A 121,896-nucleotide genomic window follows, 5' to 3' on the forward strand; every position below is an offset into this window, starting at 1 on the left:
GTAGTGCACCTGTTCCCTTCACATCAGTGTTAACGCTGACTCTTTCTAACCAGCCTTCAGTGAAGAGGTCACGTTCAAACACAAGAGGTGCTGTCATAGCTTATGAGCGACATCTACTGGATAGAGTTTATAATTACACTGTTTAAAGATACTTTTCACTTCTGCTTTGAATGGCTTCCCGTGCATTGTTTTTCTAACAGCTTTGGTTTCTCTCTCCAGATTGCCAAGGTGGAGAAGCTGAAGCCCCTGGAGGTGGAGCTGAGGCGACTGGAGGACCTGTCAGAGTCCATCGTGAATGATTTTGCATACATGAAGAAGAGAGAGGAGGAGATGCGGGACACCAATGGTGAGAAAACCAAAAATATACACATCTTGCACCAGAAATATAGCCTAATTTAAAATAGATTTAGATATTTTGACAAAGTGCTTATCTTTTTAAGTTACGTTTATTTGTTTCTTTTAGATCACATTCTTTTTTTATTGGATAGCTGAAAAACTACATTGTTTTATACTGGGAGGAGAAAAATGATCAATTATGGAATGGAATTGTAAAAGCAGTCTCAAACTAGACTTTTAAAGAAGCAGTTTGATCTTTTTGCAACATCAGAAATATTTTGGTTGAGCTATTTTTCCCACAGTCTGACTGTTCTGCAACTGTTTCTCAAAATCTGTTGGAAGGATCCTTCTGAGGCATTAAACAGTCCTCCCTGGTAACTGGTAAACACATATTCTGAAGTGGCTAGCTAGTAGCACGTCGTAGGAATGTTTGTGCCCACATACCCAGGAGCAGCAGAAAACTAAATGGGAGGGGTACTCTCAAAAGCTTGTACAAGTTTTATCCAGCGTCTAATATGCTTTCATATCATCATATAATCATATTCTATGGTGCTACTTTAAACCATCCAGCTTTACTTTGATGCATCAAATAATAACATATTTATAATGGAAACAGGACATTTAAAAGTCTGTTGAGGGTAAGAGACATACGTGCATCGTTGAACATTCTCAGTCAGAAGGTCTCAGTTGGAAGGTCTCAGTCCTTGGAAAATTTTTGAGGATCTGTGGCATTTGAAAGTCCTCCAGTGGCAGTCAGTGATGTGCTATCCTTCAAAATGGCTGTTCCAGGATTCTTCCTTGACTTTGAGAAACATCATACATGTCCGTAGAGTGTAAATATGTTCCGTTTTATTGTAAAAACTAGGAATAAAGTAATCTCTTTTGTTTCTATCACTGCATGAACAAAAACTCACCAACTACTCTTTCTCCATCTCCAGAATCCACCAACACACGCGTGTTGTACTTCAGCATATTCTCCATGTGCTGTCTCATCGGGCTAGCTACATGGCAGGTCTTCTACTTGAGGCGCTTCTTCAAGGCAAAGAAGCTGATTGAGTAGAGCGACACTTAGCTCCTTTACCTCGGGGGAAGCTGCCTGCCAGCCAGCCAACACATCCCAACATCCACCCTCCTTGGACTAGCTTCAGCAAACAACAGCGAGCGGGGCTGAGGGGCTCAATTTCTAGTTTTCACAGCTGTAAGAGAGAGTACCTGGGTTGTCCTCTGAAAAAAAAAGATTCACTTGCTTATTAAGTGGTTTGAAACATGCAAAGCGCTTGTAGGGAGAAATGCAATGTGAGCAATGGAAGACTAAGTGGTACCTTTCATTTCTGTCTGCATTGTTTTGAATGTTGCAGCTCACCAAATAAGAACTTGTTCCTCCAATAAGTTGAACAGCGATGTTTGATTTTGAGCTCAGTTTGAATGGATGTGCCATGAGCGAACGTCTTTTGCCCTTCTGTCGATGTACACATTCTTTGCTACGCCAAGCAAACTAGATCCTTGGTGCCCTTTTTATCAAGTGAAGGCTATTTGAAAGAGTGGCTTGTTGTTACTTTGATGAAAGAATTGGCGACCACTGAACTTCTGTGTCATGTCACTTAATTTGCATACGCTTTGTAGCTAAATTTAACCGTCTCTAGTTTGTTTCATATTGTAAATGCTATTTAGTTGCTTCAATTGTTTTTTGTTTTTTTTTGCGGGGGGTTGTGAGCTTTCAGAGTAATATTCTTAGTTATAAAAGGTCACTTCTATGAGCTCTTGCACGTTCTAGTTTTGTTTTTGAAACATCCAGACATTAATTTATCACCAGTCAGAACAGCCAGGAACCAAAACCCCTGTACAAGTTTCTCTTGTCAAAATAAAATGGGTGTTTTTATGGCAACTAAAATAAGGCACCCAAACATATTTTCAAATTCCCTTTCAGTCATCCTCCCTTTATCTTTACACACTGGTAAATTTAGTTATGTGTTTGTAATTTTCAAAACAACATGTTATGATTACAGTACTTTGCACATCCATCCAGCTTGCTTTTTTTTTCCTCCACATGAGGCTTGGGTCACATAAGAGTGTGGGATTGTTTTTGACAGGGATTAATGAAGGCATCTGTCATAGAAACATTTTTAACAATGGACATGCGCATTGTGCGTAATCAATAATTTTTATGTTGACTGATAAGTTTTGTAAATTTGTGTTGGGCTTTTATTCAATAAAATATTGGATGGATTTACAGTATTTAAGATGCTGTCTAGCATGTGTTAAACTTTGTTTAATTCATGTGACTGGAAGTTCTTTTGTTTTGTTTTTAACCAATGAACAATGTAGGCTGTGTTATCTCAGTATTGTCAAATTTGGCAACCAACAAGACTGTACAAAACATGAACTTGCTATCAGTGACGTCAACCTGAAGGTTGCCATTTTAAAATTCTGGCTCCAACAGCTACAACATGCCCTCTCATCAGTCAACCCAACCCCACCCCTACTTCTGTATTAGTCTTAAACTTAATTTAAAATTTAATTATTTTATACACACATATATATACAGTGCTTAACAAATTTGTTAGACCACCTGTCATGAAAACAAGAAAACAAATATTTTCGAAATCTTTCAAAAACTTATTTAAAACTAAAAATGTTACTGTCATTTTTTTGGCAAATAAACTGAAACAAGTAAATAGTCCTTTTTCACACATAATAAACAAAAAATTTCATGTTTTGTATGGCCTCCTTTGGCCTTGATAACAGCTTGCATTCTTGCTGGCATTGTTTTTATGTACTTTTCCACAGTCTCTTTTGTTACTGAGTTCCAAATAGTTTTTAGCTGTTCCCAATCTTTGAATCTACTAAATCCCAAGTTTATTCAATAGGTTTCAAATCCATACTTTGACTTGGCCAGTCCATCAGTTCCAGTACTCCAGATTCCTTTTTCTTGGTCTAATAGTCTCTGCACAGCTTTGAAGTTTGCTTGGGGTCATTGTCTTGTTGGTATATGAACCCACGACCAATCAGATTCAGTCCAGAAGGGATTCCATGATGCACTAAGATGTTGTGGTAGACATTCTTGTTCATGATACCGTCCATTTTCACTCATTTGCCCATGCCATATCCACAAATGGAACCCCATACCATAATGGAATCTCCACTGTGTTTCACTGTGGGTGCAATGCATCTAGCATCAAAACGTTCTCCAGCTTCTCTGCGGACATAAACACGACGATGCTGACCGAAGACTTCAAACTTGGACTGGTCCGTCCAGAGTACCTTCTTCCAGTCATCAACAGTCCAGTGTTTGTGCTCCCTGGCAAATCTGAGGCATTTCTGGATGTTTGCAGGTCATTTTCAGAGAGCTTTCCACATTTTACCATTTTGAACAGGAATGAGGAATTTCAAACTAAATTCACCTTTTTAGACCCAAATTTGAGCCGGCTCACTGGCCTTCTCTGAGAAGTCAGAAATTAATCAAGCATAACATTCAACCACTAAAACTCATTTTTCTGTTCAGGAATGCAAGTAAATAACTATAATTTGAAATATTAATCAAGAAATAATAATGTGCTTTACTATTTTTTCAGTTTTTTTTTTTGTAAATCAGTAAATTTGAAAATTCATGGATAAAAATAATAACTATATTGTAGCATTAGAAATATCATTTGGGTTAAAGAGCTTCTACATATTGGTGTATTAACCCTTGCAGAAACATAAATGATTTTGGTAATTACCAATGCTGTTACTTTAGGGCAGCTGTGGCATAAACCTTACTTTGGGTGGTGGTCTAATAAATTTGTTAAGCACTGTATATATATATATATATATATATATATATATATATATATATATTCACTGCTGCATAGTTCTCCATCAAAGACAAATATTGAAACATGCCTGTAGGAGGAGCTTTTTCAACTGCTTTGAAAACATAAAGATTGATACCACTTTATGGGCTATCCAGACCATTATCATCAAGAGTAACTTTTTCAAAACTAAGTGTTGAATTTGACTGTTGGCTCAAACAGAAGTGGTTGTGTTGGGAAAACAACAATAATGTGCAAACAGACCTGTTTAAAACAACAATGAGAAAACCAGAAAGTTAATTTTTTTTACCGCTGCATTGTGATATCTGAATCTGCATATTTTCTCGTTTATCGCTTACAAAACGTTTTTTAATCTTGGTGATTACTGCAAAAAATATTCTAGTTAAAAACAGTATCTAAATATTACAATAATGTGGAAAAGTCATTTTATTTTGTCAGTTATTTCAGTCCTAAAAAGAGCTCTAATAAGCTATTTAACTCTAAATGTCTGCAAAGGTTTCCTGAGCTTTTATTCTCTCACTCTGGTTGATTACACACAACTGCAATTGTGGGGAAGACTGCTGATGAATGTCCAGAAGACTATCATTGTCATCCTCCACATGGAGGAGAAGCCACAGAAGATCACTGCTGAAAGGGCAGACTGTTCAGAGAGAGAGTTGACTGGAAGGGAAAAGTGTGGTAAGAAAAGGTGCACAAGCAGCATGGATGAGCCCAGCCTTCAGAGGATTTTCAGAGAAAGCAAATTCAAGATTCAGTGGGAGCTTCACAAGGAGTGGACTGAGGCGAAGTCACTGGATCAAGAGCCACAACACACGATTGTGTCCAGGAAATGAGCTACAAGTGTTGTGTTCTTACTATTGAGTCACTCTTGAACCACAGACATCATCAGCTTTTCACCTGGGCTGAGGAGAAAAAAATAAAGACCATTGCTAAGTGGTCCAAAGTCCTGTTTTCAGATGAAAGTTAATTTTGCATTTCATTTGAAAATCAAAATTTAAGAGTCTGAAGGAAGATCTGAGAGACCTGGGCTTCGTAACACCCCAGCAGTGCCACAAACTGATGTAGTATTTCGAGCAAAAGGAGCTCCAACCAAGTACTGAGTGTATAAATGATCAAAATTCAAACAATTAATTTCTGTGTCTGTGTTTAAATACTTTTTAAATCAATTATTATTCTTATGTTGTAATAAAACTATAATATGTGGCAGTTTTACTTTTAGATTAAAATTGTGGAGAATCCTAAATAAAGAAAAGATGTCCAGCATTGTCCTCGCGAAATCCAAAATAAAAAAAACATGATAAACCCAAGATACCTGTGCCATATCCCAAAGAGATGTATACGCTCAATGAAGCAGTCCCTAAACACAGTTAGGCCTTTAAAATTGGCCCCCACAAGTCAACCATGCAGATCAGTGGGCATCAAGGAGCCAAATCTGATCAGACAGACAATGAATATGGTATAGAGAGGCAAATCTAATAATATCAAATCCGATGGTTTCTCGTTTCGGATCCTCTGACAATCAATCCCGAATAACCCTAACCTTAAAAAGCGGATGGATTTGACAGACTCCGTCCCTGTTATGAGGCATCTCTGAAGATGTAGTTTCAAGATCCGCCGCTAGAAGCCGCCACACACATGCTCCCTCCGTCATGACGTCATCTTAGTCAGCGTTAAAACCACTATGAAGACCGTCTGCAGTTGCCGGGTGCGGTGGCGCGCGCCTGTAATCCAAGCTACCGGGAGGCTGAGGCTGGCGGATCGTTTGAGCTCAGGAGCTCTGAGCTGCAGCGGACTATGTCGATCGGGTGTCCGCACTAAGTTCGGTATCGATATGGTGCTCCTGGGGGAGCCCGGGACCACCAGGTCGTCTAAGGAGGGGTGCACCGGCCCAGGTCGGAAACGGAGCAGGTCAAAGCCCCCGTGCCGCTCAGTAGTGGGATCGCGCCTGTGAATAGACGCTGTAGTGCAGCCTGAGTAATACAGCGAGACCCAGTCTTTTTACGCACAATACCAACACCTCACTCACTACACACAAGAAACACATCACACACTAACGTCAAACACCAGCTTTACCTTTCAGTCTTCATCTTCACCTCTACATCAACTACTCTAAAACACACATTACTCTGCTGTCCTACACCGCCTCCAACTGGACCAAACATCACACTACCACAACCACACTCCACACTTCTCATCAAACATACATTTTGATCGTCAGAATGTAAAAGATCCGAAACGTGAAACGTGACCAACCTCTACAAATAGGGTACCATCATTTGTTTTGCATGTTTAGTTTGGCCTAGGTGATAAAATAGGTAGTAGTTAGAGGACCAGCATGCATCGAGTGGGCCTTTATCTAAACAGTGCAAAAGAGGCAGCAAGAACAGGATTTTCTTTGTTCTTTTGTTTGCTTGGCGACTTCCTTCTGGATTTCGTTTGCCATATTTACATCGAATTGATGACCAACCTGACAGACTGAAGAGAAAGCCTGCCTGTGGCCATTCTTCTTCTCCTGACATCTTTTTAGTTTACATAACAGATTATGACTTACACTTTGCAATTAACCCCATTCACTCCCAGGTGTGATTCAAGCACTTGCCCATGATATATAAAAGTTTCATCTTTTGAATTGACACTTATACCAAATTCATCAATGCATTTATCAAAATAACTCAAATCAGTTCCAATAAGGTAATACTACTGTATGTTTGGCATGTAGACTCTAATTAAAGCATCAAAATAAATCCAAAAATGTAGTGTATAGCGTTAGTTCAGGCAGGCCACGGAATCAAGCGTCAACATATATTTGAAATCAGTTTCTGGCCAGCTGATTCACTCTGAGCAAGCTATTGACAAATTGCACTTAGGCTGCCATCTTTAAACTGCTCTTGCCAGGCTATGCTCTGCTGCTCCCCCTGCAGGCTGCTTTTTGTAACCCTCCTCGACCCCAGCTCCTCCTCTATGCTTCACCTGACCTAATCAGTTTCGTTCTGTTGTCACTCATGCCTGCTCTGCTCTGGATTTGTTGCTGCTTCTCTCCTTGCCTCATGCTTTCCTTGGAGGCACAGGAAAGGCAGAAACGTGTGCCGTTCCTGCTTGATACTTCCACATAGGCTTGTTAATTAAGGGCAGGGGGTTCCCAGCAGTCACACAAATTAATATGAATAAAATCAATGACAGACAATCAATAACTGCTTATAAAGAGCATTTATAAACCACAAATCATGTGTGCTTCCTGACTGAAAGAATGAAACTCACAATAAAACACACTGTTAGATGTGTGAGTTGTGAATTTTAACATAAGTTTTATAACCACACATGCTTTTGGTTTATAAACATCATGCTTTTGTATCTGCAGTGGCACTGTTTAGTGTAAGTTCAGGAAATGATGCTATCATTATTTTTCACAGGCGTATGATAGCTCTGGTTAATGTCTGAATGGTTAGGTTTAGGAAAGAGAATGATTTTGGAGGGTTTATGTTGGTATCTGACAGCATGGGGAACAGTATAAGAGGATTCATATTCAAATGACTCTAACTGTTGCTTAGGAAAAAAGATAGTTCGTTTTGAAGCTTTGGTTAATATTGACTGGGAAACACTGACTGTGGTGACTGATCTTTACATACTAAAGATACATGATCAGGTGAAATTAGAATCATATCAAATCAGATTAGTCGTCTCAGATCCCCTGACAATCAATCCTGGATTAGCCTTCATCTCTGCGGATGTAGTATCATAATCCACCGCTAGGGGCCGCCACACACATGCTCCCTCCGTCATGACGTCATCTTAGTCAGAGTTAAAAGCACTATAAAGACCGTCTGCAGTCGCCGGGTGCGGTGGCGCGCGCCTGTAATCCAAGCTACCGGGAGGCTGAGGCTGGCGGATCGCTTGAGCTCAGGAGCTCTGAGCTGCAGCGGACTATGTCGATCGGGTGTCCGCACTAAGTTCGGTATCGATATGGTGCTCCTGGGGGAGCCCGGGACCACCAGGTCGTCTAAGGAGGGGTGCACCGGCCCAGGTCGGAAACGGAGCAGGTCAAAGCCCCCGTGCCGCTCAGTAGTGGGATCGCGCCTGTGAATAGACGCTGTAGTGCAGCCTGAGTAATACAGCGAGACCCAGTCTTTTTACACACAATACCAACACCTCACTCACTACACACAAGAAACACATCACACACAATCATCAAACTCTAGCTTCACTTCTTATTTTTCATCTTCACCTCAACATCAACTACTCCTAAACACCCACTACTCTGCTGTCCTACACCGCCTCCACCTGGACCAAACATCACACTACAACAACCACACTCCACACTTCAATAAGGCCTGTAGAGGAGAACTGGTGATCCGTGTGGTTCAGTCCAGCAGGACTACAGGGTTGATCAAGTTGCTGTAAAAGTTAATATGGAATAAGCTGTATTATAATCTGACAACTATGGTGTGATATGGCAAACAGAAGTATTTATCACCCTGTTGGACCTGGTATTTGGTCATCGCAATCTCTGTCTGCATTATCTGAGCCAAGGCTGTAGGGGACCCCTGGCATGATGCCTCATCGTTAAACAGTTCTCAATATTTAAATGCAGGTTTGTAATGACATGAATTTGTCTGGAGGAGTACTCTGGTTCAACCTAAGATAAGTGGTCAAAGAGACACAAAGATGCAGCATTCATCATTTAATTACATTTATTTTACTGTTAAATTAGTTAAAGTTCGTGGTCTTCTGGGTGGTAAAGTTCACTCATCAGTCGGTAGATGTATGACGGCGCATGTCCTCCAATGTTAGAGATGAACAGCGTGATGAGCTCAGGGGGGACGTAGTCAAACACAGGGCAGTGCACATTCACCTTTGAGAGAATCTCACCTGAAATACAAAATTTGAAGAGAGAATTTAAAGGCTGAAAAGCTCCCTCTAAAGATCAAGAGTCATTGTTTTAAATAAATGTGGGCTCTACCTTCAGTGAAAGGAAGCACCTCATGTGGGGAAACAAACTTATGGAAGGTATCTTCTTCATTAGGGAACTAAAGACAGAAAATACTGTTATCAGAAGGTCTTGCCAGCTGAAATAAGAGATACAGCAGATTAAATAACCTTCTTACCTGAGGTGAGAGCTTGAACATGGGAGCACAAACGATCAGAGGGGTTGAGTGATGCTTGGCTGCGAGTGCCAGAGTGTGTGTCCCATTCACAGCCCTTAGCCCACCATTCGCCAGAACTGTCTGTGTACCAATGATAACCTAAAGAGACCACAGTACAGTTAAAGACACCTACTTTGACTTGCTGATTTAATGCGGTCTGTAGTCAATAATACCTTATTAACACGAGACATGACTGCAAATATGGCAGCGTCTGCAATCACTGTTGTTTCAATTCCAGCTTTTGACAGACTGGTTGCCATCTCATGTCCCTGGAGAAACATAATACAAAAATTAAAATAGTCCATGTCAGTGACACCATGCTTTATTTTTTTGCTTAACTTAAATTTTTACTTTAAGTTTTGTATTTTAATGAGTCTGACTTACCTGGCAGAAGGGGGCACATTCTGCTACAATGACATGGAACTTGCGTTTTCGTGCAGCGTTTTCGAGGAAGGCCTCCACAGTACGAGAGCGCCCGATGGTCATAATGACCTCATTAGAGTGAATGTGCTCCAGGGCCTGCATTGCAATGTTGTCAGTTGTTCCCTCTAAAGAGTGCAGATGTAAGAAAATACCACATATTAATAACAGATCTCTGTGAATATCTGAGATAGATAAAGAAGTTGAAATTAACTAAAGCATACCCAGCTCAGTCAGCAACTCATTGATGGCCTCGATCACGTTGGCTTTCAGTGCAGAAAAATGCTGCCTGAAGTTCTCCTCACTAAGTCCTCCAGAGGTCAGCAGCTTGTGGAGGGATTCCTGCTGGTCCGTCTCCTCACTGCTACCTCGAGATCTGCAGAAAAGAATAGCACAGAAGAACTATTACAACGAAAACGTGCCAAGCTTTGGTGTTTTTGTATGAGTCCTGCAATCATTTTCACAGACATTTCTGTCATATAGGCGGTACTAGACCAGGGTATATTCTTTGTATATGTAGTAAAAAATCAAGACCAGTGAATCATCGAGTACAAACATGTTGATGAAGAAAACGTAAATTATGGTTTCAACTGAACTGTTGGAACTGAAAAGGCTACTTTCAGGCAGTCTTACTTTGGCAGCTATTATAAATTTAGTTGATTAGATTTAGTATGATTAGTTTAAGTCACATTTTTGCAATATTGTCCTCTTTCAATTTTAGTCTAGTTACAATTGACAAAAACTTGGAATATTCCAGTCTAGTTTTCCATCTATCAATCCATTTTCTTCTGCTTTGCTGGCTTCAGGTTGCACAAGCAGCAGGGTACAGAAATCAACCCACACATCCCTCTCTCAGCTACATTTTCTAGCTCCTCTCTGGGAAATTAAAGTTATTACCGGGCCAGATGGGATACACAAGCCCTCCAGCAAGTTCTTGGTCTGCAAAGTGGTTTCTTCCCAGTTGGAAATGACTGCAAACTAGGGCTGGGCAATTAATCGCAAATTAGATTAAATTGCAATATTGCCTCCTGCTATTTTCAAATCACAGCAGGTGCAATATTTCTTTAACCTGAAATTTGTGTCAACATTGTGTCAGACATTTTTTTGCTGCAGCGATGCTATGTATTATATATCATGCAATCAATCTTGTGCCTTTTTTGTATGTATTTCTTATTAAATATGAGAATTATATAACAATTATCATTCCCTTTAATACAACAGTTCGTATGAAATTTGCAAAATGAGTAAAAAATCATCAAAATTAGATATTTTTAAAAAATGTTCTGCCCTACTTTAATTAACATTGTGTCGGTTATAGTATAGAATGATTTTCTTGTTTTTGTTGTGAATTGCATGAAATGAAGAACTTCAGAAATAATAGCATATTAAACTGCAATCGCAACATTGGGTAAAAAAATTGCAAATAGATTATTTTCCCAAATCATTCAGCCCTACAGCAAACCACCACAGGAAGGCCACTACAACCAGGAGGCATCCTGATCAGATGCCTGAACCTAGGCCTGCCTACAAAGTGGCTGGGCTGGGCCCCTGATAAACTCAGAGAATGGGTCCTCTCCAGTTGTGATTTATTTATATATTCATGATGTCAGTGCATGTGTGTCGGATCAGTAGCATTGGTGCTACCATCCTAGCTAACAGTTACTTCATTTTGGAGCTAAAAAATGTGCCAAGCTGTTATTGGTTTTCATACTGAAAATATTTATTCCTGCTACTTTCAACAGCTTTCATCCCTGTTTCACTCATTTATGCCCCTTTTTTCCGCTTTAAATCAATTTTTGCAACATTTGACCAATTTTGGCCACTTCCCAGCTGACCCTTCTACAACACACGTGGCTGCCCCGAGGTCTGGTCAAACCCATCAAGACCCAAACACCCAGTATGCGGTGTGCATGATCAGACCCGGGAGAGTGTGGCAGATGCTTGTAGAAGCACATCTGTTTCTCCTGTATCCAGCAGCTGACTTTTCCAATCCCCACCCTCCTGAACACATCAGCATTAGACACAAAGTTTTGCCAACAAAACCCCAAAATGCACCTACAGGAAGTCATCATGAAGGAGTCTAGTCAGTGCATCTTGCCAGCAGTCAAAATCCAGGTATCCCTGTATGTTTATTGATATTATACTGTTATACAGAGAATAGTCACTCCAGCTTGATAATTCTTGTTTAAATCATCAACTTGTACTTGTCTATTGGATTTTGAAAGTCATTAATCTTTTAGTCTTGTTGTGTCACATCTTGTCAATGAAAACAAAATGCACACTTTGTCCAAGTTTCCATTATCTTGGCTCCTTTTATAACTCATGATTGTTTCATGTTCTCACAGAGAAAGCTTGAAAGTCATTGAAGTGCATTTATCATCATTTTCTTAAATTGACATAACTTAAACTGTTTACTAGAAATCTCAATATAATCTAAAAAATGCTGAATCAACAGTAGAGCTACCTTGAAAAATGACATTAAGTCTCACTGGGTCAATCTGATTTTCTGGAAGAGAAAATAAGTACCAACTTTCAAAGAGTCCATAAACTGGCAACCCAGAGAAATGACCAATCTGTGTCATAGATGTTTGTGTAATCATTGGCCATAGTCTATTACTTTCCCAGTACAGAAAGTGGTTCAAACAGCTGTGAGGCTTCCTCACCTGGCATATTCCTCTCTGATGATCTTTAGGACTCGTCTGATCATGTTTCCCACAGTGGTCTCTGATGGCTGGGCAGCGGCCATCCTCCTGCCCTCTTTTCGGATTATTTCCATCAGATCACCTGAAACAGAGCAGAAATATGCTTTATGTAAGGGTGTGCAAGTAGTATGTACAGAAGAATGTAACATTGAGATCATGTACCAGCTGTGTCATCTTCACTCAATCTCTAATACCATGTTCTTATTCATACACTGCATGAATGAAGTGTTTGGTTTGTAATCTGACCAGATCTTTGCCAAACTAACATGTTCTCCTCTCTGTAAAGCTGACTGAGTTATTGATGAGCTGCCCTTTCCCAACTCTTAAAAAACAGGTGTAACAGCAGGCTCATTAGAAACCTGCTACACCGAAAAAGGGGATCCCTTGAAAGATATTTAAACGTTTAAGTGATTAAAAAGCTGCTTATTCTAAAGCAGATGTGTCAACCATTCACTCCTGACAGCTAAATGAACATCTGGGTTGCTGTAATGTCTGAGATAACATGTAAATAAAGAGTAACCTGACGCACCTGCACTGCCCCACCGAGCCTGGGCGGTTATTCTTCGGAGCAGGGCGGTCGTTTCTCGGGCTGTCTCCGCCGAGCCCCGCAGGGGCCCCGTCCCGCTCCCTCCGCGCTTCAGATCGGACAGAAAGGCTTCAATCCTCTCCGTGAGCTCTACTTCTTTGTCTGGGCCCGGCATAGTTGCTGAAAAATTAACTTGGTGACAGAGTAGGCACGGCGTTGCTCAACGTTAGACGTGAAATCAACATGCAACTGTCTAGACAGGGATGGTCTTCTGGAGTACTTCCGGGTTTTATTCTTCTTCGTTATGTTTGATGGTCGATGGAGTCAGGCGTTAGAGTTGCAATAGCGCTACCCTGCTGGAGAACAGCCAGATGTTACTTTTACATGTAAAGGGAGCAAGAAAATAGACGTTTTAACCAAGACCTGAGCTTTTATTTGGAGTGCATTTTTTAATTGCTGCCACTTATTGGGGATAGGTAGGACCTCATAAATAAAAAATCATCCTCGTATTTGAACCGGAATTTCTTGGAAAAAAATGACGTAAAACGTCTGTAAAAAAAAAATTTAAACATATTTTTAAAGTATCCTTTAAAAAGTACCCAAAGTTTTCAACAAATTCCCCTCAAATCTTTCAGTTAAACTTGATCATAAAGCCTTAACATTAAAGTGAACATTCCATGTAAATTAATGAAAGTTTTTAAGCAAATTCCCCCAACTTCGGTGCAAATCCGCCCTAAACTTTTACAGCAAATTCCCCAACATTTAGAAAAATATTCTCCAAAATTAAAGTAAAATGACAGAAACATCCAAACAAACTCTCTGACATTTCTAGGAAAATTTCTGAACATTTCAAAGGCAAAAGCCCACCCAAAATTCCCAGTCCAATTTTAAAAAGTGTTAATCCCAGTTGTATCAAACAGTTAGACTTGCTAAAATGATATTTTCCGGGATAATCCCTATATCAACACTGATATATTTCTGAGGGCAAACTTTAGTTGAGCCTCCTTTTCTGAATTAATGAGAAAATATGAAGCAGTTTGAGTTAAGATTTGATAAAAGTTAGGTCAAAGTTTTAGCTTGAATCAATATACTTTAACCCAAGGGTGAAGGTAAGAACATATGCTAATAATATAAATCGTGCCCCCATAACCAGTCACTCCGTCTGTGTCAACTCTTTGATCGTCTCTTGTTTAATTCAACTGAAGTTTCTGCTTTAAGTGATGAAGCTGAATGGAAAACATAAATGGAGGCAAGAGAGGAGTGTTGAGAAGCGTTACCAAGTGCTTGTAGTGTGATGTTTGGTCCAGGTGGAGGCGGTGTAGGACAGCAGAGTAGTGGGTGTTTAGGAGTAGTTGATGTTGAGGTGAAGATGAAAAATAAGAAGTGAAGCTAGAGTTTGATGATTGTGTGTGATGTGTTTCGTGTGTGTAGTGAGTGAGGTGTTGGTATTGTGTGTAAAAAGACTGGGTCTCGCTGTATTACTCAGGCTGCACTACAGCGTCTATTCACAGGCGCGATCCCACTACTGAGCGGCACGGGGGCTTTGACCTGCTCCGTTTCCGACCTGGGCCGGTGCACCCCTCCTTAGACGACCTGGTGGTCCCGGGCTCCCCCAGGAGCACCATATCGATACCGAACTTAGTGCGGACACCCGATCGGCATAGTCCGCTGCAGCTCAGAGCTCCTGAGCTCAAACGATCCGCCAGCCTCAGCCTCCCGGTAGCTTGGATTACAGGCGCGCGCCACCGCACCCGGCGACTGCAGAAGGTCTTCATAGTGCTTTTAACTCTGACTAAGATGACGTCATGACGGAGGGAGCATGTGTGTGGCGGCTCTTAGCGGCGGATTATGATACTACATCCGCAGAGTTGAAGGCTAATCCATAATTGATTGTCAGAGGATCTGACACGAGAACTAATCTGATTTGATATGATTCTAATTTCACCTGATCATGTATCTTTAGTATGTAAAGATCAGTCACCACAGTCAGTGTTTCCCAGTCAATATTAGCCAAAGCTTCAAAACAAATGGTATCTTTTTCTAAGTGTGAGGGCTGAAGCAAAGAGTGAAAACACTCCCCTCTGTAGGTAGGGTCAGGTAGAGTTCTCTGCCTTTATAAGGTCAAATATGGGCAATGAGTGCTCTCTTTGTCTGAATCCTGGTTGCAGTGTGGCAGGACTGTTTGGTTCGTGAAGATAAGGGAAAGCTGGGGAGAAACTCTGGATGATTTGGTCATAGTTAGAGGTCTAGAAATCTAATGATTCCTGTGCATTTAGATGTGGTGAAGCTGTCTCCTGATTGATCCTGATTGAAGCATGCTTTGAAGAAGTGTATATTGAGAAGGTAGGCTATAAATAAGAGCTTTATGGGTTCAATTGTAGACTTGTCACTAATGATATAATTCATTCCCTAGGAAGTCTGCCCTTGTCTCCCCCCTGTTTGAGCCAGAGTAGCCAGCCTGTTGACTCTCCCTAATCAGGGCCCCAGACTGAGCAAGATAACATAGACTGGCATGGTAATGTAGGAGGGTTATTGCCCTCTGAGGTATTTTAGCTGGTTTGTTTATGATTTTCACTTCTGTTTCCTTAATTACATATTTAATTGCCAGACTGCTGCTTTGCCATTGCCTTCACCTTCCCTGATTTGCCTTGACCAGCTTGGCTTTGCTTGAGTCAGTCCTTTCAGACTGTTTAATTTTGCTTGTTTAGGATGCTAAAACAGATTTAATTATTGGTTCATCGAGGTCAATTAAGACTATTGTTCCAACTTATGTAAGAGAGAATACTTCATGGTGAACTTGTATATTTATGACCCACATTGTGCTGGATAATTGTCTTTTTGGTACACACCTTGACCATTTAATATCTGTTACCCTATTGTGAGACTGAACCAACTGAGACTCACATTGTTTTATTTTATTCCTTTACAGAGGCACGAGCTGTGGGGAGTGCACGTGGGGTCCACAGGTTTGTATCCTGTGTGGTAGGTCTGGTGGTGGTCACTTGCATGCCTTGTAGACTCTTTCTCTTTGCAGTGTAGATTTGCAGTGTTGGAGTTCATGGTGTGCTCACATGGTGGTATCTAGTGGGGTTTGCGATAGAATCTCCCCACAGTAAGTGCCCTGTTAGAATTTTATTTTAAATTATCATGCTAGCTTTTAACTGTACAGTTATATGGTTTTAGTCTTATAAATTTGTGGAAATTAAACCGATTGTTCTGACTAATTGTTTCCTCTCTCTTTTAGGGACTTTTAATTGAGAGTCTTATTAATTATAAATAAAAACATCCTACTTGTGAATCAAATGTACGCGTCCTGCTTTCCTTGAATCTGTAAATTTGCTTTTGTCAACACATTTTAAGTAGGGGTCTTCCCCTGGTCCAAGGGTTTATTCAGACTTTATGTGTCTTTAAAAGGTGTGTCTGGTCACATAAGCAACAGTCAGTCATCAGAATATGAGTCCTCTTATACTGTTCTCCATGCTGTCAGATACCAACATAAACCCTCCAAAATCAATCTCTTTCCTAAACCTAACCATTCAGACATTAACCAGAGCTATCATACGCCTGTGAAAAATAATGATAGCATCATTTCCTGAACTTACACTAAACACTGCCACTGCAGATACAAAAGCATCATGTATGGTTGTAAAACTTATGTTAAAATTTTTAACTGACAAATCTAACAGTGTGTTTTTTTTTTTGTGAGTTTCGTTCTTTCAGTCAGGATCACTTTGTCAAGAAACATGATTTGTGGTTTTTAAATGCTCTTTATGAGCAATTATTGATTGTCTGTCATTGATTTTATTCATATTAATTTGTGTGACTGCCGGGATCCCCCTGCCCTTAATCAACAAGCCTATGTGGAAGTATCAAGCAGGAACGGCACACATTTCTGCCTTTCCTGTGCTTCCAAGGAAAGCATGAGGCAAGGAGAGAAGCAGCACCAAACCCAGAGCAGAGCAGGCATGAGTGACAACAGGGTGAAACTGATTAGGTCAGGTGAAGCATAGAGGAGGAGCTGGGGTCGAGGAGGGTTGCAAAAAGCAGCCTGCAGGGGTAGCAGCAGAGCGTAGCCTGGCAAGAGCAGTTTAAAGATGGCAGCCTAAGTGCAATTTGTCAATAGCTTGCTCAGAGTGAATCAGCTGGCCATGAGCTGATGAGGGCTTGTGTGAGATCAGCTGATCTCAAATATATGATGACGCTTGATTCCGTGGCCTGCCTGAACTAACGCTATACACTACATTTTTGGATTTATTTTGATGCTTTAATTAGAGTCTACATGCCAGACACATACAGCAGTACTACCTTATTGGAACTGATTTGAGTTATTTTGATAAATGCATTGATAAATTTGGTATAAGTGTCAATTCAAAAGACGAAACTTTTATATATTATGGGCAAGTGTAGGCTTGAATCACACCTGGGAGTGAATAGGGTTAATTGCAACGTGTAAGTCATAATCTGTTATGTAAACTAAAAAGAAGTCAAAAGTAGCTCAAGCTGTCAAAGGCAGCAGGCAAGTTTTCTCTTGACATAGTTAGTCTGTCAGGTTGGTTATGGTCAGTAATTTGATGTAAATATGGCATACAAACTCCAGAACGAAGTCGCCAAGCAAATAAAAGAGTAAAGAAAATCCTGTTCCTGCTGCACTTTGCACTGTTTAGAAAAAGGCCTACTCGGTGCATGCTGGTCCTCTAACTACCCCCTACAGTATTCCAACTAGGCCAAACTAAACATGCAAAACAAATGATGGTACCCTATTTGTAGAGGTTGGTCACGTTTATTTCTTTTGAACAGTTTCGGATATTTTACAGTATGAAGATCAAAATGTATGTTTGATGAGAGTGGAGTGTGGTTGTGGTAGTGTGATGTTTGGTCTAGTTGGAGGCGGTGTAGGACAGCAGAGTAGTGTGTGTTTTAGAGTAGTTGATGTAGAGGTGAAGATGAAGTCTGAAAGGTAAAGCTTGTGTTTGACGTTAGTGTGTGATGTGTTTCTTGTGTGTAGTGAGTGAGGTGTTGGTATTGTGTGTAAAAAGACTGGGTCTCGCTGTATTACTCAGGCTGCACTACAGCGTCTATTCACAGGCGCGATCCCACTACTGAGCGGCACGGGGGCTTTGACCTGCTCCGTTTCCGACCTGGGCCGGTGCACCCCTCCTTAGACGACCTGGTGGTCCCGGGCTCCCCCAGGAGCACCATATCGATACCGAACTTAGTGCGGACACCCGATCGACATAGTCCGCTGCAGCTCAGAGCTCCTGAGCTCAAACGATCCGCCAGCCTCAACCTCCCGGTAGCTTGGATTACAGGCGCGCGCCACCGCACCCGGCAACTGCAGACGGTCTTCATAGTGCTTTTAACTCTGACTAAGATGACGTCATGACGGAGGGAGCATGTGTGTGGCGGCTTCTAGCGGCGGATCTTGAAACTACATCTTCAGAGATGCCTCATAACAGGGACGGAGTCTGTCAAATCCATCCGCTTTTTAAGGTTAGGGTTATTCGGGATTGATTGTCAGAGGATCCGAAACGAGAAACCATCGGATTTGATATTATTAGATTTGCCTCTCTATATCATATTCATTGTCTGTCAGATTTGGCTTCTTGATCCCCATTGATCTGCATGGTTGACTTGTGGGGGCCAATTTTAAAGGCCTAACTGTGTTTAGGGACTGCTTCATTGAGCGTATACATCTCTTTGGGATATGGCACAGGTATCTTGGGTTTATCTTGTTTTCATTTTGGATTTCTCGAGGACAATGCTGGACATCTTTTCTTTATTTGGGATTTTCCACAATTTTAATCTAAAAGTAAAACTGCCACACATTATAGTTTTATTACAACATAAGAATAATAATTGATATAAAAGGTATTTAAACACAGAGACTCAGAAGTTATAATATGTTTGAATTTTGATCATTTATACACTCAGTACTTGGTTGGAGCGCCTTTTGCTCGAAATACTACATAAGTCTGTGGCACTGCTGGGGTGTTACGAAGCCCAGGTCTCTCAGATCTTCCTCCAGACTCTTAAATTTTGATTTTCAAATGAAATGCAAAATTAACTTTCATCTGAAAACAAGACTTTGGACCACTTAGCAATGGTCTTTATTTTTATTTTTTTTTCTCATCAGCCCAGGTGAAAAGCTGACGATGTCTGTGGTTCAAGAGTGACTCAATAGTAAGAACACAGCACTTGTAGCTCATTTCCTGGACACAATCATGTGTTGTGGCTCTTGATCCACCGACTCCCACCGGAATTTCACTCCTTGACCTGTAAAAGACCTCATATCTGCAACAATTTAGGTCAAAGTACGGCTGAATGAGACTTGTTACAGAACTTTTTTGGTTTGTTTTGGTTTATCAAACCTATGTGAATCTGAGTTTCCTTTGACCAAAATTGCAGTGTTGAGATCAAACGTGTAAGCAGTTTTAAGTAAGAGTATTTTCAAGTGAAGTTTGATGAATTTTCGTACCAAACCAATTCTAAATCTGGCGCCTCTCCGAACCTTTTAAAAAGCAAAAAGCTGAAACTGTAAAAGACGTGATACTAAGACAGACCCGGCAACAAAAATCCTAGATTTGCAATAGATTTGAGAAAACTTTTGTTAGGAAATGACGTCACTTGCTAAAGCTAAAATCTCCATGGACACCTTCGACATTCGCCGGGTGCGGTGGCGCGCGCCTGTAATCCAAGCTACCGGGAGGCTGAGGCTGGTGGATTGTTTGAGCTCAGGAGCTCTGAGCTGCAGCGGACTATGTCGATCGGGTGTCCGTACTAAGTTCGGTATCGATATGGTGCTCCTGGGGGAGCCCGGGACCACCAGGTCGCCCAAGGAGGGGTGCACCGGCCCAGGTCGGAAACGGAGCAGGTCAAAGCCCCCGTGCCGCTCAGTAGTGGGATCGCGCCTGTGAATAGACGCTGTAGTGCAGCCTGAGTAATACAGCGAGACCCAGTCTTTTTACACACAATACTACCACCTCACTTACTACATACGAAACACATCACACACTGACGTCAAACATCAGCCTCACCTTTCATTCTTCATCCTTACCTCAACATCAACTACTCTAAAACACTCTCGACTCTGCTGTCCTACACCGCCTCCACCTGGACCAAACATCACACTACAACAACCACACTCAACACTTCCTGCTCTTGGAGGCAAACCAAAAACTGCAAAAGGGCCTCTGATACCTTTCCATTCACCCCACTATTTTCTTTTACCAGAGACTGTTCAGATGAATGAAACGAAAACAAAAAGCCGTGTGCTACACAGGTCTTCAGGACATATAGGTAGGGTTAGGCAATGGATCAAGTTTTATGGGCTTATCAAAATACAACCTCAATTCCAAAAAGCTGGGGTGCTGTTTGAACAGAATGAAAGTATTCCAGATCATATAAATCCATATTTTATTAACAATAGAACATAAACATATATCAGATGTTGAAACAGTAACATTTTTGTCATTAGTTCATCTCAGAAAAGCAGTGACATGGCCATATATTTACCATTCAGCATTGCCTCTGCCTTTAACAACAGTCTTTTAACATCTGGAAAGTGAGGAGACCAGTTGCTGGAGTTCTGTGAGGGGAATGTTGTCCCATTCTTGTCTGATAAGAGGATTTTAGCAGCTAAATGGTCTTTGGTCTTCTTTGCCAAATTTATCATTTCATGATGCTCAAAATGTATTCTGTTGGTTATAGGTCTGGACTGCAAGCAGGCCTGTTCAGCATCCAGACCCTTCTACTGTAAAGCTATTCTGTAATGATGGATGCAGTATGGATATAGTATAGCTTTTTTTTGTTTTTGTTTTTGTTTTCTGAAATATAGAAGGCCTTCCATAAAAGCGAAGTTGTACAGATGGGAGCAGGTGTTATTCCAAAATCTCAATTTTTTTCCAGCATTGCTAGTGCCTTTCCAGATGTGTATGTTTCTCACACCATCTATGGTTCCCATAAAAAAATATTTTTTGATTAATCTGACCACAAAACAGTTTACCAATTTGTAAACATTATAAATTTGCTTTGTCCCAGAGAAGAAGGCTGTGTTTCTGGATTGGGTCACATAGGCTATGGCTTCTAATATGGATATCAACAACAAAAAAAAAAAAAACTCATATTTACATAAAAAATGATTGGACAGATTTGTCTGTAGTTTTCGTCTATCTCCTTCTACAGGACATGGTAAGTGTTGGATGTTATTGTAGTGTGATGTTTAGTCCAGGTGGAGGCGGTGTAGGACAGCAGAGTAGAGGGTGTTTAGGAGTTGTTGATGTAGAGGTGAAGATGAAGAATGAGAAGTGAAGCTGGAGTTTGAGGTTAGTGTGTGATGTGCGTTGTGTGTATAGTGAGTAAAAAGACTGGGTCTCGCTGTATTACTCAGGCTGCACTACAGCGTCTATTCACAGGCGCGATCCCACTACTGAGCGGCACGGGGGCTTTGACCTGCTCCGTTTCCGACCTGGGCCGGTGCACCCCTCCTTAGAAGACCTGGTGGTCCCGGGCTCCCCCAGGAGCACCATATCGATACCGAACTTAGTACGGACACCCGATGGACATAGTCCGCTGCAGCTCAGAGCTCCTGAGCTCAAGCGATCCGCCAGCCTCAGCCTCCCGGTAGCTTGGATTACAGGCGCGCGCCACCGCACCCGGCGAGAGTCGAAGGTGTTCATAGGGATTTTTGCTTTAGGTAGCTGGTTAGCTTTGGATCATACCTGTGAACTGGTTCTGACATTTAACCATCAACATGCATGACGAGGAGCACACCTCTAATTAGGGGCCTATAAAATACACTAAACTTAATAAATCAATCTAACTAATCCTAAAGTAATGTTAAGTGGCAAATATCTAAGAGACAACTTTCACTGGACGATTACGTAGCAACAACAACCCCACCAACATAGCTCATCATTGCAGCTTTATTTATTGTTATATCTTACATTATATATTTAAGCATAAGGGACAAAGACAGGTCATTTTAACTCTACCCAGATTAGGCTGAACCTTTAGCTTTGGGCCCCCCTGTTTGCTTGTGGGGCCCTATGCATTTGCATAGCCCCATATAGCAAGAAACAGCTCTGGTTAGGAAGCACACATATGCATATGCTGGTTAGGCTAACATGTTACACATAGGCCTATGCATTGTATACCAGAAGAATTCCTCATTGAAAAATGTGGAGGTGTCTTTATATGCATGTTTCTGCCACTGTAGGCTATGCAAACATCCTTTTAGGTACCTAAAGCCTTCATAGGTAGATAGAGAGAGAGATAGGGTGTAATTATAGTGCCTGCTTCATTCAAATTATTAAACAACCCTCCAAACAACTTCTCTTGCAGTTGTGTAGTCCTGGCACACTGCAGAGTTGTGTGAGTGGTTTGATGTGAAGGCTTGGGATGAGGGTCAGCGGGGAGCATGAGAAGGGTTTTCGGCACCCCGCTACGGTCTGACAGAGAGAGTGCATTGTTCTCTGACCCAAATTTCTTGACCTGGAACAGCAGAAAAAAAAAAGATGATAATGAATGGGACGCAGCAACATGTCTTCACTCTCCACTTCCCCACACTCGTTGACCAGACTATGACATCATCCAACTGTCAAGCAGCATTTTCTGACAATTAACCCCCTCTGAAAAAAGCAGAGCAGGTGAGATTAAGACCTGGAGGTGCAACCAGTAGTGACATATTTACAGGTTTTACCTTTCCACAAAAAACACACAAAAGATAAAATGATCATAACAGCTATTCTTTCAGTTACACATAAAAAGGAATCTTTCATAATCCTAGTTTTTACTCATCTGCAACAAAGATGTTTTAACAGTCTCCTGGGTTCACCTACAACCTACAAGTACTTATAGATAATATATTATCAGCCTTAAAAGGACCTAAAACCATATATTTGTCAAACATAACATATTTCAAAATCCTGCTATCTCCTGCATGGAAAACGGTTAACAAGCAATTGCACATTGTAAATCAAAACATTAACAAAGATTTTAAGCCTTTTTGATTGTATGATGTAACACTATCAAGTTGTAGTCATCAATATTAGGCTTTGTGTAACTCAGCAGCTCTGCAAACTGAGCTTACTTGCTCCAGGTTTGTTGCCAAACTAAGGCTAATGGTCATCTGATATGTTAAATTTATTTGGAACATTGTGTGATTTACTGCCTGTTTTTATCAGGTCATTGTATTTTAATAATTATTTCTAATGTGTGTTGACCACAGTAACTGCCCGGAACAAAGAAGTGCGTTGCTAAAGTTAGAGTAGATAGGCTAATGTTAGCCAGAGATAATGTTAGCCACTGCACCTAAAGCATGAACAGCACCCTAGCTAGAATTCGGTTGAATGCTAACATTAGCTGTAGTGCTTTGCTATCCTGTTAGTGAGCTAGTGTTAACATTTAGCAATTTTTAACTAGAATTTGAAACTCGTAAAAGAAACCCTCACATCTATAGGCTACTGCTTACATAACACTACCAAACTACCAACAAAGGTTTCAGCATGCTTCCTGGCTAACAAAAGTTAGCTGAATGCTAATACTAGCTATTGTTTTACCTCAGCTAACTGGTCATGGCTATGCTATCTAAAGTGGAAATACGGCAACTTAACACACATCTGGCCCTGATGTTTGCTGTTCTTTCAACAAGGGTGGAAAGAAACTAATTACATTTTCTCACATTACTGTAATTCAGTCTTTTGGGGTACTTGTAGCCTACTTTATGAGTAATTTTTGTAATCGGTAACTTTACTTCTACTGAAGTTAGTTTCAACCAGAATAACTGTAGTTTTACATGAGTACAATACTTTTTCAGTTTTTCCACCTCTGTTGACTACTTTAGCAAATAGCAAGAGAATGATTCCACATCCCATCCAAAACAGCAAAAAAATGGAGTGTTGATATATCAGGGTTAACTATTTCTCAGTTTATTTTAACTCTTAAGGAATAATTTTTAACTCCAATTGGAGTGAAATGGTCTTCAGTGTTGTAATTATCTGACAGTGTTGATCCACCAGTGTTGGTTCAGATTTACAGAGTCACTGGTACAGGCTCCACCCACTGCAATTTCAAATCTGTGGGTATGTGTGGGCTGAGATTCCCATCATGCCCTTGGGCATAGGGTTCAGCTTTATTTTTATAGGCTATGTGTTTAATTGTGATTGATTTTTTGCTGTTGCATAGTGATCTCTGCTGGGGTTCCTTTGCTCATGTTTCTGGTGTTGTTTTTGGTATGTGGCACATTCGCACAATCAGTGAAGTTATCCACTGAGTTAGAGTTCCCACAGCAATGCCTTGCTTTGAGGCTGTCTTCCTCCTTTTTTCTTGCTAGAGGAGACCCACTTTGCCACAGATTTTCCAGAGTTACGACAGCTAATTGCAAATCAGCTATGAGCAACTGGGGACACAGTAGTGCTATAGTATTGATAGACAAAGGGTAATATTAACATTCAGATTCTTGTAGTCAAGGTCAGCCCAGTAAAATAATAATCACACAACATTCATCCTGTTATTTTGCCATGAATGTACAGTGCTTAACAAATTTATTAGACCACCCTAACCCTAACCAAAGTAAGGTTTATGCCACAGCTGCCCTAAATCAACAGCATTGGTAATTACCAAAATCATTTTTTATGTTTCTGCAATGGTTAATACACCAATATGTAGAAGCTCTTTAACCAAAATGATATTTTTAATACTAAAATGTAATTATTATTGTTATCTGTGAATTTTCAAATTTACTGATTTACAAAAAAAAAAAAAGAAAAAATAGTAAAGCACATTAATATTTCTTGATTAATATGTCAAATTATAGTTATTTACTTGCATTCCTGAAGAGAAAAATGAGTTTTAGTGGTTGAATGGTATGCTTGATTAATTTCTGACTTCTCAGAGAAGGCCAGTGAGCCAGCTCAAATTTGGGTGAATTCAGTTTGAAATCCCTCATTCCTGTTAAAAAAGGTAAAACATGGAGAGCTCACTGAAAATGAAAGAGTCCACATTAAAGCACTTCATGATGCTGGATGCTCTTTGAGACAAATATGACAGGTGGTCTGATAATAATAAATTTGTTAAGCACTGTATGTCTGATTGTAAGACCCATCTGTCAACTCTCTTACACGAGATAAAATAAGTGGACTGGCTGAGTTTAAGTAAACATCTCTCTCATGTTAACCACATGAAGATGTGACAGAAAGACATGCTACTGTCGTAAGCCAGCAGACTCATTAGCATCTCAAATAAATTTGGTGGTATCATCACATTCATGGGTGTGTCTAGGTCCCACATGTCATTTTTGTGCACACAAGCTTGTCCTGTGTGTAGAATAGGAGAAGGAGGAGGAAACAGATAAATCTCATCTTGGTTTTCATCACACCATCTTCATTCTTCACAGCTCTTTGATGAGACAGGGCAGCATACTTGGGAGGAGTCCGGAGATTTACGGATGACAGAAGCGTGCAGGCCATTAAAGCCTGGTGCCCTGCTAATGAACAGTCAGAGCAATCACAGGGAGAGGAGCACAGTGTGTATAGAGCTCATCGATCCAGTGTCACCCTATGAGACAAGCAAGCTGTAGTCTGACCCTGTCATACAAAAAAGACAACAAGATTCATCTTTACAACCTAATCCAGACTCATGCCGAATTTTGTTATTGAGAAAGAGGGAGTGGTGTTATACTGCACCACAGCATGGCTTTGACTCTGTCATATTGTCAGGCTGCAGGCTGGGGCTGAAGGTAGTGACAGCACTGCTTTTTAGTATAACAGAATGACCTTCAGTCAGTACAGTTTTACAGGTCACTTACAAAGCAGCAAAAGATGATTTTTCTGTTTATTTAATCACTCATTTGGCTCCACCAACACAAATAGTCCACAACTTCATTAGAATGTAAAGCTTGACAAAGCCTTTCTCCTGAACTCTTGCTACCTTTTGTTTGTGACAACAGACTGGTTATATTTTAATGGTTACCTTTACATTTCCTTGTTACATGTAACAAGCAAAATATGAGTCTGACAGCCACTGTTTTAGTGATTATTTAGCTATCCTTAGACTGGACTTTTATGTTAATTATGAAATGTTTATTGATGGTTTTAGGACACCCAAGGCCACCAATAAGGTGAGGTAAAGGGGAGAGCTTTCTGGGGCCCAGCTGAAATGGGGCCAGCGGAAGTCAGAAAAATCACAGTCTATTGTAAAGTTAAGCTCTGATGACCATATTTCATTTTAAACTGATTAACAGTTACTCTTATCAGAGCAACAATTTATTCTTTAGTACAATAAAGCCTTTTAAAAATGCAAATCCCTTTTCTTAAAACAGAATTTCCTTTTATAGGTAATGATAATGATGTGGATGGGCACACTGAATTTAACTATTACCTAGTAATGTCAGAGTTCAGGCGGTAAGAAAATAAAATAGAGGAAACTGAAACAACATAAGTGGAAAAACAATTCAATAATTGCGAAATGATGCAAAAATTGGCATCCAGTGGAAAAAAAACAGGCTGAAAAAGGTAAAAATTAGATGAGTGGCTAAACCTGGTTTAGAGCAGCAAGCAATATTTTGAAAATGGTATAAAAGTGACAAAAAATTTGGCAAAAATTGATTACAAGTGTCAAGTGGCAATAATAATTTAAAAATGGTGGAAATGGGTTGATAGTGTTAAAGAAGTGGCAAAATAATGTGTCACAAGTGGCTAAAAGGTGTTGTGAATAGCAGCAGAAATGGCTAAAGTTGCTAAAGGTGTTAAAAGGGTTGGCAAAAAATTGATAGAAGTGGCAAAATGCAATGAAAAGAGCTTAAAACTAGCAAAAAAGTGGCAAAAACTGGTTAAATGTGGCAAAAAAGTTTCAAAAATTGGTCAAAAGTAGGAAAAATGGGAGAAAAGTAGCAAAAAAAGTGTCAAAAATGGGCCAAAAGAAGCAAAAAAAAGTGGGAAAATGGATTCAAAATAGAAAAAATGGTTGAAAGTGGCAAATTTGACCACAAAACACCTAAATGAGTTACAAGGGGCAAAAAAGATTTATGAAAATTAGTAAAGGTGGCAGAAATGTATTAAAAGTGGCAGAGAGAGGATTAGAATGGCAAAAAAAGTGGTAAAAAAAGACAAAGTGGCAAAAAAATTGTGAAAAAAATTGTCGAAATGGGTACAAAGTGGCAAATTGAGGTAATATGGGTAAAAGTGGCAACAAAGTTTAAACAAATAGCAAAAATATGTTAAAACTGGCAATAAATGTAAAAATTAGTTAAAAGTAGCATAAAGGGCCAAAATCTTTTTTTTTCTTTTTTTTTTTAAGTGGCGGATATTTACGATAGTGGGTTTAAAGTAGCAAAAAGTGGCAAAATGTGGGTTTCAAGTGGCAAAAATTGGTCCAAAAAGTGGCAATGATGTGGTAGAAAAGAATCCTAAGTGGCATAAATGGGTTAAAAGTGGCAAAGGGAGAATTAAAGTGGCAAAAAGTATTAGAACTAACTAAAAAATGTAAAATATGCACTTTTATGTAATAAATGAGGCAAAATGTGTGAAAATGGTTTAAAAGTGGCAAATAATGATGAAAATGAGTTGAAAGTGGCTAAAAGTGGCAAAAATGAATAAAACCTGTCAAAAATCTGGGTAAAAAAATGGTTAAGAAATTGCAAAAAAAGAAAATTGGTATGAAAAAAATAAGTGGCATAAATGTGTGGTGAAAAAGTGGCACAATTTCAGCAACAGACCTAATCATAGTTTGACACACTTTTTATCTCTGAAATGAAGGAAGCATTAGCCAGGATGCAAGCACCAATGCTACTGGTCAACACATATGCATTGACATCATCATTTAAATACAGCTGTGGAGGACCAATCACTGGATTTTTCTGATTTTTTCAGGCCTGATGCAGTGATATTTCTGGTTTAAAGACCAAGTGCTGTACTCTTTATGGCCACTCATGGAATCTCTCTTCTCCAGTCAAATGACATGTTCACTCCTTACTGATAATGCAGCTATATTTGACAAGAAGTGACGGTATAATGAGGTTTGATGCCAAATCAGATCTAAACATTAACTTCACACTGTGTGGTAATCACCAGATCAGAGTTTAGAAGTCATCCACTAAATAGTGACAAAAGTTTCTCTGCTTGATGTGAATGAACATCTCCATGTAACCTCCCCCAACATACACACAGCATGATTATTCCTTTCATCCCCCTGAGTATTGACGTGCAGCCGGCAGCCCCAGCTGTTGCCCAGTGATGCTCCAAGCTGTGCAGCGTGTTGTCATCAGAGTGGCGGCGTCTCATGGGAGAGCAGAGGTGAGAGCTGTAATTAGCGAAGAACGAGGCCAGCAGCAAGCCAAGTGTTCCTTTGGGGCCGCTGGAGGCCTCAGGGGACTTGAAGACGCGTGGCTAACCTGTGGGGCCACTACCTGTGGATTTAAATGTTACATTTAACAAGTGCTCGTTTTGAGCAATGACAACAAACATGTCTGACAGAGAGGAGGAGTAGGATTTGTTTGGTAAACATTATGGAAAGCAGAAGTGATGATCAGTTTGGGCTAATAGTAACTTGGGATAGCAGATACATACTCTATGTTTAGCCCCTTAAAAATGATCATTTTTAGGAAACACCATTATGTGAATCAAGGGGAGTTCATTTGAAATGTATTACCCCAGATCAAAACCTCTAGAACAGACTGAAATGGGAGAGAAATAATTCAGTTTTTAAGGAATCAAAAAGCAAACATTTATTTATGACAAAGGAAATGAATGGTCCAATAAAATTTAATGATTAAGGTTTTAATCAGGGCTGTCGAGACCAATCACATTAACCGTGATCAATCAAGGCCCACAATTAGTGAAATAATATTTTTAATAATTAATTGCATGATTTATTGTTCCTTTCAGCACACTTTGGTTAAACCATGTCAGCCTCACCCTGCAGACAAAGTGATGTAAAATAAACCCACCACTGCTCCTGAATGTCTCACAGAATTCATCTGTACCTTGTTTTATCATACATTCACCTTATTACTGTTCACTTATTTCCTTTTCAATCCACAACAAGTTCCTTTTTCCGTGGTTATTTTATGCAATGATATTTAATCTACTTATAAAAGCAGGCCTGTACCCATATTGGAAGTCAATTAAACCTAAGTTTAAGACAGTAGAAAAATCCAAAATGTCACAAAAACAGCTTTGAATGTAAAATATTAGAATGTTAAAATGTGATGAAAAGGATGTGATTGATCGCACACATTCTGAGATTAATCGTGATTAAAAATTCATATCTTTTGACAGCACTAGTTTAAATATTTAACATGTAGCCTGCATTTATATATTGTTTTTCCAGTAAAAAATATCAGCGCTTAAGAAAGACCTAATATTCAGTTCATTATGTGGCAGAAAACTGATGAACAACATTTTTAAGGTTTTAGCTGGATACTTCACATTTCTGACTCTGGGGTCTCTGGTTCTGCTCTCCCCTCCTATCTCCAGCTCTGCTCAGGTGAAGCTGACTGCTGAACAAGTTGCCCCTGTACTTTAAAGCCCTGAAGAAAGAGGATTTTGGTCTGCTGTGTGTTTGGCTGCTCTCATATTGAGATTTTTTATGGCATTTATGGGTTTGTTTGTGGTTGTTTGTTTACTGCGTAGGGCTGCCTTAGAGTAGGCGTAACAATTGTTGGCTCGTCAGAGAAAGGTAGTACGTTTTGGACGTGATTTCTTGAGTTTCTGCTGCTTTAAGATGAACCCTGCAAATACTGACTTTATTCGATCACCATCAGATTATGTTGCAAAGAAACACACTAGATTTCCACATTTTGAGAAAATTGAAAAATGTATCTACATGTAGGCTGGTGATCTGTTCTTCCCATGTTTTCGAGTGTACTCACCTGAGTCAACATTACAGTAACTTCCTCTATTGCCCTCTTCACTTAAACAACACTTGGCTTTAGGAAGGCCAATCCACAGACCAGTGCAGCCAGCAACACTACCCAGAGTGCACTGCACAAAAATGGCAGCCTACATGTGAATGTATTTAGTAAATTTTCTCAAAATGTAGAAATCTAGTATGTTTCATTGTACTGCATAAATATAAAAGACACCTGTTCATCCACAACTTGTCTGAATGTGCAGAGTTCCTTTAAAGGTTTTACATTTATCTCTTGAATTTGGAGTGGGGGCAGCTGCATTGTTGCCTCTCACAGGGATTTTGCATGTTGTTTTGTTCAGTTACTTCAGTCATTATTTGACCGTAGTAAACTGTTTGGTTACTTTGACAGTATATCTAATAAATCTCTTGGTTTGGACTTTTGTAAGGCATTTTATATGACTTTATTTTACCTCCAGGGGCCAACTTTTGGAGTGAGGCCTAACAGGTCTTGAAACTCTGACATTTGTTTTAAGGATTTAATTCTTTGGCTTTTATGCCTTTATTTTGGTAGGACAGTGGTAGAAAGTGAAGTGAGTGGGGAATGAGGTAAGACTCAAATCAAATGAACAGCCCATAGGTTGAAGTGATCACCAGTTCAACCATATAAATTTAGGAAACCTAGTATACTCCCTTCATCTTTGTTTAAGTTGGGTGAGTCTGTTGACAGCTATTATTCATTGATTTATTTAATGTGTGTTAGTATAAGAACAGAAGCAAGTAAACCATTGCCACACACTAGAGTATTTAAAGCCTGAGATAATGTGCAACGCCTGTTGCATGCCAGGCCTTTAAAATATATATATATATGTCAACAATATATACACACAATAAATACCATCAAACAAACTCCAGTACCTAATACAAAATATTTCTTTCGATATGATGCAATCTTGTGTTTCACTTCATTTAATGTCATCATGTGTAATTTTATCTAACTCCATCCTCAGACAAAATTCCTTTTTCTTTACAGCCAGTGCAACCTTCACACTGCCAGCATGTACACTAACAAATTGCCTATGTTATTGTGTATGTGGGTGAGTGTGTTCGTGCGCGCTGGTGTGTGCAGGTTGCAGGTGTATGACGGCTGCTTCTGCTCCATCTGCGTCTGCTGCTGATGAGTAAAGCCATGAAATAGATCCAGCTGGAGATGTGCAGAGGAGACTGAGGCCTCCTGGGAAATCATCCACACCTCCACCAGCACCGTGTCAACTCCTTCAGCACCCCAGAGAGCTATCAATAAGTGGGTAATTGAATTTTAAGCACAAACACTGCCGTCAAATGAGCAGGGATGTGTATGTGTGTGTGTTTGTGAGAGAGAGAGAGAGGGAGAGATGGGGGATGTTTAGCTTGGTGAACATGGTGAGGCTGTCATCAGGCCCTGAGGGGTTTACGCTGGAAGGATGAGTGTTTAATCTATTAAATAACAATTACAGCCTGTAATGGCTTGAGTGGCTAGTGGAATTGGGGGGGGGGGGGGGGGGGGTAAATGGATGAACTGCTCATATTACAGGATTGAAGTCTTGAAGTCGCCACTTTTTGACATGAAGTCTTTGTACAATACAGTATGTGTAAAACACTCATGTATTTAATAGATTGTGTTTATTTTTTAAAAATACATGGTGGATCATATTGTGGCATAGAAACCATAAAACTCAATATAAAAATACCCCCCAGAAATCACTGCTAGAGCCAGCACTGTATTTGTATATAAGAGGGATGGGCAGCTTTGTTTATTGAGGAGGACACATTTATTTGATTCTCACTGCTAGAGGGCCACATTTTTACAAACTGGAGGATACTCTCAATTTTATTATAATTATTATAGTTTATCATAAATGTATAGAAATTTTCATTATGATTTATTATACCATGTATATTTTGAAACTCAAATGCTGGCAGATTAGCTGTAGCCAATTTAAACCGTTTTTGGTTCCAAAACACACAAAGCTCACTACTTTCATATTTGTCACTTACATATCTACTAGTTTTATAGAAATGCATTTTAATAATGCAAATCAAAGATTTAAAACAAACAATTACAGCCAATTTCTATCTCTTATTTGTGTTAAGAATTTAAAATATAAACAGAATTAAATATATTTGTAGAAATATTTCTATTATTCTTGTTTTCATGGCAAAATTTTTAAAATCCTATTTTATTCATGTTTACAATTTCTTGATATTTGAAATTTACTTGTGGGCCATGCTGAGGAGGAGGAGGGCTGCATGTGGCCCCTGGGCCACTAATATTAATTAGTGTAATATAATATAATATAATATATATAAAAGAAATTCTGGTTATAAGGCAACCTCTCTTTTCAAGACTGATTTTCAGAAAATTGCTATAATTGATATTACAACTTAGCTTTGCAGGGCATGGAAGTGATCTGCCCTGCTGCAATCAGCTGACATCCAGCTGATTTCAATTATCATCTCACAGCCAATCACAGCTCATTCTCTCAACAAGTTGGTACATTTAATCTGGATGTTCTTCACACTTATCCCTGTTGCATCTGCTGCATGGAGGGAATTCTGAGACACCTGAGCTAAATTTCAAGTGTTTAATAGGGCCTGAGAACTTATGTCAATGTCATATTTCAGTTTTTTATTTTTAATAAATTTGCAAAAATTTCACTTTCACTGTCATTATGGGGTACTGAGTGTAGATGAATGAGAATAAAAATGAATTCAAACAATGTTAGCGTAAGGCTGCAGCACAACACAATTAACAACAAATTATTCTCAAATTTAAGAACAGAACAAAACAACAGAAAAGGGATTTGTAATACAGAAATGTCAGCCTTCTGGAATACTATTCATTAATGTACTCAGTGCTTGGTCAGGGCTCCTTTTACGCAAATAGTTGCATCAATGCAATGAATCTGGAATTTAGGGATGTTTTAACTAAATTCAAGGAAAAAATGAACATTTGCATGATATTCAAATTTTTTTTAGATGCACCTGCTGGCCTGCCTGACTATGGTCTTCTTTTAGTAGGCCTATTATAAGCACCCCAGCCTTCCTTTATTTGCTTTAATTTCACCACAGTTACACCATAGTTGTTTTTAATCCATGTATTTCAGACATGACTGATGACTCATATTTTTATATTACATTAGTTGTTTGAAATGTCTGATGTTTTATGTTAAATAAACTACTTATTTTGTACTGCTTAATCTGTATGTAGCTTCCCTCTTTGTTACCAGACCTGAGCCAAAAGTTTGCACTATTTGACGCCCCTTAGCTTTTCTTTTTATAGGACGAAAAAAGCTGAAACTTCACTGAAAATGTGCAACCTAAATATGTCACAATATCTGCTCTCCCATTCCTTTACCAAACACTGTTTTAGTCCAGTCATCCAGTATAGTGGCAGCCCGGAGGTAAACATTCTGTTGATTCTCAGTAAGGGACAAATTTATGTGAAATGTACAAAACCCTGTTTAAATCAGACATGAAACTAAGATACATGAGCTATTAGCATGAAAAACAACAAGCGTTAGTTTTTGATTTGTTTGCAGCTCTTTGTAATTGCCTCAGTGGGCGACAAACACTGAATGAGGTTAGAAGAGTAATGGATTGCATGTTTACTTGTTTTGCACAAACACAAACTTTAATTTGGCTCATTATTCATTAAAAAACAATATAGCAATCAGTTTGCATTGCTTGACTGCTGTAGCATAAAGTGTGTGACTTCACCCCATACAATGTGTACAGAAAACACACACACAGGCGCAGCTCCCTGAACACAGTGTGTCAGCGTGATCGTTAAATTGCACTCGTGATCCAAAGTGAGTTTGCTAGCTGTGGTTTTCTCATGCTGCTCACACAATGGCCTGTATCTGGGAGCTGCCTGGTGGCATTGCTTAATTAGGCGAAGAGTTGATTCATTTGCACTAATTGACAGCTAATTAAAGGAGTGAGGGCACATCGAATTGACGTTCCTCTGAGCACAGGGGTCTTCACAGCAGAGGTTAGACAGAGGGAATTATTATGAAATATTGAGTCCAAAGAGTACCACCTGCCTTTAGACGTGGCCTCAAACATATGGACCAGTCTCTGCATGTGTTTGTTTGTGTGCACATGCATGTTTGGCTAACAGGCTTATCCCTAAGTATCGACACGCAGCCCACATGCTTATGGATAAAAGTTTGCTTTAGCTGCTTGTAAAAGAAAGTAAATCCTAAAAAATAACATTACAATGAAGTCACTAAGTTTTTAATCGAATAAAAGTTTAGTTTAACATACTGCTGCTGACAGCACCTTATGGGCCAGTGGATCCCAACCGTGTTTCCATGGATTTAACCCCTAAGAAACGCAGAGCCCCCTTGAGACAAAAAAAAAAAAAAAAAACCTGAACAAAACAATACTGTCAAGAATCTTAATGTTTTCATTGATAAAACCCTAAGAAAATATATCACATGCTTTTCCAACAAAAATACCATATATAAATATTAACATAAGTGTTTAATCCTAATCTTGGCGAATAAGCGAAACTTTAATTTCGACAGCCTCAGAGCAGGCAAAGCTCTGCACCCCTACTGAGATCTTTGGCGCCCACCCCAGGAGATCACAGCCCAAAGCAAATCTAAACAAACTTAAATATGGCCCAGAACAGATTATAAAGCTTGTACTTGACTGTATTGTACTTCTGAGTTTCAGCACAAGGTGGTGCAACCATGCTAATTCTGTAAACAAACATTTTAACAAGAATTTATTGGTATTGAAAATTTCCTTTTTAAGTATTTCCCAAGTACTGTTAAACAGAGCAAATAAGTTTTAACACAGCTTTTCCCCAAATATCCTAGTTTTATTTTGAATGCTAACATTTTACTTTGCACCAAAACAAAATTAATTCACACAAATACAAAAACTACCAGGGTCAAAATTATTAGCCCCTTTAGAACTGACCTTTTAGTTTAGCCATAGCACAAACCACTGTTTTTAATGATGTGTTTTAACTTTGTAATGCTCAAAGCTTGTTAAATCAAGATAAACTGAGGGTTATCTTCGCATTTACACACAGAATATAAACTCCATTAAGGGTTTTAGCTGTCACTGGAGAGAGCATTGTCACAAAAAACAAAAGAAATCCATTCATACTTGAGAAAAAGAATAAGTGATGCTCAAAAAGCAGGAGAAGGATATACAGAGTTATCGCAGCATTTTCCAAGAACTGGAGTGAGAAGCATCATCAGGAAATTCAAAGAGAGCCACAAAGTCCAGAACAAGCCTGGCAGAGGTGAGAAGCCAAAGATTTCAAAGACTGGAAAGAAAACTAGTGAGAGATGTGTCTAAAGCCCACTGGAACAACTGCCAAGACTCTAGTGAAGGACTTAGCCTAGTCAGGAATTGTCGTCTTAAAGAAGACAATCACTAGAGTCCTGCACAGGAATGGACCAAGAAAAACCCCACTTCTGCAGAGATACCTTTAAGCCACACTGAAGTATGCTAAGGACAACCTGGAGAAAGATTATGTTTACTGGAAGCATGTCCTTTGGTCAGATGAGACCAAACTAGAGCTCTTCAGCCATAGAGAAACAAGTTATGTTTGGAGAGAGAAGGGAGAGGTTTATCACCCAAAGAACACCGTCCCAACAGTGAAACACAGTAGTGGGAGTATTCTGCTGTGAGGATACTTCAGTACATCTGGAACTGGGAATCTTGTAAAGGTGGGAGGAATCATGAAGAAAGAAGGATGTGTGAAGATTTTAAAAGACAACCTCAAATCGTCAACAGAAACACTGAGACAGGGTCATCGCTTTTTCTTCCAACACGGCAACGACCCAAAACATACACCACTCCTGGTGAAGAACTACCTCCATAAGACCAAAGTAAGCGTTACTGAGTGGCCTGCAAAAAACCCTGACTTAAATCCCACTGAAAATCTGTGGGGTGAACTGAAGACGAAGGTCCATGCCAGAAGACCATCAAATCTAGAGGAGCTTGAGAGATTTTCCAAAGAAGAATGGACTGGGATGTTTCAGGAGATGTGTCTGAGACTCTTTGAAAACTACAACAAACTTCTGCAGGCTGTTATCCAGCAAAAACAATACACTATTGACCACTAGCACAGGGGAGCAATAACTTTTAACCCTGGAAATTTTTGTGAAATAATTTTGTTCAAAATAAAACTTGTATGTTTGGAAAATCTGTAGATTTGGTTGCTCTAAACTGGAAGGCCAGAAGTTTGATCCCCCACTCTTGTGTCCTATAGGGCAAAAGCTTAACCCTAAATTGCTCCAACGAATGTGTCAGTGGTGTGTGAATGTGTATGGATGTGTGAATGGGATCTGTTCTTTCTGATGGCCACTGTACATAACAACCTTTGCCATAAGAGTGTGAATATGAGTGAACAGGTGTGAATGGGTAAATGTTAGGTAGAAAGGTAGAAAGTGCTTTGAGTCATCGGGCGGCTAAACATTATACAAGCTCAAATCCATTTACCATTCATCATGCAAAACAAATATCGCACTTTGACAATAAAGTTCAATCAATCAGTCAATCCAACCTAACGTTCTGAAATAAATAGCTGTCTTTCAAACCAGTGCTTTAAGTTCTTCTCTAATAACACGCTTAAATCTACACAACAAGGGCTGCTAGGCTTCATCATTGAAGCTTGCATCAAAGCTGTACATTATTCACTCTATAATTAACCCAGATTTAGTGTGCACAGATATAAAGGTAAACCCAAGATTTAGGTCATTTTTGATGCACTTCAATAACCATGGCTGCATCTGAGTCTCTCTTTTCAACACACTGGCAGCTCTCCAGGTTTGGGACGCTGTCACAGGAGGTTAAAACAAGATGTCTGCAGTTTGACAGCCAAACAGTGAAGGTCCTGAGTGAGTCAACTCAAATTTCCTTCCTTTCTTTGGGACGAGGGCGATGCTCTCTGCAGGAGACCTAGAATAGGCAGTCTTCATGTCTGCTGGTGCTGCCATGTGAATTAAAAAAAAGACAATTAGGGGCTTATTAAGGTCTCACCCCCAGCTCTGAGCCGCTGCCATAGCTCAAAACAGTCAGCAGCATTGTCTCACCTAATTACGCTGAAACCAGAGGCCCCTTTTTGTGTTGCCACTACCATGCCTGTCCGATTCCCTTCTCCTGCCAAACTGCTAGTCCCTGTCCACTGTGGAAGTGTGCTAATTAGACAAGAAATGGGCCCGAGTAATTATGTCAATTCTCGTTATGAGCGACCACAATGAGGTATACTATTTTTCGAAGAAAGTTGTGGTGTCGGGGGGCCTCTCTCCCACATTTCCCAAAGTATTTCCCTCATTACGCCAATAACACATCTGCACATGGAACAGGGGAATGTGGCACACTCGGCAAGTCAGAGTCCCCGACCAACTTCAGAGCATAAAAAGATGCACTCATACAGAAATGGAGACTATAGAACGGCAGTAGCATGAAGTTATTGCCCTAATTAATGCTTTGTGCGCACAGAGCAAACTGTTGAATCACCAGCAGCACATTGTTAGGATTGTGAGAGTCTTTTGTTTCCATACCTTAATAGGATGTTTTGATCAACGGCTGTTTGGTGACCCAGCGCTTCTTCTAAAATGCAGAGCTCTGGGAAACCACAATTAGCTGGATTAGAAGAAACGTTTCTGGAACCTCGAACAAAAACAAAGACAGAGATGTATCAAACCCAGAGAGCTGTTCAGAAACTCATCCCTGACCCAGCCTGTTACGAACTCAAATATGTGATAAGTGGACAGTTAAAGTCAGTGAATTAACAATTATGTTAGAATGTAATCAGTTCATAGTGAGTCATTTGCATTTTATAGGTAAATATGGTGTCAGCTCTAATTTAAAGATTTTTTATGAAGATCCTTCAAAGCAACTGAGTGAAGACATTTATATATACAATTATATTTAATCTCCTTTAATATAAACAAATATATCTAGTCAAATAAAGTAAGGACATTTGTGTTTGGTTAATTCATTTCTTTGTTGTAACAATGCCTCTTGGCAATACATCTTATACCACTGGAAAGCCTGTTTATTTCCCTTTCCCTTTGTGCCACATCTGTAAAGAACATGCAGTTGTGGGATGAGCAGCAGAGCTGAGTATGTGGGTTGCTCCCATGAAAAATGTGCCAAATCTTCTTTGCCAAATGCCAAACAGCTTATTCTGCCATTGGTTCTTGTTTGTTGGACTGGATGACTGAAGTCTGAAAAACAAGACAGACTGGCAATTTAACAATTTATTCATTCAACAAACATGAGCCTGAGAAGCTAGAGAACCATACACAGCCAAAACAGCCAGGCATCTCCTCCTCATGCTGGTAACCATCCTGGTCACTGGGTTTATCAGAGACTACCTCCAGATTTGGGAGTGGAGAGGATGGAATGGCCTGGTTATACACTACTGTGGGATGCATCCTAAGCTGACCCCACACGTGTTCAAGGTCGGGGCTGCAGGGTTGAGGTCAGGACTGTTGGCAGGCCAGTTCATCCTCTCCACTCCCAAATTCTGGAGGTCATCTCTGACAAATGGTTATGGCTGTGTTGGTTCTACCACACGCTGCTGAGGCTCCTGTGTGTTAATTGAGTTCATTGCCATTATGTTTTGTCTCTTTAGACTTCAATCATCAAATCCACCGAACAACACTAGCAACAAGAGTCAACAGCAGAATAAGCTGTTTGGCTCTGGCAGAGAAGATATGGCAAATTTTTCATGGGCACAACCCTGATACTCAGCTCTGCTGCTCATCCCCCAAACGCACGTTCCTGACAAATGTGTAATTGATTCTCTCTTTTTGACGTTTTAAAAATAAAGATGGAAAAATGTGACCACGAAAATATGATCAAGCTGATTGTTTTTTAATCTGTTTGCAAATTCCCAACGGCCCACTGTATTGTGTCATACATAACACAAACACTCGTATACTTATACACAAAAACACACAGATAATTAAGAAGAAAAATAAAGACTGAGGGAAAGGAATGGCATTTCATACATCAGTGTGATCCTAGAAGTTATTTTTGTTGTCAAAAATACTTCCTAGAGTAGTAAGCTCCTTGGTACTGAATATACACATGAATGACATCATACAAATTAATCATAACTATTCAAAAGGAGAGGTCAAATGTTTATATTATTGATACATATCAAATTGCAGTATGTAAAATTTGTGGTCAACACTTACAGAACTGAAACTAACAGTTTGAAAAATGTTACAAAATTCGATCCTAATATACAGAGACCTATAAATATTTTGATAAATGGAATTTTCTTCACCAAGTTAAGGCTGATAATGAGTCATGTTGTGAAAGAAAGCAACTTCCCCTAAATCTAATCAAATTTACACACAGAATCTGTGTTGCTGTATATGACTTTTTCCATTGTTGCTTTTTTGGCAAGAGCATTAAGCCTGTCTTGAATTGTGGGGCGAGAGCATCTTTCCATTTACAACACAGTAGCTTTATAGCAGCTTCAACAGCTGCAGGCAGCCACTGACTGTAAGGCTTCTTTCCAATCTGGAGAAAATGCCAAGAAGGCAAACAGCAGGTCTGGATTTGTCTACTTGTTTTTTTTTACTGACCTTTTGCAGATTTCTGCCCAGAATCTCTTCATTAAGACACAGTCCCAAACCATGTGCAGGTATATGGTAAATGCACCCACATTCATACAATGATGGCAGAGGCTACTATGGAGAGCTGGCGGTCAGTATTAGCTAATCCCATTCAAATGCATCTATACCCATTTACACGCCACTGACGAGACAGTGGGAGCAAATTGGGATTCAGTGTCTTGCCCAAGGACATGTGATTACAGGAGCTGGGAATGGAGCCCACAACCTTCTGATTGCCTGACAACTGACTCTGCAAACTGCAGCCACAGTCGCCCCAGGTGGGTTTCACATGAAATTCAATAAAGGTTTTGTTGTATTTCATCACCATTGTTTCTCTTTTTTTTCATTTTTGATTTTGTTCCATCCCAGAGCAGAAGTTTTTTCTTTGCATAGAATTACACACAGACCCCCACCTCCACCACCACACATCAAGTTTAAAAAATTGAATAACTTGTATTACAGTAACGTGTGAAATGAATTAATGGTATCTTGCTAAATTAGGGGTGTATTCATATCGTACCAAATCGGAATGGGCTTCTAGTATACGTGTACCAAACAAATACATGTGGAACAAAGCTCATACACAGATAGAAAACCAGAGCGCAACTGTCACACTGTCCCGGCAACCACACAACCACAGCAAATGACAGCAACAGCCTAAATATTTCCAGATAAAAGTGTCCTGTTTAGGAACACTTTGTTGCCCAGAAAAATACACCAGTGGACAAAGACAACAATAGTGGCGCTGACATTATTCAGCAGCTGTGTCACTGACAGCAACGTTGTCCAGCGGACCAATCAGAGCATTTGAAAAAGCTCCACTCAACCAAGAACGTCACTGTAATGAGGAGGAACAACAAAAAGACGCACCAGTCAGTTATAAATTTCCTGTTCTTTAAGATAATTTTTATTATAACAATGCTGCTCTGGTTTGTGAATCAAATTAATTTTACCTTCAACTATCAGCCTCAGAGGAGGGGGAGAGGAGACTCCTTCATGTCTGCAGCTGCGTCATAGGTAAAGTTATTCTCAGATTTCACACGGCTCTAACCTCTTTATCCGCCAAGATGGGCTGTGAAAAGTTCTCCCAAACTTTGTAGAAGTTCCATTGGTTAAAAAATTAATCCAGTGCTGATGTCCGTGTTGAAATCGTCAGGAAAGACGCCAGTTTGCATACTTAATAAGATTACTCACGGATGTATGATGATGCGTTCAATTTAGCTGGTAAATTTTAGCTTTTGAAGAATGGGTATAACTCTGTCAATATAGCAATTAAAAAACAAACCAAAAAAAACATTTATTTATTGATGTTTTTAATCATTGAAGAACTTTTGGAAGGAGGTTGCAGCATTATTAATAATTTAAAAGTAATGTATTCAGCCTATTTATTTTAATACAATTTAATTTAAAAAAAACAAAAAAATATTTTATTTATTCGCTTCAGTTACCATACTGAAAACGTACCAAACCGGGACTTCAAGACCGAGGTATATACCGAACCGAAATTTCTCTGTACCGTTAGACCCCTATCCTAAATATAAGATAAGATAATACTTTATTGTCCAATTGCTCAGAAATTTGTCTTGCATCACCAGTTCATCCAACACCACAGTACAATCACATCACATTTAAAAAGAGCATATTATTAAAAACATCATAAAAAGGTTAATAAAAGTCAGACTATCCAACAACAGTCCGAATATAAGTTGTGCCTAAATACATAAGAATGTCCAAAGTCAGTATCAGGGGTGTCTATGTGGAGCTGACCTCCACTCTACTGTTTGTTTAATAAAGAAATGGAGTGAGGAATAAATGAGAGCTTGTACTTATTTTTTTTACAGTTTGGCACCCTAAAACGTCTCCCTGATGGCAACAGCTGATACTCCTCATGGGGGACATGAGAGGGGTCTTTTGTGATCTTAACAGCCAGTCTGAGGGTTTGTTTAGGGCAGCTGCTAAGAAAACAGTTCTCAACACTCTGCCCCACCAATTTTGAACAGATAATCAGCAGCCTAAGAATCCTTGCTTTCAGTTGGACTGTAAGGCCACAGAACCAGACTTGACCTCCATACTGCAGGACACTTTGAATGGTGGAGCAGAAGAACAGATGTTAGAATCCTCCTGCTGGCACCAAAAGACCGGAGTCGTCTCAGAAAATAGATCCGCTATCTACGTGCACTCCCAGATATTTAAAAGAGGATGACTGTTTAATGGGTTTGTTGTGAATAATAACTGGAGCAGATGCACTGTTCGTATTTCCAAAAACGACCTCCTCTGTTTTCACAGGGTTTAATATGAGGGCGTTCTGGTCACACCACTGGACCACTCTTCCTACACTCTGTAGTACAGGTCTGGCTGCTCCCCCTCTGCTATCAGTGCTACAAGTGCAGTGTCATCAGATAATTTGATGAGATGGTGATTAGGTACACTGGTGACACAGTCATTGGTGTAGATGGTTAATAGTAAGAGTGAACTTACACATCCTTGTGGGGCACCGTTACTTGATGTGACCAAGGGGGAGTACGTGTTGTTAACTCTGACCAGCTGCTGTCTGTCGATGAGGAAGGAGTGATACCAGTGAATGAAATGTGGATTTATCTCCAACTGGTTCATTTTGGAGAGCAACAGATCCGGTTTATGGTATTAAATGCAGAGGAAAAATCGATAAACAGAAATCTTGCATATGTTCTGTTTTTGAAGTGTCCAGATGTTTTGAAACTAGATGAATGAGGGTGGCTACGACATCTACAGTGCTGCGCTTGTGCTTGTAGGCAAACTGGTAGGGGTCAAGTTTGTCCCGTATGGAGGAAGAGAGCAGGTGGATGATGATTTTCTCCAGTGACTTCATTAACACAGAGGTTAAAGCTACAGGATGAAAATCATTGCACTCTTTGGGGCATGTTTTCTTAGGAAAAGGGATTATGTGGGAGGTTTTCCAGGCTGTTGGGACAGTGTGTGTGTCTAGTGAGGTCTGGAAAATTGGTTGCCACACTGGGGCAAGTTCCTGACAATAGTGCTTCAAGACAGAGGCACAGAGGCTATCAGGGCCGGATGACTTGTGTGCATTTAGATGTTGAAAAGGTATTAGCCACCTGGGCCACTGAAATTTCCACCCTGTCTTCCAGATGTACCTGCACTGAGCTCAACACGTCGCCACAGCGCCCTCTAGATTTAGAGTCCTCAAACCTTGTAAAAAAAAAAAAAAAAAAAAAGAAGCTGTTTAGCTCCACAGCAGAAGCCAGCTCATCATTCGTTACAAAAGGCTTCTGCTGTGTATTTGGCATCCCTGCCATGTTCTTCATGGTCTCCCACATCTTCCTGGGGCTGCCAGCATTAAGAGCCCCCTCCAGGTGTCTCTTATGCACCTCTTTTGCCTTCCTGATCTTGCCTCTCAGCTCCTTGTTTCTTTGTGCTCCAGAGAGTCCTTGTTTTTGAAGGCTAGTTTCCTCAGTATAACATAACTTGTGACCCCAAAAGTGTTACTTACATATTTTTTGTAGATTTTACCCCCAAAATGAATTATGAATTAAATATAACTAAAAAATGGTTGATTGTAAGGCAACAATGTCAGCATTGGTGCTGTAGATGTGCACTGTCCCAGATGGATGGATGTGCTTCTTATATGTAATCCCTTGCTGAAAATGCGTCCAAAGTAATAGCGCTTTTTGATTCTGTTAAACTTTTATATCAAATGTATAAGCCTCTCTTTCTTCAAATTTATAATATATGTAGCCTTTTTATTTTCTGTTTAAGTTCAAAAGAAAGTATATCTATAGATGCTTTGTATTCAGAGACAGTGAGATGTAACGCACCGAGTTGTGTTTTCTGTCTACATCCTGATCTCAGAGGAAGGATGTGATTCATGGACGTCACGGGCACGTGGCAAGTCTCGTGTCTCACGTAGAAAGCTCATTAGCATACCTTTTGGTGGGTCGTTGATCTATGTTCATTCCCCTCTAATGAAATGTCTCTCTAATAGCTTCTCAAGAGATGCTGCAGGTTATTTTAGTCGTGTTACTCTGCACTCGTTGACTCTCATAAGGCCCTCCATTATTTGTTATCAAAATGTATCTATAAAATTATGACTGCAGCTTCATTCTAACCTTTCGTTTCACATTGAATCAGACAAGAAGTGAAGCAAAAAATTAATAATAAAAGAGTGAAATAAATTAGAATATAAAACGACATTTGGCGTAGCAACAGCTGCTCTTCTTCTGTGGTGTTAAAAGCAACCGTGCAGGCCTATAGCCTCACGTCCTGCAGCAGTGATAGGAAAAGCAACATTTAGCATTCAATCATTGACTTGACCCGGGTGAAACACATCTCCTGATTATATCTTAGATTACAAACACTACATCTGTTGTGGGTTAGACCGTCACTGACAGCATAACGCTCCGCTGCCAAATAGCTAGTCCCAGCGGATTACTTCTGTATGTAGGCTTCTGTAAGTGTGTTTTTCCCCCACATGCCCCATTGATGAAGAACAAGATCGTATCATTTCGCGTCTACCGCGTTCGTCTCCATACACTCCCCTGCGTAATGATCCGGCCAGATGTCTAAAGTGTGCCGCAAATTATCCCCGAACGAGTGAAACTGCGCAATAATTGAATAATGGCTGATTAGAGAGGATTATATGTGCAAACTGAGGGGGGAGTGCAACTTTTTTACTGCGTTTCACATCAGAGTGGGTTTGAATTTGAAGATTGTGAATAATGACAGCGAAGAGACCCTGAAAGAGATGATTGCCCCTAACATCTTTAATGTCTTTGCTTTTACTTTTTAAACCTGATTAATGCGCAGGGAGAAACAGCTTTTTTCGAACCGATTAGACCACAAAGAAAGCAAACAAAACAACAGACAGAAAGCATCCAGGAGGTAGATAAATCAGTTGTTGTAGGCTGTAGAGCTTGGGCATTTGCTCTTGGGTTTGTATCATTTTTAATTGCCACCCTGTTGTGCCCTAAATACCCCGAGCATGGATATTGTACTCCTAATCACGTGACCCGTCAAACATAAAAAAATCTAACTAATCAACAGATGCGCAAACTGGCACACATGTCCAAAGGTTTAATTACAATATGCAAATCAACGTGTGGCTTAAAGACACTACAGAGCGACAGAGGAGTGGATCGAACAATTTGTGTTGTCCTCCTGATTTAAAAAATAAAATGATTCATTTACTGAAGGTGAAATCTATTTATGTGGGTTTTTGAGTGCGTCTTCTGTTATTTTCCTTCCTTCTTTTGCATTGTTTTTGGCATATTGGTCATAAAAATATTAAAATACAGAACGGTTAGTTATAGCAGGAATATTTTCCCTCGGTACTAAACTGAATCAAGATTTGGCAGTGAACTATTTTCAGGATTGTAGCTATAAAGCTACTATTTATCACAATGTGTGGAGGCCTATATTATTTGTGTAATGCTATTTTAAAAGGTCTGATTTACAATTAACAGTGTAATGAACTTTTTGTTTAAAAAAATAAAATTAAAATTACATGAGAACTTTCTGTTTTCATGTACATTTAATTGTATTTATGTTTTAATTAGCAAAAGTGTCATAAAAGCACGGCATACTTTCAAATAACTTTTTCCAGAATTAAGAAAAATGAATATGATTTTTTTTAAATCAAATCCAAACAGCTACTGGTTTTAGTTTCGCAGCTGGTTAAGACTCTTAGAGCTGTTTTATTTTGAAAGGCGTAAAGGTAGTGTAAGCTAAAACTGTATGACATAATGAAGGGTTTATTAAAGTGAATTTTCCTAGTCTTTTTTTAGATCAGGGAAAATGGCGGTTAAAAAATCGTTATGTGTCTTTTTCCTTCTCTTCTTTAAAAAAAATATTAGTTTGTGGGAGCATCTTGAAAAAATTACAATATTCCTTCAGCAAAAGAAAAACCAACAAAGCTGATTTAGAGCGTACATTTAAAGTTAATATGCTATAATATTACTGCAGCCCTAAAATTTAGGTACGGTATAAATTAGCTAAATTGATTTTTTTGCCCACTATCAAATACTAAAGTTGTTTCGTCTCGTGTCTTAACGCCACTGTGTGACATGCCATAATGAAGCTTGACGCTGCTGGTGTTAACTCCAGTGAGGAGTCTGTGCCCTCTTCTGATTGGCTGATTCCTCTCGAATAAAAACGGCGCACAGAGGCGGGTAGAGGGAGAGTAAAACAGCACCTCGGGGCTTGTTGCTTCAGGGACTTTGACTTTTCATTTTTGGAGGGAGAAGAAAGGATAAAGTGGGAAGTCGTCGCCATGACAGGGAAAGAGGGAATTGTGTTTTCAGACTCTGAGAACAAACAGAAAACTGCTCAACAAACCGGCGTTAACCACGCAGGCTCCCTGCAGCAGCAGCCCCCGGTGTGGAAGATAGCCCCCGCGGTGCATCGGCGGACAGGCTTCGGTATCCAGGAGCTGCTCGGCCTCAACAAGGAGCCTCCGGCGGCCCCGAGGCGGCCGCTCGAGGCTCTGCCACACAGGGCGCATATGCTGGCCGCCAGGTCGGCCCTCGGACACGGTGGTCTCGGGGTCGGAATGGGTTTGCTCGGACCGGACGGAATACACTCGTTTTACAGCCAGCCGGCGTTTCTGGAGGTGTTGTCAGAGGCGCAAAATGTGCACCTGCAGCCGCTGCACAGGACGGCGCACATGGAGGCGCAGATGGAGACACAGCACTCAAACAGCTCCGGTGAGTGAGTCTCTGCAGCAAACACTGACTGCAGGCCTGCTAAGTTTGATATTTTTAAGTTTTTTAAACACGTTTTTATAACTTTAGCGCGGATTTAAACCTATTGTTGTTCGCCAGAACAAGTGAAGGGACACATTTATTTCACGAAATGACAATGTTAACAAAAAAGAGTACATGTGTAGAATGGTTTTGTGACAGTTGATGACAGCAAGTTCAATTATGTTAGGGAATAAAGGGAAGCCTAGCTTATATTTAAGTATTTCTAATATAAAAACTTTATCGAATCCTTCTGGGGACATAATTGAAAAGGAGGCCTCGCTAACCTTTATTTTTTAAACTATTTAAATCTAAACATTTTAATCACTTTTTATATATGAGTTTATTTATAATTATAATTACAAAAGGTGTCAATAGTAGATTGTGGCGTTTTTATTTTTATTATTGCCTATTTTTGTACCGCTGAAAATCCGTGTCTGAAAGACAGAACACATTAGACGTAAGGCCCACATCATTCGATTTTTTAATAATCATTTGAAATTTAGAAACATTTTATTGTCCACTTTATTATTATAATTTAAGGTAGCCCTCATTGTCCACTACTGTCTGTCGCAGATTCAGACGACATGAGTCTGTCCTCCTGTGATCAGAAGTTCTCCAAGTCCTCCCTCAGCCAGAGCAAGAAGAGGAAGAAGAGACGACACAGGTAAAAGACAAGGGAAACCTACAATCAAATACTGTGTCAACCATATTTGTACATGATTGGGTTCCAGTGTGTCCTGTACGAAGTCATCTAGAAGCTCCCATGAATAGAGGCTGCTCTCGATTGCTGTGATGGAAGTAAAAAATACAGAATTCCTCATTTCACTTAAGTAATGTTCATAACAGCCTTTGGATTTATGTTAAATGCAGAACAAGCATAAATTCCCTTATCAAGATTTTAATTTCAAATGTATGATTTTTTTGAACTGCTTTTCAAATCAAAGGGTGTAATGATATAGAATATTATTTCCTAAATAACAAATATGTCTAATGGAAAAAAATAATTTCTTATATTTTATATGATTATTTTATCAATGTACCATTATTAAAAAACGAAAAATGTTAAGACATCAACATTAGATTTGTTCGTTTTGAGAATTAAAAGGGAATTTGTTTCTTATGTTGAAGATCTTGATTATTCTCATCATTTTGTGCCATTATCTCTCTATATAAATGTATGAATTTGTAAGTCTTAATTTATAATATAATTGTAAAATATTTTGTTGTAGATTGTTTAGTTAAATTTTGCTTTAGCAACAATCATGGTTACAATTCATGACAAAGTATCTTGAACACTGACATCAAGCATTAATTTACAAATCAGATAACTGATTCATTTCTGTTTTAGTGAAGGTTAATGCATTGAATTGAAGACTGATTTTATGCCGTACGAATTTGAAGAAATCAGGAAATATAAAATTACTCTATGAAAACAAGAGTGTTTTTTTCTCATACATTCTTTGTTCTATCTGCAGAACCATTTTCACCTCCTATCAGCTGGAGGAGCTGGAGAAAGCTTTTAATGAAGCTCACTATCCTGACGTGTACGCCCGTGAGATGCTCTCAATGAAGACAGAGCTACCAGAGGACAGGATACAGGTGTGTGCAAGATACAAAACATGGACATTAATATTCTATTATTAAATTAATTACAAAACGTTTAAAGCGAGGCATTGATATAAAAAGAGAGCCAAATGGAAAATTGAAAGCCTTACCTTTTTAAAATATTTCTGTTATTTAAGTCTTCAGCACTGATTCAAGTTTAAACACTTTGGTATGATAGAAGACAATGAAATTAAGATTATGCACTGATAAAGATATTTAAAATAAATATTATCATATTCAGATAGTCGTCCGCTCCATCATCATCATCTCATCGCTCTCTGCTCTCACATTAGCTTCCAATTCACCCTCTTGGTGTAATTAGTTAATTGAGGAGAACTTCTCACCTCTCTCCCTGCTACTGAGTCGGTCTGCGGCCCTGAAATGAAACGATAACTGCAGTGAAATTAATGAGCGCAGGTCAGCGGCCGAGCGCAGAGCTCCGCCTGCTGCTCTGAGACTTTTAATTTCCCGTGATATTTGAGCGCCTGTCTCCCATTGATCGGGCCCTGAAATTAACTTATTTTTCAATCAGCCCCCTCGCCCTGGGGTCACCTCGCACAGGAAGCACTTCACACACACACACACCAGTGATACACACTCACACACCATCCTGCACACTCACACTGTCACTGTCAGAAAGCATGATTGCTTATCCGAGGCCCATCTTTTTATGAGATGGAGGTTATCATCAGATCTACCTGAATAGCTTTCCAGGCTCGGCTTTGATGGTTTTTAATTCAAGATCTGGGAAACACACACACACAGACACACACCGTCTCATCCTGCCTCCTTGGTCATTGGCAGTTGCTCATTTTTTTCTCCGTTTACCTCCTCATCCATATTCACAAGCTTGCTGAGGCTATTACAGTCTCTGGCTTGGTGGAAATCAATTCAGGCACTTGAAGAGCCAGGCGGAGAATAACGTACAAACACACAACACAGACAACATTTTCTATGAAAGAAGGAACAAGACATAAAGCATTAAGATTGAACAATGAACTGCAGGATGTGTGTTACAGACCTAGCATATTTAGATTTCCAGTCTCTAATGGACATATTTGTATGAAGACATACTCAGATTTGATAAAGATGAGTATTTGAACCTGTTTTCTTCATTTTTTTGTGCTTAAGCATCCAGCAGATGTCATTGTTTCATGTTTTTTCACCTCGTCTTAAACACAAAACATACCTATTATGATAAAGAACTACACACAATCAGAATTTTTGGCATTTTTAAAAATTTCTATTAGATATACTGTCAAGACATGTTTTTTATCCCATAAAATCACTCGCCTCCTAATGATATCTGATGATTCAGAACAAAGATATGTACTTTCCTATACTAGTCTTTATTTTCCATATGATTGCATGAGTTTTTTCAAGTTCCCACAATGCATTTATAAGTCCAGAAATAAAAAAAATGTATTGATTAAATGAATAGCTTGGTCAACACTATAACCTTGTCTGACCTTCATGTCTCCAGGTGTGGTTTCAGAACCGCCGGGCAAAGTGGAGGAAGAGGGAAAAGTGTTGGGGTCGCAGCAGCGTCATGGCTGAGTACGGCCTGTATGGAGCCATGGTGCGTCACTCCATCCCGCTGCCAGAGTCCATCCTCAAGTCAGCCAAGGAGGGCAGCACCGATTCCTATGCTCCGTGGCTGCTAGGTAACTTGTTGCAGAAAAAATGAGTTTTAACATTTAGTTTTTGCATTTATTGGAAGGGACACTTGAAGAGAGATCGGAAACATAAAGAGAGGTATCTCGGGAAGACACCAAACAGAATCAAGGAGTCAGACTTACAACCAGTGTGACAAAATCTGTAGCCTCTGTACATGGTGCACTGCTCTGTACCAACAAGACTACAGCCCATACTTTCAGTTTATTTAGGTTTTTAACATGCAGCATTTCTGTTATACTGTCATGACTCAGTAGGAATCAAGAGAAAAGATAAACATTATGGAGATATCTATAGTAAAAACTGGATTATTGTGAATTTTATCACCTGTATTTATTTTGCTCTGTTCGCAAAACTGTTGACAAATTCTCTTCCAGACTCTGAAACTTTTCTAGTTCAGCCTTTCCCAAAATTCTGCATGCTGCTGCCCAATTCAGGACCTGACAATTTTCTGGGACCACCAAAACCCTTGTACCACCATAACAAGAAACTCAGATATTTACCTTTTTATTTTTCATATCTTTGTTTAACAAAAAACAGAATATTAATGCAAATGCTTTGCTTTCAGATACGTTATCATGACTCAGAAAAGTGTTTGTGGGGTCACATAGTACAATTAATGAGCCAGTGCCATTTATTTTGTTTTAATTGGGCATCTGCAAAGACACATTTTCTTTTTTAATATATGTCTTTTAATGTACTTTGTGGCCCATCAAACTCTTCCCAAGTTGCGTAAATGTCCCTGAAGACAGATAAATGCTTAAAATCAAGAAGCAAGCGGCGTGTCACCAGTTAATCCAACACAGGTCAACTGTTAACCAGTGGTATACATCTGACAAATAAATGATAAAAAGGGGTGAGTTAAAACTTATGACTGTGCTTTGTTATTCTGAGACTTAACAAAAAACATTTACTCAAGTATTTATGATCATTTAAACATGATTCCTTTTTTTATTTATATGATTTTCAGTTATTGTAATTACCTCTCGCGGCCCTCCTACGGCACCTCTGGGGCCCACTGGACAACCTGCAGTATAAAAAGGGCCTCAAGTAGTTAGATGACAGGTAAACTGTTATACATTTCCATTGGACTATTTACAAAGTCAGTACTTGAATTAAATGACCTAACAACTTTGCACCAGTGCAGGAAAATACTCTGGCATATTCAGATGTGTTACAACCCTAACCTGTCACTGAGTTGATTAGCAAGTAAGGAATAAAATCCTCTATTTAAAGCAAAATAAAGCTTCTCCATGTCGGAATTGACTAGATGCCAGTCTTCCTTTTGTCTGCCATAAAATTTGTCCTAATCATCTGTTTTTGAGTGCATACTTACTCTTGGAGTGTTATCAGAGATGCAGAATATATTGTATTGTGGGTTTTGTGCCCTTAAAAATTTGGGTTAACATTTGCTGTAAAATTCAGAATCTGGGATTAAGCCTGGCTTGTGTTAGGAGCCAGTAAAAGTGTCGGCATGTCAATAAAGTGGGAGCAATCGATACAGTAATAATCCCACTTAATCAGGACAGATTAGGCCAAATCTCCCCTCCTGCCTCATGTCAATTGATTAGTTTTAATCAATTAGGTGACTTATTGAATAAGAAGTCCTATCTATTTATCTATCCCTTGCATCTACACACTTCAATGTCAAACTGGTGCTTTTCTCTTAAATATTCTACATCACCCAAACATTATTGCATTTTTACAAGACAACTCGAAATCCTCATTCTGATTTTTGCGCTCTTTATAGGTATGCACAAGAAGTCGGTGGAAACATCTCCTGGAAAACCCAGCAGCCTGACGCCATCATCACCAGCACAGGAGAAACCAGAGGACAAAGTGATGGAGGAAGAGAAGGAGAAACACATGAGGGACACAAACTCACAGATTACTAAAGAGGAGCTGAGGGAGAACAGCATTGCCGTGCTGCGGGCGAAGGCGCAGGAGCACAGCGCCAAAATGCTCGGGACAGTTTCTGACAGGTCAAACAGCCACAAAGTGCAGAAAGAGGAGGCCGAGGATTTGGTGAAGGAGCAAGACACAGCAGAGGTGGAGAAGAGAGACTGAAACAAGGGGCTGCAGTGACAGACTGATGACAAAATACCTGTAAAGTGGAGTTTGCAGACATTTCACAGAGGCAGACATCATGTTCACTGGATGAGCTGAAGCTTGGTTGAGTGGAGTCAACAAACCTGCAGATACATTTTTTAAGCTTTCCTACAAGGAAACATACTTACTTTTAAAATGTTCTTTGGCTTCCAACAGTTTGTATTCATTAACTCAAAGGTGTTCATCCCTTTCTTGTTGCTCTTAGAATAATTTGTACACTTTGTTTCAGACTACAGGATAATTACAACCTTCATTTATAAAGCACTCCTCTGTTTTAAAGGTACAAAGTGCTTCACAAAGGCAGCCCAATGAAACACGAGAAATCACCAGGTTTTGAGAGAGAAGCTATCAATCCAGTCAATGCAAAAATGTAGCTATAGCAGGTATTTTGAAAGATGTAAGGTATTTGCTTTAAGGCAGTGGTTCACAACCTTATTTCCACTGAGCCCCCCCTACTCATACAGCATATAAGAAGACCCATGTGAAACAATGGTTAGATATATTGATGTAAAAAATACACATCAAAAATTTCATCCAAAACACATTTTCTTACCGAAATACTTTGTATGAACTGTTCATACGTTTTTAGCGTGATTTTAGATAGTATGAGTGAACCTAATTTTAACAGTCTCAGTGCAGACAGACCCTCATGCCCCTACTTTAAATCTCTAGCGCCCCCAGAGACCTCCCCGGGGGGTCCCGGACCCAGGTTGAAACTAATGCTTTAAGGCATATATATTGAGAAAGGACTTGAAAGACGTGATAAGGAAAAAGTTTAAATCTCACACTCTCGGAAAACGATAATCTAGAGAATGTGTCCTCACATTTACTGCAGATATTTCAATCCATGGCTTCTTTTTTCTTTTTTATATATATATATCATGATTGTTATTCTCTGAAGTTCTTTGCCCTGGTAGCTATTATTTGTAATTCTGGATAGAGATTCTTTTCGGGGCATCAAGTGTATGAAACTGACTCCTTCCTCCTAGCTCCAGAGGTTTTTAAGAGGACAGTAATTTCTTGCCTCTTGTTGAAAAGCCAGGTGAAAATGTTTACAAGTCTTTGACTTTGTTCTCTTTCAGCTGTCTCAGCGTTTACCATGCACATACTGTAAATAGTTGGCACTGTATTATTATCATGTACAGTTTACATGGATTATCTGTTCCTGTATAAATGTCACTGTAGGTTCATTAAAAGTGACTGTTATCTAAAGTTACCTTACTATACTGTCTTTTTATTTGGTATGTAAAAGAGTTACTGTTCAAGATTGTGAAGGTTTAATTTTATGCTCACTTTAAATCAGAGCTTGATGACTCCTGCCTAGAAGCAGGGCTTCATGGCATCACAGCTAGATCACCACCAATCTAGACCAATTGTGTTCCATGTATTTAAGCAACACCATCCATACTTTCATCTCCATGAGGACCCAGCATTAATTCAACATAAGTGCAGCTTTAAGCAAAATTTAGCAAACTACATAGTTCCAGGTGAAGAACTACCCCCAGAAGACCAAAGTGAACGATACAGACTGGCCTGCACAAAGCCCATACTTAAATCCCATTGAAAATCTATGGGGTGAACTGAAGACCAATGTCCATGCCCGAAGACCACCAAATCTGGAGGAACTTGAGAGATTCACCAAAGAAGAATAGGCTGGGATTCTTCAGGAGACAAGTCTGAGACTTGTTGAAAACTACAACAAACAACTCTAGGCTGTTATCCAGCAGAAAGGAGACACAAGCATCAGCAAGGCTAATAATCAAGACGCTTGTAGTTCTTGTGTCTGGATGCAAAGCAAAATAATGTAAGCACCCGAAATAAAACTAGGGTGTTTGGAAAAGCTGTTAAAAATCTTTGCTCTGTTTAGCAGCACTTGAGAAATACTTTAAAAAGTAAAATTCTCACTGAGGGGCTAGTAATTTCTTCTTCATTTGCACAGTGGCAAGGAAAACCTTTCATTTCCTGGTCGAAACTTTGAGGACTCATGTTGAACAACTATCTGCCCAAGTTGTGTTGGGTTGTAAAGAAGTAGAAGGAGATACAGAATAAGAAAAAACAAGTAAGCAACAACAATGAATAAGATAGATTTCTGGCTGTCCAAACTATAATTCTATGTTTTTTTATTATTAATATAAATGTAAAGTCTCTGCTCAATTAGTAAACCCAGTGGAAACTGAGGCTGTGGCACATTCATTGAGGGCATCTGATTTTTTCCCTGAAATCACAAAAATAACCTCCTCAGCACTGGATGAATAGTAAGCTGAACAGGACTGAATCATTATCCCTGTATTGAGAAAATGACGACTGAGTACGACGGTACTTCAGAAACGGAGAAAACAAGCCATTTTTAAAATGAAGACAAATGGTGTGGATCTGTTTCTTGGTTTAAAACCTTCTCGGTATGTTCTACAGGGGGAGCCAAAGAGCAAAGAATATGAAATCCATGCTGAAAGTGAAAGTAAAAGTTTTTAAGTAGGAACAAGGATTTCAATGTTCAGAGAGTTTGATAGAGGAAAGAAGTCCTTAGATGTGTCTAAAGGTCATTTATAAACAACTGTGTCTTAATTATATACTATATGCAAGCGGTAGTGCAGTCTAAGGTTTGAACAAAGGTTTCCCATTCTTTTCTAAGTGATGTTGAAATCAAGTTGATGCCGTCCAAGTAAAATGAGTCAGCGCGTGAGTTTGTACCGCCCTTCAACGCATCATACTCCAGCCCTTCCTCTCCGGAGTTTCCAACTTCTCTTTTTGTAAGTCAAACAGGGTAACTTACAAAATTGCATAAAGGCTGTATTTCCTCATATGGAAATGCTTTAAAAACTGTTACAACTGAATACTTTTAGTGCTAAGATGTGGCTGAAGTGCGGGTGCACCTCAAAGTGCGTAGTCTCTGTCCTCAGTCGGCAGGTCTTCAGGTCTTATGTCCAGGGTTGGGGGCGGAGGAGGAGATATAATGTAGCGGCGTTCATGCCGGAGGCTGCCGGGTTTGATGGTGTGTCGGACCGTGCTGCTCTGCAAGACTTCTCGGTCTCCAACAGTGAGGGTTTCTGGGCTGCAGTGGCCAGGCAAAGACTGAGCTGGATTAAACCTTTCAACACGGTGCAGGACTGTGATCTGAGCCGGGGGAAGGTCAAGTGGTTCGAGGGAGGAAAGCTGAATGTATCCGGTAAGATAATATAAAAATGTCTGAACATGGAGAAACATCCTGTTTTAAGAATGAAGTGGTTCAACAACGTAATAAACATAGAGGATAAAGTCATATTTATGTGCTGCTTTTAAAGACACTCTTAAATGATCATCATCATGCGTGGTAATGTCATTATTTCAATCCAAAGTGCACTATGCTAATTTACTTAAAAGTAGGGATGACAATTTCAAATATTCTGTTTTAATTTTCTTTGTGGGCATGTGCAGTTAACTGTCTTGACCGCCATGTGCACACCTGTCCTGAGAGGGTGGCTCTGGTCTGGGAGAGAGATGAACCAGGGACAGAGGTCAAGGTCACCTACAGGTCAGTGGGCTGGATTTATGAAGCTGTTTACACCCAGTACAAGCAGGAGTCCCTGATGATCCAGTCATAAGTGGACAGCTCTTTAACAACTCATAATAAAATGTGTTTCTAGTTACCACTGGTGGTCTCATTAAACTGCTGTATATGTAAATAATCACAGCGCATAAATCATCTGTATTATAAATGACATATGTTGATGGGGAAATGTGAAGCAGACCAGCAGTACAGTAAAGAGGGATAGGGTGGTGTTGTGATATTAAACCTCACTTGCTTATAAAGCCTGATGCTCCTCTATAGTCCTGTAGTTTATCAGGGAAGTGCCATCAAATCTCAGGATTTTGGGGGGGGGGGGTCATCTTTGTAACAGTTTTTAATGTAACATTTATGCCAGCAGCACACATAGCCACATAGTGGGATTTACCCTATACCACTTACCCTCTTAATCATGATTAAACACAAAACAAGGTTCCACCAACCGTTGGATGGCAAAAAAGCTAAAGTCACAGTTACTGATGCTTGGCTAATAAAAAAGAAAAGAAATGACGGCTACTGAAGGCTGAAGGAGTTTAACATTCGAAGAAAGTCTGCGACAGGGTGAAATGGCTTCTTCCAGACTGGTAAAACAGAAAGCACCACGCCAAGACCAGATAGAGTCCTGAATTAACATTATCCAAGCTGACACTGGCCATCAGCTCAACATGTCAGCGGAGAAGAGCACAGAAGGAAGAGCTGATAAGCAATAACATAGAGACATAAAAGTTGTGTGAAAAGGTGGCTGCACCTAAGGTCATGACAGTCCATGTTTCAACTCTTTATACGGGTACAATCATCACACCAGTAAATGGGTTGCAACTAACTTTTTTGATGAAAATGAAAAAGATATTGAAAGTGTGACTAATACACAGGATTCAACAGTATAAGCTTAACTGTGCACTTAAGGATCTGCAAACAATTAAATTCTGACCAGAAATACACACAATAAAAACACAGATCAACGTTAAAAAAACGTCTGTATCCACACTGTTCTGCGTTAATATCAAAACAAAAAGTAGAAGTGCGTGTTTTTTGCCCATCCCTCCCCACTTGATTGTCCTCCCAGAAAACAATTTAAACCAGGTGTAAACAAGGCCTCAAATAGTGTTCATATGTTATCCTCATCTGTCCTAAATGGTGTTGTGTGGCTCACTGATGTTTCTTTGCAGTGAATTACTGAAGATGACATGTCGCCTGGGCAACCTTTTGAGGCGACGTGGTGTAAAAAAGGGGGACTGCGTCACCATCTACATGCCCCCCTGCCCCCTGGCTGTGGCGTCCATGTTGGCCTGTGCCCGGATCGGCGCAGCACACAATGTGGTGTTTGCAGGCTTCAGTGCTGAAGCTCTCGCAGAGCGCATCAGAGATGGTATTGCCATTAGTGCCATTTTTGCCCAGTCTCTTTCTTATTGTTCAATCATGAACACTGACCTTAACTGAGTCAAGTGAGTCCTTCAGGTCTTTAGATAGGTTTTTTTGTGACCTTCTGGATGATTCGTCAATACACTCTTGGAGTAATTTTGGTAGACCGGCCACTCCTGGGAAGGTTCACCACTGTTCCAAGTTTTATCCACTTGTGGATAATGGCTCTGTCCATGGTTTGCTGCAGTTCCAAACCCTTAGAATTTTGTATTGACTCAGTTTCTTTTGTCTAAAAACTAAAATTTATTTATCTGAAACTTCTGAGTGTGACAAATATGCACAAAAAAAAAAGAAATCAGGAAAGGGGCAAATACTTTTTCACAGCACTGTATCTAGCATATTGCAATTTTTGCAGCAAAACACATTAATTTTTAAAGAAATTTGCCAAGAATTACTGATTGAAGAAGTTCCCTTCAAACTGTTACATTTTATATGTCTCATACAGTTTACCCTTATTCTGAGCTATAGTATCATACTTTTGTGTCTTTTTAAAGTTTGAATTCCAAATCAAATGCAGCAGTTTCAGTGGCAAAAGTAACAAAAATCCACCTCAACAGTCTGATGTCATAAACTGATGTCTCATTCTCAGCCGAGTCGACCACGGTCATCACGGTGAACCAGGGCGTCAGAGGGGGGAAGATTATTGAGCTAAAGAAGACAGTGGACTCAGCTGTTGAGAACTGCCCCAAAGTGCAACAAGTGTTTGTCGCTATGAGAACAGAGAATCCAGTAATGATGACAGCCAGGGACATCCCCATGGAAGAGGTGAGAGGGAGCAGAGTCAATTAGGGATTGGTTGTTGTGTCATGTTACCCTGGACTAACAAGGATTTACAAAAGGATTCAAAGTTTAATAATTTGGAGATTGATAGACAATGGAGCCACATTTTGTTAGCTCATTATGAGTTGATATGATTCATAAACTTATCTTAAGGCTCAGGATGTTAAGAGGACAATCACATGACTTCTGGTTGATGTTTTAACTGTGCAAGAACCTTTTGTCAGCTAATTATTCTGGGGTGAAACATTTTTTTGTCTTTTGATAAAACTCTTTTTGCATCTTATAAAGAACTAGAAAAGCACTCAGAGAGCGCAGACCTCCACCAATAGCCCTATCTCCCAATAGTACAGAATCCTTTAAAAAATTCCTGGATCCAAACAGTGATCCGAATCACTCCCAAAATCTAATCAGTTCTTCCTTATGCCATTTCTGACATTTCCTGTAAATTTCATCAAAATCCATCTATAACTTTTTGAGTTATGTTGCTGACAAACCCTGCCAATCACATAACCTCCTTGGCAGAGGTAATAACTTGTGCCGCCACCCCCATTAAGCAATTTAACGAATAATTAAACAATAAAAGCAGTATTCTCTATTGCGTTTCATTACTTCCACTGTCAGTAAATGTGATCTTTAAGTAAGTATCTTTCTTGTTTACCTCTTCTTGCAGGAGATGATGAAGGAGGATGTGGTCTGTGAGCCAGCTATCATGGACAGTGAGGACATCTTGTTCATGCTTTATACATCAGGCAGCACAGGGAAGCCTAAAGGACTCGTCCACACTCAGGCTGGATACCTGCTGTATGCTGCACTCACACATAGGGTAAACATCAAGCACTTGTATCTTTTTATATGTTAATAATAGTAAGTAAAACGTCATAACTCTTTTTTTTTTCAAGTTGTCAAAATGAATCCTTTTCTATGTCACCAGTATGTCTTCAGTTACCATGATGGTGATGTGTTTGGCTGTGTGGCAGACATTGGATGGATTACGGGACACAGTTACTGTGTTTATGGGCCACTTACCAATGGGGGGACCACTGTCCTGTTTGAGAGCACTCCTATTTACCCAAATCCAGGTAAACACATCCACAAATGTATGAATGAATAAGACTTTCATGATAAATTAATAATAAGTGCATTTAAAAAACCACAACATGCCAACATGCCAAACGTAACTGTCATTTTTTTCTCTTATTGTTAAAGCACATTGTTTACTGTTTAATGACTGACGTCTTTCCTAAAAATTTCTGTGTGTTAGAAGCTGCTTTCCAGGTATTTCTGTCCCTCTCTAAAGAGCTCTGCATGCCTGGGTCTCCATCCAAGAATAACTGTTGACAGTTAAACCTGACCTTGACCGTAGTTTCCACACTATAATAAGAACATCTGTAATAAGGAGTCTGCTAACACACCTTGTTATTGTCAGGGATAAACTGTCAATACCTCACACAATACCTCAGCCCTTAGCTCTGATCCTGTTATTAGACTCTCTGTATCATATCTCTGCTCATTAAGTGTTGATTTGCCCACAGGACGGTACTGGGAGATGGTTCAGAGACTGAAGATAAACCAGTTTTACGGGGCTCCAACAGCCATCCGCCTGCTTCTAAAGTATGGAGATGAATGGGTGCAAAAATACGACCGCTCCACCCTCAAAACTCTCGGCTCTGGTATGACAAACATGATGCTTACATAATCTACAATTATAATAAAAGTACAACATGACGATTCAGAAACAGTACTACTTCCCAGTTAATTTTCCAAGTATCATAGCCACCCACACCAGCATTTTGCATGTGAAACTGACATGCAATCAAACTCTTTTACAGTCACTTGTTATTCTTAATTGGTTGAACAACAACGTGTAATAATAATGCTCAATTAAAAAAATAATTTGAGTAAAAATAATTAACCTATCATGTAACCAGCTGCTGCATTAGCTGCAGTATATACCTAAAAACTCTGTAAAAGTAAACATGCACACTGTTAGTAGTCCGTTAAGCACATGTTAGATATTTCAAGGAGACAGGAGTTCAAGCCTGGCTGGTATGTAAACGTGCCTGAGGGATCCACATGAACACAGCAAAGTCAGACATGCCAGAGGATCACATGAACACACCTGTTCCTCTGAAGCATATGAGTTAAAAACAAAGCACGTGAACATCTCCATCCACTTGACCAGCATGCATTTTTCATGATGATTGCTGGTTTACAGTCATCATTCAAAGCTAATTCTGCCAAAAAAAACTTCATATGGAGGATAATCAGAGGTTGTTGTATGGTTAAAGTTCTTTTGTGTTTCCAGTGGGTGAGCCTATCAACACTGAAGCATGGGACTGGTACCATCGAGTGGTGGGGGATGGACGCTGTCCTGTGGTGGACACCTGGTGGCAGACCGGTAAATGCTAATACACTCAACAGCTGCGCTATGCTAGCAGCTCTGTGTGGATGAACTTAAGCTCAGGGGTGCTTTGTGCAAAATTCTTTCACAGCATGATGACTCTGGTATTATGTCATTAAATGTTCACAAGTGTAGTTCAGCATAGTAACAGACTGACTTGTTTGCCAGTAAGCACTGAATGCTGGGGCTGATGTCTGAGTTTCACTGGCATAAATTTCTAAACTAAGAAGTAGACATGAATAAAAGTGCAGCAGTGAAAACATAGGGATCACCAAACTAATTAAAATTAATCCTGAGGTGGCCATGGATGTCTTAAAGGGATGTTTTGGTATTTTTAAGTTGGGTTGATAAAGCACAGATACACTTACTCCCCATAATTTAGTGACTTTAGGTAAAATGGGCCAAGCACCACCTGTTCACCACAGCATACAGTCTTCACTAAACCCCCCCTTACACCCATCCTTCCCCTCACATAGTTTGTCCATGTCTATGTGTTCTTGTAAAGCATCCTTGGGTTTCTTGAAGGGTTTCTATTCCAGATATTATTATTATTATTATTAAAAAACAATGTTGGCTCAATTGTAAGCTATATAAAATTTTGGAAGCGTTTTATTTTCCACCCAGAAAGCCTCTAAGGCCCGTTCCGTGTTTTTCATTGGCAAATCCATCTTGCAAAGCTCTCGTCTGAACCAGTTTGGGCCCAGTTAGAAAATGACAGGGCCAATCAGCGTCGACGGGCAGTACTTTCGGGCGCGGCGGAGTTGTGACGTAAGCAAGCAGCAACAAGGGGCCGGTGCAGTTATGGCGGAAGACATTAGTTTGGATGCTGCTAAAGCGCCAGTTTTATCAGAACTTGACGACATTTCTTCGTTAAAAGAAGAACAAAGAACAGCAGTGAGTTGTTTTCTTTTCAAAAATGACAAAAGTCGTGTACTGACATGTCCAGTCACCATGGTTCGCGTTATCCAGTTCTCTATGGAGTTTGGTAGGGATGCTCCTCCGTAGCGGCTACGTCATGTTTTTGTGCTCTGATTGGCCTGTAAAGATGTGACAGACAGAGCGTTCATCCAATCGCCCTCCAAGTATTTTTTTTTAAAGGCTCTACCCTTTCCCAAACGCTGTCTATGAGTGGTTTACCAGATGGATGTGTAAAACACATCCATCTGGCGTGTCAGGTTAGAAAGCCTCTGCATTTGGCATTATTTTGCAATGCAAGCTTTGTCTTCATGCTCTTATGCCTCAGCGTGTCTTGTCACTTGTTTGGGTCTGCAGGCTTCATCAGAAGAAACAACAACAAACTAAACTAAAACTAGTTATTTCAGCTCAGTTTTCCACTATAACAACTGACTATGTTTTCATCAAGTAAACATATGCCGACTGCAGCTTGTTTAGTTATCAGCCATTAGAAGAATAACGTGACAGCTGTAAACTTACTAAAATGACACATTTTCCATCCAGCTCTTCTGGTTTGGGTCAGTTTCTCCAGTTTATCCTCAGAAAGTTGAAGAAGGTCCATAAAACTCTAGTGCTCAGTCAGGCAGGGAACTCTGGATGGGCAGTGATGCAGGCTGCAGGCGTCCGTGAGTGGCTTGAAAAAGTGTTGCAACGTCTGACTCCTGACAGCAGTGGCTCTGGGTTTGTGGTTATGGGCTCACAGTTTGCATCCCTAGACCAGCAAGTAACTTCGGATCTCTCCTGCTCATCAGTTTCCATTACAGTTTCTCCTTTGTTTCACTTTCCTCCCACTTCCTTCCAACAGAAGTTGTTGCTCTGTGTAAACTATCCCCTCGTATCCATAATAAACGGCACATCATGGCCACTTAAAATTGCTCGTTTCAGTTGTGTGTTAGTTTAGTGTGTTGCTAGTGTCTTTGTCAAAGGCCACAGACAACACAGCCTATCTGGAGAGAGTTTTACGCTGAGGCGAAAGAGCACGTAGTCACATGCTAAGTACATTATACAACCCAAACTTCATAAATGACTAAATATCCCTTTGACCAAACTTTAAGGCAAAAAGCTGTTGAAGCACTTCACTACAATAGGGCTAGATACAATTCAAAGCCTTGAGTAAGATTCTGGGGACCATGAATGTTTGTACAGAATTTCATAGCAACCCATTGACTATTTATCCACATATTTCAGTCCAAACCAATATTTTAAGTCACATTTAAACAAAGTTACCCATTGCATTGTATGCTTTAGTCAGTGGTTCTCAACTGGTCTATCCTCAGGACCCACAACAACCACCTTAATGATAAATTGTGACCATGAGCTTTCAAAACTTTTCAACCAGTCACATTTATTTTAGGAAAAATGTTTGGACGTTAGATGAAATAAAAGTGAAAATGGATCAATAAGTCAAAACAAGTATATCTTAAAAGTGCATTATAATGGAATCCCTGGAAGAACATGTATGAATTTGCTGTATTCTACTCTGTTTCTTGTGATAATATAAGTGTTGTTTATTTGCTAGAAATCTCGAGTAATATACACAGTATCATTAGAAAACTAGCGTTATATCAAGATAAAGAGATAAGTCAAGAGCCCAGTTGTGAACCACTGCTTTAGAGTTTTTCCTGTAGCTGAAGTAGTTTTTCACCCCGTCTCTATGTTTACTATTGTATCGTCTTGTCTGTGCTGCATCTGAATTCTGTACATAGCTTTGTGCAGCTTTGCTGACCAAGTTGAATGTAGTTTGCTTTAATCTCTGATATTGAACCTGAATATGGCATTTTAGATCTTTCTAGCACAATCACAGTCCGACCACAAAGTCAAATTCCTTCCTGAGCTCAGCCACGTCAGCAGGCTCTAAAACAGTGCTCAGTTTGGGAGGGGAGAGAGGTCTGCTTCGACCTTCCTTCCATCATCAACAGTGTTACATAACAATGCGGCTGCGGATGTGTGCATACACATAGACAAACCACAGAACTCAGGCGGGTAGTTACGTGCACATACGCACACATATGCTTAGGGGAGTGTTTCTATCCCCTGTGAGCTGCCGAATAAAGCCAGATGTTCTGCTCTTGGTGAACGGCCTATTTCAGAAATAGCAGAGGAAACCAGAGGCATAAGCTAGAGCGAAAAGTCAACCTCTTTCTTTTAGAAAGAAAAACTAAAGTCAACATGAATATAATCAAGGTATAGAGAAGCTAATCGTTTTACTTTTGTTTCCTTTTATGTGTTTTAAGACTCAGAGCTGTCAAAACTGATGAGTCACAAAATGTTTACAGTCTGTGTACTGAGATTGTCTCTAATGTGAATCTCAGCTGCAGTTTTTCAATGTTGAACACAGAAAAAAGAAAAATAGTTGTGTTAGAAAGAAAAACAAAGTCTTCGTCATAGTACAGAGGCCCTAAGGCAGGGGTGCCCAGACTTTTTCAGCTGAGGGCCACATACAAAAAATTGGAAGGATGGTTGGGCCAATTTCATATACCTCTCCTTTGTGATATCAAAGTTAGTCAGTCCAGTCCAATTTAGGTAAAGATTATAAGTCATGAAAAGATATACGTCAATGAATTGTCATGTCAAAATGTTTGGTTACAGAAATAGCACAGTGGGTAATTCATGCCATCTTCACAAACTATAATTTCTTTGTGTTTTCTTATTGACAGATAAGTAAAGTTTTGTGTTAACAGCCCAGATGAGCCCCCAAGATGATGAAAACAATAAGAAAACACAGAAAAAATATACAGTCAAGCAGAAGTTTCATGTTCTAATGTGGGCCATTTTTCATTTATGTTTTAGAGTTTGCTGTAGGCCAATTAAATTGGGCAAAGGCCCGCATTTGGCCCCCGGGCCATAGTTTGGACACCCCTGCCCTAAGGGGATATTATGGGTGTAACTGTATTAGTATTTGTCTCAGCCACTACAGTTTGAATGCCATAGTCACAGGACAAAGACATCTGAGAAGAAAATAATATCCATACCCCAGCCCAGGTGACAGTAGTCATTCTTACCCATTTACACTGTGGTTGCTGTAAAATAAACTACCGACTTATTTTATGATGGGATGTTAAAATTAATGAATATCATTGCTCAAATCTTTTTATTGATGGATTCAGGACCCAGCTGACTGTTTTCCATCCTCCGTTCATCATAATCAGATTGAGTAAAGACCAACTGGAGTAAAGCTGCGTTAATTAACATACAAATAATGACAATTAAACATCAGAGCATCATGAGCTGGAGAATTACAGACACAGATATGACCCAAATACCCTACTTCAGCTAAAAAGGATTATATTATTATGTGATTTCCCTGGACCAGTGTTTTTAATTAGGACTAAGTGGCATTATTCATACATGCCATTTGGTGGATCTGGAATAGAGTAGCCTGTTTAGAGAGAAAATTAGATTTTGATCTACTGTTGGCATACGGTCTCTATCTTGGATCATAAAGGGCTGGAGAGGTGAAGGGATGTGGTGGGAAGAGAGGCGAGAACAATTTGTGGCATCTAAAGGCCTAAAAGGGGGAAAAATATCGAAATACAGTACTGTGCAGAAATCTAAGGCTACCATTAGATCTGCTCTAGGGCCAAATGTCATCAAGAATATCAATATTTTTGCTCATGTAAACTGAGACACTTAAGCATTTGCAGATGAAAGTTACTGTTCTTTATTTTATGGCTGTTCACTTGTTTTTGTTATTTTTAAACTGTTTTTAAGTAATCATTTACATGTTTAAAATAGAGATATCAATCAATCAAGCCAAGGGCCAAACAGGCATGAATTTACCCAAACTGAAAAAAACAGGAGAATAAAAGTTATTTTAGATGTTAAGTGTTCCTTCAGTTAACTAACCTTGCAAAGCAGATTGGATACGCCCGTTTCTTTGTTTCTCAGGAGGGGCAGTACTTTCATGCACAGCAAAGTCGTGACGTTTACAAGCAGCTGCAAGAGCTGGTGCAGTTGTAGAGGAAGAGATTAGTGTGGATGCTGCTAAAGCGTAAGTTTTATCAGAACTTGACAACAATTCTTCGTTAAAAGAAGAACAAAGAACAGCAGTGAGTTGTTTTCTTTTCAAAAATGACAAAAGTCAAGTACTTAATGTCTATACGTGCCATGTTTCGCGTTATTCCTTGGTAGCTGCGCATGCACAGCTAAATTGCTGCTACGTCACGTGTTTTGTTGCTCTTATTTGCCCATAGAGATGTGACAGACAGAAGGTTCATCCAATCACACTCCAAGTTTTTTTCAAAGCCTCTGCCTTTTATCGAAGCTTTCCCAGATGGATGTGTGAAACAAATCCATCTGGCGTGTCAGGTTATCAGTTACCACTATTTAATAATAGTAATAAACAGCTGAGGTAGTAAACTAAATCAAAACAGGGCTGTCAAATGGTTAAAATGATTAACCGTGATTAATCTCAGAATTTCTACGGGTAAGCGTAATTCATCTTATTTTTTTACACATTTTGTAATTCCTTTTTTCCAGTTTTTGTTTCATTTTAGGTTTTTGAACTGTCTTAAACTAAGGGTAACAGACGCCTTGTTTATTACAGACCTGATTTTGTTTAGAAAGAAAATAAGGAACCTCAGATGGATCAGAGAATCAAAGATAATGGCATTAATCACAGAAAGAGGAATGTGTTATTGAATAAAAAATGAAAATAAGGGAACAGAAATGAGAAATGTTTGATAACGTAAGGTGCAGAAGACTTTTAGTGGGTTTTTTCTTTACATCGATGTGGCTGCAGAGAAATGCCGCAGTGACTTCACCAAAGTCTGCTGAAAGCGAAAATAAGTTACTGCACTAACTATGGACCTTAATAAATGACTGACTGTCTATCTGTCTATCTAAGATCCATCACAACTAATAAAGCAAAGACTTGTAAATATAACAGGTCATAAATCACCCTTTGCATCATCCACAGAAGTTGATTGTAAAAAGAACAGGAGAGATCCAAACTCCTTCCTTTTGCTACATCTTGTCTGTGTAAGATAGGTTTTGATTGTGTGTTCTTGTATAATGGGTAATGTAAGAGATGGGAGGGTTTTAAAATATTTTCATCAGCTACAGGGAAGTCCTACTGAAACAGTTTGGGAACCACTGGGATAAGCTAAGATAACCTGCAAGTGGTTGCAGTTTTTAACTGATTTCACAGCAATCTTTTTTCTTTTAATTTAGATCAACTACTTTATATTTTTGGTTACATTATTATTTTTTATCTTTATAGTTTCTGTCTAGATTTAGACAATGAAAAAAAATTAATTCCAGTTTTAGTCAATTAAAAGTATCTACATTTTAGTCTTTAGTTTTAGTCAAGACATTTATTTTCTTTGAACTAATTTTAATATCCACATTATATAATGGATGTAAATGTAAACCACCCATATTAGTCTGCTATCAATACTTTAATTGATTTAAAACAAACATAAAAATACCTGCAAACCTTAGATGCACAGTGGTTTTTAGTCTCGTTTTAGTCTCCTTAACCAAAACTAAACTTTTTTTTTTTTTTCAGAATTTTTTTATTTTTTATTTATTTATTTATTTATTTTCCTCAGGGTTTTATTCAACGAAATTAATAGTTTCCCAGTATGCGTGCATTATAAATTCTCCCATCTGTCTCTTGAAAAACAAATCTTTTGTGTTTTTACCAAAATGTTGAACAATTTCAGCCAATTTAAAAGACTGCACACCAGCTAAACTGAAAAATTTAGATGCTTTTTAGTCCGTGTCTCACAGTTACAGTTGATGTGAACAGGATGATGGTCTCTAATGCTATTGTGAGATCATCTGTTGTGTCCTACTTTATAACTGCTCCCCTCTGCTGTTCCTGACACTGTTGCCATCAACACCAGCCGACAGATTACCGGGGTCTCTGAGGTCCAGGCAAACCTAATTTTATTTAATTTACTTAGTATGGCTGTAATTCCATAATCTACATCTGTGGCAATGAGAGGGGCTTATGCTAGATTCACAGACTGTTAGTTGGCTCTGGTATATATCCCTCTTTCTTTTATTTTCTCCTTTACCTTATTGCACATTGCTTCATGTTGCTTTTGTTCTAGAAATTGTTGAGAATAGTAAAAATTAATTGGACCACTAGATTTAATAATCTGCTTTTTTTTTCTGTGTGTTCCCAGAGACAGGTGGCATCTGTATCACCCCAAAGCCGTCCGACCCAGGCGCAGAGATTGTCCCCGGCATGGCTATGAGACCCTTCTTTGGCATTAAGCCCGTGCTCATGGACACTGAGGTGTGGCACACTCATCTCTGCGAATGTTGGATGGCTGGGAAACGGCCATGAGAGAGGGTCAGATTAGGATTATAAAATAGTCACCAGCTGTGTCACTTTTGATACCCACTCCGCTCCCATCCATCAGCACCATTATGCGTGTGTGCCAAACTCCCCATTAAAAATCTGCCGCACCACTTTGTGGCTGCTGCTGTTGTGGTGAAAAAGCACAGATTGTGCAGACAGTTGGAGTGGGGGTCCCTGAGCTGATCTCTGTCCCAACAAAAACACACAAAGACCCACACATAGGATTCTGTGAATGACAATACACACAGGTTTGAATGTGGCCCTATAATTGTGAGCTTTGAAAGGGAAAATTGTAGATTTGTTCCAGCTTTGTCTAGTTTTTAAATCATTCTGAAACATCCGGTACTAGAAAGTACATGATATAGTCCAGCAATTATGGCACAGTTTTTCTTTTCTTTTGTAAATTTACTGCCCTACCCAGACATTTATCGCAGCCTTTCTTTTCAGGGTAAAGTGCTGACTACCAATGACACATCTGGAGCTCTGTGTATCGCTCAGCCTTGGCCCGGTATGGCCCGAACCATTCACAACAACCACCAGAGATTCATAGAGACCTACTGTCAGCCTCATCCTGGTACAGTACGATCTGTTCAAGGACAAACAGTTTTACTTTGTGTTTTTTACCAAGGCACAGTCTCTAATCTCTCTCTTGTACCAACAGGTTATTTCTTCACTGGTGATGGCGCCTATCGCTCGGAGGAGGGCTATTACCAGATCACTGGCCGCCTTGATGATGTCATCAACGTGAGCGGCCACAGGATTGGGACTGCAGAGATCGAGGACGTGGTGGTACGGTCATTCACCTACTAACAAGCTATTTTAAGTCTTTGCAACCTCCACAAATATTAACACAAATGTATTTTCTCAATTAATGCTGTATAAATTAATAAGGAAGCAGAACCCTCATGCATTCAGACAGGGAACAGCATGTTTAAAATATAACATCTGTAACTCAGTCATTTGAGGATATAATACAGCTTACTACAAAGCTTATTTTAGAACAGTAAAACACTTTCTTAGTTTCCTTGGCTGTATTTCTCTTTGGCTCTGTTTCTCCATAATCCTGTTTGTGATTTAACAGAATCAGAGCTCAGCAGTAGCAGAGTCTGCTGTCATAGGATACTCGCATGACATCAAAGGAGAAGGTCAGACAGACTTCATGTTTTTCTATTTAATTTAAGATGAAATTTTAATTACTGGCATTAAAAAAGTCTCTCCCTGTGCTGTCAGGTGTTTACGCCTTTGTGGTGTTGAAAAAGGTTGTGGATATTAAAGGGGAGAATCTGTTGCAGCAGCTAAATGACATGGTAGCTAAAAATATAGCCAAATATGCCTGTCCAGATTACATCCAGGTAATCCGCTCTCTCACTGACTTTTATTATAAATAGACAATTTAAATAAATTGCTAGTCATTGACCTTTTTATTTTGGTTGTTCTAACAGATTGTAAAGCGTCTGCCAAAGACACGCTCAGGTAAGATAATGCGCCGGGTGCTGAGGAAAGTGGTGGAGCGGGACTTGAACAGGTTGGGTGACCTCAGCACTCTGGATGACCCTGCAGTCGTTCAAGAGATCATCCAGGGCCACCGTGAGCTCTGTGGTAACCATAAGGATCATGAAATGAAGTGATTATTTCTGAAAACCCTACCATTTTTAGTGGACCTTCAGTGTGATGTTTCAACATTACTCTATTTGACCTGTGCAGTGTATAGAACTATTTTAATGGACACTTATTTTTTATTTTTATGGTTCATATGATTTTTTTTTTTTTATAAAAACCATGTGAAGGATTTTAAAACTGTTTGTCTAATCCACAGATGTACTCTGTTATTGAAAGGTATTACAAAAAGCCAAGAAGATTGTTTTTTTTTTAATTACAAAATGGGAACTTTTTTCCCCAGTAAGTGACTGTAAACATAAATCTCATAAAGGCACACAGAGTTACACACGTCTAATGTGTCTTTTCTTTTTGGTTTTTGTCATGAAAGGTGAACATACTGAGACAGTCATCCAAACCACTGATTTGGAAAAGTGTTAGGAAGGAGAGCATAACCAAAATATTCAGTACCCAAACATCCTTGAAACAGTCGTCTTCTTTGCAAAAATGCTGCACTGCAACCCACTTTCTCAATCTCTCATATAACAAAGAAAAGTTGGTGAAAAACAGTTATATAGATACTAACTTAGAGTGTACATTTGGCCCATCTACTGAAGTAAGCAGGTTATTTAGTACCTCAGTGAAGAGCCTGAATATAAATAATGATTCTGGAGTGTTATTTTGCCTTGATGCTTCCTTCATGTCCCGGATTTTAAAGAGATGACTTTGCTGTCATGTTTCTCCTTCTCTGAGGCTGAGGCTCCCACTGCCTCCTTTCAACTTGGTTAACTCCCACCGGCCTCCACCACATAGTTTCAGCTGAACATCATGAAACTGAAAGACAGAAAGAAACCATTGCTAACTTTTGGCAGATACGCAGAGATTTGAAACAAAGGAAGACAAGGGAGCAGAGGAATATTGAAATATTCCAGCGAAATAATCATAGGGTGATAAAGAGGAACAAGTTTAACTGAAGAGGACGACTTTAGAAGTGGATCAAATTGCTTCAGTTTCCAAATCTCTTCATTATAATAATAAAATAGATGTTTTTTTGTGAAAGTTGGACTGCTATGAAGCAAATGTATAGTTTATTTTAAGCTGGCTGTTACTTGTATGTTAAAGTACCTTCTCCAGGCTGCTACGGTGTCCCAGACTGATCAAAGTCATGCCCAGCTGTTTACAGGTTCGATAGAGCTGCGCCTCTGCTTCCTCTGTCAGAGCACTGGTGGCCTCATCCAACACTACAAATAAATAATAATTAGTATGTAAAATTACTAGTTTGAGGAAGATCTTTCTGTGTCACTTAAACACAGAGAACAGAAAGAAAGGATGCAAATGTTGCACATTGTAAAATATTTCTAAGGCTAACACACAAATGCATTGTAAGAGATAGTGTTCTGCCTAAGATGCGAAGGTTTAGGTCAGCTCAGTGAATTGATTGTACAATTGAGAGATAAGGCATCTAACATAGAAGGGTTGCACGCTTACAAGACAACATATTGTATTTTCCATATATAGTCAACATTTTCCTCTGCTAAGGTTAAAGTTATAAGTGAGTGGCTCTTTTTGTATACATTGAGGAGAACAGCTAAGGTTAACTTTAGTGAGACCACTCTTTGTTATACACTAGGGAGACCAGGCAACAGCAGACTGGGAAGTGTTGTAATTCACAGGACTTCTCCTTTCCAGGAGGGGCTGTAGGATCCTCCTCTAAAGGGTTAAAGGGAGACACTTCAATGTGCTTAGGGGCTTTCTTCTCTGGGAGCTCGGGTGAAGACACACAGATGGGTGATATTCCTGACATTTGTAACTTTATATGTAGTCTTTAATAAACTTTAGGTCAATGGCCATTTAAGCTGAACTAATCCTCTCTTTGTCCTTCTGCCAATAAAAGAACAGCTGTAAATTCTGACATCTTAAAAGCAACATTGTGGTTTTTAGACTACAACGTACCTGCATATTTAGGCTGCAGGTAAAAGAGTCGTGCAAAGCAGAGACGCTGCATTTCACCTGGAGACAGAACATCGTACCTAAGAGAAAAAGTTATTCACAGGCTACATTACAGCCAGACAGGAAATCCAAGTACACACATTTGCTCCATCTTGTATCAATCTTACCAGTTCCAGTCCACCTTTTCATCCAGCCCACCAGTCCGCTTCAGGAGACTGGACTGAAGCGGAGATGGAAGTTTTATTCAAGTCCATGTGAGTTCAAATTTGAAATGTTGAAAGTGGGAAAACAATTAGGGAAAAACAAACAGAAAAATGAAACTTGAAGGAATATTTTGTAAAGTCACTCACCACTCCAGCTAGTTCCAGGAACTGTATAATTCTGTCATCGTCCACTGACCCTGGAAAGAATGAAGCTCACATTATGATCTCTAAAATGAATCACTAGAGGATCAAAACAATGTCAAAACAAAAACAAAAGTTCACATTGAAAACACTTAAATCACACAGTACAGTGAGAGTAGTGTGATACCTGATGCAGGGTAAATATCCTTCAAGGGGTAAATCACCTGATGGAGACAAAGTTGGAGTTAATCATGGTTCACTCTGACATACGAGAACTACCTTAAGGTGACATATCATGCCCCTTCTCCACCTTCTAATACAGTCCTGTGGTGTAACATCTCTGCCACACTTTGGTCAAATTATCAGCCCCAAGAAGACTAGCTGTGCTCTGGAGCTTTGGTTCCCAACCTGGTGTCTGGGACCCCCCTAAAGAGGCAACAGAAATTTCAGAGGGGGCGCGAGGCTCTGTCTGCTCTGAGGTTGTTAAAATCAGATTTGCATATTTTCACTAAAATCATGATATAACACTTAAAAACAACCCATACAACGGTGCTTTGGAAAGAGCATTTGTGTTCAAGACTATTTTGTTTGGATTGATATTAAAAAACAATCAAACTTTATGTTAATTTTGATCACAACGTAACCCTATTTTTCCATTTTGGTCCTGGGGGAGGCTTTTTGGTCAAAGGGAAAAGGGTTGGAAACAACTGCTTAAGGGTACAGCTAATAGGGATTCTAATCAAATAGAAATAAACAAAATATAATACAGATCAAGTACCAGAGGAAGTCTATGACCCTGTATAAACCAGCTCTAAACAGCTTTTCTGACAACAGTCCATTTTGGTGTATGTCTTTCTACATTCATACCAGGTGAGGGGTGGGTTTTGTTATAATGACACCCACAGTAATGTCACTAAGAGTGCAGATTCAAAACAGACCAACAGATTTCAGACAAGCAGACCGTGAATAAAGGACTGGGTCATCTTATTAAACAACTTGTAGATTAGTAGATACTCTAAATACCCAAATATGTGGACCAAAAGTACTGAGAAGATTGTTTTATCCCCCCCACCTAAAATGCAGCATTCTTAAATATTTTGGGAGTAATAGACTACATAGAGACACACCTGTTCACGCAGAGTGCCATCAGTCAGGTAAGGTTTCTGAGGCAGGAAGAGGGTCCCTCTGGGCCCAAAGCATGTCGTCATTTGGACAAAGCCTGAGGAGAATAATGATAAAGGTGCTGATGAGAGCAGACATCACAGTCTTTCTTTAGATCCTGTTGTATACTTATTTGCCCTGTATTTTTCAGAATTAAAGAAAGAAACAAACCCCTCTGCTCTTCCCTGAAAATCTGCATTGAAAATAATCTAGACTATGAGCATGATCAACATTTTCCCTTTCATCTATACATTTAGAAAGATCCCCGATAAGAAAAAAAAACTAAGTAAAAACTTTGTTTCCTTTACCCAAGTCCACTTTAACATACAGCATTAGAACATATGTGTTATTCTATTCTTTGAAGATACGCTTTCCAAAAGCGCTAAATATGAAATAAAAATATGATAGAATCCATGAGTAAAAGGTAAATAACTAAAACACTGTGGGCCTCTCAGTATCAAATTCAGATAAGTTGTCCTGCCCTGTTCTGCTAATGTATCTCTGTGGTTAAATAGCATGGCCCTTTTAGAAAGGATACAGTTCTCAAAGTACCCCTGCAAGTTCAACATCCACCTTCCCACCTTTACTGCATATTATCCCTCCTTTCCCCTGAATCTTTTTACTATTCTGTCCTCTAAATACATGTGTGAAGCTAAAATAAAAATAAACAAATGTTAAAAAAAAAAAAAAAAAAAAAAAAAAAGATTAAATGAGCCAAACTTTATCCTCAATCTCACTGCTTTCTTACCGCTATGAGCCTCCCAGAGTCGGTTGAGGACCCTCAGCAGTGACGTCTTTCCAGTACCTGTGTTTCCCACCACCAGCAGATGTGTTCCCTGGCTGATTTTCAGACTCAGATCCTCCACCAGCAGCTGGTCTGAGTATGGAGATTTATATGAAAGATGGTCCAGGACGAAGGCTGTGTCCACAGGCCCCGCATGGACATTGAAGTCACTGTGATGAGAAATAAACAGACCATGTAGAGGCTGATGGACTGTATTTGAAGAAGCTGGTTCCTTTATTTTCTGTGCCATTCTTTTTTGTCTTACTTCTGGACATAATCCAATTTTAGCCATTTTTTATGCTTGAATCTCTTCAACTGAACTTCACTACAGCAAAGACAGATAACCGTGCACACACAAACCTGTCAAAGTCATAGCTTTCCCCTGATGCCGGGTCATAGTCACACTGCTCACGTAGGATATCGTCCATCACCTCCCTCAGCTCCCCAATCCTGTCCACAACACACACCCAGACTCAGCACAAATGCTGCCATCATCATTTGTCCTCAGGGGGGTGAATTTAAGTATGCAGTGTGATACCTGTGGGTGTATCCAGCCACATCTGACAGAGTGGTCGACAGGTCTATTAGCTGCGTGAAGCCATTGATCAAGTAGATGCAGACAAAGGCGTTCTGAATATGAACAAGGTGAGGGAGAAGGAGAATTAATCAGAGAAAAGATTAAAATAAATTTAAAAAGTATATTTAAGACAGAAGGACGAGCAGCAACAAGAGGTACACAAGGCAACAGCATGACAAAATACAAGAGAAACAAAAACAACTGCAGCTTAAACTCTCAGGATTAACTTCTCTACCGAGAAATTTTCACTCAGTGAGAGATGGTAACTTTTGATCAGAGAGAAATCCTCTGCTGCCACCTAGTGGTGACATTTGAAACAAACTCAAAGTCAGCCTCCAAAACTGTTATGATAAAACCCCTCATTTCAAACATTTTTTATTACCAGTTTGACTAATTTTGAGTGATTTAATTATGTTATTTTATTTAAATTAACTCCTCTTTAATTAGAAGTACTGTATTTAGATTTTTTTTGCATTAAAGCATCTACATTAATTAAGAAATGACTACTCCTACGATGTATGTATTCACCAGTTTAATCCTTACTTTAGTTTTTGCTAAAAAGCTAAAAATAATTAGATGTACTCAAAAATGATGAGAGCCAAGAGTACCTTACTGACGAGTGCACTGAGCTCACCAGGAGTGAGACCATCATAGATTCCAGTAAAGATGGGAATGGCGATGATGATGTAGCTGAGAAAACCTCCAAGGTAGTCAAAGGTGTTCACCCCGACTGCGAGAGGAAGTCAGATATTCACTTTGCACTTTTGGCTGAAGATAGATGTGAACAAGTTTCAAGTATGTAGGATGTTCTTACTGTAAAGCCAGAGCTCTTTGTTTATCAGACTCTTTTGAGTTTCCAGCAGGGCCTGGAATCTGCGGTCAGTCCTCATGTGCTCCACTTTACCCGCTCTAAAAACAAACATCAGCATTTGTCACACCTGTTTTACTCTGTGATCTGTGGGATTTTTTTTTGTTTTAGCAAAGGCAGCATTTTATGTGCAGAAGACTGAAAGATAAATATAAAAGTTGAACTTGCTGTGAACCATCATGTGTTTGTGCCTCACCTGTAAAAAGCTGCAGACTCTGCATTGACACGGATCTGCATGTGTTTGAACCTGTAGAGATGCATAAACATTTCTTTTTATTATACTTTAATCTTCAAGAAACACATTTTGCCACTCAAAAGGTTTTTTAATAAAGTGTTCTCTCATCTACATAAAGACTGAGTTGGTTTGACTTGGGAGACCTCAATTAAATTCCTCTTTTATAGTTGACACATATCCTGTGTGATTTCCTGTCAGGCCAAAGGCTCTCAGCCAAAGTTCACAGAAACTTCCTCTTAACAGAAAGAGTGATTTCCTCAGCAACAACCTCTAAAAGAAGCTGGACTGAATAAAGCTGAAAACACCCACCGCCCTTGATGGAAAATCAGACGTGCCCCGTTTGTCTAAAAGACAGATGTACATGCATTATTTCCCACATAGTGCCAGTAAGTAAGACGTCAAACATACCTGAAGTCCCCCTCTAATTTTTCTTGCTCAAACAGAGTCGACACTATGGGCCCCATGAGGATTTTATTGGCCACGGTCCCGATCACAAAATAGCCAAAGATGCTCACTGGTCCAATCCAGCCAGTACTGCAAAGACAAGTTACTAAATTTAGATACTCACTACAAACACAAAATTATTTAAAAATGCACTGAGACCATTATAATAGAAAATAAAATTACATATTCTTAAAAATATTTAAAAAAAAAAAAAAAAGTTCAGAGAAACATTTCGCTGCAGGTTCATGACAAACTTTTAGAGTACCATTTAAATTAGTGTTGAATTGCTATAATCCTGTAGAAATGGAACAGACACAGAGGTTGTATCTGCTGTTTAACGCCTTTAGAGTGTGGAAAGAAATGCCTTTGGATTTCAAAATTTCAAATTATGTGTATATTTTTAGGGGAATTAAAGAAATAAGTTAAATCTTGCTTCTGATTTAAAGGAATTTTATAAGCTGGGTCCAAAAATTCTGCATGCTATAACAATAGCTTGATGCCTGGAATTTCATGTTGTCTTACTACTTTGACAGAAAGTTAATTGATTGGATTTGGACCTTTTTTTTTCTTTAACTGGTGTGATTTGACTTAATTTTACTTGCCATAACTGTTTCATGTCAGAGGTACTAATATATGGTGTGGATAAATTTTTTTTTTAAATAAATGTCAGAAAACTTGCAGCACCTCTTCCCTGTATTATGAGATGTGCCTCTAAAGCAAAGGTGTTATCAAATTTGGTTATATGTGATATCACAAAAGGGCACATTGCACAAGTTTTTGCTGGATGATACTCTTACTACAAGTAGCACAACTGGTTTTTATTACTACAGTGCATTTCTTGTTGCCACTGCGCTCTACAAACATACCTATAAAAGCAGTGGTAGGTGTAGTAAGCCAGAGTGAAAGGTGACACAATCAAACGACTCGCCATGGTGCTCATCTGCTTACACAACCTCTCTGCATCCTGACTGATTCTCTGGTCTCTGAAAATGGATACAAAGAAGAAAAAAGAAAGAACTTCAGATAAATGTCATGTACATAATAAAAATATATTATCACATGAGTTTATTTAGTTTCCCATTAAAAAAAAAAAATTATAAGAACAACCAAAAAAGTAATCACAAGAGCTTACGGGTTGTCTATGTCCTCTCGAAGGACATTGAGTGTGTAATAGACTCTTCCCTGAAAGTAGGCTCTATGGAGGCTCTCAGTTAGTGTCTTCCTCCAGCTAAGATACATCTGATTGCAAATGTACTGGTCCAGACTTTTCAACTGAAAATTAAAAGAGAACAAAAAAGAAAGAATACTGATCAGCTAGAAAAGAAACACAGTGACAATAAATCATAACTATAAGAGACAAACAAAAGCATATTACATTAGACTTCTTAAATCTTCAAGATTTCTAGTCCAGTTTGCTTCATAAATGAATCTGTGGTTTTAAACTTTTTTCAGCCTATTCGGATAAACTCAACATTTAGTGAGGTGTTTGGAGTTTTTTAGGTTCAAAATACAAGTATGAGCTCAGGTCAAATGTGAGCAGGCTGTAAACGAGCATGTCAGGTTGTCCTGACCTCGTAAAGTTGCAACAACAAGTATCAATCAGTTTTGTACAATAAACTTTTGAAAAAATAAAAAAAATAAAAGTGGTGATGTAGCTGCAGCACACATCTACATTTGGTTGTATTGATGACATCTATTCGGTGCTGCGAACATAAATCTTATAAAAAGTCAAGAAAAAACAATGAACACAATTCTAAAAACAGACATGTTATAGTTGAATCACATATATTTAACTGCCCATCAACATAGTTGTGGGTCTGATGCTGTGATAATGCTCTGCATTAAAACACAAACTAACTTTCTGAACATGAAACAATGATGTAACATTAAATTGATAAATAATACCATGCTTATTTAATTGTGAATAAGTTACATGTCAAACTGTTGATACGTAAAAGTCAAATAAATCCCTGAAATGATGCAAGATTTTTTTCAAATAATGATCAATAATAGTCTATGGATCAATAATATGTGTGGCCTAACAGTCTCAGAGTCTTGTGTAAAGGTGTTTGTGATGAGGTATTTGTTGGTTCTTCGTGCAAAGGAAACATGTAGATAATGCACTAAAATGGATATGTATCAGAGCATTGTTATTCACTTTGTTGCCCTTAACAATGAGTAATTTCAGTAGTTACAATGAGATTTCAAGAAATGTACGTTATCAAAGGAGCACCAGATTGTTACCTTAAGATAACAAAATAAATAAATTTAGGTTTTGATGAAAAAAAAAGGAATATGTTGTTGTAAGTGAAAAAAAAAACCTGTCCACTTCCTTTATCTGAGCCAATTTGAATCACCTTTAGCATGTGGGTCAAGCAAAAAACTACTGAGAGTGCAAGTTCTAAAAGTACTTATCTAAAAGTGAAAGAACTGATAATCAGTGCACTGAGTTTGCAGACAAATCAGCAGCAGAGCTGGGAACAATGGAAGATGACAAGAGATGTGTAGCTGCAAAAGTAGGAAAAATAATTACAATGAAGAGTTTCTTGTCCAGAAAAAGCTGCAGAAATGACAGCCAGAGTGTTTAACTCTTAAGGTATGTTCAGTGTTCTTTTGCTACATCTGTCAGGAAGCAGGTCATACTCTGCCAACATGTGCAGCTCCTTTAACTTACTGTAGAGTTGACCAAAATGAGCACCATCGCAGTGCCCACCAGATTCTTGAAGCCAAAGTAATCTTTGTCCCCCAGCACTTTGTAAAAGTAGCTGGGGAGGACACCCACTTGGTAAATGATCAGCTGTTCTGTTGGCAGAAAAAAGATGTGTTAGCACATTGCTGGGAAACAGCTCAAACAGGGAGTCATAAAACAACATAGGAAAAATTGGGCAACACTAAGCGCTAAAGGTCAGCAAGAATAAAACGTAGCATGCAGTCCAGGGCAATCTGAAGGGCTGTTTTATGACACCACTCAAGGCACAGTCTAAAAGGCAGTGAATGTGTCTCATGATGAGGCTCCATTTACAGTTGTTTGACAGATAGTTGATATGATTGTGACAGTTAATTTCCTCCTTTTATCTGCATTAGTTCTCCTCCTGCATAAAGAGCGTTTACCTGACAGTGTGACAAAAAGCAGTGTCCCAAACATCAGGACACTTTGACTGGTCCATGATGGGAACAGAACCTTCTGGATGCTGCACAGCCTCTGGACAAACTTCCAGTCTAACTTTGGTCTGCAGATGAGAAGAAAAAGACAGCATGGTTGTGTGGCGTCCACGTGCCTGATTTTGTAATGAATTTTCTAAGAACAAGCAACAATTTCCTCATAACACGTTCTGAAACAAAAGTTAGTATTGTATAGTGTGGCTGGTGTGTCTTAGCAGTTGTGTCACTGTAAATTACTTCCAATATGAAGCATCACAGAAATACTAGGTGTGGATAAAGTGGCTAAGGTATGACAGAGAGTCTTGTTTGAAATTATTCAGTATGGGATTCCTTTGAAGTGCCGCTCCTATCTTACCTTCTTGTCCCTCTGCCATCTGATCTGTCCACACGAGGCATCTGCACTGACGGCAGGGGATTCCCTTTGTATTTGCCGGATAGCCTTTAATACACTCGGCTGTTTAGTAATAATTACCTGCAGTGTAGACTGGAGTCTGACAAACGTCAAACACAAAGAGACAAAAAACGTTGGAATCAACCATCGGTTGGTTAGCGAGAGTTAACGAACTAAATTATTCAGAAATATTTCAAAACAACGACACTTACTGTGACTTTTCGCACTGGCATTAAATAGCTTAAATTTTCACCTGCTTCAGAGACACCTTTCCGACCAACACCATGCTAACTCTGCTCCAATACAGATAGCAACAACTGCTCATTGTTTTGGGTTGAGAACTTCTTCTTCTTCGGTGGTTTTTAACAGTAGGTGTCATCCAAAATGTTGCATTACCGCCAACTACTGGTTTCTGGGTTCAAATAATTTTTTTTTTTTTTTTTTTTTTTTTTTTAACATTTGAATAAAATAAAATACCCACCCCTTATCCCTTTTCCTCATAAGGCCCTTCATCTTGTACAGGGCTCATCAACTACTTTTGTGCAAAGGCCAGCGTACGTCTGAGTAGACTGTTAAATAAACAAAATAAAATTAACATTTTTGTCTAGTTTACATATTATTTTTTTTTATTATTTTATGTTCTTTGAAATGTACCTCATTTGCCATGCAGTCATCACTGGGTTTGATGTGAATATACTTAATATGTAAGTAACCGTTATTGTAATTCTCAGGCAGTATAAACCCCACTCTCAAAGCACCTGGCACCTAACCTGTCCCAACTTTAAAGTTCATGCAGAAAACGGCAGCTTTAATCAAAGATAGACTAATGAGTATGTGTTTGTCATGCATCTTATTTGCTTATAATCACTGATTGGTGGATATTTGTAAAACTGACCCAACATCAAGACTATATTGAAAATGTTTCCATCTCACTTATTTTTTGGGGTCACATTAATATCTGTAGGGATCAAAAAAGGAAAGAAAAAAGATACCCTAAATGTAGCAATGTATTTTCCCCAGCACATTTTCTGAACTTGATTAATCTAATGGGGGCTGTATGGGATGCTGTGAGTGACCTGATGTGGCCCCAGGGCCTCCAGTTGATGATCAGTGATCTAGTGGCTCTGAGATGTCCTGAGGACCTTTTCAAAAGAAAAGGTTTAATTCTGATTTTCTATTTAGGTACAGTTGGTAATAGAATTATAGAATTATAAAAACTAAAGCCCAGTTCATAGTACTGTCATCACAGAGGCGTAATGGGGGGACAAAGTGATCCCCTTGTCTTCGTAGATAATTACAGGGGCACAAGAGAGGCAAAAATAGGATCAGTGGAGCCAGCAGAGAAGCGCAGCACTGTGCGACTTTTTTAGTGCTCCTGTGCCCCCTCACTTTCCTGCAAAGCTGGTGGCACTGTGCATTGACAGGAAGAGATACATAATGTGTCATTGCACTGTCCTTGATATGCACTGTGAAAACATTTGATTTTGATGTTATGAAGTCCACATCTGAGGGGTCACAGTGGCCTTATTCAAACTTGCACAAAACTCCCCAAAAATTCTTTAATTTACCTGAGTGGACCTAATGTTTGAGTGCAAACAGCTGAGTTTTTCACACTGACTTTTCCATGAATTTTTCTATTCTAGTGTTTTTCCCTCCCTTGCCTGACAGGAAAACTGCAGGGAAACTTCCGCTGTGTCAGACAAGTGTGAGCAGGCAAGACGGGAGATTTTCTGGATAGGTTTCATTTCAGGAGTTTATGTGTGAAAATGGCCAGAGAGTTTTCTTCATTAAGTACCCTCAGCTCACAATAAACATAACTTTATCTTGTGTTAAAATCTAATTGCATTGCCCCCCTCGCAGTAGTTTTACATTGACATTAAACACCGTTATATCATTGCAGCCTATAAAATTTACAGAGTGTACAATGGTGTAGTATTATTATTATACAGCATAGAGTCAGTTAAGTTTAAATAATAACCTAGTCCCATAAATGCTCTCTGCATTTGAATGCCTCCATCTGTATCTTTGTTTATTAGCTTGATGGAAACATTTAGGAATCTAAAGGCAAGACAATTTTTTAGTGAAACATTTATGTTGGTTTTGGTCCTCTCTGTAGATCTCTCTCTGTTAGGACTTGGTACTTAAAGGTTGAAAGGCGCTTTGACAATACTCTTTTAAGAAACAATTAAAGTTAATAATAGAAAAGGCATTTTATCAGTTATGTTTGGCTGATATTGTTGGCGACAGTTACGGTACAGAAATTGACTGTTTAATTCATTGATTGTGACAACCATACAGAGGCAGAGTCAGGTGAAATGGTGGCCTCTGTAAATTCCTTATATCAGGATGTCAAATTGAGCCATCACACAAAGTTCAATTTAAAAGGCCAACACGGACAAGATCCAGGAATAGTCTGGATGTACGTGAGGGTTTTACACCAGATAAAGACCTAAAACGTTATCTAAGTTGCTCAAAGGTTAAGCATGAACCCAACATGACCCCACACTGCCTCCAATGTGTCTTCCCTCTCTCTTGTCCTGTATGTTGAGCTTTAAAGGCAAAAACATAGGATTTTTCCTGTACTTCATTGATATACATTACAGCATTCTAATAACTTTTTCCTCATGCCACTCAATCTGCTCAGTTTCTTTCTAATGATTGATTTCTTGGTGACGGATCAAAGGTTACTTTCCAGCCTACAGAAAATCTCATGCCAGCAGGCTGACAGCTGATTGAATGTAATCCATGATCAAAGTACCAGAAATAACCTAAAAACCTAGATTCAGTGATAGGTCAGCCTACTGTTAAATTTCTTGGGAAAAATAACATTTGAACCCATTATGGCAATAAAATACATAAAAAATGTTTTTGTAATATTTTATTCTCCTTGTTTGCATATTTTTCCATAACATACAGTCTTTCCTTGACAGAAAAAATTGGGAGAATGGATGGTAATAACTGAGCTATACATTTCCATAACTACTGGATGAAGATATGAGTATAAATGCTTATTCATTAGTATAGGAGTAAAGCATTATTGGAAAATTACACCAGCAGATAACAAACGACACTTTGACAAGTGTTTTATACACTGTGGGTGCAGCAGGAATCGTTCCTAAACGAAATACTTTAAAATCAAGTATGAACGATATAAGTTTAGATTTTTCTAGAGCAAGAGCTCAGCTCAAGTTAGTTTAAATGGCAAAATACTTCATCAAAAATACATATCCTTTTAATTCAATGCATTCAAATGATTATCTCTTAACTTACATTAGGACCCAAAATACAAATGGTTTTCAAAAAAAAGCAAAAAGATGTACAAAAAGGCGACAAGATAATTCTATGATAATGTAAAAAAATGTGATGAAACAACAGGCCTTTTCAAAGACAGGAAAAAAAAGTAAAGATTTAAATAGAGATTTTTTTAGCTACCCTGACGCCCTTGAGCTTAAACACCTTAAGTATTTTATCGCTTTCAGGCAGCACAGCAACAAATGAGAAGTGTAGTAGTTTCACACATTACTGATTCATGGTTTGGTTTATTATTAGAGCATGGAAATCTCTGATAAGATATCATCACATTTTCTGATCAAACGATGGAAGTGTGCAATATATTCCTCAATAATGAATGCAAGCATCATTACAGTACATCCGATAGATTCTGTCTTTTAAAGTTCCAGTTAACACATTAAAGTGTTGCCTCTTAAAGGATAAGGCTGGTGATGTTCTATATTGCTGATATCATCAAAAAAAAAAAAGAAAAAAAAAACAATTAAAAAAACTAAAATATTGAAATCAGTCTCTCAGTGCTTACTGATTTCCTTTAGACTTTGGCCCTGGCACAGAACCCACAAGTTCCTAATGAAGACTAAAATTTATTAAAATGGGTGATAAATAAATACTTAAAATTTTAAAGACCAAATAATTTTCTTGATTATTTTCAACATTAATACTGAAACAGATATAAATACTGTATTTTTGGGGGGTCTTCTTCATCCTCAGATGATGCACGTGGTGTGATGAAAATGGTGTGGGATCATCTCAGAAAAACTACAATGGTCAAGTTCACCATAATGAAGGAACATGTCACCCAGTGCAAAAGTGTGGCTCTTTTCTGTTTATCATTTTTAAGCCACAGGCCATAATTATGCTCTATGGCACAACCTTAAAACTATAGAATATCACCATATGTATCCTTTAATTTAGTCTGAGCAGCATATTTCTGTAATAGCTGTTTGCCTTCATTATGTTGGTGAACACGTCAGCAGTAAATGACAGTTTGCACAAAACACTCAGGCAAGGTTTAAGATCCTAAAGAGGAGAGGCACCACACTGATACAACTTAAAGCAACAACACTATAGACAATGTAACGGTACGGCAACTCTACTTTCATGTGCTGCCTTGCCTGTCTTACGTCATCTGACGGCAGCCCAAACAGTCGGCACAACAACGGGATGGTTAATGCTTTCATGATCATTCTGGTAATGAGGATGACGGCGACTCCAATGACGAAGCGCAGCAGGGACAGAGCCACCATGCTGATGCTGAGCGGCGGTAAAGTAAGAGGAAGTGAGGACAGAGGTGGATCCAGTATCAGCCCCAGGTGGTGGTTCACATGTGAGGCCAAAGCAGCTCCCGCTCCTGTGCCCAAAGCTTGAGCTGTGTCACCGCGAGAGGTGCTCCAGGAATCCAGGGAGAAGGCAACTAGTCCCAGACTCACGTGTGACATGATGATCACAAGAGGAGCATAGTGGTTTGTCATGTAGAAGTTGTCGATCTTGTCCAGAATTGGATGGAAGAAGGCGAGAATAAGAAGGCTGTAGAGGAAGCCAGTAATTACCTCCTGTAACAAAGGAACACAAGTTATTTTAAAACCCCGAAGATAGGAAGAGAGAGGCATTTTTAACAGTGTAGTACTCGTATTAATACTCTTGCTTGGTATTTAAAGGCAGGCTTCACATATGAGGTCCAATGTAGATATTCAAATCAATGGATAAACTTTGAAATAATTTTAAGGTAGATTTTGGGCAGTTTATGCCTTTATTCATAGAGGAAGACAGTCGCCTACGAGCATGGGGCGCACCTTGACCACAAGGCCATCTGAGCCCCTTAGCCATTTCATTCGCCGTTTTTTTATGGGAATCACAGCGTATCTAAAAAAAAGATACAACATGTTGCCATTGATATCAATAATATATCAATTAAGCAATTCTGCAACTATTAATTTATCGCACAACAATCATAAGATGATACTTCACAAAATCTGCTTTCTCCTTTTTCTTTTATCTTTTTGACAACTTATTCACTGGCCATTTAACTTCCACTAACACTACCCTCATTCATCTCATAAACTCCATCATGATTAGTCAGTTCAGCCAGGAATTATCTTGTCACACATTTAATGATTTTTGCAAAATGGATGTACAGTTTTACTTGGTGGAGAAGGCTCGGCTCAAAAGATGCTCCCTGTGTTAGTCAAGCAGCATGATTTCACTTTCCACATAACTAGAGACCCCATATGAATAGATACATTTATGATAATGCATACTGAATAAGAGGTGTGATTGGCTGGGGGAGCTGGGAGGTGATAATTAGGATCACAGCTGATCGTGGCTGACAACCGTGTCCTGCAAGAACTAACGCTGGGCTTCATTTAACAATGACGTTATGGGTTTATCTGCCTGATTGCACATACTCTGTGTCCACAGCGTTACATCCATGCTGCAAACTCAGGAGAAAATCCCTCCCTTTCTTGTCAGTCTTTGTATTTCCACAGCACGTGCTGTGGCCGCCTCTGTGGCATGCCAGAAGTGCCACTCTGCTCTTCTCTGCTTGAGATATGCACAGAGTTTATTTTTAGCACAGGCTGCTTCAAGCACACATCAATCCATGTAGAGAAGATTAATCCAAACAGGAAGTAAATATGCAACACAAAGACATCCAGTCAATTTCAAAATAAAACACCATGTATTGACTTTCAGTTGTCCATCCCATTACCATATCAACATTACTGCAAAACAGGGTGCAAATGAGCAACAGGTAAACCTCAGACAGGCAAAGTGACAAGCTTTGTAAGGCTTTTTTCTTTATTCTTGAGTGAACTTTTGATCTCATGGTCAATCTGCTCTGAGCTGAGCTCCACTTTGCTCTGACTCTGATGAGGACACATCATTTGCTGCAGAAAAACGGTGGCACCAATGTAACGCTGTTGGCACTGTAACACAAATCATCCTGCATCTTGAAGGCAGTCACGATCCTCAACTGAGACTTTTAATCAAAGCAATAAAACCCTTAGTGTCTTGCTATCTCAGAAAGAATCAGATTAGATGCAAATTTGTGGTGTTCCTAGAACATAAACAGTACCTGCCATAATCAGCTGCCTGGCTACCAGATCTAATCAAACCTTATCAACTGGCTTTGATGTGTTTATTGGGTTCTACCTACTAAGAATATTCCATGAATCATAAATTACCAGCTCCTTTGTAATTCATTAACTTTATCAATGAGTCATAAGAACATGCTGACCATGAAAATAAAATAGCACAAAAATAATAAGTCGGTCAATCTATAGTTATTATGTACAGAGGGTTTCACTGATATGTTCTGCACATTAATTCAAGAAGACACCTGTGAACGAAATGTTGCACCAGGTTCATCAAGATTCAAAACTTAGATCTGACAGCTGTGATTCCAAAGTTTCAAAGTCAATTCAAATTTCAGCAATAGACTAATTCTTACAAATCTAATGAGATGTACGTACCAGAATGGAATGCATCCCCATGTAGACTCTGCTTACACAGACCAGGACGCTCCAGCTGAGAGCCACAGATAAGCCGAAGAGGAAGGAGTACTACAGAAGGAGACACAGCAGAAAGATGTAGCATTAAATAATCAATGTAGATTTCATAAAGCTGGCTTAAGATTTGCCTAAAGCATAAACAACTACTGTTAAGGTATTATATTTTTGAGCATAGTGGTGTAGGAAATATTTGACTGATATCTTTGAAAAGGATTTACATGAAGGTCACATGCAGTAATCAGGAGCTTGGGAACACTGTAGCTTCGAGTTAAAATGTCAGTTATCATGCTAATAGGCTGGCAGTGACATTAGTTTAGCTGGTATAATGTTAACATCTTCGTTTAGCACATAAGTCTGTGATCAATAAAAGGATTATGCATAGTTAATCCAGTACAGCCATGTATATCTGTACCACTTTTTAAAGTCTCTCAATAGTTGACAAAAGCACAGATGTCAACACCATGGTGGAGCTACAGATGAAGCCAGGGAATCACCTGAGAAGACAATTAATAATTAATATATTTTACACTATACTACTATATTATAGTATATATTATCATTAGCAGTAGTAGTACCAAGCACTGCAAAATTTCATCTAACAGTTGGTAAAAGAGAGGTAAGATATCTCAGTGTTGACCGAACAGCTGATGGTCATTAACATCCCTGCCAGCTCAGCTAATCTTAACAACACTGTTTACCCAACACCCACAAAGTTCCTCCTGCCTTGAGTGCTGTTTATGGTCTGCGCCTTATCTTTTCTTTAGTTACTTTTTTCTCTGAAATGTTTCAGTTCCCTTGAAATCTGTGAACTTGTTGACAGTAGGGAAGTTCAGGAGGTTCAGACAGCTGCTCATGCTCTGTTGAATGCAATTTTTGCATGTGTGCAAAATTTAAAAAGCCTCATTTCTTTCTCTCCTGATGCAAAGTTTGATAAATCTATTTTTTTAGAGGAAGTTTAGAAGCATGAGGGTTTTTTTTTTCTTACTGGATATTATGACTAATGTATTTCCTTTTTAAGACTGAACTTCAATTGTGCTCAGGATGCAGGCAGTAGCTGGTTAAAAAAACAAGATAAGAAAATCATGTTGAAATACAGGATATGGACAAGGCATGACAGAAAAGAAGTGCATTATGTAGTATTGAGAGGTCTATTTAAAAAATATTAAAGCAGCCGCTTTTTCCTTAAAGAAACATTTTGGGGTCTGGATTAAAGCATTTAATTTCAAGCCATAATAACTCTATCAGAGTTCAATATCTAAATACAAAAGATAATAAAGGTATGAAAACCTGCAACAAAATCTCCCTTGACTCTCCTTGAAACTTCAGTTTTCCGCCTTTGACTAAATAACACATGACTCTGCTCTTGGCCAACTGCCTGATGTATGTCTACGTTTTTGTCTATCTAACCTTTGAGGTTAAATCAATGTGGGTTGGTATGTGTTGCTCAATATGTCATTGTGAAACTGAATACATCTGAGGCAGTTGAGAAGTAATCAACAAAAAGGAGTCTCCCCCTAAGAAAGGTTTACCCAAAGATGTAGAATGATCCTTGAAATAGAAACTAATTGAAGAGATTCTACCCAAAATTGAATAAGTCATGTAAGGTGTAAGCTGCATTTACAATTTAAAAAACAACTTTATCTAGGAGGGCACTCACTGCCTTTAATATGGGACTATTTTAATGCACATGTTAAATACCTATTATTATTTTACTACATATTTGACTTGTTATATATTCCTTTCTTTTGTTTCTGCTCTACACTGGTTATCTCTTTGCACAACCACTGGTGGTACTCTCATCTGTAACAGTCCTATCAGTAGGTAAATTCTTTTCATTGCTTTGAGCTGTGACCTGACCTGTCTATAGACCCGACTGATAGTGGACCAGCCTTCACTATCTTAACACCCCTATGGAGCAGTAACCATCTAAACCTGCGGTCTTTGATACTAATTGCACATAAATGGCCTCAGTGAGTGTGTTTTGATGCTGTAAGCATTCGGCACATGCTCCACAATCTCCAGGAACTGTAATACATAAATGCTAAATGTAGAAGGAGTTGCTTTGTCATCCATTGGGTGGTATCCATTGTTTAGTATCACTTAACCTTTCCCAAATTTTTCTAGGTACAAAGGAACCACCACTCACTGAATATCACATTATACAAAAAGCAGCCTCCATTCAGTTCTATGGGGTAAATGTGTCTTTAACCATTAGGGCACTTAGCGTTTATTACAGGGGTGCCAGAAATGATTGTAGTAGTTCACTGATAAACAGAGTTTACATTAGGACAGTGGATTAAATGAGGTTTTGTCTCTTTTTCCTCTACCCCTTTGCTCAATGGCCCATATGCTCCTCTTTCACTTTCTCCTGCTCTTGCTTCACGAGCACTGAGCTGTGCTCATCTTACTACTATAATTGGCGGCACGTCTGTCTGTCCACACCGTTACTCCAGTTGTCCTTGATATCTCCAAGAAGACTTCTTGTGTGCACTGCTTCAAACATCACATGCAAGTGGGGATGACCATGTCCAAATAGTGCATCCTTTTTACACACTTTGTTATTTGACAGAGGTTTGACGCTCATCTTATCTGTGCTTGAATTAAAGCATAGTGCGATTAAAAAATGTACCAGGCTGTAAAGTGTGTCCATGTATCCACCATGTGAACTTATAACTGGTTAGTTGCTTGTTAGCAAAGTATGGAAAGAAGGTTCACAATAACTAGCTGAATAGAGGCATCTATGGGTTAATTCTCCCACTGTGCTTGTAAAACTGTAGCAAACTGGGGTATACCGGAGCAAGGATAGTAGAATAGTAATCATCTAAACCTGAGGTCTTTGATATTAACCATAAAAAATCTGCAGCTGCAGAAAAATGTGCTCTTTGCTCCTTGACAGTTTCATTTTTCTTCATATGCATCAGTGTTCATGCAGACTCCCTTTACCCCTCTCTCTCTGAAAATGCAGAGGAGCCAGTATATGTTTATCTAAAAACAAATCTACCTCTACTCTCATGACCTGCTTTCTTCTGACACACCCTGCTGTGTTGTTGATGGTCTATATCTACAGAGGAATGATTTTTTTGTCTTGAATCGAGTTCAAAGCTCCAAGCACATTCACTAACTTCTATGGCTGCATGGGAGGTGTAGAGCTTCGCACAAGAGTGGACAACAGGGATTAACAGCATGTTTAAAGCAGTCCGTGCTTTTTCAGTCTGACCTAACAAATGCCTTGGCACGTGTGGGACACGTAAAATAATATCACTGCTTTTTAAATTCTTTACTCTCTTAATACGTCATGCCCAATTTTTATAACAATCAAATGCAGCATGATGAAGGAGAACAACACTGTCTTAGCATCGTGATGTTTCATATTGAGATGCAAAAGCTTTCACTCAGTAAATCTGTAATAACATGTTTCAGTTCCACACGGTGTTCTGGCTTAGAGCTGGATTAACACCACAGGGGTCCCTGCTGAACCTGCCATGCCTCTCACCCTTTGTGTGTACATCCTGTTTGTTTTGAGTACGCCTTAGGTCAGCTTGAATAGTCTCCTGGTGTGCACTGTGTTTGTATGTTTGTATGCTTTAACAAAAATATCAATCATGCAAGATATAAACCAAAAAATGAACCAGTTTTAAAACAATGCAGCCTGGTAACTGTTTCTGTCCTTCAGCACAAGAAAAAAAGGTCATAATGAAGATAATTCAAGTCCATACCATGCTGCAGTGCTTTGGTGTACTGAAGGTTAATGTCAATCTATCTGCTACACTGTAGGACTGTCAAGAGATACTAAGATTGAAACATGGCGGTGATACACAAGAGCAACTCAAACAAGAATAATACTTACTTGAGTGATTTCCTGTTTTTCATTTCCAAACAAAAGCCGGAGAACTCCCCGTACTGTCAAACTTGCACTTGATATTGGTGATGCTTTGGTACTAAAATGTTACCAATACATTTGTGCAGAGAAGACTCTCTCTTTTAAGTGCAGCAGCTTTTGTTTAAAATGATTACAGAAGATCTGCAGCTATTAAAGCTCCTGTGTGTTAATGTAATGATACTAGGGCTGTCAAATGTTCAAACTATGTTACTGGTGATTAATCCAAGGATTTCTGTAGTCAATTAAACTTAATCCCATGTTTTGCTGCATCTTAGAAGTCCACAATTTTTCATTCAACACTGTTATATTTGGGTTTTTTGTTCTATCTTACATTAAGTCCAATTGATGCCCTTTTTGGATGCCGAACAGTTTTTATTTTTTATGAAATAAGGAACTAAAGTTGATCAAAATTATGACATAAACTCAACCACAGAAAAAGGAACTTGTTATAGACTAAGACAAAGGAAAATAAAGGAACAGTAAAAAAGGGAAATGTTTGATATCACAAGGTGCAGATGACTTTGACTTGTCCACTCATTTTTTTTTTTTTTTTAAGTGAAATGACACATTAAGGTGCTGTGGTAGACTTGTTTCACATCACTGTGGCTGCAGGAAGACTGTACTGGCTTAAACAAAGTGTGCTGAAAAGGACAATGAAGCATACAATTAATGTGATTAAAAATGTAATAATATAGAAAATCTAAGATTTCCCAAAAATATACATTGCAGTACTTGTTTTAAACAGCAGATCTCAAAACTATGAAGTATTTCTTATGCTCATGAATTATATTTTGGAAAAGTGGTATGTTACATTTTTATGGTCAAAGAATTGAAATTAAAGTGTCATATTTATTCATTATTTGACTTCAATCTCTGTTTATCGTATACACTGAAAATCCTTAAATTGTGATATTCATCATATTTCGAGTTAAATGTATCATTGCACCCCTACTTTAGTATTTATCAATACTATAGCCTATAAAATAACAGAATGCATTTTTCTTAAACAGCTGGGACCAAAAGGTATCAGAATTTTTTAGAATCATTATTAATGTAGTTAAAAAATGCACTCCAACATCCCAAATTCAAAGTAGGGCTGGACAATTGATCCAAATTGAGATTAAATCGCATTATAGCCTTCTGTAATTTTCAAATAGCAGAAGTTAAATTATTTACTGAAATGAGTGTCAAAATACCAGTTTATAATTTTGTCTGCAGCAGGTGTTATGCCCTACACATCATGCAAAAAAATCAAGTGAATTTTTATAGAATGCAGTTTACAAAAAATCCTACTTTTCTAATTTTTGTATGGTTTTCTTAATCAGAATGAGTAAGACATGCAAATGATCACTTCCTTTGATATAGCAATTCAGTTTGAATTAATATGTGGTAACATGAGAATTAGTAATATGGGCCAAAAAAATCACAACAAGATCATTTTCAAAATTGTTCAGCTCTAGTTTAATCCATCCAATATTGTGTTGGTTATAATATAGAATTATTTATTGCTTGTATTAGTTGGAAAATACACTGAATGAGTAACTAAAGATTATTTTCCCAAAGTCAAAGTTGTTATTGTCTTGTTTTGTATTTATTAGTTATTTAGTTAGTTTGTTGATATTTAGTTTCAAATTGTCAGCATATTTTGGATCTGCTCAATAAAAGACTCATAGATCATACTTATAATTATCAGCTTCTGTTGACCTACCAATGAATTTGTTCATTTACCAAATTTACTTTTTAAAGCCCTATGGGTGAACCTGAGGTCCTGAGTCCAGTATTTAGCCCTGATGCAGATGACCCCTTTGCCCTGTTAACCAGACTCTTGTCTCATTTGCATTCCAGCTGTATTTCTACATGGATGAGTGCTGTCTGCAGACAGAGACATACTTTATTTTATTCTAAATAGTTTGCCAAAGTTTCTCACCTCCCAGCGTCCATACGTCAGCATGAAGAGACAGAAAGGGATGGCCGTCCCTGTCATGGCGTGTGTGGATGGCATGCTGTACTCAGAGTTGTAGAAGACCTCCACCTTCACCACAGGAGGAGAAGCCGGTCGGGACCAGCGGACCATGTCCTTGGTGGACTGTCCCACAAACAGGTTCCAGGCCCACACTACGATTAGTCTGCGGCTGACCAGGGCGTCGATGTTCCAGAAGAGGAATGGGAAGAAGACGATGAAGAACATCTCGTTGCCCAGCTCAGTCCCAAACGTAAACAGGTAGAAGAGGAATTTGTTGTGGATCAGGAACTCTTGACCCACATCTCCAGTCAGGGAGTTTCTCCGGAGGGGTTTCGCTCTGGCGGTGTCTGGGTCGACATTAGCCGCCGATGATGCACCATCAGGCCGGGCAGCGTTGTCACCCTGCACCCCGTTAACCTGCGCTGAGGTCGCGTCCCCAGCTGCTCCATTCCCAACCATAACATCCGAGCTTTGGATCCTCTTCCTCAGCCCGGGACAGTCCTGCTCAGACCGTCCACTGTCCGGCTTGGTCGCTTTATCCGGAAATGTCCCTTTAACACCGCATAGTTGTTGAAACCTCGCTACATGACAGGGGTCTTGTAGATTTTTACATACCTTAATAAAAGTCTTTACAAAGTCGTTCGCCATTGCTTATAATAAAGGCTAAATCGTTTAAATACAGAGCACTATTCAGCGGTAAAAGTGGAGTTTCGTGCCCATAGATTGAGTTCAGAGATAAGTGTAGCTCGGCGGTCGTTGCATTTCTCCTAACGGAATAAAAGCACGGTGATTGACGCTAACAGCTCCAACAGTCGCTACTACCTGCTGTCCGTGTTTAAAACACAGATCTTGTTCACCGGCGAGGAGATTTTGGACCGCAGCATCCAAAGTCCGTTACAGTTAACCATTACTTTAAGGTATATCCTAATGCACAGAATCACCCAGTAACTGCGTCAGGCCGTTATTCCTGTTTTCATTTTTCTTCTTCCTTGTCTGGCGGTTGTCTTCTTCTTTGAACATAATTGCTGTCGCTCAACGCCTAAAACAGTGAACAGCCACCTCTGCTGGACGACTTTGAAATAACAAATGACAGTAAAATACAATTATTACCCAAAATGTCCTCAATTTTGTTGTGTTACAGCCTGATGGTACAGTGGGAAAAATAACATAAATAAAGTTTTTTCTTTTACAAATTTATTATACATAAAAAACCCGAAAACACATTTGTATTATAGCCATTGCAAAAACATTGCAGCTATTTCCAGAAAAATGAGAGAGAGAATTTTGAGATTTTCTAACACTCTTTTTAGTCAGAAGTTTGCACATACTAAGATACTTTTTTGGAGACATGTCCTGTGGTCTGATTAAACATAAATTGAACTGTTTGGTTATAAAGTCCATCAGTAGCCTACATTTGGAGGAAAAGAAGGAAGCTTGCAAGCCTGAGAACACCATCCAAACTGTGAAGTACGTGGGTGACAGCATCATGCTGTGGGGGTGTTTTGCTGCAGGAAGGACTGAGGCACTTCACAAAATAGATAGGATCTTGAGGAAAGAACATTACATTAGAAATATTGAAGCAGCATCTCAAGACATCAGCCAGGAGGTTAAAGCTTGGGCACAAATGGGTCTTCCAAATGGACAATGACCCTAAGCACACTGACAAATTAGACACAAAGTGGCTTAAGGACAACAAAATCAATGTTTTGGAGTAGCCATCACAAATGCCCAGATCTTAGTCCTATAGAAAATTTGGGGGCAAAGCTGCAGAGGCATGTGCAAGCAAGGTGGCCTACAAACCTGACTCAGTTACACCAGCTCTGTCAGGAGGAATGGGCCAAAGTTCTTTCTCATTATTCCAGCTTTTATCAAATATAAATATAAATAATTTGGGTAATCTAACTTACATAAAACATGGAAGGTTTAGTCTGATTTAATGTCACACAGTGAGGAAAAAAAGGTTATGTATCTTTTCACATGGTGTATGTAAAAATCTGGTTTCAACTGTAAATACATACATACATGTACATACATACAACAAACTCAAGTAAAAAAGTAAACAAATATTAACACAAAAGGATATGACACAAACGATCTTGAAAGGCAGTTAAACAGAAATAGACGGTAAGAAAAAACTATAGGCTATATGCCGTCTCTTTATTAATTCATTGCATTCAATTATAATTGTTATTGTTGTTGTTATGTCTTATTTCCTCTCCTTTTCCCTTCAAGTTTTTGTGAACCCCCTATCATCCACTGGTGAGTCCACAGGGTGTCGAAACCCCACTTTGAAATACACAGCACTAACCCTTTATTTCAAATAAAAACGTTCAAATCAGCGCAATGTTCATTAAATCAAGAGTTCGCTTAAAAACGCAGAGACAATAACACCGGAAACACAATTGCTGGTCCTTCAAAATAGTAGTAGTCTACAACAGAAAATTTGCATAAAATGAAATATCTTCCTTAAGACAAAATGTCAGAAGATATATTCCTTAAAAAGTCCATCAATTGAGTGAATAATTGAGACAAATGCTCTTTCCGAGTTTAGCTTCCTGTTTCGTTAGCTGTTGAGGCTGCACAAGGCTGTGACAGTGAGGACCATGTCTGTAAATGTGATGTACAAGACATTTTGATGATGATAATAATAACGATAGAAAAAAAGCACGTGCTCTAGATTACAGAACTATGGCCCATTTGTCGTTAAGTTGAATGTACACGGAAAAAACGTCACATTCTATATTGAGGCTTTTAATTTTACAACCTTATCCTGGAGGTTCCTCTCTGAACATGGCCACCTTGACTCTTGTGTGGAAGCTTGGCTCGCGCAAAGAGCTCAATTGAAGAGAGTAGGCTCGTTATAAACATCAGCAGGAGCACCGAGCAGCTGTGAGTGTCTGCCCTGAACCCTCACCATGCATGGAGGGAAGAGAGGACTGGTGGCTCCGCAAAACACTTTTCTGGAAAATATCGTCCGGCGCTCCAGCGGTGAGTTTTATTCTGAAAGGGGAAATATTAATTTTTTTTTAATTTCCATGTACTGTATATCGAGATGCCACACAGCACAGGCTGCACGAGACGCTAAAGTTAACCAACAGTGGTAATCACTGCTTTAGCTGGAAGCAGCATAAAGTGACAATATGATATAATACTATTGCCACTTTTCTTTTTAAATTACAACTAGACCACTTTACACTGCAACAAATGACGCTCTCATGTATAGATTCCACGGTTTTATACACAAAAAAGAGACTTTTTTGGTTGGGTGATTTTTTTTTTTAAACAAACAAATCTAAAAACACAGATCAATAAATAAATTAATCACAAGCCTTGTTAGAGTCAGAAATAGTGTGTTTAAATAACCTAAAAGTGTAAATGATGGACTAGATAATCACACAAGTGGTTCTGATAAAAGTTAAATTATTTATTTTCTAAAATCAAAATTTTCATCTAAACATAAACTCTATAACAACAACTCTGACATCAATCTTTTCAAGGATTAGATTGGCAGTAAACTTAAAGTTTTCCCTACAGATTTCTGCCAAATTTTGTGTTCAAACTTCTAATTTGTTATTAAATTGATGTAGGAGAAATTGCAGATTGCTTAAGTTTGTGAAACTTGCAAGGTTTCAATTTTCATTTTTTTAGCTTATATTAGTATGTTAATGTTAATGTATATAGCATAATGCCTGAAAAAACGGCATATTTTAAAGATAAAGGAACATGCATTAAAGGAGAATATCTAACCTCAGTTAAACCAATTTTGTCCGTTACCATCATGTGAAACCCAGTCATTATTTTCTGCGTCTCTCAGACCTTGGAACACTGAAAAAGCTTGCAGAGTGGACTCATTTGTTGGAACATAAACTCATCTGACATCTGAGCATTAAATTTAAGTTTAGCTTCCTCTAAACTGTAGCATAGCTGGAGAACTTAGCCACTCTTTATTAATATTTTATTCACATCAAGACTGGAACATAAACATTTTATCAACAGCTATTCTGCCCGCTGACTCGTCTGTTTACCTCTGTTTACAGCTTCTTTAAATATTAATGCTCTTGTTTTCATCATATATTGTTTCATGATTGTTTCTTTTCTTTTAGCAAAGCTAGCTTTTAAGTAAATTAAACAACTACACTGAATATTTCAGGCGCAATGTCAAAAAAGTGATGCAATATCATGATGCTGGTCAGCAGGATATACAGAAGTCTGTAAAGAAAACATCAAAATATCAGATTCAACTAATGAATTAGTCCTCACAGAAAAAACATGTTTGATAAATACATAGCTGCAGTTTTTTAAAGGTGTATTTTAACATTTTGTTGTAGAAACCAGCTTCTTATTGGGCAATGCACAGATTGTGCAGTGGCCGGTGGTGTACAGCAACGATGGATTCTGCAAGCTGTCCGGATACCACCGAGCTGAAGTCATGCACAAGAGCAGCACCTGCAAGTAAGACAGTTACTGTAGTATAATGTTCTAAGTGTCATGATACAATGGATGGTTATTGTTTCAGAAAATATGATGGTCATGGTACAGTGATGCAGATGAATTATGTCAGGATTTGTCATGTCTTTGATGCTGTGGATCACTCCATTTACGTTCATACTTGAACGTTTCTAATAAAAAAAAGAAATTAAAACTGCTTTGACTTATGTTACACAATAGCTAGTTCTGACCAAGCAATCTGATTGGACAAGAGGCATTTCATAAGTAACAGTACTGGTGAACGTCACCTCAGCCTTGAGTTCTGAGTACTTTTAATTTACATATATCCAACAATGTTTTTTTCCTTAATCAATCTCACTCCTCAAAAGTCTATTTTCACTAGTTTCATGATAAAAATGCATTCTTCTCAGTATAAAAGTCCAAGCTATTCACCATTCACCGCATGCTGGATAAATCATGGGGCTCAAACTTTTGATTCATGTATTACTGTTCTATAAAAGCGGAGGTGGAAAAACTACAAGACTTTTTCATGAATTAAAAGTACAGAAGAGTTCATTTGCAAAAACAGTTAAATGCCATTCTGGTAAATAATGAAAAAAATAGTAAAATTAACACTTTAACACTTTGAGCTGTTTTCTGATCTAAAATTTTAAAAAAAATTATTAATCAATTATACTTATTCTAACTATACTTAATTAACTTCAGTCTGGTCGATATTACAATAAAAAATACATTTTATGACAATTTATAAAAAATGGAGTTAACTGTTTTTGCAAATGAACTCTACTCTTGTTAAAATTTACTTAAGAAGAAGTAAATTACTGGGTTATTAATCTACTCAAGAATAGATAAAAAGTATTTCCTTATAAGTCATTTTAAAACACTTAGTTGCTACTAAGAATTTGTACAGTAAAATATATTTCCTTATAGGCAATAACAACATTAGAATATGGATCTCCAACCACCTTTTCAACAAAGTGAAATGTAGCAGCCTTTTTTTGATGTGAAATCATTCTTTGGCCGTGTGCTGCTGACCATCATGTGTCATCTAAGCCAAACGACCAGCCAGTATCATGACCTTGACAGAAAGCTGGAACCCATGTGTTTCGTGTTTCAGTTTTTGTTTTTGTCTACCCAGTTACTGCTGCTTTTTAAAATGTAGGGAAAAAACTTAAGTTAAAGTAAAATGAAATAGAAATACAAAAATCCACCAGTGTTTACTTTGTTGACTAAAACTGTGATTGAAGATGTCAGTGGACTACATTTCTTCCATGAGAAGGACAAGATTAAGTCTAGCTAAAGATATACAAATAGATCTTTGACAAAAAGTATGTTTCGTTTTCTTCAAGGAGACTAAAACAAAGACAGGGATCCCAAGTTTTGCAGAGTGCATAGAACACACAAGAATGATTTGGACTGTAGAAAGATACAAAAATGACAGGCCAAGTTTTAAATGCAAAATAGTGGAATTTTTGAATGCGGCAAAAGGGTGCCATTAATCACGAGTAACTACAGAAATCCTGAGATTAATGGCGATTAGAAAAACGTAATCTTAACTTAGACTTAACTTCAAAAAACAGTTTACACTGTAATCCCCAATGAGTTAATAGAACTAAAATTTTAAAGGCATCTGATTATGTAAAATGAATAAGAAGTTCTCACTGAAAAGCAATGTTTATTAGTAGCAGGTACTTAGCCATTTTAATTGATATGAAGTCAGTTTTACCTGTACATATACTTTGGGTTAACATACACTTTTTTAAGTTCAGCTACACTGTTGAAACTTCCTTACACTTTGAAATTCTGTATAACCCAACCTACTACAATATTGTAAAGTATTTTTGTAAAGCTACGTGTTCCTCATCCACTGCATTTTTCCCATACTTCTTTCACATACTTTAATCTTGAACATTCATGCCACTCAAGGTAAGCTGACGTAAGTGACTACAACTGACAGACACTGAAAGGTGCACACTGAATCAAGAAGTCCTCTTCCATCATGTTCTGTATACCATCCATTGTAATTTGTGGTTGCCCCACACCGGTCTAACTGAGCCAGTAACTTGCAAAAGTGCCTAATGCCCAAGGGCCTTCTGAAAAACTGTACTGATTAAAGGATGATTGTGAAATAATTTGGGTACAATAACAAAACTACATTTTTATTGACTGAGGAAAAAGTGCTGAAATAGCTGTTTTGGATTTTTAAGTTAAAACAACTCCTTTTTAATACAATTAAAACAAAAAAAAAACAAAACAAAATAATTGCTGAATAGATTACTGTTTAGTGTCTATTGTGGGGGCACAATAACATTATCTTTGTGGTGATTTATTTACTTATTATCAAATGTATATTTGAAGTATGAAGCTATTGTTGCATTGCAAAGCACCAGTGCATTTATAGCACAAGATCATTTGCCATGCCCATCCCTAGATGAGCCATTCAAATAAATAAACAACCACAAATACCCAAGAAACCGTTCAAAACAAACTCAAACAGGCATAATGATATAGGGCAATGGTTTTCAAACCTAAGATCAAGCCAAAATCTCAAGGCACACCAGGTCTATATAGCCTCAGGTGTTGCATTATCTCTAGGTGTGTTATAATTGTAGCAATAACATATGGCGGTTCAAATTTCCACGGCACATCTAGACTTGCCTCATGGCACACCAGTGTGCCTTGCCACACCATTTGAGAACCACTGATATAGGGCAGGAACTATAAAACAATAAAACATAGGAGTAATGTAAATTACTTCAAAGAATTTAAGAGAAATAGTTCAAGCTACTCTCTGTCATTTTTTTTAAGTTTCATGTATGGTGACCTGACTGATAGGAAGACAATAGACAACATCAGAAGGACCTTTGACAACTATGAGTCCAACTTCTATGAGGTGCTGCTCTACACAAAGAACAGTGAGTATCACTGCCAGGTTCTATGTTCTCTCTACACCATGATGAAATACCATGAAATGTCTCTAAACTCTCATGTTAATCACTCGCTCCAGGAACACCCATATGGCTTTACATGCAGGTGGCTCCGATCAGAAATGAAAACGATAAGGTGGTGCTTTTCCTCTGCACCTTCAGAGACATCACCCTCTTCAAACAGCCCATTGAAGACGAGTCAACAAGAGGTGAGATGGGTCAAACTCTGTATGGAGTGCAGATGGTTCGAACATGCTTGGATTCACTGTTTCAGTTCATTCTTATTTCACACTGATATTTTATTCAGACCAGCTGATTGGCAAGTGAGAGTCTTGATTCAGTATGGCTATTTTTAGCTCAGTTTTTATCAAACAGACCAACAAGGGCAGCCAAAAGTCTGAAGTACACATGAGTGGCTGTGACGTAACGGACGTTTGTTTCCTGGTTTGTAACATACAACAGTCTAGGTGTTGTGCGTACGGGTCAGTGAACATGGGTCGCTGTGGGTCTGAGCCGTGCCATGTCCCAAGGGATTTTTTGAGCCGCAGAGGCTTTTGTATACATCGAGCAGAAACAAAGGACACTCAGGCCACATGGGGAGAGTACATGTATGAAAATACTAATTATACACTGAGGGAATACAAGAATGGAAGTCTTCATTCAAATCAAAAGAAATATTTAGACAAATGCATGACCTACTCAACAAAACTTAAACAATATAGAATATTTTTACATAAACACATTTTAGTAATTTGTTTGTAGTCTAGTGTTCATTTTAGGGTAAAAACTGTTTAAATTTAAGCATTACAGTCTTTTTTCTTTTTCATTAGGGGAGGAATTCTATTTGTTATTGGCAACATTAAGCATCTTTAGGATTACGAGTTTACCCAAAAACATAATTCAAAAGGTGTTACAAGAATATGAGGTTGGCTGTGTGTCTGCATTACATCAGACCTTTGTTTCTAAGCAGGATGGACAAAGTTTGCCAGACTGACCCGTGCACTCACCAACAATCGAAACCTGGTGCAGCAGTTAGCACCACTGAGCCAGACTGAAGTCAGCCACAAGCCCTCCAGACTGGCTGAGGTGAGCCGCGTCCATGATTTGTATCAATGTAAATTAAATAAGAAAGTCCCTTAAAGTCCCTGTAAGGTGAAAAAGAAAATCTCTATTTTAGGTTTGTTGTATGCCAGACCACTGTGCTATGAACTGACAGGTCAAACTTCAGTCTTCAAAAACATCACCAAGTTTATAAATTAAGCATCAAAATCATGAAACATAAGGCAGTAAAATCTACTCTAGGATGGTGTGGGCGTGTCGTTTGAATGAGCTGAAGCCACGTCCACTCATGGGAAATATGATTCTCTAAAAACAATGCTTCTGATCAGAGTGCAGCTGCCCGGCTCTGTGCCAAAGCAAAGAGATGGAAGCTGGGGATCAAATTTACTGTTTTCTGGCACAAATCTCTCTATGATACTTTTAATGACCTGCAGGCCATCGTGGCTCATATATTTGGGAAATTCACCTCACAATGAGCAAAAACACAGCATGTAGCTAGCTGTTCACTTTCAAAGAAGGCAGTGACATCAGCTGGAGGAGCTGGGGATCAAACCCCAATGCAATAGGCTCAACCACTGATTCACATCTGCCCCTTAAAGACCCATTTATGTTCCCTTTATCGACACAAATAGATCTGTGTGTTTTAAACAATGCCCACATACTCAAGTGTGTGTTACATTGGGTGGATGTTAACCATTTAATCCACTAAAGCAGACGTTCTCAATTCTCAATTTTTGCCCTTTTTTCTGGCACACATTGGTGACCTCTAAAAAGACTAAAAAACACTAAAGTTTGAAAGTAGGGTTACTGCTTCTGCATGTATTTAGATGGTGAAATTTACTTTCCTATTAGGCCTTACTGCATTTAAATTAGGAGCTAATGTGATTTTTTACTCAGTAACTAATAACATATTTCCCTTTCAATCAAAGGCCCTTCAGCTAGGATCAGACATTCTCCCTCAGTACAAACAGGAGGCCCCTAAGACCCCCCCTCACATCATCCTCCACTACTGCACCTTCAAGACCACCTGGGACTGGGTCATCCTCATCCTCACCTTCTACACGGCCATCATGGTTCCCTATAACGTCTCCTTCAGGACCAAGCAGAACAACCTGGCGTGGCTGGTGGTGGACAGCGTGGTGGACGTCATCTTCCTCATCGACATTGTGCTCAACTTCCACACCACCTTTGTGGGCCCCTCTGGAGAGGTGATTTCAGATGCCAGGCTGATACGGATGAATTACCTGAAGACGTGGTTTGTCATCGACCTGCTGTCCTGTCTGCCCTATGACATCATCAATGCCTTCGAAAATGTAGATGAGGTGGGTGAAATCCTAAAATTCATCTTTTAACCTGGGATTGATAGATTTCTAAAATACTATGCACTGGTACTAAAAACCGTGTAACCATGGTAACTAATCTGACTGACTGTTTCTTTGAAGGATATTATCACATCTGCAAGTTCAGCAAGTCATCTCCGCGAGTCCTCAAACTTCCACAGGAATAGCACACGGACTGAAGATTCTGTACTACCGGTGAGGATATTCATTTACAGAAGCTCCGTTTTTAAAAGTCTACTAATGGACTAAATGTAAGGATTCACAAATACACCAGCTGAATATCGGCATTGGCTGGTTTCACTTCTGTTGGCAAACATCAGCTCCTTCTGCATCTACAAACACATCTGATCTCGGAAATCGACAAAGAATGAGTAAAAATTAAGAAAAAACATCGGAATCTGAAGTGAGAGTCACCGAAGTTGTTAATTTTAAATACAGGTATTTGTGCTGTCGATTGATCACTAGACAGATGAGTTTATGTAAATTTTTGGGAGGCACTTGTGGATAAAACCACAAAAAGTTATAAGAGATAAGATAAGATAAGATATTCTTTCATCAGTCCCACAAGGGGAAGTTCCAATTTACAGCAGCAAAAACATATGATATCATATCATAGACAAAGCAGGACAAAGCAGGCCATTGGTGACAGAAACACAATAGAAATAGAGAGCAAATAAAAGTAGTATTACGAGAGCACTAATAAATACAAAATATGAAATATAAAAACATTGACTTACAAATTATACATTACATATACTATATATTATCCACTGACTAAGCTCTTCCAGTGTAACAGACCTCAGTTCTTCTGTTATAGTTCAGTTTTATCTCTTTTATCAGTGTATTTCCAACAGCTAGCATCTGCTTTGCCATCAGTTACTGACTTTAATTTCACAGTTATCGCCAACAACAAAACAACACAAACTCAAAATGTATGCTTGCTCTTAAAGCTTTGTTACTTGTTAAAATTTCCTGCTCTCATGTTCCAACAATTCTCCTCTCATTCAGGTCACCCCTGCTTGCTTGTGACACTGCAACTATGGTCCTATGAAACTTTCTCTGCATGTGCTTAAAACTTTCTCTGCCCGCGTACGAAACTTTCTCTGCCCGCGTACGAAACTTTCTTTGCATGTGCTCAAAACTTTCTCTGCCCGCGTACGAAACTTTCTCTGCATGTGCTCAGAACCTTCTCTGCCTGTGTAAAACTTTCTCTGTGCATCATAACGTATTTCTGCTCTTGGATTATTTTGATTAACCAACCAATAGAAAAACAAGTACAGCATCAAGCAAGTGTGTTTTCTCTGCCTGTTGTCACTGTTCTGCTCTCCTGGTGACATTTGCTTTGACCTTTCTAAGAGAGTCACAGTATTCAGTCATTAGTGATGGGAATTGAGGCTCTTTTTAGTGATCCAGGTCATTTGGCTCAGCTCACCTAGAAGAACCGGCTCTTTTGACTCAAATGGCTGTTCATTTGGATACCAGTCTGGCTTCATTTGACCTGTCGAATTTAGCAATATCATGACAACTGTGCTCAGTGTTGTTGTTTAATGAAACTATCATGTAATTATTTTTCAAAAATAAACTGTCTACCCAAAAAACCTTGTGAGTCAGATGAAATCTGCTCACTGGCCTGGCTGTATGACACACCTGACACCTGAAATAAAATGCACTGTGTCCCCTCACAGGCATCTCTCCATTAGTGGATAACTATAGGATCTGTTTGTGCATGTGTGTGTTTTTCAGCCTATGTGTGTGCAGCATGATCAACAACAGAGCGTAAAGAAGAAGCTGAATTTCCTCTTGAGGGAATGTAACCCAGTTCATTGACTTCTTAACAACCCCACAGTGGGATTTGCATTAGCTTAACATTAGGACTAAAATATTTATAGAGCAATCTCAGTTGTATTTATTAGAAAATAACAATATAAAACAATTTTGATTGCTTGTCAAAGTTAACCCAGAAATGTTACCATGAATGTAAAAATACAAAAATTTAAAAAAGGATAATTATTTGGAAAAAAAACTGACACAAGTAATCATTTGTACAAAGCCTTTTCTGCACTTTTCCTCTCCATCTTCAGCTGTCCAGTTTAATACAGCCATAAAGCACAAAAAATACTCTTTGAAAACATTTAGATAGTTTTCCTATCTCTCTGATTGTGTTGTGTCCTCAGGGTCTCAGCAGCCTGTTCAGCTCCCTGAAGGTGATCCGCCTGCTTCGGCTCGGCAGAGTGGCCCGTAAGTTGGACCACTACCTGGAGTATGGAGCGGCTGTGCTGGTTCTGCTGGTGTGTGTCTTTGGACTGGTGGCTCACTGGCTGGCCTGCATCTGGTACAGCATCGGGGACTATGAGGTTATTGATGAGACCACCAACACCATTAAGACGGACAGCTGGCTCTACCAGTTGGCCCTCAGTATCGGGACTCCATACCGCTACAATGCCAGTGGTACAGGACAGTGGGAGGGTGGACCTAACAAGGATACGCTGTACATCTCCTCTCTGTACTTCACCATGACCAGTCTCACCACCATCGGGTTTGGAAACATTGCTCCGGCCACAGACGGCGAGAAGATTTTCTCTGTGGCGATGATGATGGTTGGCTGTGAGTCAGTTTTTACTGATTTTTACAAAAGTTATCACAATATAATGGCATATTTTATATCTATATCCCACATTAACCCCTTAATGCCTGTTATTGCATATTTGATACATACTCTTATGATACCTCTATCTAATCAATATGTTCAACAGATTACTCAAAAAAACTTTTGTATACAATCTGATAAATGATAAAAATGCCCTCAAGTGGATTATCAGTTACCAAAAACACCTAATGTATCAAATGAGATACTAAAAATAAATTTGTGAAATTTTATGGAAATTTTGATTTTTTTTTAAATTTCAGTAGAAAGCTAAATGAACATTTCCGTTTCAAAAAATTAGAATTTTCTGGCTATTATTTGTGTTTTCAAGCTTTAAGGGGTTAGAATGATATATTTTGATTCCTGTATGATTTCATTACATCATAATCTTTCTCAAATCACTTAAAACAGGAAAGTCTGATCTAATATTATATAACAAATACATAATATCTTCACTATGAATGGTTGTTAACAGAGCAGTAAATGGACATAGAATCAATGAAGCGGTGTGATGTTAACACACACCAGCTCTTTCTAATCATTTATAGATCTTTTGGGCACTTATTCAGATAGGGCAGTGGATAGACTTGGAAACTATGGACAGATAAAACAGGGAATGATATGCTGGGAAGGATCCATAGGACAGATTTGAAATCAGGCCACCTGATTGAGGACAGTAGACTTTGTATACACAGTTAATACAAGACCTCCATTATTCCTCTATTTCATGCTTTTCCTGACAAATGTACAACAAAGCAAACAACTTCTCCATGTCCCAGGGCACGTTTTGTCAGGTTAAGGCTTTCAAATGCAACTTAAACCAAAGTGAATGGGGTTTTTATTCTTCGAGACAGTCTAAATAAGTCTGTACATAGGAGAAAAGAACAGCAGCTCGACTGCTGCACTGGTGACACAATCTTAAGATAATTTAAAGGAAAGCTTGCGTAATGATCCTGCTTGTCTCTTAATAATTACCCTTTTTAAATGTGTAAAATTTTGGATAAAAAATTCAAAATTAGATTTTTAAAAATGACTCCATGTGTAGTGCACATTATAGTTGAGTTCTTACAATACCTCTGATATTTCCAACAGTTATCAAAGCCAAATGTTTTTAAATTTTTATAGTTGTAATGGGACAAGTCTTGTTATTGTGGCTGTCCATTGACAATGACAATGATGTGGGAACTGCTACTGGAAGCTGCCCTATTTCTCATTCATTTTTAGTGCTGCTTACTTGTGATGGAATACAATTAGTCCAATCGCTCAAGCTCAACCCTGTGACGTGGGACCCCATCCCCCTCTACCCCTGTAACTTTGCAGCCCCACTGTGGCTCCCCTTACTTCTTTTTTTGAATTGAGGACTTTTATTCAATAAAATTTCAATTCTTTAAATAAAAAGGGAACTTTATGCAGTAAATCTACTAAAATGTAAACCACTGTTTTTGTTTCATGCATAAATTTTACATAATGAGGGATAAAAGCTGTTAAAAGTAGCCTCCCTGGTTTGCATTGTGAGCAATTCCAGATTATTTGGCAAATAGCTTGCAGAACTAATGAGGAAGACCACTTTTTAACATCTTTTCTCTCTCACAGTGTGAAATTAAAGAATGAAACAAAAACAGTGATTTACTTTTTTAGTTAATTCACTGTATGTAGTACGTTTTTGTAGAACAGTGTCCTCAATCCAAGCTAGGTAGTAAATAGTAGGGGCCGACTGATAGTGGTTTTCCAGGGTACATACCAATACCGATTTTCAGCTGTTCTTTAAGGTCCTTGCACGCCAGATGTAATTTTTTTGTGTGAATAATTTGCACAAAATGTTTGAACATGTAGCAGGTCAATGCAAGCTGCCACACCAGCAGTGTAATTTCAATGAGCAAAATTGCAGCTGATTTCTTTTAGAACCATGGTTGATTGTTTCAAAGTTTCTCTCCCGATGAGCACACATCTGGCCAATCAAAACACTTGTTGTTGCTGAGTTTTAAGGCAGACAGAGGAGCAAAAACGTCCTCACTAACACCACATGATATTTGTCCTCTTTTAATATTTGTCTGCAGCCAGTGCTGGGTTGTTTTTGCTTTACATAGCCTGGTAATCGAGGGAGACAGGCAGCAAGGAGCCAGACATGCTCATGTGAACGTAAAAGCGCTATTAACACAGCTTCAGTGTTTTTTTAAGCTGACAGGTCTTTAGTACAATGAAACATTTAACAACACAGTCTCCTCTGACCTCAGACATACGGCCTTTAATATCATTATTATTGTGATTAATATTATTTTTTATAATATTTAACATAGAATGAATGGAGAGCCTGTGTATGGACTCTCTTATAAATAGTTTAAATATAGCTATGACTAGCCCAGCTTGCTATTAACCACACAGCGACTGGGTTGTGGAAGAACAGCTCCTTTGCTGATTTAAGCCATTGTTTACATCTTCAGTGAAACAGGAGAAATAACACGTCTCGACATATGTTAGAAGAACATCTGTAGCCCTTGTTCAGCTGTGCCTGTTTTCTTCTCCTCAGTGCTCTGTAAGAAACCCTACATACATCCTTTGATGCTGCTTCATGTTATTCATGCATTCATAACATGCTAGAGCAACCTTGCAGGATGCGTTTACTTGCATGTGATGCTAGACACGCCAACACGCTGCACAGTCTGTCTGACTCCATGCCAGCGGCCAATAAAGCAACATATAGTGGAGATGCCGTACAGGTTCAGAGAATGGGAACTGAAGCTCAAAGAGATCAACATATGGTAGACAGTCTACGATGTGTGTTGTTAGGCAGAAATCAACAATGAATTATGATAATAGGACAGTTTTATCATGTAAATTACATATAGATGCATGCATTCATGTCAGTATACATGTATATTTGAACAAGTACACAACAGTGCATGCAATAATAAAGCACAGTAAAACAATCCACACAATCTGCTGGTGCTGTTAAAACACAAGAAATCTGATTAATCTGTCCTAAAGTCTTAGATTTTCTTGTTAAATATTTTTTTTCCTCTAATTTCTTCACTTAAGTAGAAAAAAACACACTTTTAAATCTATTTTTAAGGTCCATTTTGTAAACCCTGTTGCCTGAGGTCTCTTAATCAAAACATAATCAAAAGATGAGGAGTACAGATGCACTGCTCAGCTATACCTATAACTCCATTGTTTACTTTTGTTTCAAACCCCAAACTTTTTGTTTCATAGATTAGTTTCTCATTACAAGAGAGATTAATTGTTAATAGTGGCCTTCCTGGTTTGTGCTGTGAGCAACTCACAAAGCCTTCTGGGATTGCTTGCAGCATTAATAAGGAAAGCCACTTTTAACTGCTTTTCACACTCCATCAGTTCTCTATGCCGCTTGTCCCCTTGGATGTCGTGGGGGGCTGGAGCCTATCATAGCGGTCATTGGGCGAGAGGCGGGGTACACCCTGGACTGGTCGCCAGTCAATTGCAGAGCTGACATATAGAGACAGACAACCAGGCATGCTCTCATTATGTTAAATTCATCCGTGACATGAAAGGTTATCTCTTTTATTTTAAATATAGTCAAAATGAGCAATGTAGGAGGACGTTAACCTTGCAAAAGCAGATGAATTTGTCCCTTTCCATGTTTCTCACTGGCGAATCCATCTTGCAAAGCTCCCATCTTAACATTTCAGAGTTGACTTTAACTCCCAAAGTGCAATTTTAACTCCATTTTGAGTGAAATGGTCTTCACTGTTGGAGTAATTAGACAGTGTTGATCCACCAATGTTAGCTCAACTCTGTAGCGTTAATTTGGCCAAGCTCCATCAACTGCCATCTAAAATCAGGGGGAATGTGTTCCCCATCATGCCCTTTTGGCAGCGTTTAGATGTTTTTATATGTGTTTAGTTGTGCTTGGAAGTTGCCTGTTGTTCATTGATCCCTGCTGGGATTCCTTTTGCTCATGTTTCTGGTGGATTGTTGTTGTTTTTGACATGAGACACATGAGTGACATTATCAACTGAGTTAGAGTTCCCCCTGAATTCTTCATAAATATTCTATGCATACATTGGCTTGCTATGAGGTTGATTTTCTATCCATCTTGCGACTGATTTTTCATGTTACTGCAGCTCCTCAGTAGCTTATCAGTACATGAAGTAAACTTTAAATTAAATACTTTTTGCTTTACATGAGTAGATTTACAGAACGGTACTTTTACTTTAACTTAAGCAAATTTTAACCAGAATAACTGTACTTTTACTTTAGTACAATAGTCATGTTGTTTTCCCACATCTGGCGCCAACGTTACAGGGGTCAGGGGGATGTGGTGGAGGGAGCATGTGGAGCACAGATCGCTCAGCCAGTGGCAGAGAATAATCCTGATTCATCACGAGTAAGCAGTACAGAAGATGAATGGGATACAGCAAAGGAATGGCAACATGCAGTGGCAACTCACACATCTTTATGAAGTAGTCTGTGACATAAAAAATGTCTACATGTGGCTATTGTACCTTTCACATAATAGAAGATTAAGCAAAGTTGTATCTGAGTAGCTCTCCTTATTTTTCATCAACAAGAAAGAACCGGCCACAGATTATAAAGTTTCATATCTTAACATAAATTAACTACTGTTTTTTTTTTTCAATTAATTTGAAGAATTTGGGCTATATTTAATCTTTACACCACACAGTCCACTCGATAGCTCATAGGCTTGACTCAAAAATAGCTGATGGCTCATTTTTTAAGCCACTGTGCAGAGTTCAGGACTCAGCTTTGTCAATAATAACAAGTGACATGTTCTGTGGCCACTGCGCTCGCTTTGTGAGGGTCCGTTTGAAGGTTGGCCATCAGTACCCTTCAAAAAATATAACTTTTGAAGAAAAATTTTAGTCTTACATAATGTGGCCAGCGTTACTTAAAATTACAGCCTTTTTATACTGCTATTTTCAAAATACAAGAAAAATAACTCGTCTTGCTATAAACTGGTGTTAAAAATTCATCTTGTTTTATTTAGTTCCCTGTCAAGTAATTTTGTTTACATATTATGTATTTTATGGTTTTAATAATCACTAAATAAACTGTAGGTGTTAGTTGAATGCAATGAAATGGAGCATAGCATGTTGTATAACACTACAGGTTTATAAATAGTCTTCATAGTTTTCATGTGAAAATTAAAAAATATATATCAAAAAATAATCTCCATAAAGTCCTCCCTGCTGTCATTTTCATTCATAAAAGTAGAATAATTATCTAAAAACATGCTCTTATTATGTGATGCAATGAAATCCAGCAGCACTAATTTAAATGCAGATGAATGTCTTTATAAAAATAGAAGCATCTATTTTTACGCAGGTGTCTGCCTTGTTTTCATCATCCACTGCCGTTACAGTAATATCTTCACCTTTAGTGCCTCTACTGTCAGCCTTGGCTTTACAGTTCCTCTGTCACGACTCGCCCTCATGCTCTGACCTTTATCCCTCTCCTGTGAAACAGCATGTAAAGTGATGCAATAGAAACAGTGAGGGAAACCCAAAGTGACAGCCTCGCTTGAAGGTCTGTACTTCCAAAAGTAAACACCCAGTACTCTGGTGGTGTTTCCATCACGAAGATCATTCAGTCACAAAGAAGTGTCGCCTTCCATTACAGCCGATAAATCTCCTGCTACAGATACTGGAGTTTAATTATGTGAGAGGAATGGGAGAAAGAGAGAGTTTGCCTGCAGGCTCCAATGTAGTAAAAGGACAATGAGCCATTGTGTTAGTTATGTATCCCAACCTCAGAGATCCTGCTGGATCGAATGGAGACGACTCTTTCCTCTTGAGCGGGTAAAAGCACCCGATAAGAGATGCTGACTGACTCTTTGAGGTCACCACAGCGCTGCAGCACACTTCTCATACTGGGAAATATTTGCATTATGAATTACATTATGAAGGCTTGATCCACCACTCCTATATACAATGTATATTTTAACCTGTGAGAGAAGGACTGTGCTGTTAAATATATATGAGTGTTGTACTGGGGTTGTTGAGTACATGTAAAGCAAAACAATTCAGCACATTAGATCACATTATTTGTACTAAAATGTGCAGCAAAATTAAGGGTCAATATTAAGGTTAATTTGTGCTTTTCATACAGAATAAACACAAAATAAAACAACTTTTTGTTAAAATTTAATTCTCTTATTCAAATAAACATAGCACAAAAGTAAGGAAATTTGTGTTTATTTCTTTGTTGCAACAATGCTTCTTGCAATAACTCTTACACCGTTGTAAAGTCTGTTTATTTTCCTTTTAAATGGTGCCACATTTGTACAGAACATGCATTTGTAGGATGACCAGCAGAGCTGAGTATGTGGTTTGCGCCAATGCAGAGTGGGATTTAACAGAGACTACCTCCAGAATTTGGGAGTGGAGAGGATGGAATGGCCTGCCAGCAGTCAAAACCTCAACCCCACTGAACATTTGTAGGATAAGCTTGGGCGTGCTGTTGATGTCATTCTTCAACCAGCATTTGCTGCAAGTCAGCCGATGTGGTTGTGTTAATCACTCTGGCACGAACAACACTCCCAAGCTGAACCCACAAGTGTTCAGTGGGCTTGATGTCAGAACAGCTGGCAGGCCATTCCATCCTCTCCACTCCCAAATTCTGGAGGTAGTCTCTGATGACCCTGCTCTGCATTGGCAGAGAAGATTTGGCAAATTTTTCATGGGTGCAGCCAACGTACTCAGCTCTGCTGCTCATCCCACAAATGCATGTTCTTACAAATGTAGCACCATTTAAAAGGGAAATAAACAGGCTTTCCAACTGTTTAAGATTTATTTTCAAGAAGCATTATTACAACAAAAATATAATCCACCAAACACATATTTCCTTACTTATTGTGCTATGTTTATAATAATGTAACTGATATATAGAGTTCTGTCAGTCCTTGTTAAATATTCAGAATAAAAGTGCATTTAATCAAAGGCAATATTGATATGTTCACTCAAGCACCATCCTTATTAAGTTGCCTCTCTTATATGAAGGAAGCCCTAAGAAAACAAACACATCCTTGTCATGTGTAACGGTGTCACACATGGATAAAAAAAGCAGCTGGGAGTCTCTGATTAAACCCCTGCTTATTGCTTAGTCATAGCACTTTCTAGTAATTTTTACTGACCTTATTTACATATCATTTTTTTAAAGTAATACAGAGGTAAAATTTTGTCCTGATCTCTGGAAAGTTTGGGCCTCATTAAAATGACAGCACACTTTCATCAGCTCTCGCAGACAGTAGGCTAATCTTTACTCTATTTATGCTGAGCTGTTACTGCCCTCATCATTAGATGCAATAAGGCCAAATTGCATGGAAAGGGCTGTTTTTGCCCCATATAGCTGCATATGAGCTCGAAGTTTCTGCATGCCAGTGTGTATTTGCAGTGATAGGCCAACAACCCAATAAGGGGCTGTGCCTTTTGATTTAATTACAAAGTTTTAGTGCACACACATTTTTGTGGAGCTTTAACAAAGCATCACTGCTCAGCTGCAATATGATGCTGGCTACATGGAGACAGACCCACAATCAAACATGTTTACTTAGCACTGGTGACTACAATTGGCAAAACAGCAAATAAACCGTGATTTCTCTGTGTTTGTTTCTAAGAGCAACATGTGACACATCTCCTGTATTATCTTGATTAATATGAGCGTGGAGAAGTGCTTTAAAGAGAGCTTACTTTGATCAGGGATCATGGAGCAGGTGTATTATCTCAACCAAATACGTTTCCTTGTGGGCATGTTTCAAATAAGTCCAGGTGTTTTCTGACTCTCAAGGATCGCAGCCTCCTAAAAACGTACAGCCTGCTCTGGGTCTTGTTGTAAAAGGTGTTCATGTAGCTTGTTGTCCAGCTGTAGTTCAAGGTATTTGCAGTTGGAGACAAGCTCCACCTCTGTTCCCTTGATAGTGACAGGATCAGGTTCAACCCTCCTCATGAAGTCTACCACCATTTCCTTTGTTTTTGATGGTTGTCACCCAACCAGTCCACAAAGTCCCAGACCACAAGTTCCTTAAGACATTGATCCCCAACCTTTGCACCATGGACCAGTTCATGCAAGACAGCGTTTTCATAGACTGGCTGTTAGTGTGTGGGGGATAAATTCGCCAAAATAAAATGATACAGATGGCATAAAAAACAAAGTGCAGAAAAAATACAACTCACCATAATGCTAAATCAGTGGGTGCCCTTAGCTTGTTTCTCTGCAAGGGGAGGGTCCCATCAAGGAATGATGGGAGACAATTACCCCTGAAGTGTGTTTGTTTTTTTCAACTTATTTTAGCCAGCTGGGCGTGAAATTCTGAATTTATTGTGTTACGAAGACAACTGTCCTGAAATCTTGGCGTGTCAAGAGGTGACAGAAGTGAATCTGATCATTTTCAGATTCTCATTGTCAATAAAGTGGAAATAAAATAAGTTATTTATTCTTTCTGTTCTGCCCGGTACAAAATTACCCATGGACTGGCCTGGTGGTTGGGGGCTGCTGCCTTAAGATACAGGGGAAAGGCCAAATGCAATGCTTGTGTTTAGTAGATTTTAATATTGCCTTTTAAATGTCCTTAAACCTATTTGAACACATACTTAATCCATTACAAAAAACGATTTATGTAAAATTAGTTAAGAATTGTCTAAATCCTGCTTTAAATTCAAATCCAATAAATAGCCCCTTCATCAATTATTTTAACTGAAACCGTTTCAGACCTTCTTTTGAAACTAAAACCTAATGATCCTAAATATTTGAGCAACATAAATCACATCTTCAGTGTTTCAGTCTGTTTCCAAAGCAGCTTTGTGGTTGACTCGGCAGCTGACTTTTCTCTCCATCTTTTGTTTTTAGCACTTCTGTACGCCACCATCTTTGGAAACGTCACCACCATATTCCAGCAGATGTACACCAACACAAACCGTTACCACGAGATGCTCAACAATGTCCGTGACTTCCTAAAGCTTTATCAGGTTCCCAAAGGTCTGAGTGAGCGGGTCATGGACTTCATTGTGTCCACATGGGCCATGTCAAAGGGCATCGACACAGATAAGGTATCACTCAGACGCCAGAGCAGATGTTTGTTTACACAAAAACAGTTTCACACAGATTTTCTCTTATCACTAAGTGTTTGAGAGAAACATTACCAACATACCATGGCTGGTAAGTAATTATGCTAACAACCTTCTTCATCTCCTTCAGGTTCTTGCAATATGTCCCAAAGACATGCGTGCAGACATCTGCGTCCACCTGAACAGGCAAGTGTTCAACGACCACCCAGCGTTTCGTCTGGCCAGCGACGGCTGTCTACGCTCTCTTGCTGTGGAGTTTCAGACCACACACTGCGCACCCGGAGACCTCATCTTTCATATCGGAGAAAGCGTCGACACGCTCTGCTTCGTGGTGTCTGGCTCACTTGAAGTCATACAAGATGATGAGGTCATCGCAATACTAGGTAATCATAGGTGATAGATAGTGGCTGTTTTTCTCTGACATCACTCTCAGGGCAGGAACCTTAAATACTGTTAAAAAGCTGCTATTCGGTTATGAGATATTTAGAGATAAAGTGAAATGAATTAAGGGTGTCTGAAAATTACCATCAAGTTAATACTTCCTGGATTGGGAATTACTGAGTGGCAATAAAAAAACTGAAGGGAAATCAGAACAACTTTCAAAGGACAATAAGATATTTGATCATTTGCTGCCCCAATTAACAGAGGAACTAACATTCAACCATTTCCTAGCTTATATAAACATTAACTTCAAAATAGCTAAATACTACCTTTGTGTATGTCGTACAAATGATAGTTATCTGATTATTATTACTCTTCATGGAAAGATTTTGAAGGATACCAAAATGTACACTTACCAGCCAGTTAATTAGGTACACCTTTCTAGTAGGGTTGGATACTTTTTGCCTTCAGAAATGCCTTAATTCTTTGTGGTGTGGTTTCAACAAGGGGATGGAAATATTTCTCAGAGATTTTGTTCCATATTGACATGACACCATCACACAGTTGCTGCAGATTTTTCGGCTACACATCCATGATGCAAATCTCCTGTTCCACCACATCCCAAAGGTGCTTGACTGGATTGAGATTTGGTGACTATGGAGGCCATTGCAGTACAATGAACTCATTGTCATGTTCAAGAAACTCGTTTGAGATGATTTGAGCTTTTTGTCATGGTGCATTATCCTGCTGGAAGTAGCCATCAGAAGATGGGTACTCTGTGGTCATAAAGGGATGGACATGGTCAGCAACAATACTCAGTTAGGCTGTGGCATTTAAACAAGGCTTGGATTGTACTAAGGGGGCCCAAATTGTGCCTAGAAAATATCACCACACCATTACACCACCAGCCTGAACCATTGATACAAAGCAGAATGGCCATCCACTTGAACAGGTGTACCTAATAAAGTGGGCAGTGAGTGTATGTCAAAAAAAAAGCATGGAAACTAAATTAGCTGGATCAGAAAACAAATGGGCCAGCATTTACCTGAGTCTATAGCTTGAAATAGCTCTGTGCTAACAATAGCCTATTTTTTTAATTGCGATATGATATGAAAGGACAGACTTGATAGAAAAATATGAATCTTGGCTTTCATGGGTACAATTGTTATTGTAGCATTTAACATTTCTTTGCTAACTTTGTTACCAAGGATGGAAAAAACCTTTCCCTGTCTTGTTTCTCAGCACAGGTAAGTAATGTAAGCTATTAGCCTTTAGCTCTAATGCCCTAAAAATAAACATGCAACAGTTTCCTGGCTTTAACCATAATGCTAACAGTATTTTTTAACTTGTAAGATACAGCAGGAAAGATGTTTCCAAACTTTGTGTGAAACAGAAAAAATACAGAAACGTTCGCCTGTAGGTGGCACATGCTAACATAAGCTGTTCTCTGATAGTGGCTTGGACTGTACAGGGCAAAGATGTGTTGTTACAATATCAAAGTCCCATCAATAATCCTGATAGGGCTCAACAATAACCAGCAGATTTTATGATTTTGTTTATGAGATTTGTTAAAATTCTCATTGAATTTGATAGTGAGTGAGAGGTCACAGGAAAATTGAGGCCTTCTGAAATGGCAAACTTTGTAAGTCTTTCATACACATGAGATGCTTTTCAAAGAATCGAATATTTGTAGCCAGTTATAAACAAAGTAACTCCGTCTCTGACTCCATGCAGGAAAAGGTGACGTGTTTGGAGACGTGTTCTGGAAGGAGACCACGATGGCCCGGTCTTGTGCAAACGTCCGAGCTTTGACGTACTGCGACCTTCATGTCATCAGGAGGGACGCCCTGATGAAGGTGCTGGAGTTTTACACCGCGTTTGCCAACACGTTTTCCAAAAACCTCATCCTGACCTGCAACCTACGAAAACGGGTAAAAATAACTTTTGAACTCCCCATTGAAAATATAACTGTGAGGAAAGACTAGTTTTTGTTTTTAGTTATATATATTTTTAAATTCTCTGCCTTCGTGAGAGTGAAGGTCTAAAATTAACAGTGCTACTCAGACATAATTGGCATCTCTTCAGTGTTATACCAAATTCTGAACATTGTAGTATTACATTAAGGTATTTGTAGTCCCCCTCATAAAAGGCCATGCCCGGACTTTCTCTCCTTTTTTTCTGATGAGCACTAACTGGGAATGGAAAGACTCATAAATGTAAACAATCACATGTTCAGCTGGTGTTTTTTTTAACTTCTATTACTTGATTAATCACATATACTGTTTCTACCAACAATAACGTATAATTCAGATAATACGTTTTGTGATTACCTTTTTATTAAAAAATAGAGCACAACAGAGTGAAACATGTATGTATAAATCTTCAAGGTCTTCCATAAAAACCCTGAAAGAATAAGTTACTCAGAATGTCACAATATAAGAACCAAACAAAACAAAATGTTCTTTATTGTAAACCCCTATAATCAGCTTGCAGCCCCTTGTAATGATAATTTGCCTTGAATTTACAACTCCAATTCCAAAAAAGTTGGGGTGCTGTATTACATTTAAATAAAAACAGAATGGAATGATTTGATAGACTAATATTTTATTAACAATAAAACATAAACAACAAATCAGATGTTGAAATTGAGCTTAAATGAGCTTTGGCCTAGAGACGACGGCAGCGTTTCTGGATCATGATTACATATGGCTTTTTCTTTGCATGATCCAGCTTTAACTTGTATTTGATGATGGCACAGCCAACTGTGTTTACAGACAATGATTTCTGGAAGTGTTCCTGAGCCCATGCAGTAATTTCCAGTAAGAATCATGGCTGCCTTTAACGCAGTGCTACCTGTGGGCCTGAAGCTCACAAGCATACAGTACTGGCCTTCAGCCTTGTCCCTTGCACACAGATATTTCTACACATTCTCTGAATCTTTTAATGATATTATACTGTAGATTGTGGGATACTCAAAGTATGTGAAAATTTATGTCAAGGTACTTCTTTTCTGAAATTGTTCCACAATTTTTAGATGCATTTTTTGCAGTTTGGTGAACCTCTGTCCATCTTTACTTCTGAGAGACTCTGCCTCTCTAAAATGCTCATTTTATACCCAGTCATTTTATTGACCTGTTGCCAGTTAACCTAGATAGCTGCAAAATGCTCCAACAGCTGTTTGTCATCAGTACCACTCAGTGTTAATTTCGTTGACTAAAATTATGACTAAAAATGTTCATCGACAGCCTTTTTTCCATGACAAAAACTAGACTAAGACTAACAAAAATAGATCTGTGATGACTAAAATTGACAAAAACTAAGTTTAGTTTTCGTCAAGATGACTAAAAACAAACTCAGATGTTACCTAGTTTTTGTCAGACATTTAAATCCGTGATATTTCTCCACTGTTAACAATCTGTCAAAAGAACATGAATCTATAGCTATTCTGCCTCTCAGATTTAGAACTTTCTTTTTAGGACTTTTTATGGACTAAAACTAGACTAAAATGTTTTGATTTTTCTTCGACTAAAACTAGACTAAAAATAAAAAGGATAAAAATGACTACAATGTGACTGAAACTAAAATGCATTTCATTTAAAGACTGAAATTAAGACTAAAGTTAAAAATAGCTGCCAAAATTAACACTGGTACCACTTACTTTTCCAGCCTCTTGTTATCCCATCTCTACATTTTTTTAGGATGTGTAGCTGCCATTAAATTCCAAAAAGAGCTCATATTTTTTGATGAGATGGTAAAATGTTTTAAGATCTGGTATGCTGTTAATGTTCCACTGTGTGGTAAAGAGCTGCTTAAGCTGATACAAAACAAATTTGATGACATTAGTTTTATTTCAACAACCATGTAACCACTCGGTTGTAACTCTTCTGTCCTTACTGCAGTTGCCGCGCTGACATCTGCTTTATTATAATAACCGGCTGGTGGATCCATCTTAGTAATTCTGCACAAGGACATTTACAAAGATGTTGACTGCAACAAAAATAGTTAATAGTTTCAGTCTTACGCTCTGATTAATATTTGATAGAGCTCCTCAAGGCTGTGTCAATCCTATTGTGGTTTTAAGATGAATTGTTCCCAGTCTCCACAGTAGGTTGTTCATATATCCAATGTATATTTTTATCCTATGGGATCAAATTCACATCAATAATTGATGAAAAACTCTCTTTAAAGTTAGTCTGGCACATGTGGATTATTTTGATCTTTGTTCAGCTGGACTTGTTGAAAACTCCTACATATTATGATTTAAATTATGCACTTCTATGAAGGAATTAAAAAGGCGTGCAGTTATATAACATAATGTCTGTATCTAGAAATGCAGCCCGTACATACCATAAAACTAGCATGTCTCTGGTTAGGATTTCAAATGGCTTTAAGTAATTACATTATTGTTGCTCTGTTATAAAGAGTTTTATGTAATCTTACTGAAAGTAAACAGTATCAGCACAAATGCTCTAAATGAAAACTATGGCAAGATAAAATGTGTTGTTACGTGGAAAGTTTTATGGCCTGCACTTAAAATATTCTGAAGAAAATAAAGCCATCTATTATTCATTTGAGAGCTTTAGAAACTGCATAGCTATAAGATTTACTCTCTGCCCTTTTACTTTGTGTTCAGTTAACCTGCTGGTACATTTTAATACAGCTGAAGTTCACAAAAACACAAGTTACATTTAATTTTTAATGTGGCATTCAGCAGAAGTTTGACCTCTCCCTTTTTGGTTTCTGAATGTTCTTGCTATAGTGCAGCTGATTTGATCAAAACAATTTTCTTTACCTTTAAAACTTTCTTTTTTTATTGTTTATGTGCTTAAAATAGAATAGCGACAACATCTTCCTGAAAAAAGTTATCTCTCACATTCTGGTTATAATTTTCCACATGGAGCATTTACCCTTAATATCCCTGTCAAATACTTCTGTAGCAGCACCTGGAAGTCTGTTTTTTCTCTTTGACCATAATGTAGGATTGTAGTCATGTGCATACGTTTTAGGCATGGAGGGTACTAAGGATTCATCACGAGGCCCTTTGTGCCACAACCCAGGGCTAGAGAGGGGGGAGGGTGACCAGAGTACAGCCGGACTCATGTCAACACACGTCTGTCGCTCAACAGCCAAGGTCAAGTTCTTGACCATTTCTATTGTGCGGGGGCCTTTTCACCCCTGGTGATATGCCTGGACACCACCAGTATTTTTCAGGCCACTGGAACATCCACAGCACAACCAGGGCCTTGTGGCAACCCTACTAGTATCTGGGGCTCTCCCACATGCCTGATGGTGTCCTCAAACAGCTTTCTCTCCACATCTATGGCCCTTTGAGAGAAATGAATTGCTTTGTACGTTTTTGACACAGCGTACAGGCGAGCCAACATATTTTCTTTGCCTATTTTTACGTAGAACTTGTTAAACTATGCAGATTAAACGATCCCATCTACAGCCACTATGCACCGGATCTCCCTGAGCTTGTAATAACCACAGAATCAACTTTCACAGAAATCACCGGAGGCTAATGCCACTACTATAGCTAAGCACCTAATACAACCCAACTTCAGAAATTCCGAAATATCCCTTTAATTTTAGCAAAACTGTTTACATTATTGATTGCCATTCAGTGCCCCAGGCTGGGAACCAATGGGTTGAGATAATATCTTACCCATTCCTAGATGGGCCTTTAATAAAAAAAAAAAAAAACAACATATCACTGCAGTAGGGACAGGTGAAAGTAAGGGCAAATGCCAGAAGAGGTGCCAAAGTATCAGGATTTAGTGGATGATGTGGAGGCTATTTATCCCTGATAACTGGACACCTTGAAGGCCATCCTGTTTATACCTTGGTCACTTATCAAAAATTTGATTTATTATTCAATTTATTTTTCCTGCCTTTTCCAATCAAAATAGAAGTTTTAGAAAAACAGCAAGTCCGTTTCCCTTTCAATGCCTGAGGGTTTGACTGATAACCATAATAGTCATTACAATACTGTGTATTCGGGAATGTAAACATAGTTCAGTATACTCTAGTAAATTGGACGGGCCACAGATCGTATAATGCAAGTTAACCAGTGTCACACACTGCAGCATTTATGGGCTTAGTCAGGGATGTCCAAATGACGTCTATTTTTAATGGACAATATGAAATATAGCCCACATTAAAACACGAAGCTTGTGCTTGACTGTTTTGTATTTCTTAGTTTGACACTGAGGGATGCTGCTGCGCAAACAAAAATTTTTACAAGAAGAATTTGTTGACGTGCTCATGTTGCTAAAGCTAACGTATCTATAGATATCATAGCTATGTAACGAAGGTAGCTATGAAGCTAATGTAGATAAAGCTAAGCCCACAAAGCAAATATATAAGCTGTGCAGATATATTAGCTGCATAGCCATGTTTGCTTTAGCTACATTTGCTAAAGCTCACATGGCTAAAGCTAACTGAGCTACATTGGCTTATGTAGTAACATTGATTGTGTTTCTAGCATGGCTATCTTTGCATGGCTATCTTAACTTTAGCTAAAGCTAACAAAGCCACTTTTCATGTAACTACTTCTTAAAAGGTTTTTTACAGAAATGAAGTGTATCAAAGTGGCCCTAATATCATCTGTATACGGTCCATGGTGAAAAGAGTTTGGACCCCCCTTAGCTAAGCTAATACTTTAGTTATCCCTAGGTGAGCCTTTAAAGTACAAAATGATATACAGAAATAAAGGCAACCAGTATAGATGTATACTGATGTAAAGAACTACATAATTTTGGGCTAAGTTAACTTGCACCGTCCACTTAGATTGATCTTTAAGATACATAAGAATGAACATATAATAAACTTAAAAATAAAACATGACTGGAATAAACAAGATACATACTATTTAAAAATGTATGATATGGAACAATTGTATCAGAGCATACTGTCTGGAAACTGTTCAGTAACACTGAGGAGAAAACAGGAGTTAAAAAGTTGTGTAAAGTTTCTTTGTTTTTTGTCAGGACTCAAACACTCACAGCTTCTACATTGTTCCATTATCGCTCCATTAACAGTTTCCCTCGTGTATTGCTGCTTTCAAGCCTTTAATATTTCAGCACATATGGCAGGCCTAGATGGTAGCGCTTGATATAAAGCTGCATTATATATGTTCATTCTGCAGAGCTCTACTTTTGTAATTGAAACGTAGCCTTGGTGTATAAATCCCCTGTCACTTTTCTCATGCACAGTGTTTCTCTCTTTCCAGATCATCTTCAGAAAGATTGCGGATGTAAAGAGGGAGCAGGAGCGCCAAAGGACCGAGGTGACCCTCTCAATCCCTGATGACCACCCGGTCCGTAAGCTGTTCCAGAGGTTCAGACAGCAGAGAGACGCTCAGGTACCAGGAGAAGCCAACGCTTACTATGATCACAACTGTGTGCAAGTGGAGTCAAACTCTTTACCTGTCGCCCCTCAACAGCCAGCCATGCAGAATAATGCATCCTGCATGGGAGGAGGCCTGGCTGCACCTCAGCAAGCTTTAGTGCACGCAGAGAAGTCAGAGCAAAGGTTTACACAGGAAGCCGGGGAGTCTAAATCAAAGCCTTGTTCAGAAAACCAGCTGCCCTGCCCTGTGAAAAACAGCAGTACAGGCAAAGAGGGAGCTGCAAGTGGTGCTACAAGCAGCAAAGGTGCTCGAGGATGGGCCAAATTTAGAAACGCCACTTCAGCTGCACCACCGCCTCCTGCCGTTGAGCCTGAGAAGCAGCCAAAGAAGGAGGAGGAGTGGCCTAAAGGATCCTCCGAACAGATAGCAGTGACTAAAAAGAACCAGGATTCAGAGGAAGGTGGAGAGACAGGAAGCACAGAGGGAGGAAACAGCGCTGTAGAAACAGGCGAAGAGACAAGCGCCCTGCACAAAACAGACTCCTGCGACAGTGGCATCACAAAGAGCGATCTACGCATCGACCGAGCTGGAGATTCAAGAAGCTCCTTTGAGAGAAGCCCGTTAGAAAAGAGCCCGATGGAGAAAAATCCATTCGGGCTCAACCTTGGGGTCGATGCCCTCAAACACTCTTTCCCTCAGCCCACAGCTGAACAGGCGCTCCTCCATGCCACCCTGCATGACGCCAAACTGGAGCTGAAAGCAGACATTCAGATCCTGAGCGGCCGCCTGTCGGTGCTAGAGTCTCAGGTGAGCGAAGTGCTCAGGCTTCTGTCGGTGAAAAGGAGACTGTCACTGCCACCGACGTCATCCCCAAAGGCCAGAGCGAAAAGTCCGGACTTGGTTGAAGCATCTTGCAGGCCTCTTACACCACAAAAAGACGATGGACCTTTTTGAATTTACAGTACTCTTAAAAACGGACTCCTGGAACCACCAGTTTGCATGTCCTACCAAAGAAAATCCTTGCAACAAACACTTGACTGCATGTAGAAGACCCTTACCTGAAACCTTAACACAACATAAACCCAGGGATTATTCTTATTGTCTTATACTTAGGAGACTCTACTAAGGAGAAGGGGTATATTTTGAAAAATCATTTGAAAGCAAACTCCTTTTCTTCTTCTCCTTTTTTTAACAAGCATTATAAACCGTTTTAGACATGCTTGTCTCATGCACAAGACTCTGATGAAGGCTGATTAGCCTGACAGGACAATCAATCAAAACCAGGCAAGTGACAGTTATCATAGGTACATTTTACATCTTTTTTTTTGTTTGTTTTTTTTTTTGGTTTCATTCTGGACTTTTTGGTCTTGATTTTACTTTACAATGCCTGGCCAAACTTTCAGCATTAACTTTACAGCGAGAAGATCCTTAAGAGAAATTGTCAGGTAATGCCGTGCCTTACAGTGATAAAGCCTCAGGCAGAGTTGTTTTGACAAAATGTGGTCAGGTTTTTGTGGTGTTGCCATTTGATTTTTTTAACATCATTTTTCACTTGATAAAAAAATATATACA

The 121,896-nt window shown here is 38.9% G+C and overlaps 7 protein-coding genes across 8 annotated transcripts in view; 4 read left to right on the forward strand and 3 right to left on the reverse strand.

The window, feature by feature from the left end:
* tmed10 (transmembrane p24 trafficking protein 10) overlaps positions 1-2,571 on the forward strand; it is an 8,076-nt gene extending 5,505 nt beyond the window's left edge. The window contains exons 4-5 of the mRNA XM_041806112.1: positions 220-346; positions 1,275-2,571. Of these exons, the coding sequence (XP_041662046.1) occupies positions 220-346; positions 1,275-1,396 (249 nt within the window). The 3' untranslated portion in view covers positions 1,397-2,571. The remainder of the gene's footprint in view (positions 1-219; positions 347-1,274) is intronic.
* A 6,247-nt stretch (positions 2,572-8,818) lies between these two features.
* Positions 8,819-13,233, reverse strand: eif2b2 (eukaryotic translation initiation factor 2B, subunit 2 beta). Its single transcript, XM_041805639.1, has 8 exons — positions 12,941-13,233; positions 12,373-12,493; positions 9,934-10,085; positions 9,674-9,837; positions 9,463-9,558; positions 9,251-9,388; positions 9,106-9,172; positions 8,819-9,014 (listed from the first exon to the last, which is right to left on the reverse strand). Exons 1-8 carry the CDS (start codon positions 13,110-13,112, stop codon positions 8,857-8,859), a joined length of 1,068 nt encoding a protein of 355 aa, XP_041661573.1. The 5' UTR covers positions 13,113-13,233; the 3' UTR covers positions 8,819-8,856.
* A 32,374-nt stretch (positions 13,234-45,607) lies between these two features.
* On the forward strand, positions 45,608-52,719 carry LOC121521525 (visual system homeobox 2-like). The gene is made up of 5 exons (XM_041805583.1): positions 45,608-46,118; positions 46,731-46,821; positions 47,633-47,756; positions 49,246-49,426; positions 51,187-52,719. Exons 1-5 carry the CDS (start codon positions 45,686-45,688, stop codon positions 51,501-51,503), a joined length of 1,146 nt encoding a protein of 381 aa, XP_041661517.1. The 5' UTR covers positions 45,608-45,685; the 3' UTR covers positions 51,504-52,719.
* Positions 52,720-54,266: 1,547 nt separating this feature from the next.
* Positions 54,267-68,902, forward strand: LOC121521098 (acetyl-coenzyme A synthetase 2-like, mitochondrial). The gene is made up of 14 exons (XM_041804842.1): positions 54,267-54,711; positions 54,960-55,056; positions 56,259-56,458; positions 57,101-57,276; positions 57,962-58,114; positions 58,223-58,370; positions 58,824-58,961; positions 59,597-59,689; positions 66,781-66,893; positions 67,407-67,533; positions 67,621-67,748; positions 68,041-68,104; positions 68,190-68,311; positions 68,402-68,902. Exons 1-14 carry the CDS (start codon positions 54,396-54,398, stop codon positions 68,585-68,587), a joined length of 2,061 nt encoding a protein of 686 aa, XP_041660776.1. The 5' UTR covers positions 54,267-54,395; the 3' UTR covers positions 68,588-68,902.
* On the reverse strand, positions 68,816-78,813 carry abcd4 (ATP-binding cassette, sub-family D (ALD), member 4). Of its 2 annotated transcripts, none has more exons than XM_041804843.1 (20): positions 78,684-78,813; positions 78,436-78,571; positions 78,030-78,148; positions 77,593-77,720; positions 76,051-76,190; positions 75,785-75,901; positions 74,883-75,008; positions 74,436-74,486; positions 74,186-74,280; positions 73,980-74,101; positions 73,333-73,424; positions 73,155-73,244; positions 72,759-72,964; positions 71,977-72,068; positions 71,037-71,073; positions 70,856-70,905; positions 70,673-70,725; positions 70,509-70,585; positions 69,681-69,796; positions 68,816-69,389 (listed from the first exon to the last, which is right to left on the reverse strand). In XM_041804843.1, exons 2-20 carry the CDS (start codon positions 78,474-78,476, stop codon positions 69,288-69,290), a joined length of 1,854 nt encoding a protein of 617 aa, XP_041660777.1. In that variant the 5' UTR covers positions 78,477-78,571; positions 78,684-78,813; the 3' UTR covers positions 68,816-69,287. The 2 variants fall into 2 exon arrangements, with proteins under 2 accessions (XP_041660777.1, XP_041660778.1); XM_041804844.1 differs by having other exon boundaries at positions 78,725-78,786.
* Positions 78,814-81,334: 2,521 nt separating this feature from the next.
* LOC121521592 (sphingosine-1-phosphate phosphatase 1-like) lies at positions 81,335-92,111 on the reverse strand. Its single transcript, XM_041805692.1, has 3 exons — positions 91,079-92,111; positions 85,233-85,322; positions 81,335-83,315 (listed from the first exon to the last, which is right to left on the reverse strand). The coding sequence occupies exons 1-3, from the start codon at positions 91,760-91,762 to the stop codon at positions 82,764-82,766; spliced, it is 1,326 nt and encodes a 441-aa protein (XP_041661626.1). The 5' UTR covers positions 91,763-92,111; the 3' UTR covers positions 81,335-82,763.
* Positions 92,112-94,029: 1,918 nt separating this feature from the next.
* Positions 94,030-121,278, forward strand: LOC121521736 (potassium voltage-gated channel subfamily H member 5-like). The gene is made up of 12 exons (XM_041805892.1): positions 94,030-94,102; positions 95,443-95,566; positions 98,372-98,478; positions 98,571-98,699; positions 99,461-99,576; positions 100,479-100,871; positions 100,992-101,084; positions 103,064-103,493; positions 112,375-112,574; positions 112,723-112,975; positions 114,708-114,904; positions 120,205-121,278. The coding sequence occupies exons 1-12, from the start codon at positions 94,030-94,032 to the stop codon at positions 121,276-121,278; spliced, it is 3,189 nt and encodes a 1,062-aa protein (XP_041661826.1).
* Positions 121,279-121,896: the final 618 nt, after the last annotated feature.

This window comes from Cheilinus undulatus, linkage group 14 (assembly GCF_018320785.1).
Source record: "Cheilinus undulatus linkage group 14, ASM1832078v1, whole genome shotgun sequence".
In the NCBI taxonomy this organism is placed as follows: Eukaryota; Metazoa; Chordata; class Actinopteri; order Labriformes; family Labridae; genus Cheilinus; species Cheilinus undulatus.

Bases quoted from the DNA above. Each gene is read 5' to 3' on its own strand.
- eif2b2 (XM_041805639.1), bottom strand. From the start codon at position 13,112: ATGCCGGGCCCAGACAAAGAAGTAGAGCTCACGGAGAGGATTGAAGCC. The intron at 10,086-12,372 runs GTGAGGAAGCCT...TCTTTTCTGCAG, and splicing joins ATCAGAGAGGAATATGCCAG to ATCTCGAGGTAGCAGTGAGG. The intron at 9,559-9,673 runs GTAAGTCAGACT...ATGTTTCTCCAG, and splicing joins AATGTGCCCCCTTCTGCCAG to GGACATGAGATGGCAACCAG.
- LOC121521525 (XM_041805583.1), top strand. From the start codon at position 45,686: ATGACAGGGAAAGAGGGAATTGTGTTTTCAGACTCTGAGAACAAACAG. The intron at 47,757-49,245 runs GTGTGTGCAAGA...TCATGTCTCCAG, and splicing joins TACCAGAGGACAGGATACAG to GTGTGGTTTCAGAACCGCCG. The intron at 49,427-51,186 runs GTAACTTGTTGC...CGCTCTTTATAG, and splicing joins CTATGCTCCGTGGCTGCTAG to GTATGCACAAGAAGTCGGTG.
- LOC121521098 (XM_041804842.1), top strand. From the start codon at position 54,396: ATGTGGCTGAAGTGCGGGTGCACCTCAAAGTGCGTAGTCTCTGTCCTC. The intron at 57,277-57,961 runs GTGAGAGGGAGC...CTCTTCTTGCAG, and splicing joins GGGACATCCCCATGGAAGAG to GAGATGATGAAGGAGGATGT. The intron at 58,371-58,823 runs GTAAACACATCC...ATTTGCCCACAG, and splicing joins TCCTATTTACCCAAATCCAG to GACGGTACTGGGAGATGGTT.
- abcd4 (XM_041804843.1), bottom strand. From the start codon at position 78,476: ATGCCTCGTGTGGACAGATCAGATGGCAGAGGGACAAGAAG. The intron at 76,191-77,592 runs GTAAGTTAAAGG...TTTAATTTTCAG, and splicing joins TCATTTTGGTCAACTCTACA to TTGAAAAGTCTGGACCAGTA. The intron at 70,586-70,672 runs GTAAGATTGATA...TTTTTCTCTTAG, and splicing joins GAAAAGGTGGACTGGAACTG to GTACGATGTTCTGTCTCCAG.
- LOC121521592 (XM_041805692.1), bottom strand. From the start codon at position 91,762: ATGGCGAACGACTTTGTAAAGACTTTTATTAAGGTATGTAAAAATCTA. The intron at 85,323-91,078 runs GTGAGAAACTTT...CTCCTTCTGTAG, and splicing joins TGACGTATGGACGCTGGGAG to TACTCCTTCCTCTTCGGCTT. The intron at 83,316-85,232 runs GTACGTACATCT...CCTTTGTTACAG, and splicing joins TGGGGATGCATTCCATTCTG to GAGGTAATTACTGGCTTCCT.
- LOC121521736 (XM_041805892.1), top strand. From the start codon at position 94,030: ATGCATGGAGGGAAGAGAGGACTGGTGGCTCCGCAAAACACTTTTCTG. The intron at 103,494-112,374 runs GTGAGTCAGTTT...TTTTGTTTTTAG, and splicing joins GGCGATGATGATGGTTGGCT to CACTTCTGTACGCCACCATC. The intron at 112,976-114,707 runs GTAATCATAGGT...GACTCCATGCAG, and splicing joins TGAGGTCATCGCAATACTAG to GAAAAGGTGACGTGTTTGGA.